General features: G+C 32.6%; 1 protein-coding gene across 1 annotated transcript; it reads left to right on the forward strand.

The window, feature by feature from the left end:
* Window positions 1-49,188: 49,188 nt before the first annotated feature.
* Window positions 49,189-116,516, forward strand: LOC114335549 (venom protease). Its single transcript, XM_028285796.2, has 6 exons — window positions 49,189-49,349; window positions 81,005-81,319; window positions 88,266-88,404; window positions 88,543-88,703; window positions 107,821-107,922; window positions 115,995-116,516. The coding sequence occupies exons 1-6, from the start codon at window positions 49,286-49,288 to the stop codon at window positions 116,306-116,308; spliced, it is 1,095 nt and encodes a 364-aa protein (XP_028141597.1). The 5' UTR covers window positions 49,189-49,285; the 3' UTR covers window positions 116,309-116,516.
* Window positions 116,517-121,896: the final 5,380 nt, after the last annotated feature.

The raw sequence follows: 121,896 nt of genomic DNA on the forward strand, positions 1-121,896 counted from the left end.
ATTCCGGAAGCTTCTGGCGGCGGACTGTCTGAGACCCTTTCTGTGGGCGAGAGAAACTTGTTTACAATCGGCGTATCTAGAAAGCCATCAATAAACCTTTTTTTTATTGCTCTGTAATAGACATTTTTGGAATTAGAGTTCAGTGGTGAATTTGAATACGTCGGTGTATTTTGATATGTATCGGGCGCGGTATATTTTAATTTTTAATTATGTAGATAAAGTGTTAGATTTAGTGTAATAAATAAATTAGATATCGTACTTTGTAAAATAAAAGATATAAATTCATTATTCTTATAATATGTGATTATATCACACCTTATGATTATAATATGTGTAATTAAAATATTGTAGACAGTACCGGCTTAAACTATAAGAAACAAATATTAGGAAACAGAGACAATAAGGCACAAGGCACGTCCAACTCACGACAATTTTGAACCAAAACAGACCAGTGATGTATAAGAATAATAGAAAATATTTTAATCAGAATCAAATTGGAGAAGATCAAAATTAAAAGAGGGTTACGACAAGGTTGCAGTTTCTCTCCATTGATATTTAATTTGTACTCGTTAGATAGTCTGCAAGAGGTAGGCTACGAAACAGCTGGCATTGCAGTAAATGGAATTTCTATTAATAACTTGAGGTTTTAATGGTGGATCTTGGATAAAACCAAGTTTACAAGTCAAGTCAAATTTACAAATCAAGTCTAAAACCAAGAACTCAAAGAATAATGCCCTACTTATTATTGATGGCCAAAATATTAGACGTGTATATTCCTAAATATAAATATCTTGGAAATTTAAATAAATAAGAATAATGTTTTTGCAAAAGAACTAACAACCAGAATTGCATGTAACTTATTTACGAAAATGAAACATTTTTTTTGCAATAGAACTTTATGCAAATTTAGTTTGTTTACTATTATGCAAATTACACCGTTATCTTCCTGGGTGGCGAAATCCTTCAGGTGGATGATACCCTCGAGGTATTAATTAGTCTTGAATACTACTCCGGAGTGAAAATACGTGTTAAACCTAATTTTACTTGAATGCGCTGAAGTTTAAAAAAAAGCCTAATTCAACTCCATGAGAAGTTATTTCCAACGGAGTTAGCTTTCTTCTCTCTATGTATGGAGCGCCTAAAAAAACTACGTGCTTAGATAAGTTTCGATATGCATGTTTCTTTAAAAATACTCGAAATAAAAAACAAGTGCAATTTTCTTGTCTTCCTCCAACCTCAGCGGCTGCTCATCAACATCTTTTTCGGGTATATTACCAAGTTCAAGTGTGGCTTGGTTATCAGCTAGATTCAAAAGACTGGGGATGGAAATTAGTCGACAGTTCATTAGAACCAATTCAAATTTTACTCCCACCTGCGCCGGAAAAACTCCTGAACACAATTTTTTACAACTGTAAAAAGGGATGTAGCGCTTAATGTGGTTGCAAAAAAGCTGGACTGTTTTGTTCGGTAGCATGCACTAATTGTCAAAACCGGTCGTGCTCCAATGTTGAATCACCAACAATTGAGGATTCATTTGATTCTATCGAGGAGCCATGCGATGTGTCATTATTGGGGCAATTTACTTGCACCCAGGATGAACAACAAGAAGAAGAATAAGAAGAAGAAGAAGAGGAAGCAGAAGTATTAGAAAATTATGAACCAATTGGATAAATTTCCCTTTTTTTAATTCATACCGCTTTTTATAACTTTTATCATTTTTAACCCTTGCCAATATCAAGGATTCAATAGCTTCAAATTAAACAGAATCATAACAGATCCGTGGAATAGGCCTACTGGGGAAACCATGTTAAAAACGCGCTAAGTACACTACCTCAAAGGTGGTGTGGAAACGTGTGCGCATATTATGACGATTACAACTTTTTGAATGGTTGTATCGTAAAAACGGTGGCTCTTAGGCAAAAAAGTAATTAGACATTTTGGACATCTTGGATATTAAAGCACCCTAAAATATGTCTGTGTAGATATTGGCATTGGATCCGACTCGGTCCGACCGTCACATGTAACACCGTTGCCGTATCCTTTATTTTTTCATACTATCACGTTACAATTTTTTGGGATATTATATTTGTGTGTGAAATGTATCATTTTTGTGTATTTTAGGTATGTTCTAATATGTTATGTATATATGTATAGGTTTTTACTTGATTATTTTAAATAATTGTGACGTTTAACTTGCTAGAAACCTTGTAATATTGTGTAATGTGTTAAAAGTAAGTAGTTTTGAAACACCAATTAAGTAAAGTTTATTATGTTGTTGTTTTCATCAATTTTGAAAAAATGTTAAAACATTAAATTGTCCACGTCCGTCTGTCCGTCCGTCCGTCTTGTCTGTCTGTTTACAAACTCAACTCCTCCGTCATTATACCAGGTAGAATGACAAATGAGGTGTCAAATGAAAGCTTATCCAAGGATGGTACTAAAGGTGAGAAATTTAACCTAAGTTGTCTGTCCGTCTGTCTGTCCAACTGCGTATATGATTCCTTCGTCACTATACCAGGTTGAACAACAAATGAGGTGTCAAATGAAAGCTTATAATCCAAGGATGGTACTAAAGGTGAGAAGTTTGACATAGGCTGTCTGTCCTGCTGTCCGTCCGACCGCGAATATAACTCCTCCGTCACTATAACAGGTAGAATGACAAATGAGGTGTCAAATGAAAGCTTATAATCCAAAGATGGTACTAAAGGTGAGAAATTTCTCACCTTTAGTACGATCCTTGTATTATAAGCTTTCATTTGACACCTCATTTGTCATTCTACCTGTCATAGTGACGGAGGAGTTATATTCGCGGTCAGACAGACGGACAGACAACCTAGATCTAATTTCCCACCTTTTAGTACTATCCTTGGATTATAAGCTTTAATTTGACACCTCATTTGTCATTATACCTAGTATAATGACGGAGAAGTAAATGTTATTATTCTATTATTCTTGTAGGTACATTTAACATTGACTGAAATTATGAAAGAAATATATAGAAAACAGCATGGCAACACTGTACATAAAAATTCAGCCACATTCAGCTGTGCCGGCTGTGCGTTACATAGGGTGCTTTAATATCCAAGATGTCCGACATTTTTTATGGATAATATAATTATCTAATCTACGTTTTTTGTTTGAACTAATTTTATGATAAAATTTACCTTTTCGCTGAAAATCGCTAAAAACTATATTTGGTGACCTTTGACCCCGCGTAAATTTTTTAGCTCTGGTCGGATTTATGAGGACTTTTTAGATTTCATTTATGATGGTATTTTGAACAATCCTGCCAATTTCCAGCTTGATGGTAATTTTTGTAACCTAGGATGTGTAAGTTGACCGGAGTAAATAAGTTGTTATGCCATATTAAAAAGCCAATCGCTCGATTTGATATAATAGCAACGACTGGGTCTTTATCTGTGTAAAAGGGCATACCGGAATCAAAGGTAGTGGATGAAATGGCAAATAATTAGCTTTAAATTTAACAATTTCCAGTGACTACATTCTAAAACTGCATAAAAAATTAAGAAGGAAATGGGAAACTATTTGGCTCAAAAATCTAATAAGTCATTAAATACAATTTGAAATTATTTATCCTCTGAGCTTTTTAAGTTGGAAAAATAAAACATAACAGACTGGCGAAATACTCGACAAGGGAAATCTAAATTGCATTTCACGTCCTGCCATTCACCGTGATAATAATTATTCCGAAATACGTATAATCACATAGTAGAGGCTCTGTACTGTAATCAAATCTAAACCATCTTTTCTTTTCTTTTAGTTTTACTTTATTCATCTTTGGTGGATATTAAAGGAAATAGTTCGCTAAAATTATTATTACGGTGAATGACAGGACGTGAAATGCAATTTAGATTTCCCTTGTCGAGTATTTCGCCACTCTGTTATGTTTTATTTTTCCAACTTAAATAGCTCAGAGGATAAATAATTTCGAATTTTATTTCTTGTCTTATTAGACTTTTGATTCATAGATGGTGCTAGCCTAGTAGCATCTTTGGTAAATATTTTAATAATAATTACCCGGAAAGGATGAAAGGATTTGATTTCAGTTCAGTGCCTCTACCCAGGTGCTCCGATGAGGAAACGGTTATTCCGAAATATGTATAAGCACATAGTAGAGGCTCTTTACTGCGGCGGGTGTAATTTCCTCATCAAAATAATCTTATACCTGAGTTTGGAAGGGTATGTCATAATCCGACAGGTATTTTCCTCACCAAAACTGAAATGGTTGTTTCAGGTAGATTTTACTAAAAGGCATTCAAGGAAATTATTTATCTACTATAACATTACAGTAGGTACCTATAATAATTAATTAATTAATTTTATAGTATTTTATTTTTAGTCATAATTGGAATTTTGACAAAAATGGCATGTTTAATACTTTTAATAGAAAGTAATCGCGGTATTTGAAAATTTTATTTTTTATAAGGTGGAAGTTTTAGAAAGTGAAGAAGTGTTCTGGAGGCAATAAAATAACTTTTAGTGCGAAATTGAATACTATTGGTGCAAATTTTACAATAACTAGAAGTAGCCTACAACATAATCATGAACCAGATCTGCAGAACATAGATCTAAAAATTGTTTCTAACTCTTGTAAACGTAAAGCCGAAGACAATATACTGAAAAACCGCCAAAAATCATTCGCCAAGAGCTTGCAGCTAATTTGTCTGAAACAATTACCACGATTGATGTCTGTTACATAAGAAACAATATATATATATATACATATATATATATATATATATATATATATATATATATATATATATATATATATATATATATATATATATATATATATATATAATTATCGACGAAAATAATGCCTGGTCGACTTCCTTCCAATATTGATGAGGTTCAAGAATTTGTGAAGAGCTGTGCTCAAAAAACAACCAAGGGGGAAAATTTTCTCTTTATAAACTGTGTCAAAAGTAAGATAACTGTATTTAGTTGTGAATGTGAAACAAATATAAGATTTTTAGCAACATTGAATTTTATACAGAGAGGGGCAAAATTATGGAATATATTCATTTTCTCTAAAATGAACGATTTTGGACAAAAAACCCCGAACCACGTCGATTTTTATTTTTAAATCACAATTTTTTGGCATATCTATATTTCATATTAGTGACGTCATCAATAAATCAATCAATCAATAATTACGTTAATGTTTATATTACTGAATAGAGAATATCCCTATTCCCATTAAAAAAAAAATGATTGATTACGTGATCACGCACAGTTAGATGACGTTACTACTATGAAAATATAGGCCAAAAAATTGTAATTTAAAAATAAAAATCGACCTGTTTCGGGGTTTTTCTCCAAAATCGTCCGTTTTAGAGAAAATTAATTTATTCCATAATTTTGCCCCTCTCGTATATTATATTTATGGCAGAATTACCGTACCACATATTATTTGCAATTATTCACTATTCATGGGCCAAATAATGGGCATTATATTTCTTTATTATACTGTTTACTGTCAAACAAAAAAAAAAAAACAGAAACTTAAAACAATCTTTTCTATTTGTTAAAATCAGAAATTTTTAAAGCTTTCGAAATTGAGTTCAATCCTAGTAAAGTTTTTGTAGATTTTGAAAAGGCTATATTTATACATAATGCAATCATTAAAATGTGTCCAAACACTGAAATACATGATTGAAGATTTCACCTAAGTACACCAAACTTGGTATAGAAAATTCAGTCTCTTGATTTAACATCAGAATATACAGTTGAGTCCGCGAATCTTTACACGTGCATCATCATTTAAAGCATACGAAATAAGTCAGAAATTTACTAAACGCAATAGCAAGTGACAGAAAGTGGGTATTATATCGATCACGGGTGATAGTATAGAATTTGACGTTATCAAAAGAAGAGAATGTCAAATTTAAGTTTTGCTTTAAAATTTTGGTGCATAATTTCAGCTACATTCGAGGTAGCTTAATAAATTATTTTATTATCATTGATTAATAAATGAATAAACAATTTGTAAAAAATTTAATAGCATATTTTCTTTTTGTTATTTTATTCACTTTGACGGAACATTTAACACAAGCATATCTTGTACGTTGTCAAAATTTATCGTAGAATAACATAAACTTATTTATCATAAAATTTCTAATTCCAATATAAAATTAGTTGTGAAAACAACTGATGATATATTATAAAAAACTTCAAAATGCAAAAATTCGACAAAATAACAGCAAAAAGTTCAACAAACTGACGGCCACAAAAGTAAACAAACCAAAACGTCAGAAATTGTATTTAAAATAATATGTGAAAACATTCCCAATCGTCTTTCTTTGTATCTGTCTTTTTTCAATGCACTGAGTATAAATCGTTCATAAAAATAACATGTGGTTTTACTTAATAGCATGCGACAGCTGGTTTGTCATTAGATTCATGCGTGGAAGATAATGATGCTAGATAAAAAGTATGTGTTGTATCTCGCCAGGTAATAATGACGCACGGGTAAAGACTCGCGAACTCAACTGTACAAATGATTCTGAAGTAGGCTCAAACATACTTTTGGCCTTACCATTATATAAAACCGGAAGACGTATCAGATTGTTTTGTGTTTGATTTAATGTCATGCAAATTATAAAATGAATTTTTTTTATTACTGCAGTCTGCAAGTAAGCTGAGAAAAATGTAGAAAATTTACGTACGACTGGTCTATTATTTAACAAATAATGACATTATTTCGAAGTCTATTAAGTACGATATAACGCCAAAGGGGGTGTTATAGAAAAATAACGCCCTAGGGCCTATTAAATTTAAATAACGAGTTAAATACTGTCAAGTTGACAAATAAAACTCTAAGTAAAACTATGGTTACCACAATTACGTTACGACTATTTCTGGTAAATGTACTTATTCGAAAACTAATTTATTCAAAATTTATTCAAATTTTTTGCATATAAAGAATAAATTGTGGCTTATTTCCCATTTGAATATACTTAAGAATAATTTAGTCGGACATTAAACGTTGAAGGCATCACGGGTATTATAATAATAAAGTAATAATTAAAGTAGTAAAGTTATTATCCTTATAATACCCTTGGTACCTTAATAACTATAATAAGTTATCATTCTAATGAAATGACTATAATGGATTTTGTAAAGTGTGTTTCTTATTATAGTAAATAATAAGTTATACGTTTTGCACATTATCTATATTATAAACTATTATTACAACGTATGGAAATGAATGTCTTTTATTCGGATTTCGGATGCTTTCATAATAATCATTCTTAAATTACATCTATATTTTTTATTTTATTACCTGAGTGAGTTGGTGAGGAAAATACCTACCGGATTAATACGAACCCTTAAACTTGGTGAGGAAAATACCTCTCGGATTATATGGTTCTACTGGTTGGTGAGGAATTTACCTCCGCCCCTGCACTGTAATCAAATCTGAACCATCTTTTCTTTTCTTTTATTTGGCTCAAGTTTGTACAAACTTCAAAGAATCCATACACTTACGTATACCCACAACTTTCGCAAAACATCCTACATATCTTTGATTATCACATTAGTCGATTTTATTCCACATCCCTAAGTCGTTTAAGATTAAACCATGGTAACTTTAATGCACATTAAGCTAAAATTGGAATGCGTATCAACTCTCTTTGTTCATGTGCTAATTATTCCACCGCAGATTTAAATCATATAAGCTTTAATTGTGAACTTAATAGATACCACACATAAGCACTAATTGCCAGACTGGGCAGAATGTAAGTTTACCGCTGAATATTTCACACATACTAAGCTTCAACACCAAAACTATTAATGATATTATCATAAAAATTCTAAAGATTCTAAAATAAATATTTAATAGAACATCTTTAACTTTCAAATATCCAAAAAGGTTATCTAATGCCATTCCCTATTTGTGAATGCAGACACTCATACGGTTAGAGGCAGCCACCCTGACCAAAGCAATGATGAGAAAAGTGGAAGTTTTCGATATAACCAGCTTTTTAGACCAGCTGTATGTGCAGATAATGCAAATAGTCATGATGATGGTTAACCTTTGAAAGAAGACGGCACCTTATGGCGCATCCCAGAGGCGGCTTTACCTATTGTGCAGGGTGTGCGGTGCACACTGGTGCCGAGATGTTGGGGGCGCCGATCGCCTAAGAGCGGGTCTTTTACTTTGTTTCAACATAAAATATGCTTTAAAATGATCAATAAAAAATTACATCGGCACTTAAGCGCGATTTATAGATTGCCGTCGGCCCGGCTGCCTGTCCAACGGATGGGCGACAATCTTTTGATTCGTTTGAAGACATACCGACAATGAGTCCAAAATCGGTCGTGGAACCTATAAAGGTCAAATTGCTTGGGACTTGTAACGAAATTGACATACAAAATATACGTGGTCAAGATTACGCTAATGGGTCAAATATGAAAGAGAAGAATCTAGGTTTACAAATACGAATTTTAGACTTAAAACCGCCTGTATTTTATGTACCTTGTGCAGCGCACAGGCTAAACCTGGTAATAGATTCATTAATAATGTTGACGACGACCCTTTCGTCACGCTGGCAAATACTTGCTAAAGAAGTGCCAACTTTAACTCTAAAACCACTCTCAAATACTCGATGGGAGAGCAGGGTTGAAGCAATAAAGTTCCCTGTTTTAATCTGGAAAAAGTGTATGATGCCTTGTTTAGCATATACAGTGGAACCTCGATTATCCGTCTCTGCGTTAACCGTCACCTCTGTTAACCGTCAGGGTCCATACATAAGTTTTATTGACTACATAAGCAAAAATTGAGTCATCAAACCAATGGTACTAATATTATGGATAAGCCAAACGAATGGTTAATTTGTGATAAGGATGCAAACGGCTATCGATTGTTGACAGATGATGAAATCGTTGAAATGGCAACAGAGGTGGACGAAAGAGATTCAGAAGCTGACACAGACTTGCAATTTGACGGTGGCGATGTGGATGATGCTATTGTAACCTACAAAGATTTAAAGAAGCTAGAGAAGAAGCTCGATTTGAGTACAGAAGCTAGAGAAACTGCATCGCACCTGCAACAATTGATCGAGTGGTATTCTCAACAAGAAGAAGCCAATAAAGTAGATTGCATGATCCTACGCTGATTAAGAAATTCAGCTGTTGCAAAATGTGAAGCAACACTAAAGCAAACAAAGATTTTAGAATATTTTAAGCCAAATTGATTCGATTGTACGTGCACAAATCCTTCTTATATTGTCAAACAAAACATACAAATAAAATTTGAGAGTTGTAGGTTCTATGAACTTTTTATTTTTGTTAATGTTCTGTTAACCGTCTTTTCGATTATTCGTCATACCCTTGGTCCGGTGCCCTGTCGGATAATCGAGGTTCCACTGTATTCCGATAACACCAAAGATGCAGAGTCAAGAAATATGACAAATTCAATATTGCTAAAAATTAAGTAATTTATTCATCTGCTCTTTTGCTTATTTGGTTTGAAATTTTAAGCAAGCTAAATATAGTTAGCAAGGTTTCATGCAAAAATAAGTTTGTCTGAATTACGCAATGAGTATGCTTTTGAGGAGTTCATTAATACTGCGAAAACTGTAGCAGAAGAAGTCGACGCAATAGCAGAATTTTTCACACCTGCCCGCCCTCGTGCTCGTAAAATTTTTTTTAATTATGAGGCGGATGATGAACCATTAACTGCCCCGAAAATACATTTTAAGTAAAATTTTTGTTCCTTCAAAAATTTAAACACTGGAACGATTTAGAGTTTGATACAAAAAGAGCATATTATTGTTCTAATTTAGAAAATAAATTGTGCCATGTTGGCTCTTCAGAGTAGATAGGTTTGAGCTCTTTAAATAGAATTATTATCAATGTTTATAGATAATTCTACTACACCTTTGGATATTTTAAATTACCTGTATACAGATAAATTACTTTCAGTGTTCCCAAATTTGTTCACTGCTCTTAGAATTTACCTCATATTGCTAGTAGGCGGAGAGATAGAAGCGGCTTTGTGCGTGATAAGTAATATGGAAAAACTGTACGGGGATATGTTGAATTAGTTGTGTACATGACTTTCACCAACGGCCAAAAACCAGAGTGGGGGCCGAGGGTAGTTATAAGGGGTCAAAGTCGCGGTTTTTATTATTTTTTTTTGTTACGCTCATGATCGAGATAGTGCACCAAAATTTGAGAATAAGTATTTCATGACGTAACTAAGTAAAATCTCTAGGGGCGGAACGCTGCGTGGCCGACAAAGAGGTGGGGGTAGGGGTGAATATAAAAAATATAAAGGGTTTTTTGCGACGTTCGTAATTGAGATAGTGGACCAAAATTTGGGCATAAGTAGATCTTGACATTACTAAGTAAAATCCCCAGAGCCGGAAACCAGAGTTGGGGACGAGGGTAGTTATAAGGGTCAATCGCCGTTTTTTTTTGCGACGCTCTTGATCGAGATAGTGCACCAAAATTTGGGAATAAGTAGGTCATGACATAACTGAGTAAAATCTCCAGGGGTGGCACGCTGCGTGGCCGACAAAGGGGCGGGGCAGGGGTGAATACAAAAAATATAAGGGGTTTTTTGCGACGTTCATCATTGAGAAAGTGCACCAAAATTTGGGAATAAGTAGATCCTGACGTCGATGGTTAAGAGCGCAGATATAGTATGTCCAAATATCTTAATTGTTGAGAAGAACGTTTTGAAGTTTTCGCGTTACTTTTTGTTTGATACTGCTGATATACCGATATATCATAATGTTTGGGTAATAAGTTCGGGTATCATTATTAGCTTAATGTAGATAGTTTTTAAAACATTATGTATTATTGGGTTAAAAAATATTTTTTTTTGAAAATGTGTATGGACATACAACATAAGGTATGTTACTGCATGTCCGGACAAAGAGTATTTACAGCCATGATAAGTTTGATCGCGTGAGCACTAATATTGTATGTCCCAAAACATACTATGTTTGTACACTTCCAAACGGACATAAAATATCTGTGCAAGTCGGTTTTTAGTACAAATGGGAAATACTATATTTTGGCAAGGCCGTTTAACCCATTTACAATCATTCTGGACTTACAATAATTATGCAGAACATTCATATGACCCTACTGAATATTTTTATAATGTTATCTTAAAATCAGCAAAAAGTGGACATACTATATCTGTGCTCTTAACCATCGACATAACTAAGTAAAATCCTCAGAGCCGGAAACCAGGGTTGGGGATGAGGATAGTTATAAGGGGTCAAAGTCGCCGTTTTTATTTTTTTTTTGTGACGCTCATGATCGAGCTGGTGCACCAAAATTTGGGAATAAGTAGGTCATGAGGTAACTAAGTACAATCTCCAGGGGTGGAACGCTGAGTGGCCGATAAAGGGGTGGGGGTAGATGTGGATATAAAAAATATAAGGGGTTTTTTGCGACGTGCTAGATTGAGATAGTGCACCAAAATTTTGGAATAAGTAGACTATGACTTAGCTAAGTAAAATCCCCAGAGCCGGAAACCAGAGTTGGGGATGAGGGTAGTTTTAAGGGGTCAAAATCGCAGTGTGTATTATTTTTTTTTGTGACCCGGCACAACATTTGTCCCCCACGCAGCGTTCCGCCCCTGGAGATTTAACTTAGTAATGTCATGATTTATTTATTCCCAAATTTTGGTGCACTATCTCGATCACGAACGGCAAAAAAACCCCCATATATTTTTATACTCACCCCTGCCTACCACCCCTTTGTACCCCAAGCAGCGTTCCGCCCCTGGAGATTATACTTAGTTACGTCATGACCTACTTACTCCCAAATGTTGGTGCACTATCTCCATCATGAGCGCCACAAAAAAAAATAAATACCGCGACTTTTACCCCTTATAACTACCCCCGTCCGCCACTCTGGTTTCCGCCTCTGGGGATATTACTTAGTTATGTCATGGTCTACTTATTCCCAAATTTTGGTGCACTATCTCAATCACGAACTTCGCAAAAAATCCCTTACATTTTTTTATATTCCTCCCCGCCCCACCCCTTTGTTGGCCACGCAGCGTTCCACTCCTGGATATTTTACTTAGCTACGTCATGACCTACTTATTCCCAAATTTTGGTGCATTATCTCGATCATGAGCGTCGCAAAAAAAAATAATAAAAAACAGGACTTTGAACCCTTATAACTACCTTCCTCCCCCACTCTGGTGTCCGGCTCTGGGGATTTTACTTATTTATGTCATGGTCTACTTATACCCAAATTTTGGTGCACTATCTCAATCAAGAACGTCGCAAAAAACCCCTTATATTTTTTATATTCACTCCTTCCCCCACCCTTTTGTCGGCCTAGCACCGTTTCACCCCTAGAGATTTTATTTAGGTACGTCATGACCTACTTATTCCCAAATTTTGGAGCACTATCTCGATCATGATCGTCATAAAAAAATAATAAAAACCGCAATTTTGACCCCTTATAACTACCCTCGGCCCCGACTCTGGTTTCCGGCCGTTGGTGAAAGTCATGTACACAACTAATTCAACATATCCCCGTATAGTTTTTCCATATTACTTATCATGAACAAAATCCGCTCCCAGCTCTTAGACTACAGTGACAGTAGCGCATAGTGAAAGATTATTTTTTTCTAAATTAAATATAATTAAAAATGATCTAAGGTCAACATTGTCGCAAAGTCTATTATTGTAAGTATTGAACATAAAATAAAAATTGAAGTACTTAAATGATATTATTCAAGATTTTGCTAATGCAAAATGTGCGGCACCGGATGACATGCAGACGTTCGGATACAATTAGCGTATCTTTGCAAAGACAATGACGTCGACTTTGCAAAGTAACAGAGCACTTACTCAAGACACACACTACACATTACTCCCCTGAGTTAGTGATAAGTTATAGTCTAAAAAATCATTATGAAATTGACTGGCCAGTTGGTTGTGAAAACCAGTGCCAATAAAACACAAAGCACACACGCTAATGCAAAAGCACGAAAAGTATCTTTTTTATAATTATATGTTGTAGTATGTTCGCCCTGTAATAATTCGTTAATAAATTATTTTTTTTTAAATAATCACAAAGTTGTTCCTTTTTATTCATCTAACAAATTCCTTCCTAAAAGTACTATTTACTCGTGTGCTCAAACGCGTCAAATGTCCTCAACCAATTTTCAACCTTACCTCATAGATAAAAAAATTCATTTTTCTACGGCCATGCTTAAACAGCCACTTTCTAGCACGCATTTCTTTTCCGAAAGTTTCACTTTCCCGCACGGCGTGCGTAAACATAAATTTTCCCGCACGGCGTGAGGGAAAGTAGAATACTTTCTAATATGGCATTATAATATACTATAATACATGCAATAAACTAATATTTAGATATTATTTACTAATTTATTTCAAATGTATCTTATTGTGTTCATGTTTTAATGAAATTAACGCAATAATTCGATGAAATAAAATTATTTTGACTTAATATTTAAAAGTCAAATCGGTAGATAATATCGTCGTCGTGGTAACAAATTATATTCAAAGTTTGCTTTTGACAAATTGTCAAAGAATTAATTTGTGTATTTTCACTCCTAAATAAAAATTGATATGACTCTATTTTTTGTGGCTTTTTTCCAAACGTACGGCCCTAGAAAAAATATTGTTCCTAACTCATGTGGAAAGTGTCTTCCCCGCACTCGACTGCTTGCCCGAACTCCGCTATCGCGTCGTTCGGGTCAACGGCAGTCTCGTGAGTGAAAGTATCACCTTCCGCACTAGTTAGGAAAATAACTATTTTAATTAAATATTTTTAACAGATTTGGTTAGGTTGTTCTGACGCCTTGAATACCTATTGACTCCCGACATAATTTAATATTGCACTATTTGCATCTGGATTTTTGTTTGCATTATAAGCGTACCTAATACCCTCTAATACCCTATTAGACCAGGGCGCATCTGTAAAAATATTAGTACATTTGGACGTTGAGAGGTGACTCAAATTTTTTTGCAGAAATTGCTTGAAAATAACTAAAATAATAATATTTGAGTTATCCTCCCTCTCAAAAAGGTCCGGAACATTGTTTAAATAATTAAAATGTCAAAAAATTAAGGAAAAATTTGATGCTTTTCTTGGTTTTTTTGATTATAACTTTAAAAGTATTCATTTCCGAGAAAAGTTTTACCGACATAAAAGTTGCGTAATTAAATTTCCTATAATATAGAGTTGGCTAAAAATTTAAAAAATAGTCACCCTTGTTGCTAAATAGCAATAATTGCGAAAAAAACCATACAAAAACAAGTATTGGAACTTTACGTTTTTCAACAATTTATGCTACACTTAGGATGTTCATAATTCACCCAGAAAAACTTTATGATACAGTAAAACAACACTATAAATTTCATTAAGATCGGTTTAATAGATTTTGCAAAATAAATTTTGCAATCCAGCTTTCGCAAAAAAAAAATCATTTTTTCAAAATGTCACAGGACTGAAAATAAGGCAGGTAGCAGGTGGAAATTTTTTTTGCTTATAGAACTGTATGTAACTTTCATTTGCAATTTGAAAAATTCAAATCGATTAACTACCACGGCGTCAGGAATTTTTTTAAATAAACATTAGTTATTGGTGCTACGCGCAGGACAGCTGATAGTTTGCTCTGATTAGGCATTCCAATGACATTTGATAAATATTGATACATTTTAATTTTTATTACATTTCGATATAAATAAATAAATTTGTTTATTGCAAAATAAAAACACATACTCTATCTTTTGAAATAACACTTTGTGTAGCAAAAACTTTCTTTGTTCATATATTCTAACTTAGAGAATAAAAGTTTATTATTTTTAGACATATGCAATTGTTTAAACAATATTTCACAAACAATAATAAAATTAGTTTGATTTTTGTGGAATTACAATATTAAAATACAACAAAATATAGAGTAAGAAAATAATATATTAGATAAAGATTGGAAGAAATTTTGGTGGAAATCAACTTGTGTGAATCGAACACCGCTGTCCTGCGCGTAGCACCAAAAATTAATGTTTATTTAAAAAATTTCCTGACGCCGTGGTAATTAATCGATTTTAATTTTGAAAATTGCAAATGAAAGGTACAGTACACCTCTATAAGCAAAAAAAATTTCAACTTGCTATCTGCTTTATTTTCAGTCCTGTCACATTTTGAAAAAATGAATTATTTTTGCGAAAGCTGGATTGCAAAATTTATTTTGCAAAATCTATTGAACCGATCTTAATAAAATTTACAGTATTGTTTTAATGTATCATAAATTTTTTCTGTATAAAATATGAAGGTCCTAAGTGTAGCGTGAATGGTTGAAAAACGTAAAATGCGAATACTTGTTTTTGTATGTTTTTTTTCGCAATTATGGCTATTTTGCAACAAGTGTGACTATTTTTTTAAATTTCTAAGCAATTCTATATTGTAGGAAATTTAATTATGCAACTTTTATGTCAGTACAACTTTTCTCAGAAATGCATAATTTTAAAGTTATAATCAAAAAATCAATAAAAAAATCGAATTTTTCCTTCATATTTTGACATTTTGATTATTTAAACAATGTTCCGGACCATTTTGAGCGGGAGGATAACTCAAATAATATTATTTGAGTTACTTTCAAGCAATTTCTGTAAAAAAATTTGAGTCACCTCTCAACGTCCATCTCAAAACAGATGCGCCCTAGACTATATATACTTAGACTAGTACTAGGTAGGTACTACTCGACTATTCCATTTTGACTGCTCGTCTATCAAAGGGCGCCAGGGCATCGACTGCACACGGGCGCTACATGGGCTAGAGCCGCCTCATCCGCATTGGTAAATTTTTCGTGCGTATTGTACTAATGGTTGGTCGCAAAAATTTGCGTCGCAAATTTTTACCAGTGAGGACGCGGTGCTCAGATCATTTGATCTTCGCTCGAAAACGATAACCGATGGAGCGTGTGCGTTGTGTGCGTCGAAAATTCTTGCGTTAAGAAGAAGATTTGTTACGAAGCAATGAGCACAAAAAAATTAATGGATATAGTTGGAAATAATTCCTTTATAAAACAGATTGTTCAGGTTTTATTGTCAAAAGTGTAATCTCACTAGTAGCATTTTACATTAATCTAAACGTTTCCGTCTGATGTAGATAAGGTTAAGATTTAAAAATATTTGCTAACATCCGGAATGCGGAAATATCACAAAACAATTTCACTATTTTTAAATTAAAGCAATAAATTACTATAATTATTATTACCAAAAACATGCTTTATATTGAGAGTTGATGGATATAACACTGTATAAATCTAATGTTTAATAGCAAATTTAATTATAAAATCTGTTTAATTAGAGTTTAGAATAAAAAGTTTCTTCACCTCTGTACATTCACTAGATAAGTCACACTAGTTGTTCAGTACAGGTCAGGATTTACAAATACCTAATGATATATTCCTTAATAGGATATAATTTATTTATTATTTTCCTGTTTTTATTGTATTTAAAATTTCCAGTTCTTTATTCATCCTCCTTCGAACCTCATTGTTTGTGACTTACTCTGTCCATGATATTTTCAGAATTCTTCTATACACCCACAACTCGAATAATTCCAATTTTTCTCATTGATGTCGCATTATTAGCTTCCATTCCATAAAACAAAGTCGAGCAAACGTAGTAACTCGCTAAGCTAACTCCTAAGGCCTCCCCAACTTTAAATCTCTTGTACAGAGCGCTCTTCTCATTTTGTTGAAATTTGCTGAAGTAATCACCTGTGGAGTTAATCATTATTCCAAGATATACATATTTGTCCATTTTCCGAGTATGTATTAAAAATTGGCGACAATAGCTGTTCGTCGTTAACACGTACTTTTTCTCGAGGCTTATAATATAAATACCCCAGGCTGTGGGTGAAAAATAGGTCGATTTCAGGATATACTTCAGGAATTTTTGAAATCTATCAGGTGTTGTAAAGGACGATGCCAGGAATAACTTCTACTAAAATGTAACCAAAAATATTGTGCGCTTTTTTTTCTATTGTGATTTTCATTTGTTAAATTTGCAATTTTTAATGATTTTTAATTTTGCAGCTTAGGATATTGATTTTAGAGGAAAACTTTTGAATATAAAGTTGTAGTAAATTAAAAATCCTACAATATGAGGTACGGCAAGTTTAATTTGGTTAATTGGTTATTGCAAAACAGCGTGGGAAAAGTCCAAAATGGCCGTTTTTTACAATTGCATTATTTATTGTACAAATAATTTTTTTTATTTTTTTAAAGCTTTAAAATGAAGATCTTTCAATTCCAAACATAAAAAAAATTGTAAAGCCAGATTAACGAATTTGTTGCTTAGATATTATAAATTGTTCATCTTAAGAGGTCAAATGTCGAAGGCTATAACTTTTTGAAAAAAAATCGTAGAGAGTTGGTGAAACATCTAATCTCCTTCTAAAGAGTTACATTTTCATATTCTCATGCAAATAAATGCGTAAAACATTTTTAAACCTCTAATTTTTGGGTTTGAAAATAAGGGGGCAAATTTCGTTATAAACATTTAGAGCTGAAGCGGCCCTGTACATCCTATGAGTTTTTAACTTACAGATTATTGTTGCTGAAGATGAAACAAAGATTTATAAAAAAATTAAAAATTTCTACGACCAACCGAAGCCGAGATAATTTTTGGGTTTGAAAATAAGGGGGCAAATTAAGTTATAAACATTTAGAGCTGAAGCGGCCCTGTACATCCTATGAGTTTTTAACTTACAGATTATTGTTGCTGAAGACAATACGAAGATTTATAAAAAAATAAAAATTTTCTACAACCAACTGAAGCCGAGATAATTGTTTTTTTTTTCTTAAGTCGTAGTGCCTTTATTTATAACAATTAAGAAATTATCTTACAGTCATTAACTAAAGAAAGACTTATATTATCTTAAAATAATAACTATTATAAAATATAATTACATTTAATTATTAAAAATTATTTTTAAAATCGGTGCTTTTGCGAGCGGCCGAATTTTGCAAATCGCCCGGCTCGCTTCAAATCCGCGCGGTCGGAAAATTTTTACGTAAATAACTTGTATTAAATTTTGACAGAAAACAATTTAATAATATTACCATTATAATATACAGTCTATTTACCACTGTATTTGTTTTTCTTGATAAACTTTTATATGTGAAATTTCATTTCTGAAGAAATAATATTAAAAAATGATACATATATATGAAATATATAACTATGTTTTTAATTTTTTCATTGTTATATAAATATAATATTAATAATGTTACTTCTTACTATAATATACAATATAAAACTTTTTCTTCTTGCAGTGACTATTCTTTTTGGATTTCACATATAAAAGTTTATCAAGAAAAACAAATACAGTGGTAAATAGACTGTATATTATAATGGTAATATTATTAAATTGTTTTGTGTCAAAATTTAATACAAGTTACGTAAAAATTTTCCGAGCGCGCGGATATAAAGCGAGCCGGGTGATTTGCAAAATTCGGCCGCTTGCAAAAGCACCGATTTAAAATATAATTTTTAATAATTAAATGTAATTATATTTTATAATGATTTTTATTTTAAGATAATATAAGTCTTTCTTTAGTCAGGGACTGTAAAATAATTTCTTAATTGTTATAAATAAAGGCAATATGATTTAAGAAAAAAAAAAAACAATTATCTCGGCTTCAGTTGGTTGTAAAAAATTTTAATTTTTTTATAAATCTTCGTTTCGTCTTTAGCAACAATAATCTCTAAGTTAGAAACTCATAGGATATACAGGGCCGCTTCAGCTCTAAATGTATATAACGAAATTTGCTCCCTTATTTTCAAACCCAAAAATTATCTCGGCTTTAGTTAATCGTAGAAATTTTTTATTTTTTTATAAATCTTCGTTTCATCTTAAGCAACAATAATATGTAAGTTAAAAACTCATAGGATGTACAGGGCCGCTTCAGCTCTTAATGTTTATAACGAAATTTGCCCCCTTATTTTCAAATCCAAAAATGAGAGGTTTAAAAATGTTTAAAGCATTTATTTACATCAGAATATGAAAATATAACTCTTTAGAAGGAGATTGGATGTTTCACCAACTTTCTACGATTTTTTTTCAAAAAGTTATAGCCTTCGACATTTGACCTCTTGGGATAAACAATTTATAATATCTAAGCAACAAATTCGTTAATCTGGCTTTACATTTTTTTTATGTTTGGAATTGAAAGATCTTCATTTTAAAGCTTTAAAAAATAAAAAATATTTGTACAATAAATAATGCAATTGTAAAAAACGGCCATTTTGGACCTTTCGCAGGCTGTTTTGCAATAACCAATTAACGAAATTAAACTTACCATAGCTCAAATTGTAAGTTTTTTAATTTACTACAACTTTCTATTAAAAAGTTTTTCTCTAAAATCAATATCCTAAGCTGCAAAATTAAAAATCAATAAAAATTGCAAATTTAACAAATGAAAATCGCAATTAAAAAAAAGCGCACAATATTTTTGGTTACATTTTAGTAGAAGTTATTCCTGGCATCGTCCTTTACAACACCTGATAGGTTTCAAAAATTGCTGAATTATATCACGTTTTTTCACCCACAGCCTGGGGTAAAATTCGATATGATCCTAAGGTCATTGTAGTGTATCTTCTTTGATTACTGGACAATTAATAATTGTTCATGTCGTACTTCATCGAATGCTTTATAGTCAATAAAAGACGCATATATGTCTTGATTGACGTCCAGACACCTTTGTATCAGTATATTACGTCAAAGAAGGGCTTCACTCGTTCCTAGACCTTTGCGAAACCCAAATTGTATCTTTTTCTTCTTCCTCTTTATAAGCAATTCTGCTTGTTCATTGGCGGATTGATACCTATATGGTTGTCACTCCATCGTTTTCGTAGTCGGCCGATACTTATTTTACCGATTGGTGATTTATCTCTTGCTATTTTGACCACACGTGTCTCCCCCATTCTGGTTATGTGGTTATTCCATTCTTCTTTTCCATTTAGTGTCCATTCATTTATACACTGTACGTTACATTGTCTTTTTATGTCTTCACTCCTCTTTCGATCTCTCAGCGTATTTCCTGTAATTCTTCTCAGTACTCTCATCTCTGCCATTTCCAGTAGTCTTTGTGTTGTGGCTGTATCGGTTCTTGTTTCTGATGTATATGTCGTTATTGGTCTTACACTGGCTTTATAAATTCTTGACTTCATCTCAGTGTTAATATGCCGGTTTCGCCATATAGTGTTATTAAGGCACCCTGCCAGTCTATTTGCTTTTTGTTACTTGATTTCTAACTTCTTGGTCCAGGTCTCCGTGTAACGTGACAAGGTAATTCTAAGGTATTTTACTTCCATTACTTGTTCAATACTGATACCATCAATTTCTATTTTACATCTGATTGGTTCTTTACTGATTACTATTGTTTTAGTTTTCTGAGATGAAATTGTCATATTGAATTCTTTTGCTCTTATGTTAAATCTGTGGACTAATCTTTGCAGACTATCTTCATCTTGGGCTATCAATATTGCGTCGTCTGCATAGCAGAGGGTTTTTACTTCTTTGTTTCCCATTCCATATCCTCTTCCTTTGTTGACGTTTTTGATGATTTCATCCATGATTATAATATTTAAGAGCATAGGACTCAATGAGTCACCCTGTCTTATTCCGCTACCTATATCTATCGGTTCTGTAAGTTGTCCATCTATTCTGACTTCCATTTTGTTGTTTTGGTAGATGTTTTCAATAGGTTTTATGATATCTAGGGGGATTTCTCTATTATACAGAAGATCGATTACATCTTTGAGTCTTACTCTGTCAAATGCTTTCTTCAAGTCAATCAGACATAGAAATGCTGGTCCATTATTATATTCTAGTTATGTCTCAGTAATTTGCTTTATGACGAATATTGCATCTGTACACGATCTTCCAGTATGAAAACCCTGTTGTTCATCTGCTAAACTTATCCTCTGATTCATTAGGTCTTGTAAAATTTTAGTTGTAAGTTTTAGGGTAGTATTTAACAAGTTGATAAGTACCTCTGTAGTTTTCTGGCTGCTTTTAACTCCATTTTTGAATAGTAGAATTAGTTCGCCCGTTCTCCATTCTTTCGGTATTTTATTGTCTTTTATGATTTTGTTAATTAATGTTGTTAATTGTTCTGTCATTGCTGCTCCGCAATATTTTAGTTTTTCGTTTGGTATTCCATCCTTGCCTGCAGCTTTTCTGTTCTTCAGCTTTTCAAGCGTTTTTCGAACTTTCTGTGTAGTTATATTAACATCTTCATTTGTGGTAATTTCTGGTATTTCCGGTTCTAGCATCATTTGTTATTTCTCTTTTTTGTTATTTGTCTTTTTTAGATAGTCAATCCATGTATCCTTTTCTATGCATTTTGGTTCTACTAGTTCCTTTACCTCCGTTCTTTAACCTCTTATAAAGCACCATATTTCCTTTTGGAGACCATAAAAATCATGTTCCACTTCTTTCGAAAAACGTTCCAAGTGATCATTTTTTATTCTTCTTACGACTGAATGTGTTTCTTTTTTTATTGTCTTATAATTATCGTATGCATCTTGTGTTTTAGTTGACATGTATTGTAGGTAAGCTTTTTTCTTCTCTTTACATTTTTCCTTCACTTCTGTACAAAACCATGGAGTTCTTCGCCTTGGAAGCAATTTATTTTTATTAATGTTTCTTTTACCAAGAACTTCCTTGGCTGAGGCTAAGATATAAGATTTAATTTTAGCCCAGCCTTCTTCGACTCCGTCACTTTCTGTGATATACATGTTTCTGCTTCTTTACGTTATTCTTTTTTGGAATAGGTATCTTGTGGAGTCGTCATGTAAGCTTTCGACTTTAATCTTAGTGGTGTATTCTGCTGTTTTGGTATCACATATATGTGTTTTCATTCTAATTTTGCACAATACCAATTTATGATAGCTTCCTATTTCTGCTGATGTTAGTGTTCTTACATCTAAGATTAGAGACGGGTGTAGCTCTCTATTCGACAGAATATTCTATCATAGATCTTTGTCCTCTAGTGTTTTCAAAAGTGTATTTGTATTGTTGTTTGTGACGGAAAAATGTATTGTTTATTCGTATTTCATTTATGCTGCAGAGGTTCGTCAGAAAGTCTCCGTTTTTATTTCTGACATTTTCATTATATCGCTGATTTATTCCTGGAACTGTGTCATTGCCAACACGGGCATTAAAATCACCCACTAAAATACGCATAAAATTGTGTATCTATAATAATTAATGTCTATGCCCAGTTTATGATAATATTCGGTTATGGATGACTTTTAGTAGTAATTTTAGCACATTGGACATCAAGCCAATTGTGCGGTAATGGCAGTGGCGGCTCGTGATTTTTACAATAGGGGAGGCTATACCTAACTGTAAAATATCTAGACAAATTTGCACTAGCAAAAAAAATCCGCCAAAAAAATCTAACTTAAGGCCCCATTTTTTTGACCATTTTTTATTTACATTTTATAATATCATAATTCATAATTTCATAATATCATATCATTTTAAAAATAGTTAGTCAAATTGTAAAAGCGTATTACCAAAGTTTGTGTCGTTTATTTGTTAACAATTCTATCTCTATAAGTAGATATGCATATCAAAATAAATACAGATTTGAACTTTTGCAGTCCACACAGGTTGAAGGTTCACATTTTTTAAGATACTCAACTGAATTTTTTTAATTCTAAAAGCGGCCTACTGCGAATCCAAAATATCGGTAAATTACCGATATTTTGCTTTGAATTACAGATATAGGAAAAAGTTATTTGAACAAGTTATTCCAAATATTATTCTAACCCCACATACCAAAGGACCCCGCAGAAACCTTGTGGGAAATGGCTCTCTGTCAAATGCTCTGAAACTTTGGGTTCTGGTAGTCCTTGATGTGTAGAACAAAAGACTCAATGGGCGCGTAGCTCCAAAAAATCATGGTTTTAAGATATAAGCCTCTGAAGTTATAGGTACAGTAAGGACGTTTGAGTATGAATAAATTCATGTTCTCGAGAATGGGCGACTCTGGAGATAAATTACGAATCAGGTCGATTTTTATTTTTAAATTATAATTTTTTAGTAAGTATATAATATATCACACTAGTGACATCATCCATCTGGGCGTGATGACGCAATCGATGATTTTTTTTAAATAAGAATAGGGGTCGTGTGATAGCTCATTTGAAAGGTTGTGCAATTCTCTATTCACTAATATAAACATTAACATAATTATTTATACAGGGTGCTCAAAAATATTTTTGGGTTAAATTAATTGAGACAAAAATAAGAATGTATACAGGGTGCGCCAAACCTCTGGTCTTCTTTGATTACGGCTAAACTATGAGATATACAAAAAAATGTTTATAACAAAACTAATGTGTATCAAAGAGGTCTATAATTTAAAATTATTTTTAATTATACAGGGTGAGTCAGAACGACGGTATGAACCAAAGTTTTATTTTTTTAAATGGAACACCCTGTATATTAAATCATTTTTAAAAATATTATTTAAAAATATGAAAAATTTGTATAAGGTCTTATAGGCGTAAAGTTAATAATTTTCGAAATATTTACATTTTTATTGAGAAAAATGGTAATATTTATAGGGTTGTGGATTATGTTTCCAAGGAAATAAAAATTTAGGTGATAGGTCAAAGTTTTTAAAATATAGTGTTATTTTTAAATAATTTAATATTTTTTACTTTTAGCCATAAAATATACAGTGTGATCACTATTTGCAAATACAAAATTTTCTCATTTTTTTTAAATGAGACACCCTGTATATTAGTTTTGCGTTTTGTAGTAAATATTGCAGCCTTTCTTTTGGTATAAGGTTGTATGTACCTAGCATGTTTCGTTTTGTGGATATTTTAAAAAAACTATAGATTTTACGTGTTTGCGGATTTTTTATTTTTAATTTTTTTTGCAAAAAAAATAATTATAATCTGGTTTTAGAAACATACACTAAAATATAAAATATGAAAATAAAAACGTAATTAAAGATTAAAATAAATCGTATGCTAGTACAACTCAATTGAATTTAATAACTTTAAATTATTTTACAAAAAATATTTTACCATATTAATGAATGCATAAAATAGTTACTAAATTAAATAAACAACCAAATTTTAAATCAAACATAGTAATTTTTCTACTACAGCAACTTTCCTGTACCAAATTAATTGTTAGTTAAATTGTATTTAGTTAAACTTTTAAATTTACTTACATACATCTTGAGAATATAAAAATTATTATAAAGTATGCTTTGAAACAAATGAATGTTAAATGTATCATCCAAATTATTTATTAATATAAATAGTATTTACTGGTGTCACAAAAACTGGTAATACTTTTGTAGTTGAAATTTTTGTAACAATTTTTTATATTTTAAATTTTAATTTTTTAACCGAAAAATGTTTGGATATGACATTTGTTTTGGGCGAAACCATTAGAAATTATTACCAGCTTTTGTGACACGAGTAGGTACATAGATACTATTTACTTCTTAATATACTTCCATAACGTTCATTTGTTTCAAAGCATACTTTATACGTTCTCAAGATGTAGGTAAATTAAAAAGTTATTAACTGATCTTACTCGTAAATACAATATAACTAACAATTAATTTGGTACAGGAAAATTGCTGCGGTAGAAGAATTACTACGATTAATTTAAAATTTGGTTGTTTATTTAATTTAGTAACTAATTTATGTATTCATTAATAAGGTAAAATATTTTTTGTAAAATAATTTAAAGTTATTAAATTCAATTGAATTGTACTAGCATACGATTTATTTTAATCTTTAATTACGTTTTTATTTTCATATTTTATATTTTAGTGTATGTTTCTAAAACCAGATTATAATTATTTTTTTTGCAAAAAAAATTTTAAATAAAAAATCCGCAAAAACGTAAAATCTATAGTTTTTTTAAAATATCTACAAAACGAAACATGCTAGGTACATACAACCTTATACCAAAAGAAAGGTTGTAATATTTACTACCAAACGCAAAACTAATATACAGGGTGTCCCATTTAAAAAAAAATGAGAAAATTTTGTATTTGCAAATAGTGATCACACTGTATATTTTATGGCTAAAAGTAAAAAATATTAAATTATTTAAAAATAACACTATATTTTAAAAACTTTGACCTATCACCTAAATTTTTATTTCCTTGGAAACATAATCCACAACCCTATAAATATTACCATTTTTCTCAATAAAAATGTAAATATTTTGAAAATTATTAACTTTAGTCCTATAAGACCTTATACAAATTTTTCATATTTTTAAATAATATATTCAAAAATGATTTAATATACAGGGTGTTCCATTTAAAAAAATAAAACTTTGGTTCATACCGTCGTTCTGACTCACCCTGTATAACTGAAAATAATTTTAAATTATAGACCTCTTTGATACACATTAGTTTTGTTATAAACATTTTTTTGTATATCTCATAGTTTAGCCGTAATCAAAGAAGACCAGAGGTTTGGCGCACCCTGTATAATTTATTTAATTCGAAATACGTTTTACTGCTATCAGAAAACAGAAAAAATGTTAATTTGAAAAATAAACATTGTTTTATGTTAAATGAAATGTTCAAACTGCTAAGAGGCAGGTGGGTGGCAGCGTTAATATTGAATTTAAGCGAAAACAATATTTATTTATCAAATAAACATTTTTTCCTGTTTTCGGACAACAGTAAAATGTATTTCGAATTAATTTAATTCAAAAAAAATTTTGGGGCACCCTGTATAAATAATTATGTTAATGTTTATATTATTAAATAGAGAATTGAATAACCTTTTAAATGAGCTAGCACACGATCCCTATTCTTAAACAAATCATCGATTGCGAGTATGATATATATGCCAAAAAATGTAATTTAAAAATAAAAATCGACCTGATTCGTAATTTATCTCCAGAGTCGCCTATTCTCAAAAATGAATTTATTTTAACTCAAACGCCCTCACTGTACCTATAACTTCAGAGGCTTATATCTTAAAACCATGACTTTTTGGAGCTAGGGGCCCATTGAGTCTCTTTTTCTACACATCAAGGACTACCAGAACCCAAAGTTTCAGACCCCAAGTTTCATTTGACAGAGAGTCATTTCCCATAAGGTTTCTGCGGGGTCCTGTCATCACAAAATTCGCACTTTTAGTTTTTTTCATTATTTGTAGTCAGGATCCTAAAATTGCAGAGGAGGCTGCTGGCCGATCAGCCGTCCTTGCTCAATATCCGGGCAGCGTGTGCGTTAAACTACTACAATGCAGCTCTAAGGAGACCGGGTCTCAGTAAACGCTGCTGGGCTGCGCGGAGCATTAGCAAGTGAGATTTTTCGGCCAGCAGCCTCCGCTCCAGTTTTAGGATCCTGACTACAAATAATGAAAAAACTAAAAGTGCGAATTTTGTGATGAAATTTGGTATGTGGGGTTAGAACATTATTTGGAACAACTTGTTCAAATAACTTTTTCCGATATCTCTAACGCGAAGCAAAATAGAAAGTAAACAAAACAGTGTAGCATGAAAAAATTTATGGGGAGGCTAAGCCTCCCTTGCCTCCTCTGACCAGCCGCCACCGGCTAATGGTCACATTCTCTTGCTTGCTTTGTTCTTTGGGTAAATAAAAATTGACGACCAGTCTTTTTTCGTTAATACGCCTGATCTATAAATTTGGTTCAAGAGCTTTGTCACTAAAATATCGATGTGCTTCTCATCTATAATTTGAATTTTGCTAAGAAGCATGTCAGGTCCAGGGCTTTTCCCACTCTTCATTGTTTTTAATGCATGTAATATTTCTTCTTTTGTAATATCTAATATAATTAGTAATATAATTCTTTTTGGGATAAAAATAATAATTATTTATTTAACAATATTTTGACAAAATGCTTTATTAGTTATTTCGTGCATAAACTTACTGCTACTATTATTTTTTATCTGTACATTTTAATAATAATAATAATAGATAGTCTCCCGTTTTATACCACTGGTGCGGCTTTGGGATTATAGCAGGGTAGTCTGCTATATCTAGGGCCTACGGTATACAAGGAAGGTAACAGGGCCAGTGCTACGCTTCAACCGCCTATTATTACCCCTGGCACACTGGCTTTACCCAAGGTACTCATTTTATTCAGCTGAGTCGACCTGGGGCCTATAGACATTTTAAAAATGTCTAGTTGCTCTTGCCGGCGCTAGGATTTGAACCCCGGCCTACCAGCACGCGAGCCAAGCATACTACCGCCTGAGCTACGCCGGCCCTGACATTTTAAGTTAGTTAATATCAACACATATATACGCTATATACTGCTTTTGTGGATTTTGAAAAGGCCTTTGACAGTATTGAACACTGGGCCATACAATCCTCGCTAATAAATGGAAGGATCGACATACACAGAAATGTTGAGAAACATCTACGAAAAAGCAACAACCACAGTAAAACATCCACACCAAAACACCAATAAAACCAATAAAAATAAATAGAGGAATTAGGCAAAATTATTTACACAAGCACTAGAAGATATATTCAAAAAACTTGAATGGCACAACAAAGCAATCAACATCAATGGACAACTGCTGAATAACCTGAGATAATGCGGGGATGACATAGCGGTGATATCAGACAATATGAAAGATATTAACGAAATGATGACACAATTAAACAAGGAAGCAAATGAGATAGGTCTAAAAATGAACTACACAAAAACTAAATATATGACAAACGTAGAACAGGACAACGAAACCATGCAAATAGGAACAAGTGCAGTACAGAAAGTCAAGTAGTACATATTTATATCTAGGGCAAATAATGAAACTGAGTAAAGAAAATTAAACAGCAGAGATAAATAGGAGAATAAGACTCGCATGAGTGACATTCGGAAAAAATGAGCTATATCCTGAAAATCCAGAAATATGCCCAATATCTCCACACGAAAGTATATTATCAATGTGTACCAGCACTTACATATGGAGCACAGACAAGGACCTTAACAAAGGAAAATATGGAAAAAATGACCAAAACTTAAAGGCCAATGGAAAGACAGATGCTGGGTATCAAGCTAAGCAATACAAAGAAAAATACATGGATCAGAAATAAAACCAAAGTGAAAGACGTAAACAAACATGCAGCTGTTCTCAAATCGAAATTTGCAGGACACAACAACAGACAAAGAGACGGAAGATGGAATGAAGCGATAACTCACTGGAGACTTTGGGACTACAAAAGAGGAAGGGGCAGACCATAGATGAGATGGTCGGATGACCTAAAAAGATACGCAGGGACCAGATGGACATAGAAGAACTGAACCGATAAGAGTGGAAAAATAAGGGGGAGGCCTACGTTCAACTTTGGACAAATAAAAGGCAATAGATAGTTAATGTCCAAATCGAAGTCAATATACGTATTATTCCAGTTATGTTACTTTCGAAGTGGCTTTTCTCTATTCATTACAGTTCGTAGTTTTTTCTTCAGTAAACGCTTAAGTAGGGAGTTGGCAGTGATTGATGGTGGGGCTTTAACTGCAGTTAGGTACATTACTGATATCTGGCAAGACCATGTGGTATCTTACGGCTCACATATTAAAGAAAAATTTCCTCTCTTTCCTCTCCTCCGTATGTGAATTGTTGTAAAACAGTTTTCGAACTTGTGGAAACTCTGGCCTGAATATTAGTCGGACACAAACATGATTGGACATGCCTGGTACATGCTAGTAAGAAGACTAATAATGTCAAGATTTCCGGGTATTCATACACTGACCAAGTGAGAAGTGTTCTACACTAAATTCAAATAAAACATGCAGTGCAAGTAAACAAAGATTATAGTTGTTAAAGGTATTCAAAACGTATCTACTCGTTCCATAATAACAGTATATTATTAACATCACGTTATCACTTTGTCTCTTTTCTCGATTATTAGATTTTATTGTATAGTATATAGATTACTATCGTCACCGAATATATAGTGAAAAAAATAATCCTATTAATTAAATAATTGAATAATTTACGCGATTATACAAGTAACTGTTATCCAAACATATTCAAAACCTGAGCGGAAATAGCCATCTCTTATGTTGCCGATGACGACATCGCTGTCAACTAATGTTTACATCCAGTGCATTTCTCATGCGAATAAACTGTAACTGAAATAAGGTTAAATCTTCTATATAAGGTTAATACATCTTTATAAGTATGAGACCTAGTGGAAGCCGGTGTGTGTAGTGGTTGCCACTATGAGGCCTAGTGGAAGATTATTGAAAAAAATACTTATTTTCTTCTTCTTCTTTGACTACCGTGCCCAAATTTTAGGCGTGGGTAGCTTCCTTGACAATTTGCCGATATTGTTCTAGATCTTGCGCGTCATTCAACAATTCATCTGCTAAGCCAGTCCATTGACGAAGGTTTCGGAGCCGGGAATATTTCTTCCTACCAATTCCCCTTCTCCCTCGATCTTTTTGTTGAGTATTAACTACAGTATTCAGTATCTGTTACCTCTCATTATATGCCCCAGATATTCAAGTTTTATTTTTCTCATCATCTTCGTCAAGTCACCTTCGCCTGGATCTATTCTGTTTAAGACTTCTATGTTTGAAATGAGTTTGACCCATGATATTTTAATCATTCTTCGATATGACGATTTGACCATATCTCGAAGGCTTCTAATTTGTTCATCATACCATGATCCAGGTTTCACATTTATATAATAATGTATGATACACAACATTTTAGAAAATTAATTCTTAGTTGTAAGTTCAGCTGATAATTGCACAGTATAGACATAAGTTTCATAAATACATACTCCTCTTGTAATTTCTATATGAGTTTTAATTTCTTCATCAAGATTTAGTCTCTCTTTTATCCAACATCCTAGGTATTTAAAATGATTAACTTTTGTAATCGGTTCATTGTTAACAATTAGTTGCATGGGCCAACGTCTTGTTTACTAACCACAAGTAACTTTAAGTCCGTTATTGGAGTAATCTCTATTGACTCGATCTGTAAGGAATTGAAGATCAGCTATACCTTCAGCCATGATATCTGTTACATCTGCATATCTGAGGTTGTTAATAGTTTCTCCTCCATATTGCCCTTCTAAGGCTTCGTTAAATATTATTTCCGAGTACACGTTAAACAACGTTAGTGATAACACATCACCTTGTCTGACCTCTTTGAATGAAAATATTGTCTGTGCCTTTGACCTCTACCATAATAGGAGCTTCTGAATGCCAATATAGATGTTTTAAAAGTCTCATTTTTATCTTCTATTCCAATCATTTCTACATACTCAAACAGCCTATTATGTTGGAGCCTATCAAACGCCTTTTCAAAATCCATAAAGCAGACGTAAATTGGTTTCTGTACTTCCCATGATCTTTGAAGTAGCATTGAGGACAAAGCTTCCCTTGTTCCCAATCCTTCCCTGAAACCGAATTGCTTGTTTCCCACTGTTTCTTCACATTTCTGCTTAATCATCATCATCATCATGGCATCTACACTCCTAGCGGAGTGATTGCCGCCCTCTTTGGGCTCTTCCGATTCGTTTGTCGCGGTGAATCAATCCGCATTAACATGTTGGTTTTACAATTGGTTGTGTGACTTGGCATCTTCTACAATTTTCTCCCATTCGTTTCTGTTTTTGCTTTTGGTTACCCATTCTCTGACTCCCATCTTCTTAAAGTCCTCCACTATCTGGTTCTCCTATCTAGTTTTTGATCTTCCTCGTGGTCTGCCAGATACAGGTCTCCATTTGGAAATTTTCTTGATAACGGCTTCTGGATTCCTCCTTTCTATATGTCCCATCCATCCGAGTCTCTGTGCCTTGATAAATCTGACGATGTCTTCTCCTTTCAGAAGTTCTCTTACTTCGTGGTTCATGAGTTTTCTAAATTCATTATTACCTAAGTTTAGTGGTCCTGCTATCCTCCAAATTATTTTCCTTTTTAGGATCCTCAATCTTTCTTCCTCTTTCTGTGTCAGACACATTACTTCAGCACCATATGTGATTGCTGGTCTAATTGCTGCTTTGTAGATTTTTAGTTTTGTATTCTGAGTACTCTTCTTATCTTTGAGGAAGTTACCGTATTTCTAGTTAACATTTCTGCTTAATTATATTAATAATTATCTTAAGAAGCAGTTTGAGAGAGTGACTCATGAGACTAATTAGTCTTTACATGGTGATTTATTAGGCTTTTTTGGGAGTGGGATAAATGTAGACTCCTTCCATATTTGTGGCATTATTAAAGTTTCCCATTTTTGTTTTGTTTGATGGCTTTCTCTACTTCCGCTTTTAAAATACTAGGACCAGTATTCGTATACTTTGCGATGTTAAGTGGTGACTTCGTATCTAGGAAGATCTCCTTTATGTAGTTAGTCCATTCTTGTTTTTTTTCGTTTAAGTCGAGAACTATTTTAGGTACCTTTGGAGTTTCTCATGAAGTGAGTTCTTTTTCTCTAAGTGTACCTAAGTTCTTTAAGTTTTTGTGTATATTAAACTCGTCATGTTTTCTTTGTAGTTATTCCATTTCACATCTTTGTTGCGTCCAGGCCTCTTTTGCTCGCTTAACTTCGTATCTTATTTGTCGATATATTCGACAATTATTTGTCTCGTCTCTGTTTCCACTTGCTTCTTTGTTGAATAAGGTCTAGTATTTTATCGGTCATCAAATCCTTTTCTTTATTGTCTTTTTCTGGTTTCAAAACTTCGTTTGCTATGGCGACCATAGCGGAATTCTTTTTATCTTGATTTTGGCCGATATTTTCTTGTTCAGATGTTTCTAGCTGTTTTTTAATCTCACGATTTATCTTATTTCCGAATTCATCTGCTCTGCTATTACGGCATTTCTTAGGAGTCTATTATGTATAATTATTTTAATTTTGGTTTATTGTAATTTTTTACCAGTGACGGATCTACGGGGAGGGAAAATTGGGAAATTTCCCTCCCTAAAAAGGTCCAAAATTAAAGAAAAAAATGGCTGAAACATAAAAATATATTAGCCGACATGAAACTTTAACCACTTACAACCAAATAAATACACTAGTTAGGAACATTCAGGGAACATAATGGATATAGGTTATTATTTATGTCTTTTATGTAGTTTAAATTTACCTTTTTTATGTCTTTTGGATGGCGTTTTATTGGAAGTTCACTCTCCCCAAGGAAAATTTCCCCTCCCAAGGTAAATGTCTAGATCCACCACTGCTTTTTACCAATACACTATTTTGTGTTTTTGTATGTAAATACCTTTAAAACGGCACATAACGTATTGTTATTTTCTCGACGCTTCTTGTAGAATGAATCTTTTATATGACAATAAATGATATATTTTGTTCTGATACTTATCAATCCAATTAATTTTTTCTTCTTTTCCTCTAGTGCCGATTCCAATAATGAAGTGTGGCTATAACCATTGAAAATTCGTCTCTGTCTTGTGCTTTCATTAAATGCGTCTGTGTGTTTAACCCGGCCCAGGCGCGAATGGTTTTCAGCCAGGACATTTGTCGTCTACCAGGACCACTTTTTCCTTAGATTTTACCCTTCATAATCAGCTGCAACAACTCTTACTTATCATTTCTAAATAAGTGCCTTTCCCCTTTTAATGATGGTCAAAGTTATGTGTCTCTTCGCATTTCATTCGTAATATGATCGGTTCATGGTATTTTCAAAATACACAAAAAAATCCCCATCTCAAAAGCTTTCAGCTTTCTCATTTAGTCAACATTGACAGTTCAAACTATTAATGTTTGGTTTAACAATAAATTGTGTTTATTGTTAAACCAAACTGTTCCACAGTACCACAAATTGTGTTTAGTAGCGTCTGCAGGTGTCCCCCATTTTCAACAATAATGACTGTATCGCCGGCACAACAAATGTTATTTATATTTTCACCATTTATCTTAATCCTTCCTCTACAGTTTTCAAGTGCTTGAGTAAATAACTCTTCGGAGTATATCGTCGGCCTCATATGAAAAGTGCCTAAGTCCCAAAATAAGCAAAAATGAGATTTTTGTGCCATCTGATTAATATATATGGTACGCATGCATAGCAAGACAAAAAAGTTCAAAAAAGCCAATAGATGTCGCTAAAACCACAAAAAAGAATTCTACCCAACTCCACGGCGTTGGGTGAATCACAACATGAAACTTGCCAAAGTCCATCATTGTCATTGAGGTTAGATGTACTTTTGCTACGCTGCTGTGTTATATCTTCAAGAAAAGTATTATAAGCAAACATATCTTCATGGAAATAGTGTAAACTTATTGAAGGTAAGTTCAATTTGATCATATTATTATAGTTTTTGTGTTAACTACATTTAAGTAGCATTATTATCCTTAAAACCCCACATTTGTTTTTCTTGTGGGACGTAAGCATTTTTCACAGTTTATTTTTGGCGACTTTTTATGGAGTTACGCATATTTCTTCATAATTTTCGTTATTAGATTTGCCTCCAACTCCAAAATTGTTTTTTATTTCAAAATGAAAATTGCATAACTCCATTTTTAAAGTAATATTTTTAAAAATAGATCTGTCTTTATGAGAAGGCTGACGGACACTATTCTAAAAAGCGTGTACCACATGCGAGTAAGTACGCGAACTTATGGCTCGACGACCTTTTTCGCGCGTGTGTCACAGCAAGTAGGTACGCGTACTTTAAGTCCGCCGAGTAAGTACGCCGTTGATCCAACAAGTTTGAAATCTTACTCGTAACCCGTACGTGTATCACTGCCACGAGCTGCGAGCCTCGAACCATCATGTTATTGCGTTTAAAGTTACACTTATATTTTCACTAATTAAGCAAATTGCCGGAATCCATAGGGAAATCGGAGAAAGAGGCTTGAACGAAGACATGTGCTACGATCGAGAGCAACGGCGATTGGGAATCGGAAGACGTCGTAGAACGTTATGAACCGATTATATATATATATATATATATATATATATATGAAAGAACGGCAATTGCATTTTATTACACTTCGACCACCACCGGTATTCTACACGACGTGTTTCGCAGGTTATGTCAACCGCTCGTCAGGAACACCTAGATGAAGTGGTTGAAGAGGAATAAAATGCATGGGGCCTTCCTGGTAATAATAAAATACCAGACTTCAGTACACTAGGTACGACATCTATATGAAATAAACGAAAGGATTTCTCTGGTGTACAGAAGAAATCCTTTCCGTAGCGGCCGTGACCATGTGAATTCAAAGTCTTGATAAAAGACTATGAAACGACAAAAGATACCTCTTTGTATCACAGATTTGTCTACAAAGCCACGTTATTCGCTACGCATTCCTCAATAACGGAGAAACCGTGATAATATGAAAGAACGGCAATTGCATTTTATTACACTTCGACTAATAAAATGCAATTGCCGTTCTTTTATATTATCACGGTTTCTCCGTTATTGAGGAATGCGTAGCGAATAACGTGGCTTTGTAGACAAATCTGTGATACAAAGAGGTATCTTTTGTCGTTTCATAGTCTTTTATCAAGACTTTGAATTCACATGGTCACGGCCGCTACGGAAAGGATTTCTTCTGTACACCAGAGAAATCCTTTCGTTTATTTCATATATATATATATATATATATATATATATATATATATATATATATATATATATATATATATATATATATATATATAACAGGGGCGTGCAGTCCATGGAAGCAAGGGAAGCATTGCTTCCCTTGGTTTCCGTAGTAATGCCGTACCATCTGAGTAACTGAGATAATTTTAAAAAAATTGAACAAACACATAATAAGCAGGATTTTAAGTTGCGTACGAGAATATTTAATTATGTAGTACAAGCAGCAAGTACCTACCTAATAAGAAAAGACAAACGTATTTTACTCTATTTTTGTCATACAGTAAATAACTAAGCAATGAAATAGGTACCCATACTAGTATAAGCAGCGCTGTATGCTGCATCCTTCCGTACTCGGACCATGATCGTATTTCTACGGTGGTATTCGGAGTTATATCGGCATAATAATCTGATTTTTAAGTTGCTTCTCTCCAGCGACTCAAGCCTATGTAAAAATCATCGGGGTTAGATGGTGAGCGGCGAGTTCAAATTTGGGGCATATCTTTAGCTTATAAGCAGTTTTGTCAATTGCATACGAAGATGTTTTTGGTGAATTTAAATGGGATTTACCAGCATTTGACAATGACGGGCTTCGTTGACTGATTTTTTGAAAGTATGAAGATGGATTTTATTGAATTATTTATATAAATAAGTACATAGAATTATTTATATTATAAATACTAAATATAAATATTATTTATATAAATATATTATAAAATATGTGTGTTTTGGAAAATGGTGAAAATGTGAAATGTGGGATACAGAAACCATAAATAGCTTGAGAGGATTTTTGGATAGTTTAAAAGATTATTTGAATTTTACTTTATAACTTAGCTTTTTTCAGAAATATTTCCATTCTCCGATAATTTATTTAATGTATTGCAATGCAAGATAAACGAGATTGGTTTCTGTGTAAAAAAATTAGCGTATTTAAAGATATTATTAACAAAAAGAGAGAGATTGCTTTGAAAAATGCTCGAATAATATGATGGCAAGAAGTTAAGTTAAGCCTAAAAGGAAACGAATAGGTACGCACTGACAATGTTGGAGATGTCGAATCGTGCTACCGCCAACTATACAATTTACCAGATTTTCGATCAAATATGTCAACGAATGGAAAATAGGTTTTAAGGATTTTGATGACCGAGACTTTCTTTAGCTGTGCAATTTTAATACATTAAAAAAACACATTTTCCTGAAAAACAAACAAAATCTTTGATGCGTCTTTATGGACAATATTTTGACTTGATTTCATTAAGTTCAGACCTAACAGCTTTATATGAGACTGAGGATATTGAGTATTGACATAAAAAATATTGTCAGTGAGTTACTAATATTTTTTCCACCTACCTCTACCGAAACTATACATTTCCTGACCTGATTGTAGGGAGGAAAGGCGTACCTACTTTTCGTCCCTAGGGAGACAAGGTACTTTTACTCCCTAGGGAGTATACCTAGTAGTATGTATCCGTTTTATAAAGGATTTTACTTGTTTTCTTTTCCAACTGAATATAATCTGATTAAAGAAATGTCACAATATCCATGTTTGTACAAGGAAGTTATAGACAAGTTTTCGAAAAATGGTAGAAGAACTGAATTACATTATAAATAGGTGTTTTTACAATTTTTTTTATAAATTGCTTCCCCTGTTTCAAATTTCACCGCACGCCCCTGATATATAAGCAAATTGCCTAGAAATAATTCAATCGTTTATTGTTGAAAGGAGCCAAGCAGGGACGCGCCAAGTAACTTCGGCGCCGTCGTGCAAAATATTGATAAGCGCCTTTATCAAAATTACCAGGGTAGAAATATCAATCACCCCTTCACATTTCAACGTGGAAAACTATGAAATATTTTCTACGTCTACCCAGATATTTTTTTGAAGGAAATAATAAGTACACAGTACTGTTACAAAAAATAATATACATATTCTTCTTCCTTCTTGTATGGAGGCTTTAAAGCATGTTTATTCTTCAATATTTGCCTCCTAAATTGTTTAGATTATCGCATCATCTTTTTCTTGGTCTGCCAATAATTCTTCATCAATTTGGTGACTTATCTCGTGCTATTCGTACTATCCTATCCTCTGTCATTCTACTAATGTGTTCGTTCCACTCCTGTTTCCGTTTTGTCACCCATCCATTTTATGTCTTCTACATTGCATGATCTTCTTATGTTTTCGCTTCTTTCACTATCCAACAGACTTTTGCCTGACATTCGTCAAACTATTTTCATCTCTGTTGTTTCTAGTAGTGTAGCAGTTGTTAAAAATAATTTTTTTAAACTATATTGCATAATAAAACAGAACAGGATAAAAACTATGTTAAAGTTATATACAGCATTACTTAAAATTATTAAAAAAGATTGAAGATCAAAAAATGAAACATATTTATATTGCGATTTTTTAAACAAATGTACTTATTATGACGAAAACCAACGGATATTTCTTATTGAAATTGAACTTTTCTTGCTTTACCTTTGACAAATTCATTAATTAGATTTTCATTTTTCAGGTCCTTTAAAAACTCAGACTCTGTAGAAATAATAGTAAGATTTTCTATCCGTTCCTGACCCATTCTAGATCTTAAGTAATTGAAGCGTTTATTTGAAACACAACACTTGTCCAAAAATGAAAATTTTGGAAAATCAAGTAAAACTGCCCAGCTTTAATTTATTTCAAATCTTACTTTTATTAAGACATTCATTGGAAGGAATGTGGATATCAAAATAATTGTACAAACTTACCAAAATATATTCGAAAATAGAGAGGTATTGTGTTGTACATATAGTTTCTGTTATGCTGAACTATTTCTAATACAAAAGAAACAAACATCACATTATTACTATCAAAGAATGCACACAACTGATAAATTTAAGGATAAGATTATTCACACTTACAACTACCGTTGACTAGGATGGGACAACTGTTGTTTTTACAAAAAAAAACGCATGGACAACTGTTGTTTTTCTAAAACTATCAAAATTTTCTATGCAATGTGAACCAAATGTGTGAACTGGAGAAATAAACTACTATTCTATAAGAACAATACATAAAGTCGAATTTTCGAAAAATTGACATGTGTTGTTTTTCAAATAAACGCTTAGCTAGAACGGCTGAAGCTACAGAAACCGGTACCTATAGTTAATAATATACGTAACGAAATAGTAATGTTTGGGAATGAGTGGACTAAGTTATTTTTTGCAATGTTTTTTTGCTTCAAAAATATTTAGTTTTGAATTGGACATTTATTTAACTTTGCCGAGTCAAAGGGCGCCTTTAACGCCTTGGCGCCGTCGTGCGCCGCACGACCTTGCCCATATGGACGTTACATGAGCCAAGTTACATTTTATAAGTTTTGAGAAAACCACAAAACACTATTTAAGCTATCTATACTAAATTAGTTGTGATTATTTGTTTTTGAGTAAACCTAATTATTTATAGGCTGATGAAAATATTACCCTCTTATCTATGATTAGGGGTCGCCAACTTCTTGAAAATTTCAAGATCTTGTCTTGATCTTGTCTTGGTTTCAAGACAAGATCAAGACAAGAAGTAATTTTAGATTTCAAGACAAGACAAGAAATTTTATGTCAATACCAAGACTTCTTGTCAAGAAAACAAGAAATCTTGAAATATCTTGACTACCTAATAATAAAAACTAGATTTTATTTTAAATAACAAAGGGTCTAGCCGGGCAAGATGATGAAAAGTGCCCCCAACTCGATTCGAATTCCATATAGGTCACCGTTTAGCATATATAGTGAAACTAACTTTCTGAAATTTTTAGACCCCTAGGTGGTATGTGACCCACCTAGAGCCTAATTAGGCTTTTTAAGTTTTTATTTTTTATCTCAGCCGCATCGAGAACTAGCGAAAAACTTTAAATAAAAAAGTTGTAACCTTTAAAAAGTTCTGTCCGAAAAAAATTTTTTTTTTAATTTTTGGCGGGAAATTTAAATTTTAGAACGATTTTAAAATTTTAAATGAGTATAAAAAAATAACTAAGACATTCGTTTTCACGAAAAAAATATATAACGTGTATTTTTGCATAATACTTCACCCTGAATTTTTTAAAATTTTTAAAATTGGTGAAACGCACCTTTAAAAATAAAAAACCGCATTTTTTCGGTTTTTTTTTTTCGTTTTTTGATATAATTTTATACATATTTTTCAAAAAGGTAATACCGTCATTAGAATAGTTAAAAAACTGAAAAATAATTGGGGTTTGCTTAATAAAAATTTTTTGTAATCCCATCCATTTTCAATATACAGGGCGCTGAAGAAAACAAAATTTTACACATTTTTTACGATTTTGCCAAAACTACTGGCAACATTGTAATAAAATTTGGCGAGTTTTAAGAGGTAGTTGTTGTGCATTTTTTGACATACAATTAAGAATTTTATATTTATCATTGGCGCGCTTAGGGGTAATGGTCTGAACTTTTCAAAGAAAAAAAGATAGTACACCACTGACATATTTCAAATTAACAATCATTTTTAAATTCCTCATTCAATTTGCGATAAAAAAACTATCCTATCATTTTTTCATACGAGGCGCCGTTTTGCTGCAAAAAATAAAATATCTTAACGCGTCCAAAGTATTAGAATTAGTTTTTATGATGGACGTCCGAGTTTACGTATGTAGATGTATAGAAACTACTAATAGAAGTTCGAATACTTTGTAAGGGTTAAGATGTTTTATTTTTTGAATAAAAATGGCGCGTCGTATGAAAAAATAGGAAGATAGATTTTTTGTCACAAATTAAACGAGGAATTCAAAAAGGATTATTAATTTTAAATATATCAGTGGCGTACTATCTTTTTTCTTTAAAAAGTTCAGGCTATTACCCGTACACGCGCCAATGATAAATATAAAATTCTTAATTGTATGTCAAAAAATGCACAACAACTACCTCTTAAAACTCGCCAAATTTTATTACAATGTTGCCAGTAGTTTTGGCAAAATCGTAAAAAATGTGTAAAATTTTGTTTTCTTCAACGCGTATATTGAAAATGGATGGGATTACAAAAAATTTTTATTAAGCAAACCGCAATTATTTTTCAGTTTTTTACCTATTCTAGTGACGGTATTACCTTTTTGAAAAATATGTATAATATTATATCAAAAAACGAAAAAAAAACCGAAAAAATGCGGTTTTTTATTTTTAAAGGTGCGTTTCACCAATTTTAAAAATTTGAAAAAATTCAGGGTGAAATATTATGCAAAAATACACGTTACATATTTTTTTCGTGAAAACGAATGTCTTAGTTATTTTTTTATACACATTTAAAATTTTAAAATCGTTCTAAAATTTAAACTTCCCACCAAAAATTAAAAAAAAATTTTTTTTCGGACAGAACTTTTTAAAGCTTACAACTTTTTTATTTAAAGTTTTTCGCTAGTTCTCGATGCGGCTGAGATAAAAAATAAAAACTTAAAAAGCCTAATTAGGCTCTAGGTGGGTCACATGACCACCTAGGGGGCTAAAAATTTCAGAAAGTTAGTTTCACTATATATGCTAAACGGTGACCTATATGGAATTCGAATCGAGTTGGGGGCACTTTTCATCATCTTACCCGGCTAGGCCCTTTAGCACATTTTTAAATCGGAATTGATAAGCCATGAATTAAGGCAGATAACACTTCTTATGGAGTCAACGCCTAGTAGAGGTCTTGGCTTTGTTATTGTTTAAGTTGATCTTGAAAATAGCCTTTCCGCAGGTACAGATGTTGCTGGAGTTCCGAGAAAATCCTTGGCCATTTTCCATAATGACGGGTAGATATTTTCGTGTCTTCTCCACAAATCAAGTATGTATATTCTCAGAATCTTCTGACCTAGGCTCATTTAAGTATTTTTCAATTTCATACTTCCAAGATTGTAAGTTATCTTTATCAGCTTTCTTAAATAGGCAAGTAATATCTAAATCAAATTCGTTATCTTCTTTTTTCAGACTAAGTACTGGCTCTGGTATTGGATTCTATAGATCATTCTGGGATTTATTAAAGTAGTTAGCTTTAAATATTTGTTCAAATTGTTGTACTGCCTCTGATTATAGAAGCTTTTCCCAAGGTGAAGAGGAAAATGCCTCTACTTTATGGTGAGGATTCAAAATAACAACAATATAGTATATCCAATTAGTTTAGTTATAGTGTTTCAGTATTTTATCTCTCGCAGCTTGAATGCAGTAAATTAATTGCTCATCGGTAGCGTCTCTATTAATTTTATTATTAAGTTCATGAGCCCATATTTCCAGTTTGTCCAAAAGTAAAATTACTCCAATTACCACCAATGGGAGTGTGCAATATTTTTCCCCTTCGAGTGTTTTAAACCTTCTCAGAAACCTACTGACAAAATTTACTGATCAGAACCATTCTTTATCTAACATTTACCAATTATTTAGATTTTGGTTGTTGTCAAAAAATAGAGTTTTAAGCATTTTTTACACTTAAGCCCCATGTTAGCATCTAGAAAGTTGAATTCCATCTTGTAGGGCATCTAGTTCTGGCATAGTCATCTTACAATTCATGACCTCGCAAATACTGTTAAGTTTAAGTTGCATTTGCCCTGAATTTTTGATTTTTTTACAAGGTATTTAATTTTACTTACAGGAGAGTTAAAATCTAAAGTAGTAGCATTAATATCATTTTCTACTTCGATCTCATCCTCCAAATAATTAAAATCCTTTTCGATGTCTAAACTGTTTCGATTTGGCTCAGCAATTTTTATGAAATCCTGGACAGCTAAGCTTAGAATAGGTGCGAAACATACAAAATGCTTATTGCAAGCATGCAACTACACATCAATTTTGGGTGCGTCAGGAAACAAACGCAGATCAGGGACGAAGGCCGTGTTAGGACGCAACGCAATAAAAAGGTCAGAAATTTCAAGATCTTGAAATTTTTTGAGCCAAGACAAGATATAAGATGTCAAGAAAACGTCAAGACAAGATTTTTTAAATTTCTTGATTTTTTTCAAGACAAGACAAGAAGTTGTTGTCAAGACAAGAATTCTTGACTTGTCGACCCCTATCTATGATATTTTGTTTGTTTATGCCTACCTTGTATTAAATTAAAATAGATCGTCTTTTTTTTATTAGTACAGTAAAACCTAGATAGAACGGACCTCTATTTAACGGACTTCGGATATAACGGACAAGAAATCAGATCAAAATTTGTAAATGATGTAAAAAAAATTTGAATGCAAAAAAATAAGAAAAATCGAATTCTACAAGGAAAAACAAAAAGGAAACATCTCAGCACTACTTTGTGGATCGGCTAACGCCGATGGATCGCATGTATTGACTACTATAATAATAATTATTGTTGGTAAATTTCGTAAACTTAGTGTTGTCAAAGATATAATTGTCAAAAGGCATCATCTGACCGCTTCATATTATAGCTCTAATAGGACATGGTTCACCAGAGATATTTTCAAAAACTGATTTTCAAAGGATTTGTACCTGAATTAAAAATATTTTCAAGAGGAAAAACTGTTAATACCGCCTAAAGAGGTGAAATGTTTATCGATTTTAGAAAAAGCTCCTGCTAATCCCCCTGAAAGTATTCTAAATTCAGATGATCATCATCACCATCTTGGTGCTACAGCCCTTAGAGGGCCTCGACCTTCTTAAGCTTTCTATGACATTATGTTCTGTCGCTTGCTTGCATTTTCCAGTTGCCGACTCCGATCTTCTCGGCATCTTGTGTTACCCCGTCCATCCACCTCACCTTTGGTCTACCCCGTCTTCTCATTTCCACGGGTTGTGCTGTTAGAATATTTTTCAGCAACAAATTCAGAAGATGGCAACTTTAATAAATTGAATGTTTTGCCAAAAATACATCGTTTATTCAACCCATGAATCAGTGAATAATTTTGTCAACCAAATGAGTATATTGCAGAAAGTTTTTAAATTAAGTAGAAAAGTAAAAAAGTAGCGACTAAAACTTTATTCTTTTTTTCCAAAACTTACAAATTTGTACACTGTATCTAAATACAGTACCTACATAATTAAAAAAATTTTGATTGATTTTAAACCTATTTTTATACAACGGACTTTCGGCTTTAACAGACATCCCGCCGCCCGAATTAGTCTATTATATCGAGGTTTTACTGTATTTAAAATATAATACGATAAAATTTCTAAATAGCACAAAGCATCTTCTCTTGACGACATCGTAATTAGTTATGAGTAAGTCTGCCGTGTGTCACCGACGGCGAGCCGAGTAAGTCCGCGATCTTTAGACCCGCGTACTTAAAGTTTGCGTGTGTGTCACACGCTTAAGTAACTGTGTCAAATAAGATAACGTTTTAAGTCAAAATTATTCTTTAAATAAGTTTTTTTCGTCTCCTGTAAAATTTATTAATTTGGACTTTTCATATGAGGACGACGATATATTAAAACCAATTGTGAAAGTACACAGCCTTGTCTAACTCATCTACTTATCTCTAGCACAGTCATGTCAAAGATACGGCCCGCGGGCCGCATCCGGCCCCCGGGCCATACCAATACGGCCCGCGATCGCAATGTGTCACAGAAAGAAGAATCATGTTTTTTAGAGCTTTTAGACTTCACTCGATTGCTCTACGGAAGTTTTAAAATGCGTACACTACACTACATTTATAAGTCATTTCAAAGGCAGCGCGTGCCTAGACAAGCGAGAGAGATAGACAGTAACACCATCTCTTAGCGGAAACACCCTATTATTTTTGTTGAGAACAGTAGAATCTTCCATGCGCTTCGAGTCTAGACTAGAACCTTCCTTATCGATATAAAAGAAGTGCGTCGACGTGTCACGTGAGTCAGTTGCGAAGTAGTGGTTGAGAAGGTATTGTACATTTGTTTGTGTCGTGCGTGTGCGATATCCATAATTGTGTCGAGTTCCATATTTGTTACGATTTCGGCATAATGTCACAAAAACGTAAAGTTGATAGTGAACGTAGAGTTTTTCAGTCTAAATGGGAAAATGCATATTTTTCATAGAATGGAAAGGTAAACCACTGTGTTTGATTTGCAATCAAACAGTTGCTGTTTGTAAGGAGTTTAACGAAGAGACACTATGATACGAATCATAAATCAAAATTCGATTGTTACACTGAAAAAATAAGAATGGACAGATTGGGTGCGTTCGGACGACCATAGCGGCTGGCTGCCAGCAGAAATCGGCTGAGTGGTTGCATCCAGCCGTGATAGGGAAAGCTTAGTAAATCTCTCAGCAGCTGGCTTCCAGCGGTGACGTCTGACAGCTACTGCTGGCTCAGCTGTCCAGCCGCTGTGGTCGTCCGAACGCACCCATTGTCATCTTTAAAATCTAAACTTCAAGGTCAACAATCGATGTTTACTAAAGCTAATACTGAGAGCGAAGATGCCCTGAAATCAAGTTTTATTATTGCATTAGAAATCGCGAAGAGATCAAAACGTTTCACTGATGGTGATTTTATTAAAGACTGTATGTTGAAAGTTGCCGATGTTTCATTTCCATTTCAAAAGTCAATAATTCAAAATATTTCGCTGTCAAGAAACACTGTTGCTTCAAGAATAAATGATTTATCTCAAAATTTGGTTCTTCAACTGAAGGAGAAAATTAAGGAATCTACAAACTTTTCACTGGCTGTTGATGAGAGCACTGATACTGTTGATACAGCTCAACTTGCTGTTTTTATACGAGGTATTAACAGTAACTTTGAAATAACTGAAGAACTATTAAAGTGCGTTCCATTGACAGGTACTACAACAGCAAATGATATTTATTCTGCATTGGAGCATTTGATGGCAGAATATGGACTCGATTGGAATATACTTAGCAGCACAACTACGGATGGCGCTCCTGCCATGGTTGGCCAACATTCGGGCGTTGTAACTAAATTAAAACAGAAAACATCAGGAAATTTTGTGGGATTTCACTGTATAATTCACCAGGAATCATTGGCATCCAAACATTTAAAAATGGACCATGTCATGCAACCTATAATTAAAATAGTAAATTTTATAAGGAGCAGAGGACTAAATCACCGACAGTTCAGGCAGTTTTTACAAGATTTGGACGAAAAGTTTTCTGATGTCCCTTATTTCACCGAAGTTCGTTGGCTCAGTCGAGGAGTAGTTTTAGAAAGATTTTTTGCATTACGTGACCCTATTCAAGCTTTCATGTTAGAAAAAGGCAACCCAATTGATTATGACAATGACTGGTGTGTTGATTGTGCCTTTTTGGTAGATATGAATAAACACTTGACTGATCTGAATGTAAAGTTACAGGGTAAAAATCTGATTGTCACTCAAATGTACTCATGTATTCAAGCCTTTGAAACAAAGTTGAGGCTGTGGGAAAATCAGGTAAAAAATCAAACTTTGGATCATTTCCCTCATTTAACATCATTTGGCACAGTGGATCAAAAAAAATTGGATCAATATTAACTTCTGCAAAATCTTATCACGGAATTCAACAATCGTTTTGAAGACTTCCACAAAATGAATGAAATGGAATTCCCAATTTTCAACAATCCATTCAATTTTGAAGCTTCACAGGCACCAGTTCATTTGCAAATGGAGTTGATAGATCTTCAATCGGACAGTATTTTGAAAGAAAAATTTAAAGAGGTTAACGCACTTACATTTTATACACAATATTTCAAGAGTTTGGATAACTACCCGGAATTAAAAAAGCATGCAGCACGCATTCTGTGCATGTTTGGTAGCACCTATTTATGTGAGCAGATGTTTTCCGTCATGAAAATAAATAAGAACAAACATCGCACAAGACTTACAAATGAACATCTCCAATCAATTCTTAAAATAAATACAACGAATATGATACCTGACATCAATGAGCTTGTCAAAAACAAGAGAAGTCAGGTATCTGGATCCTCGAGCTCAAAATAATTACCCTCTTTTATAACTTTGATATGATTTTTAACAACCGTATATTATAAGTATACTATTAAATAAAATGTTATAATAATTCAGTACATTTTTTTTTTATTTCAATCTGGCCCGCCGACACATTCTGAATTTAATATATGGCCCTCTGCAAAATTGAGTTTGACACCCCTGCTCTAGCACATCCGTGCTATTTCCATCTAATGTTACCACAGCCTGTTGCGTTCCAATAGAGATTTCTGACTACTCACTATTTAAAATTATGTTTGTCGAGTCATTTTCGCCTTAGATATTCCATGAGAAGGTCATGTTTAATTTGTCAAAAGCTTTCTTTTCTCATAGTCTATAAATGCGACGAAAGGTATTTTTGTTGATCTCACAAAAATTGTGAAACTATACAGAGCTTCTGCTGTTCCGAAGCCATTTTGAAAGCCAAACTGTCTACAGGGTGATTGATTAGTAGGGTAAAGCTCAATAGCTTCGCTATAGTAATAGATAGCAATAAAAGTTAATAACAAAAATTTTAGCCACCTTTGAGCTTCACATTATGAAATTAGTTAGAATGTTACAGGGTATTCGATAACACAGTGGCAGACCTAAATTATGTTTTTTTAAATGGAACACCCCATATTTTATTTTATATTCGAAATCCTGTTAACGTCTCCATCACAAAAATATAAAGGTTTGTAATGTTATACAGGGTATTTACAAAGTTATAACCAATTTTGTATGAAAATCGTAACAAGTTCAACTCCCTGTATAAATAAAAATAAGCACAACAGCAATGGTTTAATAATGCCATATTTTTTATTTATTGTCAAAATTTTTTAGAATTATTGATATTGCTAATTTTCTGTATATCAAATACAGGGTGAGTCAAAACGCAAGTACATTATTTTCTCAGTAATGTTAAACGGACCACCCTGTATTTTATATCATTATTGAAAAGTAACATTAACGTACTTTAATTTTTATATAACATTCCCTATGCCCAAATTTATTAGTTTTCGAGATATTTTCATTTTTCAGAGCAAATTATTTTAGGTGTTTAAATTTATCTAAATTTTAAGTAAGCCATGACTGAATTGACAATTGAAGATTACCGATTATCAATCCGGTAATCTATAAGTGCGTTCGCGGGTACAGTTGACAAATTGTCGCCGACAATTTCTAACCTCACTTAATATAAATAATACCGTTAATAGATAAATATTCTATACTATAAGGTATATTTACTTTTAATTAATATTAACACCCAATTATTAAATTATCCTAGGTAAATATACCTTATATATTTATGTATTATCGATATTATGTATATCTTTTTTAAGTGCGCTTGCGTTTTTGTCGCCGACTAGTCGTCGACAGGCACCCGCGAACGCACTTAATGTAACACTGTAGCAAATAAAGAAATAAAAATAATTTATTAGTAATACATTTTACAAACAAAAACATAACCACTACATGCAACATTTTTGAAACAATTAAAAACTATCTTTTTATGTAAATGCAACAAATAAACAAAGAAAATTAGTAATAAATTTTACAAAAAAAGAATGTGTGTGTACTTTGTACGCACGTAAGAAGTTATACTTCTAGTATAATATAATTTCAATGAAATAAATATACCTACTTAACAGTTACAATACAAAAAATTAACAATAATTACCAAAAATGAACCAAAACTTAACAATGCCAAATATTAAAAAAAAAAAGAAAAAAGTATGAATCGTCCGGGATTTGAACCCGAAATCTCGCGATTTTTTGATCTCTGGTCCAATGCTCTACTAACAAGGCCATCAAGCCGCATGCTACTTACCTTTCAGATATACATAATTATACATCACGGTGACAAGTAAAATATAAAAATAGATGTTTTATTATTTTACGCCCAAGGAAGACAAATCCAAACACACAAAATTATAATAAAAAAAACCTTTTAAACCACCTTTTTCAAATTGCGCAAGTTGTATTATTAATATTAATGTTAATAAATGAAATATAAATATTTTGACGTTTCACAATTTGACAATTCACTTTTAACTGCAGTGCCTTAAAATTTTTAAAGCACTAGTGCCTTAAAGTAGCATTTTTAACGCTCCTATGGAGTCCTAAAAATTGCATTTTTAACACGTTTGTAGAAAAATATATTTAAAAACACTAATATATTATTTCCACACCTTTTCTGGACTGATACATACATAAATTAAAACATTTTAAAGTATAACTTCAAAAATATAATATGAAAATTATTTAAAAAGGCAGTATAACTATTAACTAACCTTTGTTGTTTCTCTTCCCACAAATTTTAAAACGCAACAACCATACATAACCAAACCGTCAACCGTCCAAACCACAGCTGCGCTACAGCTGCCATATTGGATAATTTTTGACATGTCATTTGAACATCCAATCAGAACAAAGTTATAATGCGCATGCGCCCGGATCGTAGGTTTTAACATATAAAAATTCACCCTCATATCGCGCGTAAAGAAGTATAACTTCAAAAACACACAAACACAAAATATAATATTTTGTGAAGACACTTAAACACTACTTTTGTATGTAAATGTAACAATGTAACAAATAAAGAACGAAACATAATTTATCAGTAATACATTTTGCAAAAAAACATGTTTGAAAAAATTAGAAGCTACTTTTAATAAAATATTTTTAATATTTAATTACATAAGGTGTTCAAAATTATCTCCTAACACATTTATGTACGCCTAAAAACGATCATTGAATGAGCTACTTACTCTACGGAGAATTTGTAAATTAACACATCGAAATACACTTTGTATTCTATTTTTCATCTCATCCCTTGTTGTTGGAGGTATTTTATAAACTTCATTATTAACGTAACCCCAAAAAAATCAGTCCAGTTTATTAAATTCTGGTGATTTGGGTGGCCACGCTACTGGTCCATTGAAAAATAAAAATATCTCGAAAACTAATAAATTTAGACATAGGGAATGTTATCTAAAAATTAAAGTACGGTAATGGTTTTTAATAGTGATATAAAATACAGGGTGTTATGTTTAAAATTACTGAGAAAATAATGTACTTGCGTTTTGACTCACCCTGTATTTGATATAAAGAAAATTAGCAATATCGACCATTCTTGAAAATTTTGACAATACGTTAAAAATATGGCATTAATAAACCATTGTTGTTTTGCTTATTTTTATTTATACAGGGAGTTGAACTTGTTACGATTTTCATATAAAATTGGTTATAACTTTGAAAATACCCTGTATAACATAACAAACCTTTATATTTTTGTGATGGAGAAGTTAACAGGATTTCGAATTTAAAATAAAATATAGGATGTTCCATTTAAAAAAACATAAGTTAGGTCTGCCACTGTGTTATCGAACACCCTGTAACATTCTAACTAATTTTGTAATGTGAAGCTTAAAGGTGGCTAAAATTTTTGTTATTAACTTTTATTGCTATCTATTACTATAGCGGAGCTATTGAGCTTTACCCTACTACTCAATCACCCTATGTTACACATATCCGCTTCACACTTTCTGAATATTCTTGCATGTATAACGTTTAAAAATGTTTTCAATAATTATGACATTATTAATTAATTATTAATTAATTTAACTTTTTATTATGACGTTTCTTGTATTGATAACAAAATTTACAAAAAGAGGTACGGGATAAATTTTGTGCATGGCAGACTAGTGGGTAAATCCAGAACTGTTCGTATATATACATATTCTGTCGATTGAATTGGTTATAATCAAACGGAGAGTCTTAGTTTTTATATGTGATAACAGTTATTTGCGGGCATGTTTAAATTTGTGTCAATATTGTGTTGTATCAATCTGTTTGTGGTACGTGTATATGGTCAAGGTAAGGAACTTTGACATCAACATTATTTTAACAAAACAATCTAAGATAAAACTTGCCCTCTTTAATCGTGACTGCAAAATCAACTATTAATATGTTTACATTCGTTCATGTTAAGCTTTTTATTGAATATTTAATTCGGAATCGTTAACGAATGCAACACTTTTTATTTAACGTTCAGCATCCAGATTCAAATCTTTTCAAAATACCCAGATTTTGGCAGTGAGTTTTATCGTCACCTTTTTTCTTCTGGAGACTCTTTATACCATTCCTGTGCATCGGAAACATCGTTCGTATTTTTACTTTTCTTCTATTCATCTCTTTCAGTTCTTCCGGTTTTTCAACAATGATTTTATCTGTTGACATGCTTTTGTTTTGGCTCTCTTTATATTTTTTATGATCTGGACTCCCCGATTTTTATCAGTATTCTCCATCTTCTTTAATCATATCCTTTCGATTCCATCACCTGCTCTGTTATTGATTTTTAATAGAAATTCCTGTTTTAGGGTTTCTTAATGCACTTAATTGATATTATTATTCGGTCTAATGTTGTTTTTCTTGATACTTTTCTCAACTGATTCATGATTATCGCGTTGAACCTATTGATCATGTCGATGTTGTTGACTCTTGTGTTAGTTATACAGGTTGTTTCATTAATAATTGTTTATATAGTAACTGGAGAAACTTTAGCACAAAACATAAAGATTTAACCTAAAACGCTTAAATAAAATATTTCTCCTTACCGAGATACAGAGTGTTTTACTACAAATATCCTAAAATGATTTAAGCCCATTGTTTCAACACCTTCCAGTATTTTTTGTTCAAACTTGACAAACGGTTTACACATCGATACATTTTTGGCAAAGTAACGTAAGTGACATTTTTGGTGAAAATCATGTTTTTCGCCTAGAATTACTTTTTAAACATAAGTAATATGTATAGGCTTACTACACTTTGGCAGTACTTTCTAAACAATAATTGCGTTAGTTTAATGGAAAAAGATGATTGCCAAAAATGTCACTTACGTTACTTTGCCAAAAATGTATCAGCATGTTAGAATACTTTAACTAGTGTTAACAGATAGTTTACTGCTGTTACCAGAGGCGTGCTGTAGGGATATATACTTCATTTTCCCCATTTTCCCGCTCACAATCTACGCTACTGTCGTAATAATCATTTCAGCATGTTTTTTTTATTCTTGTTTACTTTTTACGTAAATATTGTCCTTTTGTCTCAATGCGATAGAGTGAGTAGTTTTTAAGTTATTTGCGTTTAACGGTAAAGAATTCAATAAAATTATGTGTATTTTAAACACATAATCTGATTTAACCGTTAAACGCCCAACCTTTTTTAGGTTCCATGTACGCCCAAGGGTGGGTAAAAAATGTCCACCTCAAAAATAGCTAATATATTTATTGAAAGTTGTTGGAAATGGATTAAATTTAAGAACCTTTTGCTTAATAAACACAGCATCTTCCAAAATATTATTATAAACAATTTACAAACCTTAAAACAAAATTACAATGTACAAAATTAACATACCAGGAAAAGCCAGTAATTCACATTTGTCGATTTTCTCCACATTCTTCCTTTTAACCTCCTCATTGGCGGATAATTATGTAGATTATGTAATTATGCGTCGATAATTATATGGATTATCTTCCTACCAACGAGAAATTATACAGAAACCTTTAGTAACAAGTTTTACCAAGGGTGTACTTTTTATGCTCATCCATATTTAACTCAAGATATTACTTTTATTTTCAAAAATATCGGTAGAATCAAATTAACATTCGATAAAGGGCTGTCTTTTTAACAATAAATAATTTTTTTTTTAATTTTTAAACATGTAAAAATATGTTACAAGGGAATACGCATTAGGTGGACATTTTTTACCCACCCTTGAGCGTTTAAGGGTTAATGTTTAAAATACATAATCTTACTGAATCCATTACCTTTAAACGCAAATAACTTGAAAACTACTCACTCTATCGCATTGAGACAAAGGGATGATATTTACGTAAAAAGTAACGAATAATCAAAAAAAACATGCTGAAATGATTATTACGACAGTGGCGTAGATTGTGAGGGGGAAAAGGGGGGAAAATTAAGTAGATATCCCTACAGCACGCCTCTGGTAACAGCTGAAAAATATCTTTTAATACTAGTTAGAGTATACTAATATGTGTATACTGTTTGTCAAGTTTGAACAAAAAATATTGGAAGCTGTTAAAACAATGGGGTAAAATCATTTTAGAATATTTTTTAATAAAACACTCTGTATCTCGGTAAGGAAGAATATTTTATTTAAGTGTTTTGGGTTAAATCTTCGCATTTTTTGCTAAGGTTTCTCCAGTTACGATATGGACAATTGTTAATGAAACACCCTGTATATTACTGTTGATATGAATATTACGTTATACCTACACTCTACAATTTTATTTATCTACTGATTTCCTTTTCCGAAAAATATTATTATGTATCATCTTTCCATCCTCTAATATACTTCTTTTTCTTCGTCTTCCTCTTCTTCCTTTTGTATAGACATGACTCTGTCTGTTTTTCAATGTACCTGCAGTAATTTGTCGATCCATCGATTTGAGGTCCTCCCACTGATCGTCTTGATTTTTTGCCATTTTTAGTTGTCATTCTGCTTATCTGATCGTTCCATTCTAATCTTCTATTTCTTACCCAGTCTTTTATGAACTCCACTTTACATCTCCGTTGTATATGTGTACTTCTAGCTCTGTCCCATAGTATCTCACCAGCTTACCATCGATTTATCTAAGGGTTTTCATCTCTGCTGTTTCTAGCTATCTTTTTGTTCTCTCTGTGTCAGGTCGTGTTTCTGCCGCATAATAATATTAGCCCAGGACGCATCTGTAAAAATATTAGTACATTTGGACGTTGAGAGGTGACTCAAATTTTTTTGCAGAAATTGCTTGAGAATAACTCAAATAATAATATTTGAGTTATCCTCCCTCTCAAAAAGGTCCGGAACATTGTTTAAATAATCAAAATGTCAAAAAATGAAGGAAAAATTCAATTTTTTTCTTAGTTTTTTATTATAACTTTAAAAGTATTCATTTCCGAGAAAAGTTGTGCTGGCATAAAAGTTGTGTAATTAAATTTCCTATAATATAGAATTGGCTAAAAATTTAAAAAATAGTCACCCTTGGTGAAAAATAGCAATAATTTCGAAAAAAAACCATACAAAAACAAGTATTCGCATTTTACGTTTTTCAACCATTTATGCTACACTGAGGACCTTCATATTTTACCCAGAAAAACTTTATGATACAGTAAAACAATACTGTAAATTTCATTAAGAGCGGTTTAATAGATTTTGCAAAATAAATTTTGCAATCCAGCTTTCGCAAAAAAAATCATTTTTTCAAAATGTTACAGGACTGAAAATAAAGCAGATAGCAAGTTTAATTTTTTTTTGCTTATAGAGCTGTTCTGTACCTTTCATTTGAAATTTGCAAAATTAAAATCAATTAACTACGACGGCGTCAGGATTTTTTTTAAATAAACATTAATTCTTGGTGCTACGCGCAGGACAGCGGATAGTTTGCTCTGATTGGGCATTCCAGTGACCTTTGATAATGATTAATACATTTTAATTTTTACCACATTTCGATATAAATAAATAAATTTGTTTATTGCAAAATAAAAACACATACTCTATCCTTTAAAATAACACTTTTTTTAGCAAAAACTTTCTTTGTTCATATATTTTAACTAAAGAGAATAAAAGTTTATTATTTTTTAACATATGCAATTGTTTAAACAATATTTCACAAACAATAATAAAATTAGTTTGATTTTTGTGGAATTAAAATATTAAAATAAAACAAAATAACTAGTAACAAAATAATATATTAGATAAAGATTGGAAGAAATTTTGGTGGAAATCAACTTGTGTGAATCTAACACCACTGTACTGCGTGTAGCACCAAGAATTATTGTTTATTTAAAAAATTTTCTGACGCAGTGGTGATTAATCGATTTTAATTTTGCAAATTACAAATGAAAGGTACAGTACACTTCTATAAACAAAAAAAATTCAACTTGTTATCTGCTTCATTTTCAGTCCTGCAATATTTAAAAATATGAATTTTTTTTGCGAAAGCTGGATTGCAAAATTTATTTTGCAAAATCTATTAAACCGATCTTATTGAAATTTACATTGTTGTTTTACTATATCATAAAGTTTTTCTGGGTAGAGTATAAAGGTCCTAAGTGTAGCATGAATGGTTGAAAAACGTAAAATGCGAATACTTGTTTTTGTATGTTTTTTTTTCGCAAAGATTGCTATTTTGCAACAAGGATGACTATTTTTAAATTTTTAGCCAATTCTATATTGTAGGAAATTTAATTACGCAACTTTTATATCAGTATAACTTTTCTCCGAAATGAATAATTTTAAAGTTACAATCAAAAAACCAATAAAAAAATCAAATTTTTCCTTCATATTTTGACATTTTGATTATTTAAACAATGTTCCGGACATTATATTATATTATATTATATTATATTATATTATATTATATTATATTATATTATATTATATTATATTATATTATATTATATTATATTATATTATATTATATTATATTATATTATATTATATTATATTATATTATATTATATTATATTATATTATATTATATTCAACTTACCGTGAACCACATTATTACCGAATGTCATCAGTTCAGTGTAGTAAGGCAACAGCTCAAACTCAAACCGCAGTTATGTGACATTCTAAGTGATACCAACCAGCTAGACAGAGTTCTTCAGTTTAAAAAAAAAATATCATTGTATCATAAACTTTAAATTTTTTTTATGACATAACTTGTTAATGCTCTTTAATTATACCTCTTGTAATCTTGTTTGTAATCGTCCCGTGCGAGTGGCCATAGTTGCCGAGTACGTTAACGTAAAAAAATTGATGGATTCGACCGTTCATGATGGAAGTTCATTTTATCTCACTTAAAAAAAATATTATTATTTGACTTATTTTCTAGTAATTTCTGCAAAAAAATTTGAGTCACCTCTCAACGTCCATCTCAAAACAGATGCGCCCTGGACTATACAGAGAGAGTCTGTAAAGTGGAATAAATTCAATATCTCAAATACTAATTGTTTTTTTGGAAAATGCTCAGACCCGTCGATTACTATTTCAAATTGTCCTTTTTGACATTCAATAATAATGTATACAGGGTGTCCCAATTTAGAGATATGACGTCATCGTCGATTTTCTTAAATGGCAACACTGTCATTTTGATAGCTAATTTGATAGGGTTTGTAAAGTTATACATAACTGCAAAATATCAAATTTTTATTCTCTACCATTTACAAGATAATCGAAAATAACAAAGTTATATCTGTAATTTGGAATATATTCAATAATTAAAATACTAACTGTTTTTTTGAAAAATGCTCAGACCCGTCGATTAGTATATCAAATTGTCCTTTTTGACATATAATAATAATGTATACAGGGTGTCCCAATTTAGAGATATGACGTCATCGTTGATTTTCTTAAATGGCAACACTGTCATTTTGATAGCTATTTTGATAGGGTGTGTAAAGTTATACACAACTGCAAAATTTCAAATTTGTATTCTCTACCATTTAGATGATAATAAAAAATAACAAAGTTATGAAAAAGAAGTAATCAACTAATAATTGAATTTAATTATTTCAATAAATTAAGCAAAAACTCATAATGTTGCCCTCAATTATTGTCAAATTGTCAATGGGCAACGTTATGAGCATTTGCTTAATTGAAATAAATAAATTCAATTATTATTTGATTACTTCTTGTTCTTCATAACTTTGTTATTTTTTATTATCTTGTAAATGGTAGGGAATAAAATTTTGAAATTTTTCAGATGTGTATAACTTTACACACGCTATCAAAATAGCTATCAAAATGATAGTGTTGCCATTTAAGAAAATCAACGATGACGTCATATCTCTAAATTGGGACACTCTGTATACATTATTATTATATGTCAAAAATGACAATTTGATATACTAATCGACGGGTCTGAGCATTTTTCAAAAAAACAGTTAGTATTTTAATTATTGAATATATTCCATATTACAGATATAACTTTGTTATTTTCTATTATCTTGTAAATGGTAGAGAATAAAAATTTGATATTTTGCAGTTATGTATAACTTTACAAACCCTATCAAATTAGCTATCAAAATGACAGTGTTGCCATTTAAGAAAATCGACGATGACGTCATACCTCTAAATTGGGACACCCTGTATACATTATTATTGAATGTCAAAAAGGACGATTTGAAATACTAATCGACGGGTCTGAGCATTTTCCAAAAAAACAATTAGTATTTGAGATATTGAATTTATTCCACTTTACAGACTCTCTCTGTATGTCATTGTTGGTCTGACGACTGTTTTGTAAAGTTTGCTTCTCATTTCTTTCCCGAGATTTTTATTTCTCCATATTGTTTAATTCAGGCAACCTGCGGCTCTCTTTGCTCTATTCACTTGATCTTCCACTTCTGTTTCGAGCTTTCCGTAGGTAGATGGTGCTATGCTTAGATATTCAAACTTCATCACTTATTCTATTATCTGACCCTTCAGCTCTAATTTACATTTTAACAGATTTGTTGTTATAACCATGCATTCTTTTTGTTGAAATTAGCATTTTGAATTTTCTGGCGCTTATATTAAATTGGTGCATCATACGTTGTAAATCATATTCACTTTGAAATATTAGCATTGTGTTGTCTGCATAGCAGATTAGTTTAAGTTGTTTTTATCTCAATTGGTATCCTTTTTTAGTTCTTACTTTTTTTATTAGTTTATCCATGATCAAGTTAAACAACAGAGGACTCAGGGAATCCCACTGTCTTATCCCATTGCCAGTTTCAATTGGGTCAGTTAGTTCTTCTTCTACTTTTACTTTTATTGTGTTGTTCTGGTAAATAGTTTCGATCGTTTTGATTATTCCTATAGGTATCTCTCTTGCTTACAATAAGTGGATTACGTCCTTTAATTAGACCCTGTCAAATGCCTTCTTAAGGTCCACGAAACATAAATATGCCGGTTTCTTGTAAACATAAATATGATTACTCTTGCACTTGTCTCATTATAAAAATAGTGCCAGTGCATGATCTTCCCGACCTAAAACCTTGTTGTTCTTATGGTACTGTTATAATTTCATTCAGTTTAGTTGTTATCGCTTTCGTTGTTAATTTTAGTGTTATAGTTAATAAATTAATTCCTCTGTAATTCTCCGGGTCCTCTTTCGAAGAGAAGTATTAGGATGTTTGATCTCCATTTTTGTGGTATTCTGTATTGTTCTATTATTCTTTGGATTAGTTTTAATAGTTGTTGATGAGATCTGGTCCTCCGTACTTTAGATGTTCATTCGGTATTCTGTCCTCTTCTCCCTATTTCTTATTTTTAAATTTCCTCAATGCTTCCTTTACCTCTCCCTCCTTAATGTTTATTTCTTCGTTTGTCGTCGTTTCTGGTGACGGTGGTTCATTATCATCACCTTTACGACATAGCGATCGAAAGTAGTCTGCCTAGTGATGTAAAATTTTCGGGAAGATTCGAACGCCTGAAAGTTTCCGGAAACTTTCCGGGAATATTGGAAACTTTCGGGAACTTATGGAAATATTGCATTTTTATTAAAATTATTATAATAAATTACACAAATCAGTAGTTAGCTTTACTTATTGTTGTGGTATTACAACAATAAGTTATTAACTACAGAAAAAATCTGTTCAAAATTAAATATCCAAAAATACTATTAAAATTTATTTAACAGAGTATTTAAAAAATTATTCTGAATATTTGTTATTAGTCATTATAATTAAAACTAACAAAGTTATTTTATTTAAAAAATATTAAAATAAAAAAGATAACATACAATAAACAAACCAAAATTGATTATATAGGAACTTACTTCAGATAATCTGTATTCCTATATAGTATTAAAGCAAGAACTTTTTTCTTAACTAATAATAACAAAAGACGCTACAAAAATTCTTAGGAATTATAATTGTTATAAAATATATAAGTAAATAAGAGTATACTCTTGTGGGTCAGAGAAATTTTCTTCACACAAGCTGTACTCTGTATTATGAAGAGTATCTCTCCGTCTCGCTTAATCTTTCATTTTCTGATATGGATTTAGAATCTTGCGCTGGTTCCAACAGATGAGTTATATAAAGACTCTCATCACGTACCATTTTTCCTTATTTATGATCTTTTAGGAATTTTTTATTATGAGCACAATTTTTTTATTATACATTAACTTCCCTGCTCTATCTATAGTCAGTCTATTTCTTCTTTTATTATGTAAAGGGTATGTGCTATAACTACGCTCTGTTTCAGCGTAGGAAGCTGGTAACCCCAGTATTGTAATTGCCAAATATTTTAAAGAAGTTTTGGTGCACATTACTTGTCACCAGCTTATACAATCTACTGATCGTGCTGAAAGCCAAATAAAATCCATTGACCGAAGGTCTGCTTTTGCACAGAACTTTGTTAGTTATGTAAAAATGTTTTCTTTTTTGTCAATAAACTTGGGATGATATCTTGTCTATACACTGCATAGCTAATATAAGCTCTTCACCAGTGAGGATTTGTCCTGTTAAAGAAGAATAATTTTTTTCTAATTTAGATAAGCATTCATTTTCCTCAGACTTACTAATTGGAAGTAATGGAATATTCTCGGTAAAAAAATATTCTGTATCCTTATATGCCTCCACAACCTAGGATATTTTAAACATATTGCCTTCCAATAAAGTACCTAATCCATTTCACAATTGGTGTTAGCACAACTGCTACTTTTTGCAACTTTATCCAAAATATTTCATCATCCAGACAGTTCTGTTTAAAATTACGTGAAAATTTTCTCCCTCTATGATCACAAGCATCGGTAAAGCTCTTTTAGACGCAATAATGTTATTTATACAATTAATTATTGAATCCCATCTAGCTTTTACAGTAAGTTTTAATGATAAGTATAACTTTATTGTATGTTTGAATTTTTTCTCTTTTACAATATTCCCATACATTATACCTATACTACAATCACAATAAAGATGCATTAGAAATAAACAAACGAAGACACATTGAAGGTTCGAGGAGGACTCCCAAATCATGACGACAAATCAAATGAATATACATTGTAAATCCCAAATCATGATTTGCAAAGTTTATACATTGTAAATTATGATTCGAGAGTACTCTTCGTAACATTCAACGTGTTTGTTTATTTCTAGTGCATCTTTATTGTGATTTTAGTATAGCTTTAGCAATTTTTAGTACAAAAATAATGAAGGTAATATTCAAAACAATGTTCCTTTTGTACTTGGCAGTGGTATAGGTTCGCCGGCCGTGTGAATTAAATAGCGATACTTCTATGTAAATTCAAATTACGTCACTGACTCTTATGTCTAAAAAATGCTGGCTCTTGGAAACATTTTCAAAAATTCTCGGAAATGTTATGGAAAGTTCTCGGAAACATTCTTGAAAGTTCTCGGAAATATTCTCGAGAATTTTCCATTGAAAGTTTCCGGGAATATTCGCGGTCAGGAGAATATTTCCATTTTTTATAGGCGAATATTCTCGGAAACTTTCCAATGTTCGCGAATATTCGCTTGGAAATATTCTCGGCTCACATCACTAAGCCTGCCCATAAATTCTTCTAAATATGTTTCGTTTTTATTAGCTCGTTTATCTATTTTGTTTGCCCTCTGATCATTTTCCACATTTATTTGTGTGTTTCGTAAAAGTCGTGTTCTAATATACAGTCAACTCCCGTTTATTCGTGGGGTTGAGTGGCATAGTTGTCGCGGGTAACGAAAATCACGGATAAGCCGTGAAAGGTCATATACATAAATGCAAAAAATAAAAATAAAAATCCAAACTCACGAGTATTTGTTGGTTACTTTACACTGCAACAATAGAATATTATATTTCTGCTTATAATAATAAATTTCTATAAATATGTATTTATTAGGAATAAACTATAAGTTTCTTTAAAATCATATATTTTTATATGTCGCGGATAATCGCGGAGCGGACAAGCGCGCGGATAAACGGGAGTTGACTGTACTTACTCGTTATATGTATATTCAAAAGTCAATATTGTTTCTAGACTCTTACTCTTACTTTTAAATGAAAATATCCTTGTTTCTGTATCCTCTTTATTATTTTTGTTGGTGCATTGCCATTCTTCTTCTTCAAGTGCTATCTCCTCGAAGGAGGTTGGAAACCATCATAGCTATTCGGACTTTGGAGACGGCTGCTCTGAAAAGTTCATTTGATGTACATCCGTACCATTCTCTTAGGTTGCGCAGTCACGATATTCTGAGTCTCCATATGCTTCTTTTTCCTTGAATCTTTCCCTGAATAATGAGTTGGAGCAATTTGTATCTCTCTCCACGTCTAACATGTCCGCGATATTCCAATTTTCTGGTTTTGATTGTATTTAAGACTTCCATTTCTTTATTCATCTTTCTCAGAACCTCTTTGTTTGTGACGTGTTGTGTCTATGATATTTTCAGAATTCTTCTATACACCCACAACTCGAATGATCCGGTTTTTTCACTGATGCCGCATTCAAGGTCCAAGCTTCCAATCCGTAAAACAAAGTCGAGAAAAGGTAGCACCTAGTCAACCTTACTCTTAGCTCTAACTTTAGATCTCTTGTGCAGAGCACTATTCTCATTTTGTCAAAATTCGCTCTAGCCTTTTCTATTCTAATTTTAATCACCTGGAAGTAGTCATTTGTGGAGTTGATCATTGTTCCAAAATAATATGCATATTGGTCTACTCGTTCCAGATAGGTTCAGTTTATGAGGAGATTCTCGTTATGTCTTTGCATTGTCATTATCATTGTCATTATCATGTCTTACACATTTACTTTTAATTAAAAACAAAAATACGAGACATACACAAATACTATAAACACATCTTCATAAGTTTCTAATTTCTATAATAACATCGGTATATTGTGAATAATTAAATTTTTGGAAGTGAAACCAAGATCCAAGATGATTGTGGTTTTGACCAATTTGGCAACTTTTCGAGTTTCCTGTATGTAATATTACGTAAATTTCAGTACATCCTTTTGCTAACAGTTGTAAAATTGTTTAAAGAATACTCATGATAATATATTAATAGATTTTTAAGATAATAAATATTTTATAAAATATATTTCCAACAATATACATCTTCATCTTTTATTTAGGTACCATGAAAAAAATTGAAATATTATTTTTTATTATCTTAATTGTGTATAATTTTTCAGAAGTAAATTATTTTTTATCAAATATTCATTCATCTCAAAAACAGTCAAATTCAAGATACGTTTTTATTAAAGAGACGAACTAACTGACCCAATTGAAGCTGGCAATGAGATAAGGCAGGAGGACTCCCTGAGCCCTCTGTTGTTCAACCTGATCTGGATTAAATAATAAAAAATTAAGAACTAAAAATAGAAAAACAACTTAAAATAATCTGCTAAGCAGACGCCTCAAACTCAATCCTAATTTCTCAAAGTAAAGATGATTTACATCTTCCACCGTGCACTATTTTTCACTTAACTAACTCGAAGGGTTTCTACCTCTTGAGTCTTCTAGCTAGATCCGTGTTGTCGAGGAGCTGGATGGCCTCAACATTGACGTGTTGAAGAAGTCGTTGTTCGTGACTCTTGGCACATTTTTCGATGGTCTTGTTGACAGTATCCATGTCTACGTCCCTATGGAGGTCACTGTTCCTATATTACCATGGAGCGTTGGCAATGTTCCTTAGCACTTTGTTTGGAATCGTTGAATGATGTTTAAATTAGTGATACTAGCGCAGCCCCATAGCTGGATGCCATATGCCCGTATAGGTTTTATAATCTGTTTATACAAAAGTATTTTATTGTAGATCGAGAGAGTGGATTGTCTTCTCAATAGCCAATTTTATACTTCATGTTAACTTGTTCTAGTTTCTTTTTAACATGGGCCCTCCAGCGTAGCCTAGCGTCTAGTGTAATACCCAAATATTTTGCGGTATCGACGTATGGTATCTGAGTATTATTTACGTTAACAGGAATGTATTGTTTTTTCTTGTTTGTAAAATTGATATGCACTGACTTCATTTCGTTTAATTTAATTCGCCAGCGTTTAGTCCACTTGTTAAGTCTGTTAACAGAGATTTGTAGTTTTCTTGCTGCTTGCTTCTTGCTGCTCACGGCACGGCAGTGTCATCAGCATAGGTAGCTATTGTGTAATAAAAAAACAGTAAAATCCTGTATAAAAGGTACATTTAAATAGGTACCTATATTTAAATATGTATTTTTAAATATACCTTTTATACAGGATTTTACTGTTTTTTGTATTACATGGTATACAGCCAACCACAGGAAAACTTTTTCCTTGTGAATTTTCTATTGTATAATGATCTACTTCAGGGATGTCACTAGTATATAATAGGTATAGGACCGGTCCTATCACACTACCTTGTGGTACACCTGCATTGATTTCCTTTAGTTCCGAGTAGGCTTCTTCTTGATTAACCCTAAAAACTCTCTCTAATATATAAGATTCCAATAAGGGGGCGTTCAAGTAGTACGTAACGCAATTTTTGAAGATTTTTGACCCCCCCCCCCATACGTAATGCACTCTAATGGGCGTTTAACTATTGCGTAACGCAATTTTTGAAGATTTTTGAGCCCCCCCCCCAACCTGCGTTACGTAATACTTTAACGGCCCCTAATTCTGTGTATTGTCTTGGCAAAATCCTGCCTAATTTGTATCTAAGTCCTTCGTGCCATACCTTATCAAAAGCTTGCGCCACGTCGAGAAAGACTGCGGAGCAAACTTTCTTTCCTTCCAGCGACCTCTCTATTACATCCGTTATTCTATGGACTTGGCCGATAGTTGAATGTCTTTCGCGAAACCCAAACTGGTGTGATGGAATTAGAGCCTTAGCATCTATAAGAGGTTTTAACCTTTTCATCAAAAGCTTCTCGTACAGCTTTGAAATTACGGGTAGTAATGAAATCGGTCTGTACGATGATATTGTATTTGGTTGTTTTCAAGGTTTAAGGATCATTATGACCTCAGCTACTTTCCATATCTTGGGAATATATCTTAATCTGAACGAGGCATTTATAAGATATGTCAGTTTTACTAGGGCTTTTCTAGGAAGTTGTTTTAAGATTTCCCCAGTAATTAAGTCAAACCCAGGTGCTTTCCTGAGATTGATGTTTGATTTAATTTCGTCGGCCACTTCTTTTGGAGCGACTAGTTTAATTTCACTTTCTTCCTGTGTGACATTTTCCCATTGTAGTGTGTTATCACCTTCATTTGGCTGGAATGTTTCCTCGAGATATTCAGCAAATTTATTAGCCATCTCTAAATTGCTTTTTGCCCAGCTTCTACCGGTACTTCTTAGTGGAGGATTTTGCATTATCGGTCGTTTTAATTTCTTAGTGGCTTTCCAGAGGGAATAATCAGTTGTGCTATCATTTGTCAATTCTCTTAGATAGTTACTAATTGATTCGTTTTTATTTTTTCTAATTTCTCTTTTAAGTTGTTATGTAGCATTATTTAGTTTTGTTTTACCAGATGGAGCTCTAGAGCATTGCCAGATCCTTCTGAGTTTTCTTTTCTCTTCGATTAGCTTTCTAATTTCTTTAGGATAATTATTACCTTTAGTTCAGGTGAGTTATTCCAAGCGGCTTGTTGAACTTGTTTAACAAAACATTCCGTTTCTTCATCAAGTTCATATCTAGTTTTTAGTGAAATTTTCAGATTGATTGTTTCTTCTAAGTGAAGCTGAAAACTCCGCCAATCTGTTAGCCTATTAGTCAGTTTAGGAGGTGGCTGGCTTTGAATAACAGTGTCACTCACTGTGAGAAGGATGGGTGAATGATCGGAGTTCATGTCCCATGCTTCTTCAATATGTAAATAATTAACAGACATATTTCTAGTTATAAAGAAGCCTACAGACATAATTTCTAGCCTACAGACATGCAACAAAACTTTCTGTCGTAACACCGTCGCATTCGCATTGCGTAACAGCGGAACACCATAACATAGTAACATCGAGGCGTCCCATTAGTTGTCGATATTTTGCCATCCCAGGCAAAGTTTGAACAGGTCTGCGTACATACTCGCGATTTACCTTCTGTATCATTTATTTAGTTGAAATAATTGCTATAATGAAATGGACGGAAGAATTTACCATTTATTTTATAAATAGTTACCATAGCTTCGCACACTTCAGAAACTATAGCACTTATCGATAGTTTAGAAATTTTAAAGAGGTATTGTAGATTGGTGAAGGAATCCCCAGTCGCCAAAAAACGAATTGTTACTGCCAATCTTTCTTGGACAGTAATTTCCCTTCTCCATCTACTATCTTTTCGTACTATTTTGGCCCTTCTTCTTCAGGTGCCAATATCAGAATTATCCGACGTTGGCGATCACCATTGCGAAGGCTTCTCGATCTTCTGCAATATGAAATAATTGTCCTGAATTTGATATCGGAGCCAACTCACGAATGTTTTTTAACCAAGAAACTTATTTTCTTCCTACACTTCTACAGCGCTCTATTTTGCCTTTAAGGATCAGTTGTAGTAAGTATTCTATATCGATTTTCCCTCACTGTATATCCCAGATTTTTTCCGGTATTTAACAGTGTTTAGCAGTTATTTATCATTTTGGGTCCCATTAAATTAATGAAGTACTCCAAGCCTATTGGAGACATTCTGGTAAAATTTTTGTAAATGTCACTAATTATTGCCTGCTTTTAAATCCAATATTAAATTTCTTCCAATATACATACTTCTATTACTATACAACTATGTGTGGCACCAGCGTCTTTCTGCCCGTCTTTTTTTCTTAACGAAATAATGCATAAATATATCTGTACCTCAGAGCTAAACTGTATTAACTCACAAATTGAAATTTTACAGGAGAGCAGTTCAAAAGAAATATAAATAGTAAATTTTAAATACAATTTTTATTTCCTTTTCTTCAAATATGTGATAAACACTAATGGACAAGTATAAATAATACCATTATATTACTGTATTTGTTATTTTTATACCTCTTTAGTTTTTTGACAAAAAACGTGGAGTTAATACTGTTTGGCATGAAAACAATTACCATGTTCGGGAGTTAATATAATGGTAAGTTGACACACGTGAATAAAATAATCTGGAGATAATACGATACATGAAACACAATTTAGTCAAGAACACTTCTTTTTTTAAATTAAATGAAATAAACAATATCTATAAAACAAAATGAGTAAACAAAACTAACGAAAAACGTGTGTGTGTTTTGTGTTTTATTGGCACTGGTTTTCACAACCAACTGGCCAGTCAATTTCATTATGATTTTTTATACTATAACTTATCACTAACTCAGGGGAGTAATGTGTAGTGTGTGTGTGTGTTGAGTAAGTGTCTTGTTACTTTGCAAAGTCGACGTCATTGTCTTTTGCAAAGAGACGCTAATTGTATCCGAACATCTGCGGTTCCTCCGGTGAGTACCGATCCCACAAGGACAGAAACTATTTTAATTTATTAATTTATAATGAACGAAAAATCCCTGACCCTGGTGAGATTCGAACTCACGACCATTCGGACCTTTCATTCCAAAGGTAGGCGCTCTTACCACTGAGCCACAGAGGGGGTGAACGAAAAACGAAACTCAAAGGATCATGAGTGTTGTTCACTTACAATTATTATTTTGGAAAAATTTTATAAATCCTCATCTACTTTATCGGAGTATCGGCCGACCGCGCAAAAGATGGAGCGACAACCTTCCATAGAGGTATCAATCGGCCAATGAACAAGCAGAATTGCTTATAAAGAGGAAGAAGAAGAAGACTTTATCGGAGTGGGATAAGTTTTTATAAAAATTATGAAATTCCTTTGGCTTATCATGATTCACAGGCAGAGCCGCAGGAAACTCAACACGCCTAGGATTTCTGTTAAGATCAACAGATTGGAATGTTTCCGAACTAAAATTAGTTTTGAAAAAAGTAATCCCAAATTATCGCTACATACATACTTCCAAGTGGACAACATCTGACATACGAAAGTCTGTATTCTGCTGAGTTTGTTCCTTATAATAAAAGGTGAACAGTTAAAACAGTTGTTGTTTTAAAGAGTCTTAAAATCCTTTGAAGTCATTTAGTTACTTTCATTTATTTTTTACAGAATACTGAATACCAGTAGCACGCCGCGGTTTTACATCGTTCCATGGAGTTAATACTTTTATTTTGCTGGGTATTAAGTGTAAACGACTGGGTATTAATGTATGCTAATGATGTCGTGTTAGTAGGAAATAGTGAAAGAGACTTGGAACAAAAACTGGAACAGTGGAGACAAGCTCTGGAGGAAAAAGGTTTAAAACTTAGTAGAACAGAAACAGAGTATTTGGAATGTTCATTTAAAGATGGAGCTACTACAAATAAAATGGTATCTTTGGATGGTGAAATGATTGTGAAAAGCAATAGTTTTAAGTACCTAGGATTGGCATTACAGAGTAATGGAGAAATATATGGAGATGCATGCAGTAGAATTAGGGCTGGATGGATGAAGTGGAAACAAGCGAATGGTGTGTTGTGTGACAGAAAAATTCCAATGAAGCTGAAGGGAAAATTCTATAAAACAGCCATAAGACCGGCTATGATGTACGGAACTGAATGTTGGGCAGTGAAAAAGAAAGAGGAACAACGAATGCATGTGGCGGAAATGAGAATGCTTAGATGGATGAGTGGAGTGACAAAGAAGGATAAAATTAGAAATGAGTATATTAGGGGAAGTCTAGGTGTGGCACCAATTGATGCCAAAATGAGAGAGCATAGGTTAAGATGGTTTGGTCATGTTCAACGTCGAGACGTTAATCACCAAATACGAAGAATAGCTGAAGTGCAGATTCCTGGAAGGAGTAGGAGAGGAAGCCCAAAGAAGACCTGGGGGGAGACGATAAGGCAGGACATGTTGGTAAAGGGGATTAACATTGGTATGACCCAAGATAGAATTGTGTGGACAAATGCAATTAGGGAAGCCGACCCCGCATAGGGATCAGGCAAAGAGAATGATGATGATAAGTGTAAACGACTGTTTAGCTCGGAGCTACGGAGGGACTTAATACACTTTAACGTTGCCTATCTTCGGAACCACATTAAATAGGATTTTATATCGTTTCGCACATGAAAGATGTGAAGTGTGTTATGTAGAAAGTGAAATAATACAATTTTTCAAAAAAATGGAGTTAATACAGTTTAGCTCTGAGGTACAGATATAAGCTGCTGTAGCAACCTCCATTTTGTGCTCAAACAAGTGGAGAATTAAAATGAATGAAACAAAATCAGTATAAGTGACTTTTAGCTTGAGAAGAGACCAGTGTCCCCGGTTTCACTTAACAATGTCCAACTTCCTCAATCCTCCAGCACCAAATTCCTAGGAATTCATCTTGACTCAAAACTCAATTGGAAAGAACATACTCTTAAGAAGCGGAAATAAATTGACCTAATAAGAATGAAATATCTAAACTGGCTTGTCGGTAGGATATCGAAAATAACCCTAGAAAAGAAAACCCTTGTCTACAAGGCTGTCATAAATCTTATCTGGAGGTATGGAGTACAAATCTGGGGATGTGCAAGCAAGTCAAATACAGCCATAATTCAAAGAAGCTAATCGAAAATACTGCGAACAATAACTGATGCACCCTGGTATGTGTCACACCTAACGCTTCATGAATACCTAAGAATCCTGTTCATACACGATATGATCACTAAATATAGCACGAATCACCATGAAGGAATGGAATCACACAGTAACCTCCTACTTTAACCTCTAATATAACATCATGCCAATAGGAGACTCAAAAGCCTCTGGCCAGCTGACCTCAGAAACGGTTAAAGTGCTCATGTCACTGGAGAAGACCTCACTAGGCCAATAGGAGCTCTTTGCTCCTCAGCCAGCAAATTAGCTTATAGGCCTGGATTCCGCGTACCATAAAATGTTTAATAATAGCAAGCTGAAAATTTGTTAATAGGTTAACGGTGTCTAGTTGGACAAACTTTGATGTACGGGAACACTGGAACAGGGGAAGTTTTAATTGTGGAACAAGTTACAGGTTTCGGACGTCAGACTACGAAAACGTCCCATGTATTTTGTCGGACAGAACTTCCAATTGATTTGTTACCCTTTCATTAAACTCTGATGCAAAAATCAGACTACTATTTACCACCAACATAATTCCTGTCATTTGACATGTTCTACGTGTCGGACTTATTAAAATGACCAACGCATTTGTCGGACAAACATATATATATATATATATATATATATATATATATAATCTTTATCCCTTCTACCCTGAGGTGTAGGGATCTGTTTCTGATTCTTTTATTCTTTTTTGTCCTTCATAAATTTCTTCCATATCTTTCTGTTTTCTGTTAGTTTTTTGGCATCGTTCCATGTTGTTCCCCTCTTTTCCAAAATATCCATTATTACTACATTCCATTGTTTTCTTGGTCTACCACGTTTTTTGGTGTGTGTTTTATCAGTACACCTCACAATAACCTGTATATTTTCTGAAATTTTTCTAATTCTACAGTAATTCTAAATATTTTTGTCTTTTCACTAAATCAATTGATTATTATCACTTATACCATTATTTCGGCGAATTATTTTCCGTCATAACTCCCGATTTTTCGGCTTGATTATAGCCACAAAATAACACGATATTTTCTTAGTCAATCCGACGTTGCCCCGGACAAACATTTGTTCATATATTATATAAAGTTTGCTATTGAATAAACCTGAAAACAACCTGCTAGTTTTCACAATCATAAACTTGTCATGATGACACGTTCCAAGATTAAAATCATGTTCCACAATTAAAACTTCCCCTGTTCCAGTGTTCCTATACATCAAAGTTTGTCCGACTAGACACCTTTAAGCTATTAACAAATTTTCAGCTTACTATTAATAAACTTTTTTTAGTACCTACGCAGGATCCAGACCTTTTATAGAACCTTACTTGTGTTTTGATTGCTAAAGAGTTTGACTTAATAAAAAAAAGTTTTTTTAGCTTTTTCATTTTGAAGAATAGGTACCTATACAGCGTGTTATTTTGATTCGTGCTAAAATCGATAGTGTATGGTTACTGTGTAGTTAATAATTAGCTAGGATCAAAAGCTTCAATTTTATATTTTCTAATTTTTATTACTATATTATATTATGTATATAAATCATTGGAATATGTGAAAGTCATAAAATTTTCAAGTTAAAGTTCTCGTTCATGTTTATAGTGTTGAATCCTTTGATGTTTATTTAGAATCACTAAATTATGTTAACAATAAACAATTTTATAAGTTTTTTATGTTTTGTTTTTCTTTTATGACTGTTTTGCTGTTTTTAGAAATGATTTAAGAATATTAAAATTTTAATTCCTTTCATATTTTTCTATAAGGTATTCATCTATCAGGGCATTTAGCACAAAATAAATCGATTTTTAAATACAGCACCTAGAAACTTGCATTTTTTTGCATTATGTTCAGGATGATATCAAGAAAAAATTCTCCTACTATAGAAAAATGGGTGAAAATGCATAGTTGCATTTTAAAGTGCATGAAATGCATATAAAAATGGAAAAACATGTCAAAATCAGTGTATTAAGGGCAAGATTTTGTTACTCGAGGCGTTATTGGGGTCGCTGAAGACGAACACGCTATCAGAACCGACTACCGGAGCACCTGGTGCCCAGGTTTACTGCTAAGGCACGTCATCTGGAGTTTCAAAGGTTTTCGGTACTCAATTGATGCAAACAGATTACTTGGAGGTTTTTGGGGTTGCTGAACAAGAATACGTCATCAGATCCGACCCTCGGTGCACCTGGTGCCCAAAAACCATAAGACTCCATAAGATCAGTGGCGTACTGATCATGGTTCCGCGGGTTCCGCGCCCACGCAGGGGCCCGCTATAACGCGCTGTTTGCTTCTTTTGTTTCTAATTTTATGGGGACATTGTGAACTACACAAGTACACACTAGGAAATTTAACTGCTTAATAAATTTTAAGTTTTGTGTAGGTACTTATAAATAAAAACGAAGAATGCCGATTCATCAAACAATGTGAAAACAACATTTATTAAGAAACACAGGGAACACTTTTGTAAGGTTCCTTACTGGCTTTGCCTGCTTACCAAAGCCCTTGTTTCAATACTTGTTTAAAGACTAACCGCCGTCGGTGCCTGCCTACACGTGCTAACTCAAACACTTGTATTTTTTTATATTAGCACGAGCCATGAATAAGTTGTAGGTAAACTACAAAGTTGCAGAAATTCGGAAACTGATTAATGCAAGTTTTATACGGTGGGTCATAAAAATAATCCCAATACAATAGGCTCGATAATCTTGTTTATAGCACCCTCAACCTTCAGCCTGTACTTTTATGTAATTCTTAATAACTGAAATTAAATTCTAAATATAGACAACATGCAGTGGTAAGCATAATAATGATAAATATAGACACTAATTTCTTTTTAAGAATATCTCTTCGTTTGATAAAAGATATCAATCCCACCGTTATCCAAGGTTTGTTTTTGATAGTTTTTTATTTAACCGTTTTATCTCCCTAGAGGTTTGTATGTAATAATTATTTAACTTATTTATAAATGTATCATATGCAATGTGAGAATTTATTTTGTTGGTATAAATTTCATTTCAATGTTCATTTTTTAAAGCTGTTTTAGTTTTCCCATATTAAGGTTTTTAATTATGACTGGAGATTTAGATGTAGAAAATTTTTGAGTTTTATTATTTATAAAAACGGCCGGCGTAAATTGATCAGTCATGTCAGTATCAAAAACGATAGGATTACTGTTTTAATAGTCCATTGTTTTTTAAAAAAGTTTCTAACATCAAAAGTAATAAGTTACGATCACAATAATGTTGGTATCTTTTTTTTTTGGTTAGTAAAAAAATTGTAAAAATCACCCTCAAATTAGCTTTCAAAATGAAATTAATCGTAACCGCTTCACAAATTACTTTACTTATGTATTGTTCATAAGATATGTAAGATTCTTTGGTTTAAAGTACTTTTTTTTGAAAACGCTGTAGTTAAATGGGCAAGTGTATGCAAATTTTGAACAGCCATATCTTATATTTATGTATAACCAATTTTTGCCTTCTGGAAAACAAAAAGGACAAAATATTCACAATAGTAAAACCTATATTTTTTTACTAGTTGAAATTTTTGGTATTACCAATCTTTTTAAGTTATTTTGAAAAAAAAAATTTTTTTTCAAACATTTGCACTTTGAACGGATAAAACTTACAGATCATATAAACAATACATAAGTCAAGTAATTTGTGAAGCGATAACGATTAATTTCATTTGGGATGCTAATTACCAAAAAAGGGACCAACTTTATTTTGGGCGTTACATACTTAATGTCGATGCTAGAACCTAGCTTGATGCGATTTTTTCCCGAAAAGTGCTTCATATTTTGGTTATTTCACGTTGAAATATTCGAATTGGAATTTGACGAATAAGAACCTACTTTTTATTACCTACAACTCTGCTTCTCCTGAGTCTACAGACTTTGTATATACACCATTTTTTCACTTTTTTATAGGCTATATTTTTACTAATAATATGCTTTTCGATAAAATACTTACTTTTTGATTTATTTAAAAAAACCGTTTCAAAACGTGTTTTTTTTTGTTGAAAAATTAGCATATTCATTTACAAATAACTCGAAAAGTATTGACTTAGTGAAAAAAATCTATAGAACTAAAGTTGCTTACAATTTTAGTCAGTTTATCCAATTCTGAACTTATCTTGAACGTATGTTTTTCACCCCCGAGAAGGGGTGAAACTCACCCCCAGGGAAAAAGCACACATCGGCACAATATATATCACTTTATATGATATATTTTATGATATATGATGATTTATATTTAATGTTTATTAAAAACTTTTGATATACAATGTGTGTTTTTATTGTGCGGGCGGGCCCGATCCCAACTGGAACCAGGGCCCGCTAATCTATCAGTACGCCACTGCATAAGATAACATGCCTTCGCAGTGACCTTGGGCACCAGGTGGTTCGGGGGGTCAGTTCTGGAGGCTTATTCATATTCAGTGACCCCAAAACCGCCCAGTAATATATTTTCATGCATTCAGTGCCGAAAACTTTCGAAACTCCAGAAAATGACGTTCCCTAGCAGTGATCGTGGGCACCAGGTTCTCTGAGACTCGATTCTGATGGAGTATTTGTGTCCAGGAATTCTAAAAAACCCCCGTGTAATCTGTGTGCATCAATTGAATGCCAAAATCAATCAAAACTCCAGAAGATGACGTGACCCTAGACTCTAGACACCAGGTGCTCCGATTGTTGTTCTGATGGCATATTCGTTTTTGGCAACCCCAAAAAACCCCCGAGTAATCTGATTGCTTAATGCCAAAACTCAAGAAACTCGAGAAGATGACGTGTCTTAGAAGTGACACTAGGCACCAGGTACTCCGGGGTCGATTCTGATGGCGTATTCATGTTCAGCGACTCCACAAACCTCCAAGTAATCTGCATCAATTTAGTGCCGATAACCCTCGAACCTCCAGATGATGTGCCTTATCAGTGACCCTGGGCACCAGGTGCTTCGGGGTCGGTTCTGATAGGGTAGTCGTGTTCAGCGACCCCAAAAGCTCCCGAATAACAATATGGCCCTTAATATACTTGTTTTGACATGTTTATGCATTTTGGATGCATTATATGCACTTTAAAATGCAAATATGCACTTCCACCCACTATTCTATAGTAGAATTTTTTCTTGACATCAAAGAAGGCTTATTCCCAAGTTATTCACGAAATTATAAAAACATTACTTTAACATCTGAATAGTTGGTTATTGGTTGAATGTATTCCATGATTAATTATTACACATTTGTCTACAGGGTGTTCAAAATTTACAGTTTCATTAGTGGAATATTCAATGTGTCATATGATGCTTATTTTAAATGGAACAGCATGTATATTAATAAATAATTATACTAAACAAATTGACCTCTTTCGAATGGTATATGGATGTCCTATACCTAGGTGTCATAGTTTTTGCGTAATTTACAATTATTTAAATTCTTAATCTGTAAATAGATTTTAAAACAAAAGATGTAGTTAATTAATGTCATTGTATGACATTGTCAGTTTATGACAGTACGGTCTGGTAATTATCAAAACTATAAACATCGGTGTATGATATTCAAATTTTTTTTACTTAAAAATGGCTTTGGCAGAGCCAATTACATTCAAATTTAATTGTTTCTAAAAATGAATAATCACGATATCTATGAAAGAGTAGTAATGCTACTTTTCATTGGGGAATATTTTTAAAATTGTCTCTTAGTTTACGCTTAAAGGTATCCTGATAGAAGACACCCAAAAAAGGACGTTTTTGAGAGATTTCTCGATAGATTCCGTGCTACTGGTAATGTTGCATAGGTACGAAAAGTTAAATAAAAATAAACCATTTATTTTTAATGATGTCAACGAACTTGATGTCCTGCTTTCTGTTACGGAAAACCCAAATACTAGTACGTGAAAAATTTCGATTCAATTGGAAATCAGTCAAACGAGTGTATGTAGAATACATAAGAATTATATTATCATTAATTATATTATAATAATTTTATCATCCGTATAAAACTCAACTACACCAGCATTAGACAGAACAGGAACGTTTAACTTTTCGTTTATAGACTTAAGAATTTGGAAAAGATCCTGATTTTTTTTAAGAATGTATTGTGTACAGACGAATCTACCTACCTTTCATAATAATCGTCTAGTTCAGTGGTCGCCAACCTGTCGATCGCGAGCTACCGGTAGCTCGCGGAGGCAATTCTGGTAGCTCTCACAACGATTTTAATTTAAAAAATACAAACTGCAAAAATCAGAGAAGCTTCCGAAAATTCCACAAAAAAATCTAATTGTCATAATATTAAACATAAACAGCGGCAACGTTGCGGTGAGTGATCTGTCGCTGACGCCATCAAGCTAGAATCGGCTATTTATAGAACCGACCTGCCGGACCAGCGCGTTAGTGTTAGATAACGATCTGGATTGCTTTGAACGGGATAAAGACGCACGGCTCGGTGACATTGCGCTTAGTTTAAAACTGAACGCGTAACCAACGTCCAACGGTTGGGTTAGTAGAGAACAACAAAAATAATGTTATGGCAAGCAGTTGTAAGAAGGTAAAGACATACCACTTTCATTCGGAATGGGAAGAACAATACTTTTTTACAGAAGTTAAAGATAAAAATGTGTGTTTGTTATGTAATACTTCGGTCTCCGTTGCTAAAAAAGGAAATATTGAGAGACATCATAAAACTGTACATTCTAATTTTGAAAAATCATTCCCACTACATTCTACCGCCAGAAAGGAGAAACTGAAACAGTTAAAAAACAGTTAATTGGACAACATTCAATATTTTTAAGAACAGTCGACAAAAATAAGGCTGCAACTGAAGCATCGTACCGTGTGTCCCAGATAATTGCACAAAAAAAGAAACCTTATGAAGACGGGGAAATGATAAAACAGGCGTTTTTAGAAGCTGCTGATTCGTTATTTGCCAACTTTAGAAATAAAGACGAGATAGTTTCAGCTATAAAATCTATGCAACTTTCTGCTAATACAGTGATGAGACGTGTAGAAGTAATGAGCAATGATATTTATTTACAGTTAAGAACTGACTTAGATAACTGTGTTTATTTTTCACTTCAACTGGATGAATCAACAGATGTCGTTGACACTGCCCAGATGGCCGTGTTCGTTAGGATGGTTTTTAGTGATTTTACGATTAAAGAAGATCTTTTGAAGTTCATTCCACTGAAAGGACACACTACTGGACAGGAGTTGTTTTCTCATTTAAAAAATATTATTTCTTCCGAGAAAATTCCAATATCGAAAATGGTAGGCTTGACAACCGATGGCGCTCCAGCTATGGTGGGTTGTGATAAGGGTCTGGTGGCGTTATGTCGTAAAGATGAAACTTTTCCGCAATTTCTCTGTTACTAATGCATTATCCATCAGCAAGCATTATGTGGAAATTTCCTGAAACTAAACAACGTTATGAAACTGGTGGTAAAAATTGTGAACAAGATTAGAGCTCAAGTGTTACAAAGAAGATTATTCAGAACCTTGGCCGATGAAGTTGATTGTCAATACCGGGACCTACTCCCTCACTCTGAAGTCCGATGGTTAAGTAGAGGACGGGTGCTGAAACGTTTTAATGATGTCCTATCTGGCATAGTTCAATTTTTCAAACAACGCGATGAACCGACTCCGGAACTAGAAAATTCAATCTGGCTTAGAGATTTTGGTTTTCTCGTGGACATTACAGAGAAATTAAACGAACTTAATTTGCAGCTTCAGGGGAGAGACAAAGAACTAGCGGAAATGATTTCTGATATAAAAGCATTTATCAAAAAGCTGGAGTTTTGGGAACAAAACCTAATTAACAGCGATTCCAAGCATTTTCCTATTCTTTCAGAAAAAATATCTCAAAATCCATTAGAACCCTATGACAACAAATATCATGTAGAAATAATTTCTACCCTGAAGAGTAACTTCAAAAATAGTTTTAAGGATTTCAATGAAATGGCTTTAGTAGCGCAGTTTGTTGTTTCACCCTTTATGGAAATTGATATCCAACAGTTTGCAGCTTGTGTTATGCAGAACTTTGGCGAGACATCGCTGCAACAGAAATGGAAGTCATTGAGTTTCAAAATGATTTAGACTTAAAATCGTTATTCTCAAGTACTGAATGTATCTGGCCTATTGTAAGTAAAGACAAATATTCAGTTCTATGCCGTGTTGCCTTGAAAGTGAAAGCATTATTCAGTTCAACCTATTTGTGTGAATCTTCTTTTTCCAATATGAAGTTTATTAAGAACAAATATCGCAATCGACTTACAGATGAACATTTAGATAATTGTATTCGAATGGCTGCATCAAATTATACTGCAAACATTAAAAAAATTATCGATGAGTCTGAGTGTCAGCCTTCTCATTGAACGTGCTTTTTTATTTTTCAATGTTTATGTTTATGATAGTGCGTTACTTTTTTGTTGTTATTATTAACTATTTTTAAATCATACGTGACATGCCGTTGTGGCTGGATAAAAGTTTGTGTTTATTTTTCAAACACCTTCCTTTGATAGGTAGGAATGTAACTATGAACAAGTACGTACTAGTAATATTAGTTATTTTGTTATTAGTTTATTATTAGTACCTATGTATTATGTATTACCAGTTAAATAGTAAAATAAATACATATAATGATAAATTAACTGTGGATTATTTCATTTACGTTGCGTTACGTGGCTTCCGTGTGGGTAGCTCGCTGTTTATTCCAAAAATTAACAAAGTAGCTCAACACATTGAAAAGGTTGGCGACCACTGGTCTAGTTAATAGACACAGCTTTCATTTTATTATGATACATTAAACAAACATTTTACTGTTGATCACCAACACCGATGAAGTGTTAATGTTTGGGGCAGTATTCTGAGCGAGTACGTTATCGATCCATATTTTTTTGACGAAAATCTGAATAGAGCAGCTGTTTTAAATTTCTTAAAACAAGTTTTTTGGATCCTTCTTAAAACCTTCCACTTAGCGTGCGAACAAACATGTGGCTACAATTGGACGGAGCTCCTGCTTATTTTTGACGTGATGTTAAATACAACCTCAACATAAAATTTAGAAATAAATGGATAGATATATCCGGCCATATATTTGGCCACCTAGGTCACCAGGATTGACCAAGATGAATTTTTTTAAATAAGGTTATATTAAAAATATTGTAAATGCTACACTTCCTACCCTACTACTTAAGATGATATTTTTATGAAATTAAGAATTTCAAACGCTTTTGCGTCTATAACACCAGCTATGTTAAATAATGTAAACAAATCATTTAAAATCGCTTGTTGTATAAACATTTTGAATTTTGAACATGTATAAACATTTTCAACATAACTGATAATTTTTTACTTAGATAGATATATCTTTATTTAAATAGAAGAAACCTAATATACATACAATATAAAGAAAAGAAAGTACCCTATAAATTTTTGATATGTTGTTTAGCAATATTTTGAAATTATTGAGACTAGTACATTTTTTACAGCTGCAGGTAACTGATTAAACTTAAGGAAGCTTTTAAAAAAGAGCGAATTCATCGTACACTTATAGTAAGTTGTGGTTCATTTTGTATTTAGTTATTTTCTTAATATTATTACTTAATAACGAAAAAATTTATTTATCAGCAAATAAAAATATATCTACATATTTATTTACAGCTACACTCTATAACAACTATGCCAAAATGATGGGTTTAAAAATCGAGATTGACTATAAATATTTTTAATGTCGATGTACCGTTTAAGAAAATTGTAAATTACTCAAAAACTATGACTCCCAGTTATAGAACATATACCATATACCATTCGAAAGAGGAACAACCTCTGTTTAGTATAATCCTTGATTAATATACATGGTGTTCTAATAAAATAACCATCATATTATTCTACATTGAATAATCCAATAATGAAACTGTAAATTTTTAACACCCTGTAAATAAATGTGTAATAATCAAGCACGGAATGCATTAATTATAACATAGTTAATTAACTTCATCTTTTGTTTTAAAATCGATTTACAGATCAAGAATTTAAATAATTGTAAATTACGCAAAAACTATGACACCTAGGTATAGGACATTTATATACCATTAGAAAGAGGTAAATTTGGTTAGTATAATTATTTATTAATATACATGGTGTTTCATTTAAAATAAGCATCATATGACACATTGAATACTCCAATAATGAAACTGTAAATTTTGAACACCCTGTAGACAAATATGTAATAATTAATCATGGAATACATTCAACCAATATCCAACTATTTAGATGTAAAAGTAATGTTTCTATAATTTCTTAAATAACTTGAGAATAAGCCTTCTTTTAAAACTTTACATTTTAAGAAAAGTCAACATAACTCAGAACACTCTGTACATAGGTATAGGGAAGCCTTATGAAACTATACCTTATTTTTTGCGGTCAATTAAAAAATGCAATAAAATACAGGGTGTTCCATAAGCAAAAATAAAACTTTGATACGCCTCCATTTATTGGGACACCCTGTATATTTCAAAATAATTTTAAAATGTAGCTTTTATCAACTTACAAACTATTCAATTTAAATTTTTTTTCAAATATTTTACCATTTCGCTGTAATCTTCCGTCGCGTTAGTGGTGACTCACCCTGTATAGAAATTTTCATTATTGTTCGAATTTAAATAATATTGTTAGATATTATGAAGTTATTAGTTATTTATTACTTAAATGTTTTTAAAATTCTTGTAAATAATAATGAATTCAAGTCATCATTGTTTCTATAATAAAAAATAATATTATCTAATTTACTGCTTCTCCTATTGTTTGAATTTAAGTAATATTGTTAGATATTATGAAATCATTAGTTATTTATTACTTAAAGTTTTTTAAAATTCTTGTAAATAATAATGTATTCAAGTCATCATTGTTTCTATAATAAAAAGTATAATCATTATCTAATGTACTACTTCTGCATTTAGAATAATATTAAATATGCAATGATTTAACCATGAACATCGCATCACAATTCGGCTTGGGCATCGAAATTTTTTGTATTGTTTGTGAAAGATAAGTTACATTTTCCTACTATTCTTTGTATATTTTTTATATGCCCTGGGAGGGGTTTTAACCCCCAAAACTCCCCTTGGGTGCGCCATTGGAGTCATGAGGTACTTTACATTCTTCTACCTTGTATCGAGGTTCCTATGGGGAATAACAAATGACCTTTAAAAACTATCTGCTCCAATTGTTCAATAATATACAGGTTGAGTTGTGAATTTTGATTGAAATTTCTCTTCCGTCATAACTTTTGAAGGGTAAGTTCGATGTGTCTATTTTGGTCAAACGTTATACTACTACCACTTAATCAACTTTTTTATTGAAACTAGAAAGAAATCAGGTTTTAAAAAATTAGTTTGTTTTGTTCATAAAAAAAATTTCACCCTGCATACGCTCAACGGCGGATCCAGCAACCTTGCAAGGAGGGGGCAATGAAATAAAAATTTTCTCGTCACTCGCGTACGCAGGATTCTTTTTCGGAATGGGCTGTTACTTTATTTTTCTTCATGTACCATGTCCTTTCAGAACGTTGGTTACTATCATAGCTATCTTAGTTTTATTCACTGCCACCCTAAATCAACCACGAAGTGCTTCTTCGTCCTGTACTGCGTTTGCTTTCTATTTTCACTTGCATAATATTTTGTAGCAACCTATATTTGAAACATCTTATTACATGTCCAAAATACTCCACTTTTCTCTTCTTGATGCCTTCTATAATCTCAGTAGTCTTGCTGAGACGTTCTAGTATTGTGGAGTTTCGAATCTTTTTCACAAAAGATACTTTTAAAATTCTTCTATAGAACCACATTTCGAAAGCCTCAAGGCAATTTAGGTAAGTAGATCGATTTTATTCACAGTCCAAGACTCGACACCATACAGTAAGACCGAGAACACGTACTTTGGAGAAGGAATTCTGTTTTAAGTTTCATTCCGTTATTCAGTTATCAACAGGACACAAAACCCACTATTTATTTTCAATCATAATTATCTCTTTCTTAAAAAAAGGCGACACCAGGCGAAGTCTCAAGGAGGGGGCAATTGACCCCATTGACCCCCCCTTGGATCCGCGCCTGCATACGCTTCTCGAAAACTCTAATATTGTTCTATTATTTTTTAGATTAGTTTTAATAGTTGTTTAGTCAGATCTTGTCCTCCGTACTTTAGGAGTTCATTCGATATTCTGTCCTCTCCTGGTGATTTTCTATTTTTTAATTTCCTTAATGCTTCCTTTACCTCTCCCTCCTCGATGTTTATTTCTTCGTTTGTCGTAACTTCAGGTGTTGGTGGTTAAAGGTGACGATAATGAACCACCAACACCCGAAGTTACGACAAACGAAGAAATAAACATCGAAGAGGGAGAGGTAAAGGAAGCATTAAGGAATTTAAAAAATAGAAAATCACAGGGAGATGACAGAATATCGAACGAACTCCTAAAGTACGGAGGACAAGATCTGACTAAACAACCATTAAAACTATTAAGAGGAATTGACTTACTAAACACAACATTAAAATTAACAACCAAAGTGATAACAAACTGAATGAAATTGTAATATTAGCAGAAGAACAACAAGGTTTTAGGTCGGAAAGATCATGCATCGACGCTAGATTTGTAATGAGGCTTCTAATGATTTCAAGAGAAATCATAAGTTTCAAGATGGGTTAAAGCCTGAATTCATAACCCTACCAAAAAAAAACAACTCCCGAAAAACTATAGCGATTATATAATGATAAGCCTTATGAACCACACTTTGAAAATATTTCTACGTATCATCCATAGCAGAATCAGAGATAAATGTGAAGAAGACTAGGAGGAAACACAATTTGGCTTCAGAAATGGACTGGGAATCCGGGAAGCACTCTTTGCACTAAATGTATTATTGCAGAAATGCCGAGATTAAAGGAAAGATGTCTTTGCTGTATTTATTAACTATGAAAAGGCGTTTGATCTGGTACAGCATCACAAATTCATTAAAATATTACAGGATAAATGAGTTGATAGCCAAGACGAACGAATCATAGTAAAATTATACTGGCGACAGCTTGCATACATGGAAAATCAACAGAAATATGAATGATTACATTGCCTTTTAAATGCCATTGATACAGTGGGAAGAGAGTTTGGCCTAACATCAACTGTTCAATAACAAAATACATGGTGCTTAGCCGTTTGCCACATAAAGATTCACGGTTGTATGTTGATGGCCATATAATTCAAAGAGTACCCAGTTTTAAATATCTTGGTTGGCATATTACTGAACAACTAGATCCAGATAAAGAGATAAAATGTAGAATCGAGATAGCCCGCAAGGCATTTTTAAAAATGAAGTCATTCTTTTGTAATGATAACTTGCAACTTCAACTTCGAAAGCGCATGATTAAATGTTACATTTGGTCAGTCCTCTTATACGGCGTCGAAGCATGGACATTAAATATATCCACCATTAATCGTTTGGAGGCTTTTGAAATGTGGCTGCACAGACGTACACTAAAAATACCAAGGACGGCTATGCTGACAAACGTAGCAGTCCTTAAGAGAGCAAATGCTGCTCGTGAGCTGCTTCATAACATCAAATGTAGAAATATGGCCTATTTTGGACACGTAGTAAGGGGAGACCGATATAATATTCTTCAACTTATTATGATTGGTAAAATCGAAGGACACAGAGGAATTGGTAGAAAACAGGCCTCTTGGTTGAATAATATCAGAGGGCAGAGCGCGGACAAGAATAAAGAAAGCGGAACAACTATTTAGTATAGCTCGAGACAGAAACAGTTTTGCCATGTTAATCGCCAACGTCAAGGGGACTTGATAGGGCACGTTAAGAAGAAGATTTAATATTTCTCTCTCACTCTAATACAGTACCAATTCAATTTTGTATTTTTTTTATTTACAGAGGGTTCACAATGCTACACATCAAGAAAAGAGTTTGGTTCTTGCATAAATATAAAGACTTGCAATTATATGGTTCAGCTTTTAATTAATCGTAAACAAGATCCAGAAATCTTGAACTATCTTCGAAGTTCAACATGCGGATTCATAGGCAAAGATCCTCTTATATGTTGTCCTCAAACAAAGGAAGAGGAGGAAAGTGAAGAAAATCTCATTGTTAGTAATGGCAATCAGAATACAAAGCTACCACTTAAACCTCAATGTGGTCTAAGCAATGTAACAAATCCAAGAATTGTTGGAGGAGTTCCAGCAAAATTAAGTAAGTATTATTTTTTCGTAATTGAACCTATAAAATCGTCATTGTTTAGATACTTAGATCATGTTTTCATGCAACATACATTTATTTTATTTATTTATTTATTTGTTTATAGTAAATACAAATGACCTGGCCTCTTGAGACTAATCCAGGTCGTTTCCTGATGGGATTACAATAGTTGATACATATAATTTTTATTTGAACAATTTTTTAATTTAATTTAACTAATTAATAATGGCTCTAATCTATTACTAATTGTGAAAATTATAAATTATAAATAATTCTAATAAATAATTCTAATAAACAATTTTAATAAACAATTCTAAACAATTTTAATAAACAAAATATAATTTTTAATTTATTTTTTTTCATTTTAAATTTTATTTATTTTTTTTTGTGAAAACAATTTTTATAGTGCTTCCAGTTTCATTCTCAGATGAGAAATGCCAGCACTATTAATCTAAAAATAGTCAGAAATAATTGTAAGTGTAGATCTATTTGACTTCTATAATATTCCCAATGGTATTTCGGTGAGCCTCAGACCTTTAGCCGAAAATATCCATTGAATTTTTTATTTATTTGATTTTATTTTATATTTAATATTAAATATTAATTTTTAATTTTTAATTTTTTAATTTATAAATATTTATTTAGTTCAATATTTATTTTAATCCTTATTTTTATATATAATTTTAATTTTTTATTTTATAATTTCTTATTCAATTTCAAATAGGTTGGATATTTACTTGATTTATTCTTCGTCTGATATTATATAATTCTAATTGTTTCTTTGATATTATGTCCGCTAAATTATTTAATGTAATATATAATTCTTCATTTTGTATTATGTTTTCTATATTTATGCCAACAAGGTCTCTTCTCATTCTTTGTAATTCTTGTGTATTTGTTTGGTTTTCGCAATTAAATAATATGTGTTCTGGTGTGCCTAATATGTGTTCTCCACATGCACAGTATTCATCATCTTTTAAATTAAATCTATGCAGGTATGTAGGGTACGGACCGTGCCCTGTAAGGAAATGTATTAATCCTTTTTTTGGATTAAAATAATTTGGTATATTACTTAAATTTGGAATAAAATGATAGAGACGTCTTGCTTTAGGGGAATTATCCCATTCGTTTTGCCATTTTCTATATACTATTTCTTCTAATTCTCTTTTTGTTCTTATTTCCATTCCCAATAATTGTATTATTTTTTCATAATTTTCTTTTCTTTGCCAATATCTACATCCACGTTTTTGTGCTTCCAAGTGCATGGGCATTACACCAGTCAAGACTGTTAAAGCTGTTGTTGCTGTAGTACTGAAGGCTCCTGTCATTCTAACAAGGAAACCTCTTTGTGCTTTATTTAGTTTTTCAATATTTTTATTATTTGTTAGTCTGTGTGCCCATACACTTGCACCGTACCCTACAATTGAGGCAAGTATCGTACTCAGGTATACGCGCATATGCTGGAACGGAATTCTATACTCCTTTTGTGCTAGGCTTGCAATGCAATGCATGACTTTCGCTGCTTTTTCACAGACGCTATTTATATGGTTTGTAAAGAGTCTTGGTTCATCGATTATGATCCCAAGAGTTTTCCTTTTATAAGGCTATATATTGTTTTTGTTTCTGATATAGTTAGTTTAACTTTTTTCATCTATTCATTTATATTTTCAAGTACTCTATTTGATTTTATTTCTAGTTCTCTTCTTGAATTAGCATCTATGATAAGCAGCAAATCATCCGCATACGCTATGTTCCCCAGAACTTCAGGATCCACAGCTAACCGTTATGTCCCAAAAAATAGGTCCACACACTGAACCCTGTGGACAACCTTTAGTTATATGTCTCGTCTTTTTATCCATTGGACAACTTAAGCTGGCATATCGGTCTTGACAATAGTTTCTGAAACGTCCATACAAGTTTCTGGGGCAATGCATCTGTCGAAGTCTTTCGAATAATGCCGGCCACCATAAATTGTCAAAAGCTCCAGAAACATCTATAAAGATCATCAAAACATACTTATTTGTGCTCTCTTCAATTATATTAAAAACTTTATTAATAGCATCTTCTATTGATTTTCCTTCCCTAAAGCCATATTGATTTGGATGAAGTCATTATATCAAAAAATATAAGATATATGCAACATACATTGTTGTTTTTTCTTTTATCAGCGTTTGGCTCTTTCTAAAGCGGAGAACACATCTAAGCGACCACGATCGCGATCGCGTCCACGATGGCGATGGTGATGGCGATCTCGGTTTTTGCAGAAAGCGAACACATCGGAGAAATAGCGACCTGCGATTTCATTAGTGTAAATAATACAGTTTTGGAAATATTGTGTATAAGATGTGCGATTTACAAGAAAAAAAGAAGCACTGTTCGTTGCAGTATTGTTGGATGAAAAAAGGCAATTCAGTCTAATTTGAAGGAATCTAACCTTCATTATTCGAAATTAATGCGGTTAAAGAAAGAAATTTAATAAAAGGTATGCGTGGGCGTTCTATTTTTTTCCATTTACAAATGAAGACATTGCAGTTTATTTTGCAGAAAAAGAAGGGATGTTTGGGTAGGTACATGACAATAACCCGAGGTATGTACAAAGCAATAAGGAGAATTTCATAAATTATTCCCAGAAATTCGCAGAGATCTATAGGCCGTTTCTATATATATTTTAGAATGAATTTGGAAAGTTTTGATGAAACATTTATTTTTAATACGTATGTTCTTATAATTTGGGTGGGACAGCTCGAAACATATATCATATTTTTTCAAAATTTCAATAAATTTTAGATATCCATTTTTATTTGCATCGTCGCGACCAGCGATTAATGTAACCTGCTGCGTTCTAAACGCTAAACTAATTATATCGCCGCGATCGCAGTCAGAACGCTGCACAAATTCCTTTGATCGCCTGCAGATCGCGACAAGTGTGTGTTGTTTCACTTGTTTGCTTCAGACGAGCTGAATCGCGATCGCCATCGTGAACGCCATCGCGTCGTTATCGCTTCGGTATGTTTTCTGCTTAATTGTATATGGGTAATAATCTTGTGTTAATGCATATTCTGATCTATTGTTTTAAATTAGGTACTTATCTAAGAAGTCTAATTAATGCGCATGCCCCGACAGAAGAAAAAGAAGATGAAATTAAAGAAGAGTTTTATGATGAACTAGAGTCCGCATATCAGTCATGCCCAAAAAATGATATAAAAATAATCTATGGAGACCTAAACGCCAAAGTTGGAAGAGAACAGCAATTCCAACCCACAATAGGTAGGCACAGTCTCCATGAGCAATCAAATGACAATGACAATAGGTTAATAAACCTAGCAAGATCACTTAACATGGTGATTGCTAGCACATACTTCGCTCGCAAAGATATACACAAGGGTACCTGGAAGTCCCCAGATGGACTGACAGTAAATATGATAGATCATGTTATTGTAGACTCGAGACACCAATCGAATATAATAAACGTCCGCACCAGAAGAGGGGCAAATGCGGATTCTGATCACTACCTGGTCGAAAGTAGAGTAAGGGCTAGAATTTCAAACATCAAAAAGGAAAGAGGCTCTAAACATGAACGATACAAGGTAGAAGGACTCAAAGAAACAAACAAAAATAAAGAGTATAAAGAAAAGATAAGCATCAAACTAGAAAACAGACCAAAACATAAAAACCCAAATAAGGAGTAGGAAGAGTGCAGAAAAATCATAAAAGAGACAGCTAAAGAAGTATTAGGCATAGAAGGTAAAGAAAGAAGAACAAGAACGAATGTCTGGTTTGACGAAGAATGTCAGATTATAACAGACAGAAAAAACAGAGCATATTTACTGATGCAACAGGGGCACAGAACCCGACAAGCAGAGGAAGAATATAAACAACTACGCAAAGAAGAAAAGAAAACTCACCGAAGAAAAAAAAAAGAATATATGAACAAAGAACTTCAAGAACTGCAAGAACTAAGTAGATCGACAGAGACAAGAAAATTTTATCAGAAACTGAACAAAAGCAGAAAAGACTTCAAACCGAGAACGACGATGTGTAGAGATAAGGAAGGATAATATATTGACAGAATAGCAAGAGATACTAAGAAGATGGACAGAACATTTTACGGAGAAGCTTGAAGAAGATGGGAGTGAGACGAACCCTGATATACCATTAGACCAAGCAGACAAGAGAGAAAAGAGTCCACCAACAATAGCCGAGATTAGAACAGCAGTAGACAAATTAAAGAACAATAAATCACCGGGATCGGATCAAGTAGCATCGGAATTACTGAAGGAAGGAGGAGACGCACTACAGAAAACAATACATAAATTGATAATAAAGATATGGTCAAATAAACAGCTACCAGCAGAGTGGAATAGTGGTATTATTGTACCATTACATAAAAAAGGGAATCAGTTAGAATGTGGAAACTACCGTGGAATCACGCTGCTGAATGCAGCATACAAAATAATGTCCAACGTCATTTATGAAAGACTTAGACCACACGCTGAAAAAATAGTTGGCAGGTACCAAAGTGGCTTCTGTAGACAGAAGTCAACAGTAGACCAGATATTTGTTCTGCGACAGATCCTCGAAAAAACAAGTGAACATAACATCGACACACATCATCTCTTCATAGACTTCGAAAGCGCATATGACAATATAAACCGAGAATTCTTAATAAAAGCAATGAGAGAATTTAATATACCAACACAACTAATAGAACTGATAAAAAAATCTCTAAAAGTAGAAAGTAAAATCCGGATACAAAACGAACTAACGGAAACAATAGATGTGAAAAAGGGACTACGCCAGGGAGACGCTCTATCATGCATCTTGTTCAACATCGTGCTCGAGAAAATAATGAGGGACACAACAGTCAATACTCGAGGAACAAAATTAATAAAAGCGTGCAAATACTACTAGCATTTGCAGATGATGTTGACATAATCGCAAGATCAAGAAGAGAAATGATAGAGGCATTCAATCAAATAGAACGAGCTGCACAAAATAGTGGCCTTCAAATCAACCAGAACAAAACAAAATATATGCAGGTAAGTAAAAACACAGAAATAAGGCAGCCACAAAATATAACAATAGGAGAATACAACATTGAGGGGGTAAAAAACTTTACATACTTGGGATCCCTAGTCACATCTGATAATAACGTAGCAGAAGTGAAGAGGCGAATATTTATTGCCAATAAAAGTTACCATGGCTTAATTCGGCAACTAAGATCAGACAACGTCCGCAAGGAAAACAAAATGCCAAATATACAAAACCTTAATAAAACCGGTACTCACATACGGCTCAGAAACCTGGACACTCACTAAAAGAGAGGAAATATTGCTAGCCAGCCACCTTTGAAAGAAAAATCTTGCGACACATGTATAAGGGCACAAAAGAAAATGGAATTTGGCGAAGAAGGTACAACTTTGAACTATACGAAATATACCAGGATCCGGATATCATAACATTCATTAAAATAGGACGGCTGCGTTGGATGGGACATGTAGAAAGAATGGAAGAAGGCGAAATACCAAACAAAATATTCAAACAGATGCCAGTAGGAAAAAGAACAAGAGGCAGACCGAAGCTGAGATATTTAGAACAAATAGAAAATTATATAAAAACCTTAAAAATAAAAAACTGGAGAAAAAAAGCACGAAACAGATCAGAGTGGAGAAGAATCCTGGAACAGGCCAAGACCCAGAAAGGGCTGTCGAGCCAATGATGATGATGACTTATCTAAGAAATCACCGTTGGGATACCTTAGTTATTTTTGAAATAAGAACTTCACCAATTGGCGTGAAAAGTTTCTGCATTCAATTATTACTAACTCTATTGCATTAGATCAAATGGTTTCCTTCTATTAAGCCTTCAATTGGTTGACGAATTGCCAAGAAGCTGCAGCACTTCCTCGTTAACGTAGATGTGGAGTCTGTTTCGTGCTTCTTTGCGAATCTCTTGACTTCTTTGACTGTTGGTATCTTCAGGTCTCTATAAAGACCAGCCATGACGCATGTCCAGACAGTCCCAAGACTCATCAATTCATGGTTGTTGTTTTTCTCTGGTGTGAGAAAACGCAGTACCCATTTGGAAAACAGCTTTCTTATCAAATATTCGAATATAGTAGTGTAAACTTCTTCTGCTTTTTCTTCTGTTAGTAATAAAACCCGGGGTGGGTCTTGGCTGACTGCACAACTTTCTTTTATCTCCAACGGTCGTCCATAATAGTTGGGTGAGTGATAATAGTTGGGTCGTCCATTGTTCGTAAATCTGACCATATGTTGTCTCTCCATCGCATTCGTGGATGTCCTAAGAGCCTTCTTCCTGTGGGGCTTTCCTTCCAGATTAACTTGTCAAGGCGGTTATTAGAGATATGGATATGGCCAGCCCATCTTAGACGTTGAGATTTAATTTCTTGAACTACGTCGCTCGCCCTATACATTTGCTTGACCTCAACATTCATTCTCATTCGGTATTGGTTGCTATTATTCTTCTTCTGAGGATTTTTCTCTCAAAACATCTAAGTAGTGAAAACACCATCCTTTAATAACTTTAGAGTGTTTGACCGAGGAATAAGTTGATAACCTTCAATGAGGAAATGACCAATGGTGATAAATAATAGTTTTAAGTATATAACATCAGTATTACAGAGTACCTAATAAGGAAACGGATGAAGATGCGTGCAATAGAATTAGGGTTGGATGGATGAAATGGAAGGAGGCGAGTGGTGTGTTGTGTAACAGAAATATTACAGTTGACAAATTTACAGGAAAATTTTATAAAACTTCCATAAGACAAGCTATGATATATAGCACTTAATGGACAGTGAACAATGCATGCATGTGGCATGCCTGTGACCATGCTTAGGTGCAGAAAGGAGCGACAAAAAATGGATAAATTGATTATTGTAATCATGTAGCTATTTATTTTAATATTTATGTTTCAGACGAGTTTCCTTTTATGGTTATTCTAGGATACAGAAATAAACTTAATCCAACTATTCCAAAATGGCTATGCGGAGGTACTTTGATAACAGAAAAGCATGTATTGACAGCTGCTCATTGTGCTTATAACAGAAATGATTTGTAAGTATACGGCCTTAATCTCGTTTTCTGATTTTTGTCTCTTCTAAAAGATAAAAATTCTATATAAATCCATTATCAAACACTATTTTGATACATGAATATGAATATATAGGTATATTTTTAACATTGAGTTTTTAGGTATTTGGTAAGAGTTGGGGAGCTAATACTTTATGATGACATGGACAGTGCTTCTCCTGAGGATATATCCATCTCAAAGATAAAAATGCATGAAAGTTTCAGTCCTACTGAATTTACCAATGATATTGCAATAATAACATTATCAAGCAAACCAAAAAATCGTAAGTAAATGCAAATATTATTATTACATTTAAAGAAAATATCAAGCAACATCAACCAATACTGGCAGGGAATGAGATAACTCAGATAGACACATTGAGCCACCTTATGTTTAATATCACCATGGAGGAATACCTTTGGGATGCAAACGTGTAGTAGATGTATTAGATTGGTCCTCTCATAGTCCAGGGTAATAAGGTTTTTTTCCATGACACTTCAACAGCCAGGGTACTGAAGCGTTTTTTCGACAGGTAATACTTATAAAAACAAATTGTGACTATTTCGTGCGTAGGATCTGGCGGCCATTTTTATTTATAAACAATTTAGTGTCAAAAACGGTCTTTTTTTCTTTTTTTGCAAATTATTGGAAAACAGTAAGACTTATGGTTTTATTCAGGGCCCCCGCTACCATATGTGCAAAGTGTGCTATGCACACGGGCGCCATCCTTGAGTGGCGCCAGAACCCAGGGTCAAAAATTGAAAAAAAAATTGCAAAAAAAATTATTTTAAAACAAAAGTTGAGAAATTAAATAGGATCAGGATTACGAAACATATTTAAATTAAGTCACAGCGATCATTTAAAACGTTGTTTTGTTCTTAAAGAATGACTGACAGTCAGGATAATAAGGATATAGAGTCAAATCATTATTTGTTTAATGAAATTAAAGCGGTAAAGTTATTTTCATTACTTTGACAACAATTTAATCTCCACCCTTTCAAACGTAAGCCGTAAGCATTTCACTAAGAATTCTTTTGACATTGCCTATCTGTAGCTTTTGGCGAGCGATCTTTTTCTGGAAGTTAAAAATCATTAAAAATCATTTAAGGGCAATGCTTCAAGAAAGATTGCCTGGGCTAGCAAAATTATCAATTGAACAACAAATTATTGATAATATAAATTTTATTGATGTAATTAATGAATTTGCAACAGCAAAGTCTCGGAAAATATCGCTATTACAATAGCTATTTTTTATTTTTCTATTGTACCCATACCCCAGTAAATGAACGGCGATACCGTGTAATTTTCCTGGTCACGGATTTTCCCAAATAACTCAAAAACTAATTATTTTATCGAAAAAAATATTGTTAACCAAAAATGTAGCGTATAAACAAACAAAAAATTGTAAATTCGTGAAGTCTATAGACCTAGTAAAAGCAAAATTGAAGTTCATGAAAAATACATTCTTTAAAAACTCATTCAAACTTATTATGACTTCTAAAGTTCCGTTTGTGCCTTATTTCAAGAACGTACCTGAAATACCTACCTACCTTCAAAAAAAATAAATAAATAAACATGGACCAAAATGCCTTAAGGGGCACCAAATTTTTTTTTGCACACAGTCGCCAGTAGCCCTTACGGGGGCCCTGGTTTTATTAGTACAAACATCTTCGGCGAATGGACAAAGTTTTAATGGCGTATTACAAGGTTTAATACACTATTTTATTGTTAATATAATTGCGAAAAAAGGTCGAAATTTCAAAAAAAATAATTTCGCAATAACTGTTGTAAAAATAAGTATAGAGCTTTGAAATTTTTGTTAAATGAGGGTTCTTTGGTGCTTAATATGTGACAATAATTTCAAAGCGATGCATTCAATTGTTTAAATTTTATTCAAATTGTTTATCCCAGAGAGCTTTTTTTGCAATAACATAAGTCAGAAAAAAATAATGTTAGAACTATTCTACAGGTGTCAAAATGAAAGAGCATGAGCTAAACTTTCAAATTGGTTTAAAAAAAGTTAATAAAAATGCATTTATTAGTAGTAAATAATTATGCAAAACTATGTTCAATTTTTCCTTATAAACTTTTTATTTTTTTATAGAATAAACTATATGTATATATTTATTACAATTTTTCATAAATTATTATATAAATAACATTACTTGGTAGTTATGCACCTAAACAACGGTAAAAATAGATTTTTTTGAAAAAAGTTGTTCAAAAAGTTTAACTGATTCAAAAAAAGAAAAATTGACGATACTTTTGCATAATTATTTATTACTAATAGGGCCGGCGTGGTGCAGGCGGTAGTATGCTTGCCTCGAATGCTGGTGGTCCGGAGTTCAAATTCCACCGTGCCGGCAAGAACAACTAGACATTTAAAAATAAATGTCTATAGGCCCCAGGTCGACTCAGCCTGAATAAAATGAGTACCTTGGGTAAAGCCAGGGGTAATAATAGGCGGTTGAAGCGTAACACTGGCCCTGTTACCTTCCTTGTATATCGTAGGCCCTAGCTAGATATAGCAGACTACCCTGCTATTATACTCCCAAAGCCACGTGAGCGGTATAAAACGGGAGACTATTATACAGGGTGTAACAAAAATACAGGTCATAAATTAAACCACATATTCTGGGACCAAAAATAGTTCGAATGAACCTAACTTACCTTAGTACAAATATGCACACAAAAGAAGTTACAGCCCTTTGAAGTTACAAAATGAAAATAGATTTTTTCGAATATATCGAAAACCATTAGAGATTTTTTGTTGAAAATGGACATGTGGCATTCTTATGGCAAGAACATCTTAAAGAAAAATTAAAGTGAAATTTGTGCACCTCATAAAAATTTTATGGGGGTTTTGTTCCCTTAAGCCCCCCCAAACTTTTGTGTCCGTTCCAAATAAATTATTTTTGTGGTGCCATTAGTTAAATTCAATATTTTTAAAAATTTTTTGCCTCTTAGTATTTTTTCGATAAGGCAGTTTTTATCGAGTCGCGGTTTCTTTTTTAATATGTTTTCATAAACATTTTATGAGGGTCTTGTTCCTTTAAACCCCCCAAATGTTTGTGTACGTTCCAATTTAACTATTACTGCAGTACAATTAGTTAAACACAGTATTTTTAAAACTTTTTTGCCTCTTAGTATTTTTTTGATAAAGCATCTTTTATCGAGTTGTGGCTTCTTTTTTAATATGGTTCAAAATATACCTAAAAATGTAAATCTTAAATAAATTTTCATATTATTACCAAGTCTCCATAATCGCAATTTACCATATACAAATATGTGGTGGACTTGACAAATTTTCAAATATCTCGATAAAAACTGACTTTTTGAAAAAGTACTAAGAGACAAAAAAGGTTTTAAAGACTTGTGTTTAACTAATAGCACTACAATAATAATTAAATTGAAAAGTACACAAAAGTTTGGGGGGATTTAAAGGAACCAAACCCCCATAAAATTTTTATGGGGTGTCCAAATTTTATTATAATTTTTTCTTAAAATACTACTGACATAAGAATACCACATGTCCATTTTCAATTAAAAATCTCTAATAGTTTTCGATATATTGGAAAAAATCGATTTTCATTTTGTAACTTCAAAGGGCTGTAACTTTTTTTCCGTGCACATTTGTACTAAGGTAAGTTAGGTTTAATCGAACTATTTTTAGTCCCAGAATACGTGACTAAATTTATGGCCTGTATTTTTGTTACACCCTGTATAGGGTGTCCCAAAAGTAATGGAACGGTCGAATATTTCGCGAACTGAACCTCGGATCGGAAAACTGAAAAATACGTGTTCAATAATATTTTTCAAAAATCTATCGAATGACACCAAACACGACCCATCACTCCACCGCCTGAAGGGGGGGGGGGGGTGGGAGTTAACTTAAAAATCTTAAACGGAAACCCCCAGTTTTTATTGCAGATTTGAATTCCTCGCGTAAAAGTACATAACTTTTATTCGAGACATTTTTTCGAATTATGGATAGATGGCGCTATAATCGGAAATAACGATATATCGTGACACCATAGGTATATTATAGAAACGGTCTAATATCTCGAGAAATGCACTTCCAAATGAAAAACCAAAAAATACGTGTTTATTATTTTTCAAAAAGCTATCGAATAACACCAAAAATGACGTTCCACCCCACCCCCTGGAGGTGGGATGGGGGTAACTCTAAAATCTTAAACAGGAATCCCCGTTTTATATTGCAGTTTTGGATTCCTACTAAAAGAATAAGTAACATTATTATTCAAAACATTTTTTAGAATTGTTGATAGATGGCGCTAGTAAATCGTAGTTTTCCGATTATAGCGCCATCTATCAACAATTCTAAAAAATGTTACTTATTTTGTCACGAAGAATTCACATCTGCAATAAAAAATTAGGGTCCCTATTTAAGATTTTAAAGTTACCCCCCACCCCACCTCCAGGGGGTGGGCTGCAAAGTCATTTTTGGTGTTATTCGATAGCTTTTTGAAAAATAATAAACACGTAATTGTTGATTTCTCATTTTAAATGTAGTTCTCGACATATTAGATCATTTCTATAATATACCTATGGTATTACGATATATCGTTATTTCCGATTATGGCGCCATCTGTCCATAATTCGAAAAAATATCTCGAATAAAAGTTGCTTACTTTTACGTAAGAAATCCAAATCTGTGATAAAAACTGGGGGTTTCCATTTAAGATTTTAAAGTTACCCACCACCCCTCCACCAGGGGGTGGAGTAGGGGGTCGTGTTTGCTGTCATTCGATAGATTTTTGAAAATTATTGCACACGTATTCTTCAGTTTTTAGATCCGATGTTCATTTCGGGAAATATTCGACCGTTCCACTACTTTGGGACACCTTGTATATATTTATTACAAATAAATGTATTTTTTATTCACTTTTTTTAAAGCAATTTGAAAGTTTAGTTCATGCTCTTATATTTGACATCTGTAGAATGGTTCTAACATTATTTTTTTCTGACTTATGTTATTGCAAAAAAAGCTCTCTGGGAAAAACAATTTGAATAAAATTTAAACAATTGAATGAATCGCTTTGAAATTTTTGTCACGTATTAAGCACCAAAGAACCCTCATTTTACAAAAATTTCAAAGCTCTATACGTATTTTTACAATAGTTATTGTGAAATTAATTTTTTTGAAATTTCGACCTTTAATCGCAATTATGGTAACAATAAATGAGTGTATTAAATTTTGTAATACGCTATTTTAAAGGTTTTTTCCATTCTCTCGAAGATGTCTGTACTAAGAAAACTTACTGTTTTCCATTAATTTGAAAAAAGGGAAAAAAGTCGTTTTTGACACTAAATTGTTTATAAATAAAAATGGCCGCCAGATCCTACGCAGGAAATAGTTACAATTTGTTCCTATAGTTACCTGCCGAAAAAACGCTTCAGTACCCTGGCTGTTAAAGTGTCACGAACAGGGTATATTTTTGTCTTATTAACCTGGCCTATCATGGTAACTACAGAAAGAAGTGCCGGAGTGACCATCCATTCCCATAGAGAAGCTTCTTTTGGCACTTGTTTATTGCAACAATGCTTGCCGTTCATCCAGAAACTAGAATTTCTTCTCCTTCTTTAAGTGCCATCTCCATTTTCTCCGTTATCATCATATCTATTCTAACTTTCGAAGCAACTGCTCTAATGGATTGTTTTGAGCTGCAACCATACCATTTTTTCAATTTATTCAGCCAAGATATTCGTCTTCTTCCAACAGTATAGAACGGAATCCACTTAAATGCCATTCTTCAGAAGATGAAGCCAAACGACTGAAAACTAGTCAGCAAAATATCTTTTAGGTAATAGTGTGGAGAGATCTTTGAGGCCAGATCAAGCCCATTATCTAATATACAACAATATACAATGTACGGGTGTCCCAATAAGAATGGCTCTCGGCCATATCTCAGGAACCATTTATAGTACAGCTTTGAGAAAAAATATTTATAACAAAAGTTGCCTCGGGAAAAGCCTGGAAATTATTTTTTTGATAATTGTAGGTCCACCGCTAGAGGGCGTAATTGAATATCAAAACTTAAAAAATCAAAATTTTACAAAATTTACCTAATGAGATGGCACTGGAAATTGAAACATCGTATTGTTCATAAATTTAAGTCTACCTTTGCAAATAAGAGGTGAGGGTAAGTGGGAACCATTTTATGAAAAAATGGCTGTAAGTCCGGTTCTCATAAATCGAATTTTGCATACTTGATCTTGTTGAAAACAGCTCTTTTTCGTCAATGTAAGTGTCTTGTAAGTAGTTAGTAAGTAGTCTTCGTCAGTGTAAGTAGTACTCTTTGGAAAATATTAAATACAAGTATGCATTTTTAATCTTCTATTACAAAATTAGACCAAATTAGCCAACATAATACCGAAAACCGCATGTCGATACCTTTTTTCTATCTCGAGATATCTTAAGCAATGTGTAAATTTTAAACATAACTGTTACTGTCACCGGTAAACGAGGTCAAGGAAAAGTAGTGTGCTATGGAAAAAACAAATAATCATTTTCCAGATGTAAACATATATAATTAATTAAAACAACAGTAAGACAAACAACACTATAAAATATAACAAAGAAATAAAAGCAACTACTTACTTAGTCTTAGCATTGATTATAGTATATAATAATAATACTATAATAATACTATAATACTATAATACTATAATACTATAATACTATAATACTATAATACTATAATCAATGGTCTTAGTGACTGCCTAAATATTCAAATTGTTGCCCATCATTTTAGATGCAAGCATTTACTCTTTCAAAAGTAGATTGACTAGCAACATATTTAACTGTTTTAGACTTTTATTTATGGAGACGGATTAAAGACTTTGTTTTTGCCGCTAGGCCCACTACGCGAGAAAACATGATCTAGAATCTAGAGTTAGAGAATACCAAACGTCATTAAAAGCAATTGAGACTGCTGTTCAATCTACTCTTGAAAGACTCAATGCTTGCATCGAAAATGATGAGCAACAATTTGAACATTTAGGTCGTCACTAAGTAAGTAGTTGCTTTTATTTCTTAATTTTATTTTTATAATATTGTTGTTTTAATTAATTATATACGTTTACATCTGGAAAATGTTTCTTTGTTTTTTCCATAGCACACTACTTTTCCTTAACTTCGTTTACCGGTGACATTAACAGTTGTTTAAAATTTTCACGTTTCTTAAGATATCTCGATATAGAAAAAAGGTATCGACATACGATTTTCGGAATTATGTTGCTAATTTGGTCTAATTTTGTAATACAGGATTAAAAATGCATACTTGTATTTAATATTCTCCAAAGAAAACTAGATTTCCGAAAATAATTAAATAACGCCTACTAGCTGGCATATTACTTATTAGGCTATTTCAAAAATAAGACTCTTACATTGACGAAAAAGAGCTGTTTTCAACAAGACCAAGTATGCAAAATTCGATTTAGCAGAACCGGACTTACAGCCATTTTTTCATAAGAAGATTCTCACTCACCCCCACCTCTTATTTGCAAAGGTAGACTTAAACTTGTGAAATCAAAATATACGCAAAATTTTATGAAGAATACGATGTATGGATTTCCAGTGCCCTTTCATTAGGTAAATTTTGTAAAATTTTGATTTTTAAATTTTTGATATTCAATTAAGCCCTCTAGTTGTGGACTTACAATTATGAAAATAATTTCCAGGCTCTTCTCGAGGCAACTTTTGTTATAAATATTTTTTTCTCAAAGCTGTTCTATAAACGGTTCCTGAGATATGGCCGAGATCCATTTTTATTGGGACACCCGGTACATTGTTGGCAATTTGATGTTGATAATAAGTTTTGAAACGAAAACAGGAATGGTTGGAGACATATAATTGCTTGGAGAAAAACTAGGAAGAGTAGGATAATTTAAATACCTTGGCTCCGATATAACGGAAAATGGGACATTTCTTCTTCTTCTTCCGTGTTGTATGTAGGCTTTAAGCCTGTTTTTTCTTCAATATTTGCCTCCTAAATTGTTGAAATTATCGCACCATCTTTTTCTTGGTCTGCCAATACTTCTTCGTCCATTTGGTGACTTATCTCGTGCTATTCGTACTATCCTATCCTCTACCATTCTACTAATGTGTTCGTTCCACTCCTGTTTCTGTTTTGTCACCAACCCATTGATGTCTTCTACATTGCATGCTCTTCTTATGTTTTCGCTTCTCTCCCTATCTAACAGACTTTTCCCTGATATTCGTCGAAGTATTTTCATCTCTGTTGTTTCTAGTAGTCGTCTCGTTTTAGATGTGTCAGGTCTTGTCTTGGCCGTGTATGTCAATATAGGTCTAATTGCTGCTTTATAGATTCTTGCTTTTGTGTCTTGTCTTAGGTGTTTGTTTTTCCAGATTGTGTCATTAAGAGATCTAGCCGCTTTACTTGCTTTTAAGCTTTGTTGTCGTACTTCTTCTTCAACATCTCCGTAACTAGTTATATCTATTCCTAGATATCTAAACCTTGCTTCCTGCTTTATTATTGTTTTCCCATCAATTTCGATTTTACACCGTAGTGGGTATTTAGATGTTTGTCATACATTTGTTTTTTTCTGCTGATATTATCATATTGCATTTCTTGGCTGTTATATTGAATATGTGTGTTAATCTTTTGAGATCGTCTTCTGTCACGGCGATTAATGCGGCGTCGTCTGCATAACATAATATTTTGATTTCTTTGTTCGCCATTCTGTAACCATGACCTTTACGTACTGCTTCTATTATTTCGTCCATTATTATATTAAAGAGCAGTGGGCTTAACGAGTCTCCTTGTCTGCCTCCGCTTTGTACTGGTATAAACTGTTAGTTTTCTATTGATCTTTGCCTGTATTCTATTATGGCAGTAGATGGTTTCGATGGTTTGTATAATATTGTTTGGTATGTTCCTTCTATACAGTAGGTGTAAGACGTCTTCGACTTGGATGCGATCGAAAGCCTTTGTTAAGGTCTATAAAACATAGATATGCTGGTTTATGGTACTCGATGACCTTTTCTATAATTTGTCTTAGTACAAATACGGCGTTTAAGCAGGATTTTCTGGATCTGAATCCTTGTTGTACATCTGATAAAGTTATTAGTTTATTGATTTTGATTAAATGGGACACTAGATCGGGACATTGCCTACAGGATACAGGCTGGTTGGTTTAACTGAAAGCAAATAAGCGGAGAATTCTGTGATCTAAAAGTCGGGGAAGGGTTTAAAGGAAAGATATACAAAAGTATTATGAGACCTGCGTTGATGTACGGCGGTGAAGTGTGTCCTATAAAGAAGATTCAGGAAAAGACGATGGAGGTAAGACTAGAAGGAACAGGATCAGGAACGACTTGGTTAGAGAAAGCCGGTGACTACAGTCTCAAAAAGGTTCAAGAATAAAGACTGCAATAGTTTGGTCACATTATAAGTAGAAACTGTGTGGGCATCAATGATAGAGCTGTTGGAAGTTGATGAAAGGAGAGGTAAAGGAAAACTGACGAGAAGACGGAAGGACTGTGTGACAGGGGACTTAAAAGAGAAAGTTTAGGTTTAGTTTAAAAAAAAAACTTGTTGATGTTGTTCTGAAGCTATTTTCTTGTGGCATTTTTGCAATTAACTATTCTTTATGGGAAATACGCCACAATTTCACTAAAAAAATTATTTTATTAACGTTTCAACTTCCAAATCGGATGCCGTTGTCAAAATACAAAAAAATATTAATATTAAACAAAAATGTCGTTGCTTAGTAAAAAATTCTTCTATAATTCCATTAAGAAAAATTTTTTACTAAGAAACATCATTTTTGTTTAATATTAATATTTTTTGTATTTTGACAACGGCATCCGATTTGAACGTCGAAACGTTAATAAAATCATTTTTTAGTAAAATTGTGGCGTATTTCCCATAAAGAATAGTTCTTCTTCTTTTAGTGCCTATTCGTTTCGAATATTGGCGATCATTCTGGCTATAATTATTTTAATAACTGATGCTTTAAATAGGTTGTGGAGAACCATTTCCTCAGGTTCTTTAACCATGATATTCTTCTTCTCCCAATTCCTCGCTTTCCGAATTTTTTACCTTGAAGGATTACCTTCAGTAATCTGTATTTAGTGTCGTTTCTCATTATGTGTCCGAGATATTCTAACTTTCTCCTTTTAATGGTATACATCACCTCTCTTTCCCCAGTCTTCGTAATACGGATTCGTTGGTTATCTTGTCCGTCCATGATATCCTTAGGATTTGCCTGTATAGCCACATCTCGCAGGCTTGCAAGTTTTTTTCTCCATCGCTTCAGTGAGTATCCAGGATTCAACTCCGTAGTATAATATTGAGAAGATATAACATCGTATGAGCCTTACTTTTATCTCCAGATTAAGGTTGTGGCTTTTAAAGAGTTTGGCCATGTTATTGAATGCACTCCTAGTCTTCTCTATTCTACATTTTATTTCTTGTGAGTAATCCCATTGTTCGTTTACTATTGTTCCAAGATAGTTATACTGTTTTACTCGGTTCACTGGTGTATTATTGATAAGTAGTTGTTTATTAGTTGCTGTAAACTGTTCAAACTGTCTGCAAAAATAACGGTGTCGTCTGCATAGCGGATGTTGTTTAGGCGTTCTCCATTTAGAAGTATTCCATGTTCACAATTTTCCAAGGCTTCACTAAATATTTCCTCTGAATATAGGTTAAATAATATATGTGAAAGTATACAACCTTGTCTAACGCCTCGTAGAATCTAGATCTCTTCCGTTGGTTCACCTCCAAGATTCGTTCTTATTGTTGCTGATTGGTTCCAGTATAAATTTTGTATTATACGTCGGTCTTTATGATCCATTTGGGCTTTTGTTAGAACATCCATCATTTTTCAGTGTTGAACTGTATTAAATGCTTTTTGGTAGTCCATAAAGCAGGTGTAAATATCGCAAGTCATATCTCTGCATCTTTGAAATGAAACCTGTAGAATAAACAGTGCATCTCTTGTACCTACGCCTTTCATGAATCCAAACTATGTGTCTTGTATTCTCTATTCGCATAGCTTGTATATTCTACTATGTATAATTTTAAGAAAAAGTTTTAATGTATGGCTCATTAGACTTATTAACCTATATTCTCCGCATTTTTTGCTCCCTGTTTCTTTGGTAAGGTAATAAATTCTGAAACTAGCCAATCTTTTGGGATATTGCCTATGTCATAGATATTATTGAAGATTTTACATAGTATTCGTAAAGATTCATCATCAAGAAGTTTAAGAAATTCAGATTGTACTCCGTCTGGTTCTGGAGCTCTACCTTCTTTTAGTGATATTATGGCTGCTCTTATTTCTGCCACTAGTATAGTGTGTAAAGAATAGTTAAACTTGTTGATTTAACATTGCGGAGCTCTTTCCTAAGACACTTTAGGAAAACCCGTATATATTCATAGCAATGTTCATTAATATCTTATAATAGGGACTTAATAACATTCGGAAAGAGTTAAAAATGAAACCAGAATAGCAAAATATTTAGCCAAATTACATAATCATGGATTTAGAAGAGTATTTTTGTAATTTTTATAGTTTGACATACTTACCTAATTTTTTAAATGAATTCAACAAAATTTATTTTAAACATATTTTATGTTAGGTAGTAAATAACAAAAAAACTATGAAATCGATTATAAACAATTGTAGGTGAAGCATTTAAATCGATTTCTAAGCGTTTCAGCTAATTGGTACCATTGGTTCTAATGGTACTACTTACTTTAATCATAATGTAATCTGAACATTAAACTAAAAATGACATATTGTGAACTTTTATAGTATTTTAAAGGAATTGTTTTAATAACATAAAGGAGGATAATAAACGGAACACAGTTTTTTATTCACCTTCTCGACTATTTTTGAAGCAGGTATTATTATAATGAAGGGACTGATTTTGAAAAGCCTGCAATGTTATTTTTGGTGACTGAAAATCTTGTTTTCTTCCTCCATTTTCTTCTTCACGTGCCATACTAGAATTATCCGACGTTGGCTAGCACCATTGCGAAGGCTTCTAGATCTTCTGCAACATGGAATAATTGTCATGCATTTGATATCTCAGTCCATTCACGAATGTCTTGTAACCAAGAAACTTGTTTCCTTCCTACACTTCTACGGCCCTCTATTTTGCCTTTAAGGATCAGTAGTTGTAGTATTATACAGGGTGTAACAAAAATGTAGGTCATAAATTAAATCACATATTCTGGGACCAAAAAGAGTTCGATTGAACCTAACTTACCTTAGTACAAATGTGCACACAAAAAAGTTATAACCCTTTAAAGTTACAAAATGAAAATCGATTTTATTCAATATATTATCGAAAACTATTAGAGATTTTTTATTGAAAATGGACATGCAACATTCTTATGGCAGGAGTATCTTAACAAAAAATAACAGTCAAATTTGCACACCCCATAAAAATTTTATGGGAGTTTGTTCCCTTAAACTCCCCAAATTTTTGTGTACGTTCCAATCAAATTATTATTGTGGTCCCATTAGTTAAACACAATGTTTTAAAACTTTTTTGGCTCTTAATATTTTTTCGATAAGCCATTTTTATCGAGATACGGCTTCTTTTTTAATATGTTTACATAAAAAATTTATGGGAGTTTTGTTACTCTAAACCCCCCAAATGTTTGTGTACGTTCCAATTAAACTGTTGTTGTGGCACCATTAGTTAAAGACGATGTTTTTAAAACGTTTTTGCCTCTTCGTATTTTTGCGATAAGGTACCTATTATCGAAATGTTGCTTCTTTTTTATATGGTTGAAAGTATACCTAAAAATGTAAGTTATAAATAAACTTTCAGATTATTAACAGGTCTTTATACCATATACAAATATGTGGTCGATTCGAAAAATATTCAAAATATCTCGATAAATACTAATTTATCGAAAAAGTGCTAAGAGGCAAAAAAGTTTTAAAAACACTGTGTTTAAATAATGGTATCACAATAATAATTTATTTTGAACGTACACAAAAGTTTGGGAGGGTTTAAGGGAACAAAACCCCATAAAATTTTTATGGGGTGCACAAATTTCACTATAATTTATTTTTAAGATGGTTTCTGCCATAAGAATGCCACATGTCTATTTTCAATAAAAAATCTATAATAGTTTTCGATATATTAAAAAAAATCGATTTTCTTTTTATAACTTCAAAGGGCTTTACCTTTTTTTGTGTGCACATTTGTACTAAGATAAATTAGGTTCAATCGAACTATTTTTGGTCCCAGAATATGTGATTTCATTTATGACCTGTAATTTTGTTACACCCTGTATGTCGATTTCCCCTCACTGTATGTCCCAGATAAGACATTTCCGGTATTTAAGAGTCTTTAACAGTTCTCTACCTTTGTTAATCCTCGTTAGTACTTCCTAATTAGTTTTTCTTGCTGTCCAAGGTATTTTCAGTATCCGCGTCTATGAATCCACATTTTCAATCTTTCGGTTCTGTTTATGGTCGATACTTTTAGTGTACACACTTCTGCACCATACCGTGGAGACCAAACATAGCAATTAACCATTCTTTGTCTAAGTTCTAAACTGAAATGATTATTGCAAAAATGACTACATTTTTACAAAAGTAGTTTTAGTCATTTATAGAAGAAAAAAAACAAAATTTTTGTCTGGATCTACAAAGTAGTTGGTCCCAAATATGACAGTTCCAAAATATATCATTTTGTGAACTTATTCAACTTTGACTCCATTTAAATGAAGCTCTGCATCCGGATGTGGGTTACGACCTAAAATTAAAAATTTGGGTTTGTTAATTTTATTTTAATGCCCATTTCCTCTCTTACTTCGTGAATACGATCAAGCAGAATTTGGAGACCTTTAATATTATCTGGCAGAATTACTGTATCGTCCACGTATCTAATTACATTAAGTAGTTCCCCGTTGATTTTTATTCCATATGGTTGCCTCTTAAGCGCCTTTTTAAATAATTGGTCATAGTAAACAATGCACATTGTTGGCAAGAAACAAAATGCAACCTTGTCTGACTCCTCGTTCTATGGAGATTTCGTCGGTGTAGTTATCTCCAATTTTTACTATAGCAGCGGTTTGGTTCCAGTACAATTTTTTAATGACACGATCATCTTTGTCATCTATTGCTATATTTTTTAGCATCTGCATTAATTTTACATGCTGTACTTTATCGAATACCTTTTCGAAATCCACCAATCATGCAAATACATCTTTTCTTTGTCAAACCCAAATATTTTCACTTACGCGCCGAGAATGGTATCATCTGAGCCGAATCAGAGTAGGTCATGGAGTATGCAATAAATCTCTTAACCAATGGGGTGTTGCAGACAGCCTGCTATGTGACAAATTCAATGCTGCTGAACAAACAGTCCACCACATCACCCAAGAATGTCCAGCTACAAGATTTGAAGGTGGTACGAACTAACTCCTGAGGCAATGGAGTGACTCTACGGTAGCAATATTTGGCTGTAATGTTTTCACCAAAGAAAGATAATTTAAAGAAAGATAGTTTAAAATTTAGTTTCGATACATATATAGAGACCCAGTAGCGTACCGATAGATCCGCGGACCCTGGTTCCAGTTGGGATGCACGATGCAGGTCCCCCGCCCAATAAAAACACAACTTGTATATCGAAAGTTTTTAATAAACATTAAATATAAATAATCATATACTAAGCAGCAAAATTAACGCACCATCTTAAAAATGGGACATTTTTGATGTCTCGTATTTCCTAAACGTGTCCGATTTAAGTGATTTTTTAATATGGTATAGCGTTATTCTGTAACAATGTTGTCGCTAGACAGGTAAATCATCAGTGTATACCGGGTGTACCAATCAAAATGGTGTTTTTTTCTCAATGTTCGCAACACCATGTTCGAGAATTCTAGCATTTATAAAATACTATAATTAAAACTCAACTATAGCCTCAAGTTTTCTTAACATTTTGTTTTTTAATTCATTCGCTTATTGTGAAAAATAGAAAAGTTATCCAAGGTATTTTTATCCATGCTCTTCCTCAATAAATCCTTATTTTCGGCTTGGTTTAATAAACAAGCCTAAAGTAGGCTACGATAAAATAACAATTTGATAAATGTCAAATTGTTAACAGTCAAAAAGTGTCTGACTTGTTGCAAAAATTTGTAGATTTATTATTTATGTCCGTAATTTTTTTTTCTTGTTTGTGGAACGTGCTACAAGGAATTTGACCCACAAAGAGTGTGCTCAAGCAGTAACCTTACATAGCGAAAAACTTAGCTACCATGGTATCGGATTCTTATATTGGTAATAATTTTTTGCTAATGCGCGATACTACAAGACCTCACTTTGCACGAACTGTAACCGAAAATTTACAACAGGTAAATTTTCGGACTTTTTAATTGGCCACCACATAGTCCAGATCTTAACCCAATCGAACATTTGTGGGACATAATTGGCAGAAGACTACGACAGCGTTTGCCACCTCCTAGAACCAGGGCCGCGCTTAGGTCAATTGACGCCCTAGGCAATTCTCTAGTAGCCGCCCTTCAAACTTGTACCATTTTTGCGAAAAAAAATTGCAGAAATTTTTATTTAAATAAGAATACATTAAAAATGGATTTAAACTACGATGTTTATATATCTATAACAGAAAAAATTGTTATTCCAGTTCGATTACATCAGATACTTCTTTTCAAAAAAAAAAAAATTTTCTTGACAATATCGACAAATTGTTAACACGTTCTTGCGTCATACTTGATGGGAAATTATTTTTAATTACAAAAATTGAAGAAAAATCTTCTGCGTAAAAGGTATATTTATAAAAAAATATATACCTTTTACGCAGAGATTTTTCTTAAATTTTTGTTATTAATGGTATACAGCCAGCTACAGGAAATTTTTCCTTGTGGATTTTATTTTTAATTCTTGAAATTTTCGAAAATGACCTTTCAGCGGACACATTGGCAACTGGGGTGCACAAATAAATGTGCAAAGCAATGTCAAAATTAGCGAAAATATCTTTCAATCCACTTAGTGCAGTCACTGAAGGTTTTCACCTCCGATTTCGTTGAACCTCCATCGATTTTCATGAAAATTGGTGAGTAGTTAGAGGATACCTGAAGGAACAAAGGTGACATGATGCCAACTTGCGCTTTTACCGTGGTGGTGGATGCCACCCCTTCTCGAGGGTGAAAATTATTATTTTTTAAATAATACCATAGATCGATAGAGATACAAATTCTAAGCAAAATTTGTTATAATATGTATAAAGTTATTATTATAAATCAATACATTTTGAGTTATTAAAGATCAAAGATTTTATTTTTTTGTAAAAAAAATGCATGTTTTAAAGCTCTTTTCCACGTATAACTCAAAAACTATAAGCTTTTACAAAAAAGTTATTATTTCCACAATTGGATATAATAAAAAGCTAAATTCACTCCTCACTTAAAGAACTAAACTAATGTTAATTCAAAGTGAGTTATGGGTAATTGAATGTATATTTTTTTCAACGAGTACTCAATCAAATCTAAGTATTCAAGCTTAAATAACAGGAAAACGATACATTTTATAAAATATACCTGCTAAGCACTTGTCAAAGTACTTCGAAGTATATATCAAATGAGTTCCAGTAGAAGTTAATAACATCACAATTAAGCAAGTTATGATGAAAATAAGAGAACCCTTTAGAACTTTTTAGGAAAAAGTGAAAAATAAAACGTACGCCATTTCCACAAAAATTAAAATTTATAGTAATCCCTAGAAGAATTTCTTTATATTAGCATAAATAATGATTTAAACAATTTTGACAGGTTTAGAATGCATATTTTAAAAATTAGATATAATTTAAAAGAATCAGAATTTTTAAAATTATCGTAATTTTCATTTTCTTTTGATAATAACTCCAAAAATACTCAATATACGTATAAAGTGAAATATGTATAACCAAATTTTAGTTTTTTCTGTATCAAATATTTTACCTTATTACTATTAATTTTTGTAGGGTAAAAAATAACTGAGATAGAAATGTTTAAAGCTTAAATTTTGCTGCGAGAACCATGTAACCGGGGCCATTTAACCTTTTATTTTAAAAAAAGTAAGGCGTTTAAAAGATTAAGTTCAGCGTAGTTTAATAGCCATTAAAATTAACTTACAAATGGTTTTTAGATTAACCTGATATCATAAAAATTAACGGAGTTATTTAAAAAAAAACAATAACTTTTTTGGAAAAATTTTTAAAAGATAAATTTTGAAAAATATTTTATGCATAAATTTTAATTCTATCAACTTGTTCGGGGGCTCAATTGATAGATATTTCTAAGTACTTTGACAAATGTTTAATAAGGTTATGTTATAAAATGCATCATTTTCCGGTTATTTAAGCTTAAATACTTAGATTTGGGTACTCGCCAAAAAAATATATATATTCAATTACATATACCTAATTCACTTTTAGTTAACATTAAAAGGTTTTTCCAGCAAGGAGTTTACTTCATTTTTTATTAGATTTCAAAGCGGTTAAAAACATGCATTTTTCTCACGAAAAATTAAAATCTTTGATTTTTAATAACTCAAAAAGTTTTGATTTATTTTCATAACTTTATGAAACAAATTTTGCTTAGAATTTGTCCCTCTATCGAATTCTGGGGTATTTTTAATAAAATAATTTTCACCCATGAGAAGGGGTAGCATACACCCCCAGGGTAAAAGCGCAAGTTGACACCATGTCACCTTTGTTCCTTGAGATATCCTCTAACCACTCACCAATTGTCATGAACATCGATGGAGGTTCAACGAAATCGGAGGTAATAGCTGATATCCACTTTCAGTGACTGCACTAACTCATCTTTAAATATTAAGATATGTCAATTGGTGATTTTATTGTGGTATCCAAATGACCCTTTACGTGAATGCATTCATGTATGAATGATGTATCTTGGTCGTCTTTATTTTGTATCAGATTTTCAGCTTATTTAATAATTTCTTCATTGCTTAATTTTGGCAAATCTGTTAATAACACGAAAACGTTGATAAATAAGTCGATAAGATTCCAGACGTCTATTCAGGTCTCTTATCAGAGTGTCGATTATAATATAAAATGTGTGGATTTTCATCTCATCACTAGCTGAAAAGTTAGTTCATCATCGGCCCCCTCGTCAAATTGAATTTTTCTTTTTCTCTTTCTTATTTCTTTATATGTTTTATTTGGGCACAAGTATTTGGCAAATTTTTTTGGCTTCCTTTAAAGTAATTTGAAAGAGCTTACATTCATACTCTTTAATGACAGAAGCCAGATCCATAATTTTTATATACAGTGGAACCTCGATAAGTCGGATTAATCGGGACCGCGGCCGATCCGGGTTATCGAAAATCCGGGTTACCCGGATAATATGGTAAAAGTTAGTAAAATAAATATTTTTAATAGGAAAATGCACATTATAATTGCAAAAACATGAAATACATATGCACAGTACATCTAAATTACGTACAGTTGTATACACTATTGTTTATTTCTTGGTAAAAACTCAGTAAAAGTGAAAAAATGTTTGTTTTTTCTGATGAAAATTGGTCCGGGTTAGCCGGATTTCCGGGTTATCGGGGCCGACTTATCGGGGTTCCACTGTACAAATATTTTTGTACAGTATTTTTGCCGCCCTCTCATAATGTGCCGCCCTAGGCAGCTGCCTATATTGCCTAATGGATAAAGTGGCCCTGCCTAGAACCTTACAAGAGGTAGAAACAGTAGCTCTTGAGATTTGGAATGACATTGTTAAAGATCAACTAGCAAACCTCATTTGTAATATAAAAGCACATACCTCTTTTATTATAGAACATAACCGAATGAATCAAAAAACAAAATATTAAGAAATCATAAGTGTTTGGGTTAGTAGATACAGGCGGTTATTCTTTAAACAAGTGTTAAAACCAGGGCTTCCGTTTAGGCAGGTAAAATGAGTACAGAACTTTACAAAAGCGTTCCCTTTGTTTATTAATAAATTTTGTTCTGAAATTTTTTGATAAATAGGTATTCTCCGTTTCTATTTATAACTACCTACACAAAAATAAAAACTTATTAAGCAGTTACATTTCCTAGTTTGTACTTGTACAGTTCAACATGTCCCCATCAAATTAGAAAAAAAAAGAAACAAAAAGCGTGTTAAAGCGGGCCCTGGTTCCGCGGAACCACGCTCAGTACGCCACTGAGAGACTACCATTTGCTTATGCACATTATTTCATCCTCTTGGATTCATCAGAGCGACAGAGTGGTGTGCTCTGTAGAGATTTTTTACGACAAAATTATATTTCCATCTATAAACATTAGTATGAATAATTAAGATTTTCGCTACTTTAAAATTTGCTTTTTTGTTAAATTTATGCGGATTTTTTTAAATATTATTTATTTTTAGCATTGGTTTGGCCTGTTTGTCTACCAGTAGAAGATCCAATGAAATCTAGTTCGTACATTGGAGAAAATGGAGTCGTAGCAGGATGGGGATCTTTATATTTTGGTAATATCTCAGATTTTATATATTCCAATAAATTCAGGTTCTGAAGCTTTTTTCTTGTGGCATGTCTAAGTGAAATTTATGTTTATAATAGACTAGCCACAGTTGATTGTAATAACAATTACATTTTTACTTAAAAACAATTGACGTTTCGACTCCACTTCGGGAATCGTTTTCAAAAAAAGATTATTTAGAAAAGAAATTGTGTTGAAAAAATGTTTATAACCGACAGTTATTGTGGAGGTTATGTTATATCAAAATCCAGTGATGTGGACATTACTGTCAAAATCAAAAGGTTGAGATTTGAAGTAGGTCCTTGCCTATGTTGTTATTAAGGCACGTATCCACTATGTTGGAGTTCCCTGCAACTGCTTCAATCGATACGGCATGCGCTCCTCTACATATAAACCGCCACCGATTGGAGCGCCGAGGCGGAGCGCGCAGTTGCACGGCCCGGAAACACCAACGTATGCTTCTTCATCTTTTTCTTCTTCTTCTTCTTTTTCTTCTTCTTCTTCTTCTTCTTCTTCTTCTTCTTCTTCAAGTGCCCTGTCCGTTACGAACGTGGGCTATTAACATGGCAATTCTGATCTTGCTTACGGCTGAATAGTTCGACTGATGTGAGCCCGTACCACTTCCGCAGATTTTATAGCCACGAGTGTCTTCTCCTGCCCGGCCTCCGCTTACTGTCTATTTTTACCTAGACAATCAATTGCAGTAGACGGTACTTATCGTGTCTCAATATTCTTCTAGCAGTACCGTCTCCTATCGGAGGTTGGCTACCATCAGAGCAATCTTAACTTTGTTGGCTGCAGCTCTGAACAACTGTATTGAACTGCACCCATACCACTCCCTTAAATTTCGCAACCAGGAAATCCTCCTACGTCCCACATTTCTCTTTCCCGAGATTTTTCCTTGGATTATGAGTCTTAGCAGAGAGTACTTTTCTCCTCTCATTATGTGGCCTAGATATTCCAGTTTTTTCGTTTGTATGCTTTTTATGAATTCGCATTCCTTCCCCATCTTCAGCAAAACATCTTGATTTGTTACTCTTTCTGTCCATGGTATTTTCCACATTCTCCTGTAGCACCACATCTCAAATGCCTCAATATTTTTGATGTTTATCTTTTTCAGTGTCCAAGCTTCCATGCCGTACAGCAGAACGGAGAAAACATAGCACCTTAACATTCTCGTTCTTAAGTTTATATTTATGTCCCGGCTGCATAGGAACTTTTTCATTTTGACAAACGATTGTCTCGCTATCTCTATTCGCCTCTTGATTTCTCTTGTCTGGTCATTAGTATCAGTGAACCAAACCCCTAAATATTTGTAGGACGTAATTCTTTCAACTGGCTGATTATTTATGGTTAAATTCACATTGGTGTCTAGATTCTTTGTTACAATCATGAATTTAGTCTTTTTGATGTTCAGTTTTAGACCATACTTATTGGTATGAGTGTTTATGTTTTCCATCAAATACTGTAAATTTGCTAGGTTATCTGTTACTATTAGCGTGTCATCAGCGTATCGTATATTGTTAATTAACTCTCCGTTAATGTTCATACCAATGTTTTGCTCTAGGAGCGCTTCCTGACATATTGTTTCGCTATATATATTGAATAGGAGTGGAGAAAGCACACAACCCTGACGCATACCTCGACGAATCTCAATTTTTTCGGTTAACTCATTATCAACCTTGATTTTTGCTCTTTGTCCCCAGTACAACCTGGATATGATGTTAGTGTCGCAACTGTCGATGTTTCTGCTTCTTAGGATTTCATACAGCTTTTGGTGTCTGACTTTATCGAAGGCCTTCTCAAAATCTATGAAACCTACGTAGAGGTCTTGGTTTACATCCAAACATCTTTGCATTAACACACTCAGACCAAACAAAGCCTCCCGTGTTCCCAGTCCACTTCTGAATCCAAACTCTGTGGCGCTTATGTCCTCTTCTAATTTATTAAATATTCTTTTGTGAATTATTTTCAAAAATACTTTTAGTCTGTGGCTCATCAATGCTATAGTTCTGTGGTCTGAACACTCTCTGGCGTTATTCGTCTTCGGGATTGTGACAAAAGTAGAGGAGAGCCATTTCTTTGGTATGTAGCCTGTTCTATAAATTGTGTTAAAGAGGTTCACCATTATTTCAAGTGTGTCGTCGTCTATAAGTTTCAACAATTCTACAGGAATTTCATCTGATCCTGCAGCTTTACCCCCTTTAGTGTTCCTTATAGCATATTCTATCTCGCTTTTTTAGGATTTCAGGCCCTGTTGTGTCGTCTGTAGGTTCTGCCACTGCTATTTGTGGTCTTTCGTCTGCAAAAAGTTCTTCAATGTACTCTGTCCATCTTGCCAGTTTTTGATTTAAATCTGTAATTATTTTACCTTTTTTGTCTTTTACGATGGATGCTTGTTTCACTTTTTTACCTGTTATTTCCTTGATCTTTTTATGCATGTTAAAGTTATCGTAGTTTCTTTCATATTCTTCTATTTCCTTGCAGTTTTCCAGAACCTACTTCTCTTTGGCTTCTCTAAATTTTCTCTTAATCTCACGGTTCACTTCTTTGTATTTTGTCTTGTTGGTTTTATTTCTTTGCCTTTCCTCCATGAGGTACAAAATTTCGTTTGTTATCCATTCCTTTTTCTTAATTTTGCTTGGAGCTAAGGAACCTTCACCAGCTGTCTCAATATGTGGCCTAGATATTCAAGTTTTTTTGTTTAATTGTGCTCACTATTTCTTTTTCTTTTTAAATTATGTGGCTTACCTTTATGTCAGTGACATGTTCGGTCCAGGATATACGAAGAATGCGTCGGTACACCCACATTTCGAATGTTTCTAGTTTTTTCGTGAGCGTCTCTGTCAGTGTCCAGGCCTCCACACCATATAGTAAGATCAGAAAAATGTAGCATTTAACTAGACGTAGTTTTAGAGGAAGAGATAAATCTTTGCCTATGAGGAGCTTTTTCATATTATTAAATGCTGCTCTAGCTCGTTCTATTCTACGTAGCTACGTATCCACTATGGGGAAAAGTTGCTGGAGCGCGGTGGATACGTGCCTTTAAAACAGCAAGTCTTTGGCTCAAAATATATGAGGGTGGATGGTGCCATATGAAACATCAAATTATGATTATTATGTTTGTTTATGCATTATTTCTATGTGTTATAATAATATGATTCTGCGTTAAGGAGTGTTCGTAAGTTATTAGTTGTTAATACCTACAGTCGGAAAAATGAATCAATACCCATGAACGATCATATCAAGAACATATTTTGGATTTGCTGCCTTTTTCTATAAATAACAAACGAGAGAGATAGATTATTAAGTGTTGTCTACTAAGCAAAAACGTTATCCAAGACATACGCAGTTACATATTTATAATTGACAGAGTGAGACGGCGATACAATTGTTCAACGTAGTTATATTAATTTAGTAAAAAATTTAAACTCACACTTGACTATTTCTGTACTTCTAATGTCATTCTTAGAAAAACATTCATTATCAGTAGAGATAATGACTGTATAAACTACTATTCGAGTAATCGTGCTGATCAACTATAATCTGACAGATTCAATTTCTGTCACTTTGACGTGAAACTGGGTTAGGTTCGGTAGAGTTTATAAATTTTAATAATCAGTCGTATTTACTTGAATAGACTCAGTTCTTTTAAAAGCTATTTTGATGTTATATTGTATTTGTGGTTTGGTAAGTATTTATTTAATTAAAATAAGTCAATAAAATTTGTAAGTAATCATCACTGTCAATACGGTTAACTTCTGTCTATGAGTTTGCCAAACGTGTACATATTACTCTGACTTTTCAATCATAGTGTATAAAATTAAAGATTAGTATTATATTTTTACGAATGTACATTTATTTGCAGATAAAATCTGAAAAATGATCTGGATACCAAATGATCTGAATTCATTAAGTTTATTTTCATTTAAGTCACTTAATGCAGCTGACATAAACGACATTTTTTAAATTCCTGTTACTATTTACGTCCGGCAACTTTACCATGGAGAAATTTATAATACTATATTTGCTTACTCATTATTTTTGTATTATTAATCTAAATCAAATAATTAATTACGGTAGTAAAAGTAACATTTATTACCAATAAATATATAGGTATTATCAGAAAAAGAATAACATCACAAACATTTTTTGACACATTTACGTAGCGAAAAATCGTACAGTGGGGTAGTAGTCACATCCGTTTTTTACAGTATTAACTTACTTTAGACGTTGTTTTGACTAGAAATTTTTGATTTGATTCGTATGAATATCATCGATGACGCATGGGTATTCTTTCATTTTCCGACTGTAATATTTTCTTCTTATATAGTGCGTTGGCGAATTATCTTAATAATACGTCCGTCTTTTACGGCATGCAAAAAGTCTCGGGAGGTTGTAAGCAAAGAAAATATTCCACCTGTTGTCAATCTGGTGGTATGGGAACGATATATATTGTCGTTTTCTGTGCTACTTCGATTGACAACTTACTTTATAAAAAGTATTGTTTTTGTTGATACATAAAGGGTACCACCCGTTAAGATAGGCAAAATGCCCTCACTTCCAGAATTTAATTTTATTAATTTTTTTACGTTCTATGCAAGTAAAAAATGATATAACGCGAATTTTTAGCTCGCCACCCCCCTTACCCAACCCCCCACAGCCAAAAACGTAGATTTTTAGATTTAATTTTTTTTAGTTAGGTTCCAATTGATTTAAAAATTTCAAAAAATTCACAAGTGTAGCAGAGGCTTTTACAAAACATGTCCATTTTTTATGGACCCATAGGTCGAGTGTATATAACCTTAAATTTTTTTTAACTTTTTAAAACCTATAACTTTTTTTTGGAGGGGGCTGCAGGTCCAATTTTTTTGAATTGTGTGTATTTTATCAAAAGCTATCTCTCTGATTTTTTTCAGATTTTTCCGTCAGGTGCGCCATCTTGAAAAATCAAGAAAACTTTTTTTTAGGGGGTTTTTGGGGATTTTCTCCATTTTATAGACTGCAACATAGATCAACTCAAGGTTTTGTTAATAGATTATGTATAATTTAAAATAACTGAGTATATTAGAATATTCAAAAATTGGGCGAAATACTTTTAAACCCCCCAAAAATCATGTTTTTTTAAAGTTTTGTAAAAATTTTTGCGGGTCTAATTATATTTTTTGAAATCGATAGAGCCTGAATATTTCTTTTCATTTTTTTACGTTATATGTGATTAAAAAATAAGACTAATCGCATTTTTAGCCCACCAACCCCTCTTCCTGTCTCCACAAAAACGTCAATTTTTCTATTTTTTTTTGTTTAGTTAAGTTGCAATTAATTTAAAAATTTTATGAGGCTTTTACAAAACATATCTATTTTTTATAGACCCGTAGGTCGAGTGTACAATACATATAACCTCAAAATTCCTTTTTTATTTTTTTAAAACGCATTTTTGACTTCCAATCGATATTTTTTTAAAACGTCCAATGAATTTACATCTCTCTCGCGGACGGCCGGCCGGTTCAATACGTGCTTAGCGCTCATTTTTAATTATTAAAAATAATAGTAATAAAATAATGACAAAACTTTCTTCAGGCTCCTGCAGAGGGGGGGGGGGGGACTTTAAACTTTGAGTTGGTCACTTTATGACTTCCATAATAATAATTTTTAATCGAGTTATTAAGCCTTGAAAATCACCATTTTCGCGTTTTTCAAATTTTAAATTGCATGTAACTCGACAACAGTCAATTTTATAGAAAAATCACAAGAGACCTTTTTTGCTCAGGTTGATCCAGAGAATCTAAAACAAATTTGTCCTAAGTGAGAAAATTTATTTTTTGAATTCGTTTAAAAATTTGTTTAACAATTTTCCGACCGCGGTACTGCCTGGCACCATCTGGATTTGTTATAAGGTCCTGTTTTTTAATAAGTTTGTACAAAAAAATGAATCGAAATAATTTACCTAATGGGGACAAGCATACAGCATGGACTATTTGCATTATGAGCCAAACGAAGATGGTTCGGAAAACGATAGATACTGTTGTAGATGCGAGTTGAGCAAACGGCAACGTAACCATAGGCTGTTGTTCGCAATATCTTACAAAACTCTTTGAAAATACAGATGTTATACTTGTAATAGACGAAGACACCGATGAAGACTTTAGAACTGAAGTGTAATACCAACGAATATACTCTCCGAATACTCTACGAGTATATACGGAGCTATATATTCTTTGGTAATACTTTCTTTATTCTTTTTATGGTGTTTTACGTGTCAGTAAACGTGAATGAAAATGACATGAAAAAAAATGAAAAAATATTCAGGTTGTATTGATCTCAAAAAATATTAGGCCTTGATCCCGCTTACCAAAAAAAGTTGATTAATAGCAAGCTGAAAATATCTGAATATTTTAACGGTGTCTAGTCGGACAAACTTTGATGTAGGTATGGAAACAGGGGAAGTTTTAATTGTGAAACGTAATTTTAATTGTGGAAGGTGCCATCCTGACAAGTTTATGATTGTGAAAACTAGCAGGTTGTTTTTAAGTGTATTCAATAGAAAATTATATAAAATATCCCTAAAAACTCAGTTATTTCAAATTATACCTACATTACCTATAAAAAATCTTGAATTAATCTATTTTGAAGTCTATAACATGGAGAAAATCCCTAAAAACCACCGAACAAACCAGTTTTGCGGATTTTTGAAGATGGCGCACCTTACGGAAAAATCTGAAAAAAGTCACAAATATAGTTTTTGATAAAATACACAAAACACAAAAAAAAAATAGACATAAATCCATCACCAAAAAAATATACGTATTAAAAAACAAAAAAAAAGAGGTTATAATATGTACTTATACTTAACCTTCGGGTCCATAAAAATAGATGTTCTGTAAAAGCCTCAGCTGTGCGTGTGAATTTTTTGTAATTTATAATTTAATAAAATTATTAACTATTCTAAATGGGAAATACGCCACAATTTAACTAAAAAATGGCCATTTAGAATAGTTAATTACAAAAATGCCACAAAGAAATAGTTTCAGAATAACATTCATAATTTAATTGCAAACCAACTTAAAAAAAAAATCGAAAAATTGATATTTTTGGCTGTGGGGGAGGGGGAATAGGTGAAGTGGGCTAAAATTGCGGTGAGTCCTAATTTTTTAAAATCATATAGAACGTAAAAAAATAAAAAAATATTCAGGCTGTATCGACCACAAAAAATATAATTAGATCTGCAAAAATCTTTACAAAACTTTAAAAAAACATGGTTTTTGGGGGGTTTAAAAGTGTTTCGCCAATTTTTGAATATCCTAAATACTCAGTTATTTTAAATTATACATAATCTATTAACAAAACCTTGAGTTGATCTATGTTGCAGTCTATAAAATGGAGAAAATCTTCAAAAACCCCCTAAAAAAACAGTTTTCTTAAGTTTCCAAAATGGCGCACCTGACGGAAAAATCTGAAAAAAATCAGAGAGATAGCTTTTGATAAAATACACAAAATGCAAAAAAAATTGGACCTGCAGCCCCCTCCAAAAAAAGTTATAGGTTTTAAAAAAGTAAAAAAAAAATTTGAGGTTATGTACACTCCACCTATGGGTCCATAAAAAATGGACATGTTTTGTAAAAGACTCAGCTATATTTGTGAATTTTTTGAAATTATTAAATCAATTGGAACCTAACTAAAAAAAATTAAATCTAAAAATCTACGTTTTTGGCTCTGGGGGGAGGGGTAAGGGGGGTGACGAGCTAAAAATTCGCGTTATTTAATTTTTTAGTTGCATAGAACGTAAAAAAATTAAAAAATTGAATTCTGGGAGTGAGGGCATTTTGCCTATCTTAACGGGGGGTACCCTTTATCTAGGCGTTTGATATTGAGTATAATATAATAAAATGTTTTATAAACAATTTTTTTCTATTTTTACAGTATTATTTACCAATGAGAGACAATTTTTTTTGCTTAATACTTAACTTTTGGTCTAACTCAACTGTCCCGGTAAAATTTTGATTTTATTTTATTATATATTCATATAAATTGGCTTTCATTGATATATTCATTGCTTTTTAGATGGACCAAGAAGCTCATCACTGCAAGTAGCTGACATGCCTGTATTAAACCAAAACAGTTGCCAACGGGTATTTGGTCAGAATACAGTTATTGACAATAGAATAATTTGCGCTGGTTGGCTTTCTGGAGCAAAAGATACTTGTCAAGGGGACTCAGGTGGGCCTTTAATGTTTGCTGTAAAAGAACAGAAGCATTTTTGGTACTATCAAATTGGTATCATATCCTACGGATTTAGATGTGCCGAAATAGGCTATCCTGGTGTTTTTACAAGAGTAACAAATTATTTAGATTGGATCCAAACTAACGTTGTGTGATATTTATATGCTATATTTTTTAATTTATTCGATAACATATATATTATGTAGTAGTTTCTAATTGTAATTTTTGTACCTAATATTTTTCCGTTTAGATTAGAATAATAGTTTTGCTTACATTTTGTAATCTGTTTATTTGTAATAATTGCATATTTGTATTATCGCCATATTTTTGCTTGTAACCTTAAATAAATCATTACAATAATTATATTTGCATTTCTTGTGTATAAAATATATGCGTTACATACAGGGTGTTTCATTGGGAAAGTAACATACGTTAACAGTAGAAAGAGGACACTTATATTAGGCGGTCTCAAAAATACCATACTTAATGGGTCTTACTCCATTAATAACAAGGATACTGGGTGTTTTATCTATTTTGCCATTTTTTTAATTGGTTTATAACTTTTTAACCACACTGTATATTTATTTTATATTTGGCATGCAAATATCATTTAAAGTGTACAATAAATTAATTTATTTACAATTGTAAAAAATCTAGGTCCGGATTAAAAAATATTGGAAAAATATTCCGACCCAAAAACAACACCCTGTACATTAAATTTTTTTAAAACGGATTTTTCAGTTGAAAAGAGGATGAAAAACTAAATTTAGTGGTATACTTTGAATTTTCGGCAAAATGATTTTTCTGGTCAAATTTTGAATTTTAATTCTAAAATTATGTGAATTGCGAGAGCTCTAAGTAGAAAATAATTGAAAACAGCTTACAACTTGTCAACCGCACTGTATATTGATTTTATATTTAACACGCTAATATTATTTTAGGTGTCCAATCAATTAATTTATTTTCAATTATAAAAAATCCAGGTCCGGATTAAAAAATATTGTATAAATGTTCCGACATAAAAAACACCCTGTATATTAATTTTTTTTTAAATTGATTTTGAATTTGAAAAGAGGATGCAAAAATAAATTTAGTGGTATACTTTGAATTTTCGGCAAAATGATTTTTCTGGTAAAATTTTGAATTTGAATTCTGAAATTATGTGAATTGCGAAGCTCAAAGTAAAATTAATTAAAATATTAGGTACTTAATTTTAATTAATACCATTATTTAATCTAAACTGGTAAAATATTAACATTTGCACACCTAACAATAATTTTTGATGGTGGTAATTTTGAATAAGTACTTTAGTTTTGAATAGTTAGTATGCTGCAAATTTTCGCTGTTTTGTTATAACTTTTAGATACTTTGTTGATTAAAGTGATGTTTTCTTTATTGACCCTTTATTATTTATTCATTATTTAAAGATGAATATTCGCTATAAACTATTTGTCACACATAATAAAAAAACACTGAAATGTTAACATTTTACCAATTTAGATTAAATAATGGTGTATTAATTAAAATTAAGTCGCATTTTAATTTTTTCTACTTAGAGCTCTCGCAATTGACATAATTTCAGAATTCAAATTCAAAATTTTACCAGAAAAATCATTTTGCCGAATATTCAATATATACCACTAAATTAAGTTTTTCATCCTATTTTCAAATGCAAAATCCATTTAAAAAAAATTAATATATAGTGTGTTTTTTTGGGTCGGAACATTTTTACAATATTTTTTAATCCGGACCTGGATTTTTTTATAATTGTAAATAAATTAATTGATTGGACACCAAAAAGAATATTCGCGTGTTAAATATAAAATAAATATACAGTGCGGTTAACAAGTTGTATTTAACTTTTTTTCTAATTAGAGCTCTCGCAATTAACATAATTTCAGAATTAAAATTCAAAATTTGACCAGAAAAATCATTTTGCCGAAAATTCAAAGTATACCACTAAATTTAGTTTTTCATCCTCTTTTCAACTGAAAAATCAGGGTGTTGTTTTTGGGTCGGAAAATGTTTCAAATATTTTTTAATCCGGACCTGGATTTTTTACAATTGTAAATAAATTAATTTATTGTACACCTTAAAGGATATTTGCTTGCCAAATATAAAATAAATATACAGTGTGGTTAAAAAGTTATGGACCAAATAAGAAAATGGCAAAATAGATAAAACACCCAGTATCTTTGTTATTAATGGAGTAAGACCCATTAAGTATGGTATTTTTGAGACCGCCTGAGTGTCCTATTTCTACAGTTAACGTATGTTACTTTCCCAATGAAACATCCTGTATACAGAGGATATCATTGTTATTAAATTATTAATGTTGTTCTGAAGCTATTTTCTTGTGGCATTTTTATAATAAATTACTTTTAATGGGAAATAAGCCACAATTTTACCAAAAAAATGATTTTATTAACGTTTCGAAGCCCAAATCGGGTTTCGTTGTCAAAATACAAAATACTACTAAAATAAACAAAAATGTTGTTGCTAAGTAAAAAAATTCTTCTAATAATTTATTTAATCGGACTCATTTATATTGGCAATTAAGACGTATATTATACATTTTAAAGTAGAAGGCTTTAAAATGATATCGCCAATATTTATGAGTTGCGTTCCTGGGACGACTTTACTAAAAGATAGTTCATTCGATTACATGAAATCAATCCCAACTCAAGAATATCCGTCACAAAAAAATCATAGCATGTGATCTGTCTTTAAAAAGACAACCAAATGCAACGATGACAGTAAAATTCTCGCGCTAGAGATTCCATAGTAAATCAAGAGGGAAAACCAGGAAAAAACCTCGCGATACTATCCCGACATCGTAAGTAGTTGGTCTTACATTTAATTTACTTTTCATAAAACTAATACCAAATTCTTACTTTAATATGTTTAAATTATAAATAATATTAATAATACATACATATTAATACATACATATTAATAATACAATAAGTAATACTAAAATATAAAATTTGTACGAACTCGATATGTTATTGACTTACTAATCGTGGTATTTTCTTTCTATTGACTTCCTCTTTCAGTATGGGTAACCACATCTTACTGCATTCTGCGGAGGAATTTGAATTATCAAATATTGAATTTAATCCAAATAATATTTTAGTAAGTTTTGACATAAACAGTTTATTTACAAATGTGCCATTAGATAAAACTTTAAACATAATCAAAACGAAATTAGAAAATGATAATACATTGACAACTAGGACAAAACTAAATGTATCAGATATAATGGAGTTATTGACATTATGTACTAATAATACCTATTTTCAACTAAATAATGAATTCTATAAACAAAATTTTGGTCAAGCAATGGGCTCTTCTTTATCTCCATTATTGGCTAATATATTTATGGAGGATTTCGAAGCTAATATCATTTCTAAACAAAATTTAAAACCCACAGTATGGTGGAGATATGTAGATGATGTGTTTTCAATATGGCCTCATAGATCAGAATTGTTGGATACATTCCTAAATATTATAAACGATCAAGAAGAGACAATAAAATTTACAATGGAAAAGAAATATAATAACACTCTACCTTTCCTCGATGTTTTATAGACGGAGAGCTAGTGCCGAAAAATCATCGTCATAAGTAATATTTAGTTTTTCCTGTGAAATGTGTCCATTGTATATTGACAATTATGACCCCTCTCAGGCTGACACCTCAGTGGATACAGGAAGTAGCAATAAGGGATGAAAGGGGAAAGTTAGCGCAGTCATTAAAAGTTTTCACCTCCTATTTTGTTAAACCTCCATCGATTTGCATGAAAATTGGTGACTAGTTAGAGCATACCTCAAGAAATAAAACTGATTTGGTGCCAACTTGCACTTTTACCCTGGTGGTGGATACCACCCCTTCCCGCGTGTGAAAACTATTTTATTAAAAATAACCCCACAAATCGATAGAGGGACAAATTTTAAGTAAAATTTGTTATATCATGTTATTAAAGTAAATCAATACTTTTTGAGTTATTAAAGATCAAAGATTTGTCTATTTAAGAGCATATGCGTGAAGTTACGGATGACAAAAAGAACACGTTAATTAATTGTATGTTAGTAAAATATTATTTTTATATTATTTCGATATTTAATTGAATTTTTTGTTTCATTATAAACTAAATATGTCCAGAAACTGGGGGTGTCCAATAATGGGTACATTTGACATATTCGAATACACTTTTGCTAAATTTATAATATCGAAAGAATAGAAAAATAATATTTTAGTAACATACAATTAATTAATATGTTCTTTTTATCATCCGTAACTTCACGCATGTGCTCTTAAACAGACAAATTTTTGATCTTTAATAACTCAAAAAGTATTGATTTTTTTAATAACATGATATAACAAATTTTACTTATAATTTGTCCCTCTATCGATTTGTGGGGTTATTTTTAATAAAATCATTTTCACCCCCCGAGAAGGGGTGGTATCCACCCCCCAGGGTAAAAGTGCAAGTTGGCACCAAATCATTTTTATTTCCTGAGTTATGTTCTAACTAGTCACCAATTTTCATGCAAATCGATGGAGGTTTAACAAAATAGGAGGTGAAAACCTTTACAGACTACACCAACTTTCCCCTTTCATCCCTTACTGCTACTTCCTGTATCCATTGAGGTGTAAGCCTGAAAGGGACACTGAATAGACACATTTCATATGCCAAACTCCATATTACTTATGACAATGATTTTTCGGCTCTAGCTCTTAGACTATTAGTGTCAAAGAAGGATACTGGATATGAGCAGGGCCCCCGCTACCATATGTGCAAAGTGTGCAATGCACACGGGCGCCATCCTTTAGGGGCGCCAAAACCGAGGGTCAAAAATTGCAAAAATATTTACAAAAAAAATCAAAAAGAAAAAATTAATTTTAAAATAAAAGTTGAGAAATTAAATAGTTCAGTTTTACTTTGTTTGGATGACATTATTAGTCTTTCTATAGATATAAAATAAAAAATCACGCTATAAAAATAACAAACACCCATTCCGTAGACAAAAATGTAGATAAGAAATACCTAACTCCTAACTATTTTATGCCCTATTTAAGTATAACAAGATGGTCCAGCAGAATTGATTCAATAAACCCCTTAAACTTTATTCAATTAAGATTTGCTATGGTGTTGCAATGATGTTATTTGTTCCTATTTTGCTTTATTTGAAGCACCTACCTACCTACCTTCAAAAAAAATAAATAAAACATTATCTTAAGCCTTAAGGGGCGCCAAAATCCTTTTTTGCACACAGGCGCCAGTAGTTCTTACGGGGGCCCTGGATATGAGACTAAAGTGTATAGAAAACCAACACACACCAACAGATATCTCAATTACAAATCAAATCACAACATCAACGTTAAGAAGGGAATCATTAAATCCTTATACGATAGAGCCAAAATTACTTGTTCTAACGAAAATTCATTGTTAGAAGAAAAACAATTGTTAACATCTGTTTTATTAAAAAATGATTATCCATTATCGTTTATAAATAAGGAATTGTCAAGACTGGATCGAATAGAACAGAACAACGTAGAACGGGATGCTATAACATCCACAAGAAATAATACGAGGAAAATATCAATACCATATTATATACAAGGACTATCCGAGAAACTTAAAACAATAGGAAATAAATTCAACATTTCAACAACATTCAAAACAACAAACACATTGAGATCTATTCTATCTATAACTAAACCTAACAGTTAACAAGAAAG

This window comes from Diabrotica virgifera, chromosome 10 (genome assembly GCF_917563875.1).
Source record: "Diabrotica virgifera virgifera chromosome 10, PGI_DIABVI_V3a".
Lineage (NCBI taxonomy): Eukaryota > Metazoa > Arthropoda > Insecta > Coleoptera > Chrysomelidae > Diabrotica > Diabrotica virgifera.

Coding starts and splice junctions, on each gene's coding strand:
- LOC114335549 (XM_028285796.2), top strand. CDS start 49,286: ATGTTTAAATTTGTGTCAATATTGTGTTGTATCAATCTGTTTGTGGTA. Junction 49,350..81,004: donor GGTACGTGTATATGGTCAAG/GTAAGGAACTTT, acceptor TTTTATTTACAG/AGGGTTCACAATGCTACACA. Junction 88,704..107,820: donor ATCAAGCAAACCAAAAAATC/GTAAGTAAATGC, acceptor ATTTATTTTTAG/CATTGGTTTGGCCTGTTTGT.